The sequence below is a fragment of the Myotis yumanensis genome, unplaced genomic scaffold (assembly GCF_028538775.1).
Source record: "Myotis yumanensis isolate MYYU_CA2020_CCGP unplaced genomic scaffold, mMyoYum1.0.hap1 SCAF_5, whole genome shotgun sequence".
NCBI classification, from domain to species: domain Eukaryota; kingdom Metazoa; phylum Chordata; class Mammalia; order Chiroptera; family Vespertilionidae; genus Myotis; species Myotis yumanensis.
The window spans coordinates 93641529-93751745 of NW_027223756.1; the positions used below are offsets into that span (position 1 = coordinate 93641529).

The 110217-nt window shown below is 58.2% G+C and overlaps 9 protein-coding genes across 20 annotated transcripts in view; 4 read left to right on the top strand and 5 right to left on the bottom strand.

Moving 5' to 3' along the window:
- The window catches only part of NPM2 (nucleophosmin/nucleoplasmin 2), a 21498-nt gene extending 20289 nt beyond the window's left edge, over window positions 1-1209 (top strand). For 2 of the 3 annotated variants that reach the window (XM_070414077.1, XM_070414078.1), the window contains 2 exons: window positions 832-865; window positions 952-1209. In XM_070414077.1, coding sequence (XP_070270178.1) covers window positions 832-865; window positions 952-1199 — 282 coding nt within the window. In that variant the 3' untranslated portion in view covers window positions 1200-1209. The remainder of the gene's footprint in view (window positions 1-831; window positions 866-951) is intronic. The other variant, XM_070414079.1, reaches the window with a different exon arrangement.
- A 4878-nt stretch (window positions 1210-6087) lies between these two features.
- FGF17 (fibroblast growth factor 17) lies at window positions 6088-11389 on the top strand. Of its 2 annotated transcripts, none has more exons than XM_070414080.1 (5): window positions 6088-6122; window positions 6310-6346; window positions 9147-9324; window positions 9515-9621; window positions 11096-11389. In XM_070414080.1, the coding sequence occupies exons 1-5, from the start codon at window positions 6088-6090 to the stop codon at window positions 11387-11389; spliced, it is 651 nt and encodes a 216-aa protein (XP_070270181.1). The 2 variants fall into 2 exon arrangements, with proteins under 2 accessions (XP_070270181.1, XP_070270182.1); XM_070414081.1 differs by having other exon boundaries at window positions 9180-9324.
- A 761-nt stretch (window positions 11390-12150) lies between these two features.
- DMTN (dematin actin binding protein) lies at window positions 12151-42557 on the top strand. 4 transcript variants are annotated; one of them, XM_070416550.1, is made up of 16 exons: window positions 23180-23424; window positions 31313-31516; window positions 31743-31817; window positions 32203-32358; window positions 33257-33301; window positions 33565-33664; window positions 33987-34043; window positions 34248-34400; window positions 35103-35227; window positions 36274-36379; window positions 40231-40295; window positions 40449-40497; window positions 40629-40636; window positions 40813-40878; window positions 41141-41221; window positions 41361-42557. In XM_070416550.1, exons 2-16 carry the CDS (start codon window positions 31499-31501, stop codon window positions 41472-41474), a joined length of 1218 nt encoding a protein of 405 aa, XP_070272651.1. In that variant the 5' UTR covers window positions 23180-23424; window positions 31313-31498; the 3' UTR covers window positions 41475-42557. The 4 variants fall into 4 exon arrangements, with proteins under 4 accessions (XP_070272650.1, XP_070272648.1, XP_070272649.1 ...); XM_070416549.1 differs by lacking the exons at window positions 23180-23424; window positions 40813-40878; window positions 41141-41221; window positions 41361-42557 and adding an exon at window positions 12151-12303 and having other exon boundaries at window positions 40629-40763; XM_070416547.1 differs by lacking the exons at window positions 23180-23424; window positions 40813-40878; window positions 41141-41221; window positions 41361-42557 and adding an exon at window positions 21072-21346 and having other exon boundaries at window positions 40629-40763.
- A 5026-nt stretch (window positions 42558-47583) lies between these two features.
- FHIP2B (FHF complex subunit HOOK interacting protein 2B) lies at window positions 47584-61532 on the top strand. Its single transcript, XM_070416551.1, has 17 exons — window positions 47584-47697; window positions 51626-51704; window positions 54623-54792; window positions 55228-55332; window positions 55427-55546; window positions 55720-55947; window positions 56030-56226; window positions 56536-56644; window positions 56769-56845; window positions 57203-57392; window positions 57917-58062; window positions 58175-58303; window positions 58471-58561; window positions 58742-58885; window positions 59245-59385; window positions 59576-59676; window positions 59895-61532. The coding sequence occupies exons 1-17, from the start codon at window positions 47653-47655 to the stop codon at window positions 60031-60033; spliced, it is 2211 nt and encodes a 736-aa protein (XP_070272652.1). The 5' UTR covers window positions 47584-47652; the 3' UTR covers window positions 60034-61532.
- A 1132-nt stretch (window positions 61533-62664) lies between these two features.
- NUDT18 (nudix hydrolase 18) lies at window positions 62665-65811 on the bottom strand. Of its 2 annotated transcripts, none has more exons than XM_070414082.1 (3): window positions 65525-65811; window positions 64382-64595; window positions 62665-64160 (listed from the first exon to the last, which is right to left on the bottom strand). In XM_070414082.1, the coding sequence occupies exons 1-3, from the start codon at window positions 65684-65686 to the stop codon at window positions 63559-63561; spliced, it is 978 nt and encodes a 325-aa protein (XP_070270183.1). In that variant the 5' UTR covers window positions 65687-65811; the 3' UTR covers window positions 62665-63558. The 2 variants fall into 2 exon arrangements, with proteins under 2 accessions (XP_070270183.1, XP_070270184.1); XM_070414083.1 differs by lacking the exon at window positions 65525-65811 and adding an exon at window positions 65043-65515.
- Window positions 65812-69747: 3936 nt separating this feature from the next.
- Window positions 69748-85332, bottom strand: HR (HR lysine demethylase and nuclear receptor corepressor). 4 transcript variants are annotated; one of them, XM_070416553.1, is made up of 19 exons: window positions 85156-85332; window positions 83292-83942; window positions 81782-82553; window positions 80352-80502; window positions 80090-80274; window positions 78512-78676; window positions 77657-77746; window positions 77348-77463; window positions 76432-76513; window positions 75736-75899; window positions 75391-75627; window positions 74792-74957; window positions 74568-74673; window positions 74271-74401; window positions 74032-74151; window positions 73820-73935; window positions 71728-71892; window positions 71221-71349; window positions 69748-71035 (listed from the first exon to the last, which is right to left on the bottom strand). In XM_070416553.1, exons 2-19 carry the CDS (start codon window positions 83901-83903, stop codon window positions 70973-70975), a joined length of 3570 nt encoding a protein of 1189 aa, XP_070272654.1. In that variant the 5' UTR covers window positions 83904-83942; window positions 85156-85332; the 3' UTR covers window positions 69748-70972. The 4 variants fall into 4 exon arrangements, with proteins under 4 accessions (XP_070272654.1, XP_070272653.1, XP_070272657.1 ...); XM_070416552.1 differs by having other exon boundaries at window positions 78512-78679; XM_070416556.1 differs by having other exon boundaries at window positions 74568-74637; window positions 85156-85331.
- Window positions 85333-85342: 10 nt separating this feature from the next.
- On the bottom strand, window positions 85343-88077 carry HRURF (HR upstream open reading frame). Of its 2 annotated transcripts, none has more exons than XM_070416558.1 (2): window positions 88001-88077; window positions 85343-85786 (listed from the first exon to the last, which is right to left on the bottom strand). In XM_070416558.1, the coding sequence occupies exon 2, from the start codon at window positions 85445-85447 to the stop codon at window positions 85343-85345; it is 105 nt and encodes a 34-aa protein (XP_070272659.1). In that variant the 5' UTR covers window positions 85448-85786; window positions 88001-88077. The 2 variants fall into 2 exon arrangements, with proteins under 2 accessions (XP_070272659.1, XP_070272660.1); XM_070416559.1 differs by lacking the exon at window positions 88001-88077 and adding an exon at window positions 86438-86508.
- Window positions 88078-92783: 4706 nt separating this feature from the next.
- Window positions 92784-96313, bottom strand: REEP4 (receptor accessory protein 4). Its single transcript, XM_070416557.1, has 8 exons — window positions 95928-96313; window positions 95080-95152; window positions 94617-94693; window positions 94404-94524; window positions 93892-94005; window positions 93363-93498; window positions 93087-93241; window positions 92784-93003 (listed from the first exon to the last, which is right to left on the bottom strand). Exons 1-8 carry the CDS (start codon window positions 95957-95959, stop codon window positions 92938-92940), a joined length of 774 nt encoding a protein of 257 aa, XP_070272658.1. The 5' UTR covers window positions 95960-96313; the 3' UTR covers window positions 92784-92937.
- A 4289-nt stretch (window positions 96314-100602) lies between these two features.
- Window positions 100603-109519, bottom strand: LGI3 (leucine rich repeat LGI family member 3). The gene is made up of 8 exons (XM_070416560.1): window positions 108975-109519; window positions 108138-108209; window positions 107297-107368; window positions 106889-106960; window positions 106674-106745; window positions 106317-106486; window positions 106003-106167; window positions 100603-103962 (listed from the first exon to the last, which is right to left on the bottom strand). Exons 1-8 carry the CDS (start codon window positions 109178-109180, stop codon window positions 103145-103147), a joined length of 1647 nt encoding a protein of 548 aa, XP_070272661.1. The 5' UTR covers window positions 109181-109519; the 3' UTR covers window positions 100603-103144.
- Between the last annotated feature and the right edge of the window lie 698 nt (window positions 109520-110217).

The window sequence follows — 110217 nt, forward strand, 5'->3', positions numbered from 1 at the left end:
AAGTATACAGTGCTAGAAAGGGCATTGGTGCCGGGTGTGCGCACGCGCGTGCGTGTGTATAAGTCCGAGGGCACACGGCGTCTTGCCGCAGGAGGTTGGCACAACCTTTTTGAGAAGCATGAAACCGTGCTTATAATCTGACCTAGTTCCCCTTGTGGCAGTGCCTTTCCAAGGACTCCGTCCAGAATAAGGGGGGCACTATGTGCGCTGAGAAACCCCTGGCTGGTGACTGAACCACGAGTGGGAACGGGGCGTTCTGAATGCTGCCGCAGCACAGGTTCCACTGCGGAGCGTTTTCCCAGTGGCTGCTGCATGTGCCTGTGAAGAAGATAGCGACCTGGGACATGTTGATAGAATTAACAAGGGCAGGATATTAAGTCGCTTTCATTTTATTTCACATACTAGTATGTTTAGGAGGAAGAAAAAAAAAAAAACCTCGAGGGGAAATACACCAAAATGTTAATGTTGGTGGGAGGTAAACAACATAGTTTATTCTGTTCTTTATTTGCTATTTTGTGCAATATGGTTACCATTACTTTTATAATGAAAGGGACATGTCTGTGGTAAGTAAAAGAAAGAGAGCAGATGGAAGCCTAAGAAAAAGCATCTTTGTTTAAAAAAAAAAAAAAAGTGTGTGTGTGTGTGGGGGGGGGATCAGAGTGGCCCCTGGCGGGTGACAGGTGGAGCGGAGAACTGCAGGGCACAGCCCTGCTTCCTGCTCTGCAGTGTGGGCACTGGGAGGGCCGGGCTGCGGCTCCAGGCTGAGCTCTCCCTCCTCCTCCCCTTCCCCCTCCCCCTCCTCCTGCTCCTTACCCACCACCCCCATTTCAGACCCAGTCTCAAAGGCAAGAGCCCTGTGAACAAGGTGAGTGCATAGCGGGGCTGGTCCTCCCGGGAGGTGGTGGCCTCTGGGAAGGGGCCAGGACCTGGAGCCCTGCCTTCCCTCCGTAGGCCAGATACACCCCCAAAGTAAGGAAGCCGGTACCCAAGAAATGAGAAGCCAGGAGTGCATGGCCTCCGTGATGGGGGAGGGCCTGCCTGGCCACCACGCACCGTGGGCCCAGGGAATATCCCCCCCGGCCCTCAACCTGAGTCTGAAGGTGATGGAGCTGTTGGGGGCAACACAAGAGCCCCTCACCCCAACTCACTGGATTCAGCAGGACCTGGAGGGAAGAACCCCAACCTCAGGGACACAATAAAGTTTGCTTTGCCAAGACCTGTGTCTGCATCTCTTCCAAGGAGCCCTACTTGTTGCCGGCTGCAGTGAGCCCTTGTGCCCAGCAGAGGGCGGCGTGTGCCACCACATCCGCCCTGGGCGCCAGGCCTTGCCAGCTCTGCTCCGTCCGTCATCGCCCTCTCTTGTCCTGGCACCTCTCACCGCCCATCTTTGGGGGAAGAACCAAGTGTCTCAGCCCCTTACCCAGCTCTGACCTCTGCCCCTGGCCTGAGGGAGGGAGCCAGCGCTGCTGTGGGTCCTCCTGCGCCCACACTCCCTTCGGGCAGGCCCTGTTTTCTAGGGACAGAGCTGCCCGCGGCTCCTGGCATGAGGCGGCTCAGGAAGGGCCAGCCTGTGGGACCGGCCCGAGGGGGTGCATCTGTTGGAGCCTCGGGGCACAAGCTAGTGCTGTTCTCCCAGGCGTGTGTCCTGCTCACTTGTGGGAAGGTCTGTGCTGGGCAGGAGCCCAGAGGCCTGCACCTTCGAGGAAACCCTCCCAGGTAGAGCCACTGGGCTCCAGGGCGCTGTTAGTGTCTCCCACGGGAGGTGGACGGGTGAGCACTTTCAGCTCCGATGCTAGGCTCCCCGGGCAGCTCTCGGCCCTGAGACCGACGGAGGATTGGAAAGGGGTGAATGACCCTGCGTGGCTCTGGCCTCCTGCCCTCTCCCAGGCCTGCAGCGCCACCTTGGAGCCAGTTCATCCATGGTGACAGGCAGATGGCCCCCGACTCAGGTTATACTTGTAGGGCCCCTGCTGGGCTGCCCCCTGCCCCTCCCAGCACCTCCACTGGCCAGGCCTGCAGTGGGCTGATGGGGAGCTGGCCCTGCCATCTCCCAGGGCCCCCAGATCTGGGTCCCAGAGGAGGGCTGTGGACACCCACACAGAAGGTCAGCGACCGGCCTGGGCCCCCTACTCAGCTCTGCCGTTCTCTTGAGGCGGCAGAGAGCGGGCTGGCCTTCCTGCTGCTTGCATTCTACACCCCACGGGATGAAGGGAGCACCGGCCCACACACGAGAACGGGGCTGCTGCCCTCACATTAATCAGAATGAAAAGGCACAACAGTTCAGGTCCGGCTCCAGGGGGGCAGCCGACATTCACCATGGCTCCCTGCCCCAGTGATGCAGGGCAGACAAGACAAAGTCCTCACCTTCAAGTACCCGACAGCCCAGTGGAAAGGAAAGCCAACAACAGAGCATAACCAATGGACACAGACAGCAGGGGCGTCAGGGCATGTGCTGGGGGTGGGGGGAAAGGAGGCTTATGTAATACTTTAAAGAATTTAAATTAAAGAATTTAAATTTTTTTAAAAAGCCAACAACATAATTTCAATTACTTTCAAGTGCGTTGGAGGAGGTAAAACGGGCTACTTTCCAGGGTGGAAGAGCACTTAGTGAGGAGATCTGAGGTTTCTCAGAGGGAGCGGTTGACAGTGAGGACACAGCCGGCCAAGTGAGGAGCTGGCAGGACAGTCCTAGGAGGAGGAACAGAGAGTGCAAAGGGCCTGCGGCAGAACGAGCTTGGAGGTTCGGGCAGAAAGAAGACTGATCCGATTGCAGTGATGACCCTGTGAGCCGGGCACCGCTCTGTCCTACAGGACTTGCTCCTTTAACCCTCATGGCCATGCCTGGAGGTGGGTGTAATTAGCCCTATTTCTCAGGTGTAGAGAGTCACACAGCTGGTGGAGGAGCCAGAATCCACTCCCAGGTGGTCTGGCCCCAGAGCCCTTGTTTTTAGCCACCCTATGGGTGCAGGGCAGGGGCAGGCGGTACCCGGCGCTCGAAAGTTTCGTAAACTGGGCGCTGGAGCCAGAACTGAGCCCAGAATGCCTGCGACACTGCAGCCCTAGGAGGGGCAGCACACAGTCTCGCAGGACTTCCCAGTCCTAGGCTCAGCCGTGGGTCTGCGCACAAGGGCAGACAGCTACCCTGCTGCCAGCTTGACTTCCCTGTGGGGCAGGCAGAGGGGTCACAGAGCAAAGATGGGGTCTGCATGCACTGCCAAGGGCCCTCCCCCCGGCCCCACCCTCAGCCCCAGCGCCTCTGGGTCTCAACAGGAAAAGTGTGGGTGGGGGCAAAGCAGGAGGGCAGGCGGCAGGTCTGCAGGTGGGCCCTGCGCACGCGCTGTGTCTGCACCAGCTGGGCTGTCAGGACAAACAGGTGTGAGACATCCCAGCTGGGGGCATCGAACTTGTCACTCGGAAGTGAGGATTAACCACTGTGCAGCCCAGGCTACTTCTCACTTCCCCATCACCTCCTGCTGCCCCCCCCATAAATGTTAATGAACCCCGTCCTCCCCTCCTCCCAGCTCCCTCTGGTCAAGGGAGAAAGTCAGGCAACGTTTAGGTAAACTGAGTCTGGACCACATAAGAGGGTCTCCTTCCCCTCCCCCATTCTTGTGAGGATGTTTGATGCTTCCCAGGGGGTGTCCTTCATCCCAGCTGACAGTTTGACAGCATCCATAGCAGTTGTTTCCTTTTTATAAACTGGGAAGCTGAGGCCAGAGGAGTGAAGGACGGGCCACTGGTCACACAGCCACAGCCTAGAGCGGCCAGGGCTGGAGATGGGGACAGAGGCCAGGCCTGGACCACTCTCCATGCTGCCTCCCCGCTGGGGCCACCACTGGCCTCTCCGTGGCGGTGAAGGAACAAGCTGCGTAAAAGCCAAGGCTGCAGGTGGGGAATGGGAAGGGACAAGGAGCCAAAGATGTCACCGTGAAGCAAGCCATGCCCCAGAGCCCCCTGGCACCAGTGCCCTGGCTGGACCCGAAGGCCAAGCTGGACTGCTGGCCCCTGTTACCATGGGGACCCGGGCTGGGCTAGGGGCTGGCCAGTGACAGCAGGCTCTTCCCCCACTGATAGGAATCGGGGCTCAGGCTCAGAGGCCTTGTGCCCAGATAGCGTTGGGTGCAATGCCCCACACCCACCTTCCTTACAGCACTTCTGTGCCCCTGCTGACACCCCACCAAACCCCAGCCGTCTCCTCCCTGTGTCTCTCCTCAGGAGAAGGGAGCATTTCATACCCTACCTGGGAGCTGGGGCTGGTGGGGAGTGGGCATCAGGGCACTGGCACCCCGAGGGCAGAGCCAGCACCGAGTCCAAGTGGAGCGGTCGATGGGGGAAGTATCTATGGACGAGGCAGAGTTTAAATGGGGCCCCAAATGGTGGGAGGAATGTGGAAAATGGAAATGCTCAGGGGGCTGGGCCTGGGCGAACGCAGAGAGCGGGCAGACTGGGTGTGTTCTGAGTCTGGACACCCATTACCCGCCCCCCCCCTCGCCCCCCACCCCTTACTGGCTGTGAGGCCGCATCAGTGAATGGGGAAGCTCTAAGAGCCTTTCTAGTTTTGACATCTTCCCATTTGATTCCAAGCCTGGACTCCCCAGCTGTGCAGGAGTGGGGCTCCCACCACCCTCCCCAGGCCAGCTCAGGCCTGTGGGCTCCCTGGGCCGGGCGGGGCGGGAGCCAGGTGCTGAGGGGGACAGGGCAGCGGAGGGTCCCTGTTGTCCGTGGGGGCAGGGATGGCAGACGGCTTTGTGGATTGATGTGGCTCAGGAAGGTGAGAAGGCCTGGAGGTGAGACCTTTGCCCTCCCACTCATCTCTCAGGTAAATAAATCCACACCCAGCCTTTCCCCCTCTTCCCATCCCGGGGGCACGGGGAGACTCCCAGGAGCCAAGCTGAGTGTGAGTGAAGGAGGGGTTTCCCCAAGAGGTCCCCCAGGACCAGCCCCCTTCGAAGCCACCATCACCACCTTTGGTGGGGAAGGAGCGGGGAGACCTGGCTATTGGGACGCGCTGGGCTGGGCGGGCCCTGAGCAGAGACGCAGACACAGCCCGTGTCCCGTGCGGAACACACGGCGCAAGGACTGTGGAAACCTGGTTCCGCCATTCACTGGCCCGGTCGCTCTGAGCTGGTGACCAACCAGCGTGCCTGTTTCCTCATCTGCAGGATGGGGCAATAGCGGCTCACAGAGCGGTGTGGGGCCCCGGTCAGGAGACATGGCTGCCGGGCACTCTCCCAGGTCCCAGGGGCTCCAGGACTGGCTGCTGCCCTGGGGGATGGCGAGTGATGGGCCCCCTGACGCCCACTAGTTATCTGCTTGGGTCCTCCAACACCCGGGCATCACTGTCCCCATCTCTCAGAGGAGCTGCCACAGCCCAGCAGCCAGCTCTTCTGTCCCCACCCCAGGCCAGCCCTCCGCACTCCGTGGGGGTCTTCCCCGGCCCCAGCCGCCCCTTCCTCCCACCCCGGGCCTCAAGCTGTCGCACCCACTGTTGGCTGTCAGTCAGGACAGTCACCCCCTCATTCCCAGTGGCCAGAGAGCAGGTAGGGGGAGCCAGGCAGTGGCGGCCGCAGTCCTGGCCAAGCCCACCCCTCCCTGCAGGGAGGCTCCTCCTTCTGAGGCTGCTTCTGGGAATTCCCATCCCACCACCTCAGGCAGATACCTGCTGCTCACCCGTGGGGAGTGGGCACCGAACCCGGGCGGGAGAAGCTGGCCCCCAGAGGGGAGGAGGGGCACTCCCGCTGGGGTCGGAGCCCACAGGCCAGCCTCCTATTGAGAAGGCTCCAGCAGCCCCAGCCCCTGCGCTGGGAGCCCCAGAGGTTGGCAGCCCCGCCGGTGGCCGCTTTGCAGTCTCACTGGCCGGGAAGGTGGACACATCACACCTCAGTCTCCCAATTACGCCCTCCTCCCCCTCCTCCACCTCCTCCTCCCTCTCTCTCTCCTCCTCTTCCCCTGTCTCTCCTCCTCTCCCCCCTGAAAACCTGTGCCTTGAAGAGACCTTGGCTTCTCTGGGGCTCTACCCTGGGGACTGCCCACATCTTCTCCCGACTTTGGGGGCAGGGGGGCCACTGCCCCAAGAAACCTCCGGCGATGGAAGCCGCCCGCCTGCTGCCCAACTTCACTCTGTAAGTGCGGGCCTTTCCGACCGACAAACGACCGACAAACGGGAGTTTTGTTGCCACCTCCAGCCTGCGGCAGCCCCAGTCTCACCGGGACTCCCACACGGACTGGCGGGTGGGGCGGGGGCGGCGCCGATGCGCCCTGGGCTGGCTGCTGGCACCCACACCTGGGTCTGCCTCTGTCCCCACACAGGTGCCTGCAGCTACTGATTCTCTGCTGTCAAACTCAGGTAGGCAACCTGCCCCGGGAGCTTCTCCCATGTCTCCCACCCACCGAAGGGGGAGGGGCAGCCTCCTTTCTTTGGACAGGGCCGGTTCTGGCCTCTCTCTGGGGTGTGAGGGGGTCCAGCTTTGAAGGGGAGCAGGAAAGGGGCTACCACAGATTTGGGGACCGACTGAGGTTTTTATCGGTGTTCTTCCCCTGGGGTCTCTGCCTCGCTCGGCATCCCTCCACACTGGGTCACCCCAAGGCGAGGTGCAGAGGCCACACAGACTTGAGGGATGGAGCCGGGAGTGGCTGGAAGAGGGTGGAGGTGATGGCTCAAGTGAGGCTTGTACCTGAGAGGACAGGTTGCCATGCAAAACCACCTGTGTATTCCACTCCTGACCGCACTCCCACCCACACAGGTGTCCCGGGGGTGCTGTCCTGGGGGGTCCTGTCCTGGGGGGTTATGGGAGCAGAGTGCCCAGCCAGGGCAGGTGACTCCAGACAATATGAGGTCAAACCCAAAAGGGGTTGTCTGAGACAAGATCCAGGGTCTGCTTCCCCAGGCTCCCCCACCCAAGCCTGCCCCCCATGCCCACCTCCCCCTGCCCAGCTGCAGCTCGAGGCTGGTCCCTTTTTGTGATTCTCCATAAAAGTGCAGCTATTAAAATGCACTGGTCCAGAACGCGCTGGGGATACGGCTTGGCTTTCCCAGGCCAGGGGCCGCTTCTCTTCGTATCCAGTGGGGACTTTTTTTGAAGGTAAGGCCTTTTCTCTGCGAGGGAAAGAGGCTGCCTTTGAAGCAGTGGGGGGGTGGGAGAGAGAGACACCCCCCTTTTCCTTCCCACTTTTGCTCAAGCCCCCGTTCCAGGCCTTTTGCTTCACACATCCAGAGAGAGCCAGAAGAAAGCCCCCAGCCGGGCCAGGCGGGGGTGGGGGTGGGGGTGGGCCCAACCTGTTCTGGAAGGGGAATTAGCACAATGGTGCGGCTGGCCTGGCGTTTATGGCCTGGCTGAGGCCCCATTCAGGATTCGGGGAAGGTGGCAAAGCTGTCCTTTCCCCCTTGAAGTGCCCCCGCACCCCCCTGGAGGGGGCCCCGCAGGCCGGACCACAGCCATGCTTGAGGGGCCGGCTGACAAGCAGCTGTCTGCGGCACTGGAAGGGGAGGTTCCCCACAGCGGGAACATGAAAGGGACAGGCAAGGTCCCGCGGGGAGAGCGACTTGTGGGCTGTGGGCTGTGGGGGGGCGTGGGGCTGCCTTTGTGCAGGGCTTGAAGGGATGAGGAGAGGAGGGGGCTCTGGGGGGGCCTCTCTGCTCCTGACCTGGAACAGACGGCCAGGAGGAGGCTGCCCGCCAAGAAGGGCGGAGGGCCTGAACCTGGGCCAGGCGGCTGGGGCTGGGGGCAGGCGGACCCCACCAAGGGTCCTGGGCCAGCCAGACCCCTCCTCCTGGCAGGGAGGCAGGTCTCCCGCCCCAGATTCAGGCCTTGGGTTTTTCGAGGGAGGCGCGTGGGGCGGGCTGGGGTCCTGGCCTGCGGACAGCTCAGGTTGGAAATGAGCAGTGACGCGCAAAGGGTTAACCCCCAGCAGGTCACACTGTCAGCCTCAGGCTGCTCCCTCGCCTCCCCTTCCTCAAAGCCAACACTCCCACCGCTCCCTCCAGGAGAGAGGGGCCCTAACAGATGCCGGTCCAGGTCTAGCTCTGTCCAGAGGGTTGGCCTTAGGGACTGGGACCCGGAAAGGCTGTCCCAGCAAGGCCACGGGTCCAGGTGGAGAGAAGGAGAGAAGCATTTCGGTGCCGGCGCTGAGGTGGTGGCAGCAGCTGGGATGCAGTCAGGCTGCACCTGGCTGCAGAGGTGGGAAGGGGTCCCTCCGGCTCAGTGAAGGAGAGGCCAGGTACCCTCCTGTCTTTGTTTGCAGGCGGTGTGGGCGGAAGAGCCCCTCCCCCTGCCTGGAGGAGCGGGTGGGTGGCCGCATGGCTGACCACAATGCCCGCCAGCCTCTGTTACACTGTGCCCCAGGCAGGTGGCCTCAGGGGAGCAGCCCTTGGACCACTGCTGACAGCACCTTCTCAACTCCTTGGCCTCCCTCCACTAAGGAGGTGCCGCACCCGTGCAGGAGGGAGGAACACTGGAAGGGGGTCTGACTTCTCTGAGGGCCCCAAGCACCCAGGGGAGAGGCAGGGAAGTGGGCACAGCTCAGGACCCCAGATGCTACTAAGACATGCTTCCAGGGGCCCGCAGAGCTAGAGACAAGGGTCTTACAGCTCCACAATGCTTGCCAGTGACCCTAACAGACCAGCCGCTGTGTGTGCATGTGCGTGTGTGCACGTGATGAGGTGGGTCCTTCAAGGCTAGCGGGGCGGATGGAAGAAAGCCTGGCTATCCTGGCTAACAGAGCCAACGCCCGGAGTTCTGGAGGGGTGACAAGCTCCACACAAGAGGCAGGACAGGGTTCTGTCTCTGATTAGCCATGTGGCCTGTGTACCTCCTCCATAGAATACGGGGATCAGATACAGAACTGCAGGCTCCCTCCAGCTCCCAGAGTCACGACTCCAAGTCTGCACTCTGTCACCAGGAGTCCTCAGGCCTGCGCAGCCAGCACTTCTCTGCTGCAGGCTGGACAGGGAGCCGAGAGGTCATGATTGGCTCACCCACTGGCCGGAGAAAGTCATGGCTGTATGCCCCCTTCACCCTGCACCGCGACCTCCCAGGACAAATGGCCTGCCCCGCCACACTCACCTCTGTACCCCTCTCCCCTGGATGGACCAGCCGTGGTGTCACCCAAAGCAAATTGACACTATTTTTCCCTTGGTAACCGCAAAGGGGGAGAATCACCCGTCTCCTAATTTTAACCAGTACGTGAGGGACCAGGGCGCCATGACCGACCAGCTGAGCCGGCGGCAGATCCGTGAGTACCAGCTCTACAGCCGGACCAGCGGCAAGCACGTGCAGGTGACCGGGCGTCGCATCTCCGCCACCGCCGAAGACGGCAACAAGTTCGGTGAGGCTCAGCCTTCACCTGAGGCCACCCATACCCCTGGCCGGCTTCCCCTGGTTCATCCCGGATCTTGTGTCAGGGCCTCCCCATGTTCCCTACCTGAGGTCAGAGGTCAGGTGGGTTGTGGGGGATGGGGGGCTTCCACCCCCTGGGCTTGCAACCCTCATAGACAGAAGTCTCTCCCTCATGACAGCCAAGCTCATAGTGGAGACGGACACCTTTGGGAGCCGGGTGCGCATCAAGGGGGCTGAGAGCGAGAAATACATCTGCATGAACAAGAAGGGCAAGCTCATCGGGAAGGTGAGGCCGCAGGACAGAGCAGACCCTTGACTGGATCCTCCTGGGGTGGGGTGCCCCGGGCCAACAGCATCCCCATTGCAGGGCGACCGGGGACATGACCCTCCTGCTCTCACCTACCATTGTCACTCTGTTCTCCGTGTCAGTGAGTCCCTCTGGATTGACAAGCACTCTGAGGACACTGACTGGTCCACAGGGCTCTTGCTCAGATTCCTGGGGCATTTCCCAGCTCAATGAGTAAGAATTTCAGCACCTACATAATGTTGCAGCCCCTGTGTTGCGGGTTAAGGGCTAACTGGGGTTGAAAGTGGGCATTCAGACCAGATCAGAAGCTCCCCCAAGGTCAGTGGGCTCCACGGACCCCGCCAGCAAGATGCACACTGACCACCTGCTAGTGTAACTGTGCACCTAGTGGGACCGCGTGCTAGTATAACCTACACCACGGTGGCGGGTCCAGCAGCGTTGAGCAGAACTCCATTTCTTTAGCATTGGTCAATCCTGGCTTCCGGTTCTGGCTGTTCTCACCAAATATTTACTTATTTTTGTCAAGCCTCGGGCTACTCATCTATAAAAATGGGCATAGCATCAGGGTTATCTGTAAAGTCTAAGGCAGTGGTTCTCAACCTTGGCTGCACATTAGAATCACCTGGGAATCCTTTTAAAATCCTGATTTCTGGGCCTCAGCCTCTGGAAATTCTGTTTCTTTGTTACTAATGTTGTGGCCCCACCCCATAACAAAGAAACAATTTCTGGAGGATGAGGCCCAGAAATCAGGATTTTAAAAAGATTCCCAGGTGATTCTAATGTGCAGCCAAGGTTGAGAACCACTGGTCTAAGGGCTGCCTGTATGGCTCTAACACAGTTGGTGTCCATAAATGTTTGCCCCTTCTTTTCATCAGAGCACGGTGCCTCCTTCCCCTCCACCCAGCAACGCCATCCCCCCACCGAGGGCTGCTCTTGTGTACAAGTGCCCACTGGTTAAGCTGGAAACCACACAATCCCCTAGATCAGCGGTTCTCAACCTGTGGGTCGCGACCCCTTTGGGGGTTTCACAGGGGTCGCCTAAGACCATCAGAAAACACATATATAATTACATATTGTTTTTGTGATTAATCACTATGCTTTAATTATGTTCAATTTGTAACAATGAAATTGGGGGTCACTACAACATGAGGAACTGTATTAAAGGGTCGTGGCATGAGGAAGGTTGAGAACCACTGCCCTAGATCTTTACTCCTCATCCCGGTAAACTGCAGCTCGGCTGGCTGAATGCCTGGCTCGAGGTGTACAACTTCCAAACGACAAGCCTGCCTTCAAGTGCAGGTCTGACTCCAAGCACAGCCTGTCCCTCTCTCCCCGCGCGGCCTCCCCAGCCAGGGCACCACCTCACCAGGCAGAAACCCTGGGGCGCCCGGAGGCAGAGCCGCCGGGAAGGGTGGGTGGACAAACCTCCCTCCTCTCCTTCTTTCCCTGGCAGCCCAGCGGGAAAAGCAAAGACTGCGTGTTCACGGAGATTGTGCTGGAGAACAACTACACGGCCTTCCAGAACGCCCGGCACGAGGGCTGGTTCATGGCCTTCACGCGCCAGGGCCGACCGCGCCAGGCCTCCCGCAGCCGCCAGAACCAGCGGGAGGCCCACTTCATCAAGCGCCTGTACGAGGGCCAGCTGCCCTTCCCCAACCAGGTCGAGAGGCAGAAGCAGTTCGAGTTCGTGGGCTCGGCCCCCACCCGCCGGACCAAGCGCACGCGGAGGCCTCAGCCCCGGACGTAGTCAGGGACACCGGGGTGGCAGCTGTCCCTCCTCAGCCTTCCCGTCCCCTCCCCTTCCTGATCCAAAGATGGGGCTGGGGCGGAGGGAGGGAAGCCCCCAGGAGGTCCCGAGGACCAACAAGCATCAGCGCCCAGGCTGCCCAAGCTGGACGGGCCTCAGGGCCGCCTCCTGGACCCCTCCAGGGCCGCTGGCACGGGCCCAGGGGTGCGGCGGGCCCAGGAGAGACGCTGTAGTGTCCCCCCACCCCCACCCCGACGACACAGACTCACTGGGCCGAGGGGGAGGGCAGCAGGTTCAAGGCCTTGCAGACTGTGGGGAGGTGGCTCTTCTCAACTCTGCGCCCGGGTGTCAGTCTGCCCCCGCCTCCAAGCTCCTCCTGGCCAGCCCCTAGGAAGGGACTTTCGTTTTTGTTTCAGGAAAAAAAGAAAAAGGGAGAAAAAAGAGGGCTGACCGTTCTTCACATTCCACTACCCAGGCCTGCACCCCTAGCCCCAGCTCCCAGCCCCAGAATAAAACCATTTTCCTGCAAACGGCTGATGTGAGGGGGCGAGGGGTGGACGGATCCAACTCCAAAACCGCACGGGTGACCGGCCGGCCGCCCGCGGAGGCGCGGGGACGCGCAGCGCCCGGGCCGGGCAGGTGCAGGGCGGCGCGGGGCGGGGCGGGGCGGGGCGTCCTGGGGCGCACGCAGGCCTGGGTGGCCCGGAGGCCCGCACCTCCGCCGCGGGGGCCCAGAGCACCCCTCCCTACACGGGCTCTGGTTTCCTGGCTCTTCTGACGCGTCCCGTGCTACCTGTTGGGGCGCAGGGAACCCACACCCTGGGGCCGGGCCTGGGGCCGGGCGGGCGGCCAGCCGGGCAGCAGGCCCGCCCCCGGCGCAGCAGCCGCCCGCCGAGCAGGATTGCTTTTTTCCGGTGAGGAGGGTCGGGTGGGGGAGGAGGGCGCGGGCGGGCGGGCGGAAGGGGGAGTGAGGACCAGAAAGTGTCCCCTCGCCGCCCAGGTCCGCTGCGGAGGGCGGGAGCACACCCAGGGGGACCTCAGGGGCCGCCGGCCAGGAGGAGGGGGAGGGCGGCCCTCTCCACCCCGCGCCCCGGGTGGGCTTTCCCCGACGCCCCCAGGTGCGCCCTTCGGGGATGGAGCTCAGAGGCCATAAAAGCCGCCTCTGGCCCCTCCGCACTGGCTTTTAATCTTGTCCGGGGGAGGCCCTCCCCTGCAGGTCTCTCCAAGCCCCAGTCTGCGCTGAGGGGAACACCCTCCCCAGTCCTTCTGCTGCGCAGGGACCCCGTCCTCAGTTTCCCTCCTTTCCGAGAAGACATCGGGGAAGGGGAGTATGGAAAGAGAAGGAAAAGATGAAAGACACCGCTTCTCCGGCAAAGGGCCTAAACATCAGGACGGTGGGGGAGTGGAGGGGCCTGGTTTAGCCCAACTGGGAGCAGAGGGGAGTGTGAGCGGATGCGGTGGGAGGGGTCACCCCCCTCTCCGTGCGGACTGGAGCCCCACGCCCCCAACTCTGGGCAGTTGAGACCAGAGGGAGGTTCCCAGGCCCCAGGACATTCTCCCTCCAGTTTGTCATAATTGCTTTTTACCAGGTCGCTTTTTTCTCTCCCCCACCTCCCCAGGCACAAAGAGCCTTAATCCCGGTGAAGACTGGGGGGGCGGGGGGGCATTTTCAGGCGGGGGTGAGCGGGTGTGGGGAGGGGGTGAGGGGAGGGTGGTCTGGAGCCACAGCTGATAACTGGCAAGATCAATGGGATTTTAAACTCGGGGGCAACGCCCAGCAATTACCTGAGGACAAAGGGTTGGCGCCCCCAGGTGTGGAGGACTGGACTTGGGGGGCCTGGGAAGGAAGTGTGTTGGGGAGGGGCAGTTCTTACAATCCCTCTGATTTCCGAAGGAATTTGAGACATTCTTTAAAACTCTAGACTGCCTCCCCCTGCCAGGCTCCCAGACCCACCCCCACCTTCCCTGGCTTGGGTTAGAGACGGCTTCAAAGGTGGACGGGCCCTTTGTCTGGCCTCTGCTTTCTTCTCTGCCTTTCTCGGCCCCTCCCTCCCTCTTTGACCTCCCCAGCACAGACAGGCCTCTGGGGGCCAGCTCCAGAAAGCCCTCACTGTTTCCTTGCTTGCTTTTTGAGGTGAGACCTGGCCGAGAGGGACAAACTGGGGGACGGTGAGGGAGCAAGGCAGCTTGGAGGCTTATGCCAGCTCAGGGTGCCCGTGCCCTCCCCAAGCCCAAGCCTGGCAGGTCTCAGGCCTGCGTGTGGCCTTGGGTCCCTGGCTCACCTCGCCATTTAGTGCCTCTGCAGAGACCGGCTCTTTCCCGGGTGCCTCTGCATATGGGGCTGGGGGGCGGGGGGTGTCTGTTCAGCTCATTCCCTCTGAGCTGGCCATTTCAAAGATGCTCACAGGAAGAGGTGGGAAGAGTGGGTCTCTAATCAAGGGCCCTCGGAGGGGTGAGGGGTGTAAAGTATGAACGTGTGGTAGGAGGGAGCTTCCCCTGGGCCTCAGCCAGCCCGCAGCTGGCTCCAGCACCCTGCTTGCTTCTGTGTGCCCGCAGACTCTCAGCAAGTGTGCGGATGGGGGGAGGGGGAGGACTTAGGGCAAGAAGAACCTGTCCGTGTCAGGGAGGAGGTGACAGGGCAGAGGGAGGTAGCAGTGGCGTGCCTCAGTTCCTGTGCCTGTTTGGGATTACCAAGACTCGAGCTAAGAATAGCTTCTATATTGATCTCTCCTCCCTGTCCTGTCCTCCAAAAGGCCAGATGAGGCAGAGGGGGGCTGAAGCAGGAAGTCAGAGGGGGAGTCCACGCTTGTTAGTGGTTGCAAACTGGCTTCTACTCATGTCATTCCGTTCGGCCCTATCCCTGGGACCCCCACGGCGGCAGCTTCCCAGTCACCAAGCCAAAAAGCCTGCCTCGGACCCCGGTGTCCTCAGCCTCACGGCCGCCGCCGCGAGGACCACCCTTTGTGACACTCTTTCCTCGCTCAACCTGCCAGCGCTGTCCTGCCTTCACCCTCTCCGCCTCCCCTGCTCCGACCTTCTCGTTCCTGCCTCCTCTTCATAGGGGCATCCTCTCCTGCTCTTCCTGCTGTCCCTCTGAGCCGTCTGGTCTCAACTCTCACCCCCTCGCCACGACTGCTTCCTCGTCCAGCTCGGGAACACCATTGCCAGCCCTCACCAGGTGCCTCAATCGCTGCACAGCTTTTAAATGGTCTCTGTGCCTCCTGACGCACCACCCACCCCTGCTCCACAATGTCCGTTTCTTCAGTCTGCCTCACCCTACCACACACCCAGATCCTGTCACAGGTCGCTAGCAAGCACATGGCTTTCCAGGCTCCTGCTCAGTCCTGAGAAGGCCCTTCCCAGCCCCAGCCCTATAGCTCTCTTCAAGACACTGGCGAACTGCGGCCCTGGCCATTCAGCAAGCACGCATGTCCATATCTGTTCATGAGGTTCCCACGGCCTTGCCTGCCCCGTGACTTCCCCGCTCTCCGGGGGAAGCAGCAGTGTCCACTGTGCTGGTCTCCTCGGCTGCACCGCCCTTGCCCTCTGGCACATATCACAGCTGGTCCAGACTGTACTTATTGATGCTTGTGCCATGGATCTGCTGGATAGCAAGTGCCGTAGATGTGGAAATAGTCTGTCTTTGCCCCCCTCCCCCGTACTCAGCACAGTACATTATGCAGAATAAGGATTTATTGAGGCAATAAACCATCAGAAGGCCGAAAGACGTCTGTCATAGTGTAGTCCCTCACAGTGGGGGCAGGATGAGAAGCCAGAATCCAGCCTTTACCCTCCATCCTTAGGTGTAGTTGGGTGGGGACGGGCCCTAAGCAGTTCATCCAAGGATTTATCCATTCCCTATACTGTACAAGCACTGTGCTAGCCCCTCAGTTAATTAAAAAGATGGACAAGATTGCATCGTCCCCTGTCAAGCAATTGGGGTGCGGGGTGGGGGGGGCGAACCCATGAAGAGGCAGTTCTCCCTGGGGCTTCTGGAACTCTCTCTCTTACAGCTAAGATAGCAAAGCAGCACCTGGCACCTCCCCAAAGAGTGAAGGAGGAGATGGAGCTGTGGGAAGTGAGGACACTGGTGTGCAGTGCTCTGGCGATGGCCAGGCAGCGTGCAAGGCTGGCTCCCATGGAGCCCCTTCTTTAGGGGATAAGATTATTCCCGTGTCATGAGTGGGTGAGTTCAAAACGGAGACATGTGAAATCAGCCACGGTCACAGCCAGTGCGCCCTACAATCTAGATCCTCCTGCCCTCAGTGCCTCCACTCCCCACCCACACACGATGGGTTCTTCGGGGGAGAGGGCATGGGGTGAGGCAGGTGGGAAGTGCTGGGGTTTGCCATGATCTTTCAGAACAAGCAGGATTTCAGCCAGCAAAGAAGGCACACAAGGGGAAAACTGAGTGAAAACAGCATGAGAAGAAGGCCTTGAGGTGGGAAAAAGTGAGGAGTGCTGGGGAGGTGAGAGTGGATCTGAGTGTGCTCAGGGGGAGGTGAGATTGGATCTGAGTGTGCACAGGGGAAGGTGATATTGTATCTGAGTGTGCTCAGGGGGGAGGTGAGAGTGGGTCTGAGTGTGCTCAGGGGAAGGTGAGAGTGGATCTGAGTGTGCACAGGGGAAGGTGATATTGTATCTGAGTGTGCTCAGGGGGGAGGTGAGAGTGGGTCTGAGTGTGCTCAGGGGAAAGTGAGAGTGGATCTGAGTGTGCACAGGGGAAGGTGATATTGTATCTGAGTGTGCTCAGGGGGGAGGTGAGAGTGGGTCTGAGTGTGCTCAGGGGAAAGTGAGAGTGGATCTGAGTGTGCACAGGGGAAGGTGATATTGTATCTGAGTGTGCTCAGGGGGGAGGTGAGAGTGGGTCTGAGTGTGCTCAGGGGAAGGTGAGAGTGGATCTGAGTGTGCACAGGGGAAGGTGATATTGAATCTGAGTGTGCTCAGGGGGAGGTGATATTGAATCTGAGTGTGCTCAGGGGGAGGTGATATTGTATCTGAGTGTGCTCAGGGGGAGGTGAGAGTGGATCTGAGTGTGCTCAGGGGGAGGTGAGAGTGGATCTGAGTGTGCTCAGGGGGAGGTGAGAGTGGGTCTGAGTGAGCTCAGGGGAAGGTGATAGTGGATCTGAGTGTGCTCAGGGGGAGGTGAGAGTGGATCTGAGTGAGCTCAGGGGAAGGTGATAGTGGATCTGAGTGTGCTCAGGGGGAGGTGAGAGTGGGTCTGAGTGTGCTCTGGGGAAGGTGAGCAGTGATCTGAGTGTGCTCTGGGGGAAGGTGAGCAGGGGATCTGAGTGTGCTCAGGGGAAGGTGAGCAGGGGATCTGAGGGTGTTCAGGGGGAGGTGAGCAGGGGATCTGAGTGTGTTCAGGGGGAGGTGAGATTGGATCTGAGTGTGCTCAGGGGAAGGTGAGCAGGGGATATGAGTGTGCTGAGGGGGAGGTGAGCAGTGATCTGAGTGTGCTCAGGGGAATGTGAGTGTGGGTCTGAGTGTGCTCAGGGGGAGGTGAGCAGTGATTTGAGTGTGTTCAGGGGGAGGTGAGAGTGGATCTGAGTGTGCTCTGGGGAAGGTGAGCAGGGGACTGAGTGTGCTCAGGGGGAGGTGAGCAGTGATCTGAGTGTGCTCAGGGGAATGTGAGTGTGGGTCTGAGTGTGCTCAGGGGGAGGTGAGCAGTGATCTGAGTGTGCTCAGGGGAATGTGAGTGTGAGTCTGAGTGTGCTCAGGGGGAGGTGAGCAGTGATTTGAGTGTGTTCAGGGGGAGGTGAGAGTGGATCTGAGTGTGCTAGGGGAAGGTTAGATTGGATCTGAGTGTGCTCAGGTGGGTGAGAGTGGATCTGTGTGAGCTCAGGGGAAGGTGAGCAGTGATCTGAGTGTGCTCAGGGGGAATGTGAGTGTGGGTCTGGGTGTGCTCAGGGGGAGGTGAGTGTGGGACTGGGTGTGCTCAGAGGGAGGTGAGTGTGGGTCTGGGTGTGCTCAGGGGGAGGTGAGTGTGGGTCTGGGTGTGCTCAGGGGGAGGTGAGTGTGGGTCTGGGTGTGCTCAGGGGGAGGTGAGTGTGGGTCTGGGTGTGCTCAGGGGGAGGTGAGTGTGGGTCTGGGTGTGCTCAGGGGGAGGTGAGTGTGGGTCTGAGTGTGCTCAGGGGGAGGTGAGTGTGGGTCTGGGTGTGCTCAGGGGAAGGTGAGTGTGGGACTGGGTGTGCTCAGGGGGAGGTGAGTGTGGGTCTGGGTGTGCTCAGGGGGAGGTGAGTGTGGGTCTGGGTGTGCTCAGGGGGAGGTGAGCAGTGATCTGAGTGTGCTCAGGGGGAGGTGAGTGTGGGTCTGGGTGTGCTCAGGAGGAGGTGAGTGTGGGTCTGGGTGTGCTCAGGGGGAGGTGAGTGTGGGTCTGGGTGTGCTCAGGGGGAGGTGAGTGTGGGACTGGGTGTGCTCAGGGGGAGGTGAGTGTGGGTCTGGGTGTGCTCAGGGGGAGGTGAGTGTGGGTCTGGGTGTGCTCAGGGGGAGGTGAGCAGTGATCTGAGTGTGCTCAGGAGGAGGTGAGTGTGGGTCTGGGTGTGCTCAGGGGAGGTGAGTGTGGGACTGGGTGTGCTCAGGTGGGTGAGAGTGGATCTGTGTGTGCTCAGGGGGAGGTGAGCAGTGATCTGAGTGTGCTCAGGAGGAGGTGAGTGTGGGTCTGGGTGTGCTCAGGGGGAGGTGAGTGTGTGACTGGGTGTGCTCAGGGGGAGGTGAGTGTGGGTCTGGGTGTGCTCAGGGGGAGGTGAGTGTGGGACTGAGTGTGCTCAGAGGGAGGTGAGTGTGGGTCTGGGTGTGCTCAGGGGGAGGTGAGTGTGGGACTGGGTGTGCTCAGGGGGAGGTGAGTGTGGGTCTGGGTGTGCTCAGGGGGAGGTGAGTGTGGGACTGGGTGTGCTCAGGGGGAGGTGAGTGTGGGTCTGGGTGTGCTCAGGGGGAGGTGAGTGTGGGTCTGGGTGTGCTCAGGGGGAGGTGAGCAGTGATCTGAGTGTGCTCAGGAGGAGGTGAGTGTGGGTCTGGGTGTGCTCAGGGGGAGGTGAGTGTGGGACTGGGTGTGCTCAGGGGGAGGTGAGTGTGGGTCTGGGTGTGCTCAGGGGGAGGTGAGCAGTGATCTGAGTGTGCTCAGGAGGAGGTGAGTGTGGGTCTGGGTGTGCTCAGGGGGAGGTGAGTGTGGGTCTGGGTGTGCTCAGGGGGAGGTGAGTGTGGGACTGGGTGTGCTCAGGTGGGTGAGAGTGGATCTGTGTGTGCTCAGGGGGAGGTGAGCAGTGATCTGAGTGTGCTCAGGAGGAGGTGAGTGTGGGTCTGGGTGTGCTCAGGGGGAGGTGAGTGTGTGACTGGGTGTGCTCAGGGGGAGGTGAGTGTGGGTCTGGGTGTGCTCAGGGGGAGGTGAGTGTGGGACTGAGTGTGCTCAGAGGGAGGTGAGTGTGGGTCTGGGTGTGCTCAGGGGGAGGTGAGTGTGGGACTGGGTGTGCTCAGGGGGAGGTGAGTGTGGGTCTGGGTGTGCTCAGGGGGAGGTGAGTGTGGGACTGGGTGTGCTCAGGGGGAGGTGAGTGTGGGTCTGGGTGTGCTCAGGGGGAGGTGAGTGTGGGTCTGGGTGTGCTCAGGGGGAGGTGAGCAGTGATCTGAGTGTGCTCAGGAGGAGGTGAGTGTGGGTCTGGGTGTGCTCAGGGGGAGGTGAGTGTGGGACTGGGTGTGCTCAGGGGGAGGTGAGTGTGGGTCTGGGTGTGCTCAGGGGGAGGTGAGCAGTGATCTGAGTGTGCTCAGGAGGAGGTGAGTGTGGGTCTGGGTGTGCTCAGGGGGAGGTGAGTGTGGGTCTGGGTGTGCTCAGGGGGAGGTGAGCAGTGATCTGAGTGTGCTCAGGAGGAGGTGAGTGTGGGTCTGGGTGTGCTCAGGGGGAGGTGAGTGTGGGACTGGGTGTGCTCAGGTGGGTGAGAGTGGATCTGTGTGTGCTCAGGGGGAGGTGAGCAGTGATCTGAGTGTGCTCAGGAGGAGGTGAGTGTGGGTCTGGGTGTGCTCAGGGGGAGGTGAGTGTGTGACTGGGTGTGCTCAGGGGGAGGTGAGTGTGGGTCTGGGTGTGCTCAGGGGGAGGTGAGTGTGGGACTGAGTGTGCTCAGGGGGAGGTGAGTGTGGGTCTGGGTGTGCTCAGAGGGAGGTGAGTGTGGGTCTGGGTGTGCTCAGGGGGAGGTGAGCAGTTGATCAGTGTGGCCTGAAGTGAGTTGCAGAGAGCATCAGCAGGCAGTGATGGGGTCACATTTTGGAGTTTGGTCTTTGAGCTTTGGCAGGAAGGGGAGTGAGCAGGTGCAATTGTGCGGTCGGGTTTGGGATCTGAGGCAGCATGCTGGGGGCTGGAACTCTGGGGTCCAGGAGACAGAGGGTCTGGTGACTGGATATAGGGGGGCAGGTTTCCAGGCTCATGGTGATAAAGAGTGTCTTCCAGGCCCTCATCCTCCCTCTATTCCTGGGCGCAGTTCTCTTCTCCTTGGGTCCAGGGGCCCTAGTCAGCCTGTAGGAGTTAATGTTTAGGCGGCAGAGGCACAGGGGGGCATCCCTGGTGCTCCCCCTCCCTGGCAGGTTCGTGCTTGGGGCGGGGCCAGGGGCACTGGAGTGAGACGGAAAGGACAGCGAGCCTATTGCACGGGCCCCGGGAGGCCTGTTCAGTCAGGACATGTGGCACCAGTGACCTTGCTGGGGAAAGAAGTCAGAACTAGGTGTGCTGGCCGGGCACCTCCTGTCCGGGCACCCCTGTGGTGAACCCCACGCCCATCCTCAAGGCCTCAGGCTCTTCTGGGCTCAAAGGTACACTAGTGCTGCTACCAGCCTTCTGGGGATGGCCACGCGGTGCCGGGAAGCCCGCCCTGGCTAACAGGCCCCTGGTCTTCAGTGTTGCCTGCTTCTGGGGGAGGTTTTTTCCTCATCTCTCCTCCCTGCCTGATGAGGAGGCAGGCAAGCAATGCGGGGGGGGCGGGGGGATCCGGCAGCTGGCCTTGCGGCGTCTGGGGCTTCCCGGGAGGAGGAGGGCCAGGAGGCAGAGCAGGCTCTCTGTGGGATGCGGCCAGAGGTGAGGTGAAGGTGGAGCAGGGCTAGAGAAGGCTCTCTGTCCCTCTGTGGCCTCTGGACCCCCAGCCAACACGACACATGCCAGGATCACTCTCAGCAGGAATGACCTTGACAGCTACACGCTTCGGGTCGACAGAGGGAGCCCTAACTCTGCAGTCCCCGTGGTTTAGGGCTGGCTGGCTGAACAGGCTCCCGCCCCAGGTGGCTCTGCCCGGGGAGGGACACTGCCCTGGAGCTGGGCAGCGGGGATGGGCCTTGTGGCCCTGGAAGAGCAGTGTCCCAGGCTCGGACTCCTGTAGGTCCAGGGGAAGAAGAGGGGTGGGGATTAGGAGGCGGCCGTCAGGGAAAGCAGAGGTCAGATGGGGTCAGGCTTCTGGGCCCACAGCCACACGCCTGCCCCAGCCTTGCCCAGACCCTCTTGTTCTGGCTGGAAGCCACCCTCCAACCCTTCAGTATAGCCTATCCCTCCCTCGTACCTATCTCGCTCTCCCAACTCCACGCTGAGCTTTCTGAATGGGGGCTGCTGCCCAGCACTGACTGCCTCCTTCTCCAAGGCAGGCCTGCTCTCTGGGCCTGAATTAGGGTCCTCCTGAGGCCACCCCAGGAGCCAATCCCAGAGCCTGTGGAAGGGGGAGGGGAGAGTGGCCAGGCTGGGTGGGAGCCCTGGCTCCTGAAGCTTCCACCCCCAGCAGAGAGACCCACCTCAGGCCTCCTCCCTCCATCACTGAAGAACAAGCAGTAGGAGCCACAGCCACCTCCTCCCCCCTCCCTGCCGCCTCCTCCTCAGCTCAGCCGGCAGGTTGTCTTGGCAACGGGAGGCGGAGAGGAGATGCGCCCAGGGATGGAGGTGTATGTCACCGAGGAAGCTGCCGTGCTCCTGCCTCACGCCCCAGGCCCTTGAAGGTACCGATTACCCTCCCTACTCCCCCCATCCTTCCCCTTGACCCCCCCTTCAACATGCCTGTTTTCCTGAGGGGAATGCTCCCTTCCTCCCAGCCGGAGACAGTTACCCATTCCTCACGAGCCACCTCGCTCCAGGCCCCTGCCCACAGCTTCCGAGCCGGCAGCAGCTCGTTCCAGCCTTACCTCTGGGACCCGTGCACGGGAAGACAAGCCTCCTGGGTGGGTCTGGTGAGGGGTAGTGAGAGCAGGGGAGGACCCGAGGGGAAGGGAAGATCAGCGGTGCTGAAGGCTGAGGGGGAAAAGCACCCGGCACTTGCTCTTCGGGAGGGTGGAGGGAGGCTGTGCAGGCCTGGGGTGGGGCCAGGGCAGTAAGGGGGGGCGGGTGGAGGGAGAGAGAGCAGAGAGGCCCGGTGGCCAGGCTGGTTACCCAGAGAAGCCTGGTCCCTATCTTCAAGGATGTGGCCCCTCCTGTGACATCTAAGGTACTCCCCCTCCCACCATCTCCCTGTGTTCTTCACTGTCAGATGGGCCCTGTGTTCCCTCCCCCACGCCTGGCTTTCTCATCCTTTCCAAGGCCCTCTCCCCACCCCACACACAGCAGCTGGACTGTATCTACTCCTCCTCGCTGCTCAGCAACCTGCCTTCATTTCTCCTTGCTTTCTACAGCCCAGCCTTCAGATTTCATTCTCCTGCCTTCCAGTAACCCAGACACATACCTCCTCCCTTCCTGTCCCTACCTGTCCCCTCCTGTCCTCTTCTTTTAGGGAAAAAGGTCCCAGGGAACATTCTCACTCGCCCCCTTCAAGACCCTCCCCTGTGATTTTTCCATTCAGGTATCCCAGAGCCCCCTCCCCAGTCTCTCAATTTCCCCCAATGACAGCTGATACATCAGCTGACCGGCTGTGGGCAGTGGTTACCAGGGCAACGGCAAGAGCTGCCTAGGTAGGCAGGTCTTCCAGGCGGAGGTGGAGAGAGGAGGCCAGGGCCAGGGTCAGTTGGCGGGGCTCCCTCCCCTGCCTGCCTCCGGGGGTCACAGTGAGCCGGGCTCTGCTCTGAGCCCACAGCAAACCGAAGGCGGTGACAGGGCCCTGGAGGTCCTCCCAGAGGCGGGGAAACATCCTGAAACGCTGGGACCTGGGCCCCACCTGGCAGGAAGTTCCCTTTTGACGAAGTCGTCCTGGCAGGAAATGGGGCTCCTCTCCCTCACAGCACCACCGCTGTGCTCTGCATTTCCGAGGGGACTCAGGTTCCTGAAGGGCTAACCAGTCTCCTGTGCTGTAGACCTGCTTTTCCCAGTCCTCCCAGGAGAGGGGTGATCCTGGGGTGATCAGTTCTGGCAGCTGTGCCCACACCCCTAGCTCTCGGCTCCATGCCCTTTATCACCCAGGGAGGCAAGGGCCCCAGAGGCCCCTGTGGCTGCTGTTAGCTGCTGGGCAGGAGATACAGGTGCTTGGAGGAACCAGATGTTGTCACCCCTGGGTTATCAGCAGGGCCCCGTCCCGCTGTGAAGGTCTGGCTGTTTGTGAGGACGCTCTAGGAGCTGAGTGAATGTGCGAGTGTTGCAGGGTAGGGGTGTGGGAAAGGGGAAAAGGCCGGCGGCTGGCCCAGTCTGCTTCCGATTCTGCTTCGTCATGATGTCGGCTTAATGCTCCTCTTGTTTGAAATGGATTGAGCTACAGCGAGTGAATGAGCGAGCGAGCGAGCGAGCGAGGTGGAAGAGCAGACACATACAAACACACCCTGGGCCGGCCACACGCTATCAGTGGAGGTGGGGAGGGCGCGGGTGCGGGGGAGCCAGTGGCCCACGCCTGCCACACGCAGACGCCCCAGCTCAGCTGGGATCCGAGCTCCAGGCTTGTGCAGGAGCAGGGTGGGAGCCGGGGAGGTGGGGGCAGGAGGGTAGGTCTCTTCCTCCAGCTCCCACCACACCCCAGCCAGCTCTTTTCCTGTTATCTGTGCCGCGGGAAGAGATGCCGGCTACCTAGGCTCGGAGGAAAAGCAGCAGCCGAGGACCTGGCCTGCGCCGGTCCCTGCCTGGCCTTGGGGCTCAGTGTCGGGGCCACACTGTCTGGGAGCAGGTAGGTGGCAGGGTCTCCCATGCTCTTCCCCTCTGTGGGTACTTTGGGCCACCACACCAGCCTGGGAGTGAGGCTGGGGGGGTGGCAGGGAGCCCCTAGGAGGGCCAGCTGTGGCCTGTTGTTGTTCAGTAGGAGACAGGCCCTGTGGCCAGACCTGAGACTAGCTGGGTTTGATCTGATCCGACAGCCTTCGGATCTGAGGAAGAGGGCCTGGGGGGTTCCATGCTGGCACCCTGGCGCCCCCCTCACCTCGTTGTGATGTGATGGGGCCAGGGAGAGCAGGGGGGCTGTTCCCTCTCCTGAATGACAGGGAAGGGAGAGAAAGGGGTGGCAGCCTCCCTCCCACCACACCACAGGTATTCTGGGGGGAGCAGTTCACACAGAGGCCGCATGTTGTTGGTGTGGGGCGTGCTCCTGGGGCAAGGGCTCTGGGGAGGCCCCTGCTAGCCCTTGGCTGGCCAGGCTGGGTGAGGGCCAAGTGCAGGATGAGGTTGGGCGGCAGGGTGTGGCGGCAGCCTGACCCCAGCTCTCTCCGGTGCTGGCTGTTGATGTGCTTGAAGGGGCTGGGGCTGAGCAGACACGCAGGCCCCCCAGGACCAGAGGCGCCCCTGCTAACTCTGCCCTTTCCTGGGGAGGTGCACCCGGTGTTTCCCTCCCAGGGAACCGTGTCGCCAGGGTGCCAGAGTCCGCGGAGCGAGGGCGGGTCTAGGAGATGGGGGTAGTGGTGCTGTGGGAAGGGGTGGTGCGGAAGCCCCCAGGCAAGGGTAGAGGTGGGGGCTCTGGGTGTGTGGCTGCACACGTGCTCAGCTTGGAGAGGGGGCGTCGGCACGTGGCGTGAGTGGCTGTGAAGGGGCGGGTCGGTGGGTGGGTGCCAGTGGGTGTCGGTGGCACCGTGTGTCAGTGTGTGGGGCCCTCTCTGGGAAAGTGGGTGTGTGATCTTGCAGGCAGGTGGGTGCGTTCTGTAATGATGTTTCAGCGTGGGCTCTCCTGCCTGTGCGCACGCGTGAGTCTCGCCTCAGCCATGCCAGCCTCTCCATGGCCAGGTGTGGTCACTTGGGGCAGGCTGTCCACCTGGGGGTGCAGGTCTGTAGCAATTCCTCCCTCGGAGCTCATGTGTGTGAAGACAAGCATAGGGATGGCCCATCATTCAGAAAGCTGAATTTGGGATGCAAGACCCTTGCATCGCCCCCAGCCCTGTCGATCCAGCTTGTACAGGTGACATCACAATCCACCCACAGGACCCACTATAAATAGAGGCCAGAGCAGGAACACGCTGGGGACCAAGCAAGCCTGAGGGGCTGAGGGACAGAGGAAGAGGGGCTCCTCAGAGCGGGGATAGAGAGAGAGGACACAGAGACCCGAGTGAGAGATCTCAGAGAACCCAGATGAACAAATGCTTATTTGTGGGGTAGGAGGGAGGAAGGGGGGCCCAGTCCTGATGTCATCAGGAGCAAAGTGGGGGAGGATAGGGGCCCACCTGCTCCTGCCGGATGCTTCTCAGAGTGTGAGAGGGTGCTGTAGAGTGTTGGCACTAGAGGAACCCCAATCCTAGTCCCAGCAAATGGAACAGGGCGTTAACATGGGGATGCCATGAAGGAGAATATGAGAGGAGAGGAGAGAGTGAGGGCTTCACCAGTCTTAGAAAAGGCACCGGCCTCAGGCGTGGTGGAGGTGAGGGATACTCGGATGAGCCGCTGGCCCAGAGCAGGGAGCCTCGCCTGCTCACGCAGTGTCCTTTTTGAGGGAGCGTGGGTGCCCCTCCCCACAGAGCCCACCCCCAGAGCAGGCCTGGGCCCGAAGGCCCTTCCTCTCCCCCACTGGGATGCTGTTTTGGGAATTGGTGACCTAGCTGGATCCCGCCTTTATTTCTGGCATTGAGTTGTTGCCACAGTAACTGCGGGGGTGGGGCTGGGAGTGGGAGAGGGTGAAAGGGAAACAAACGGAGAAGGATGAAGAAAGTAAAGAAAAAGGGAAAGGAAAGCAGAGAGAGGGAGGCGGGAGCAAGGACGTCAGTCACACGGAATGAGACGGGAGAGAAAAGGGAGGCCAGTCCCTGGCCCCGCTGACCCCGGCCCACTTGGACAGCTCGCCTCACTCATAACTCCTTTACTGTCAGCACCTCGGCTGGGCCTGCCCGGCGGCCAGAGCCCAACCCCAGCCTCCCGCTACTGTCCCCCGGCTGGGCCAGTGAGGGAAGCACACAGGACCCCAGTTCCAAGTTCAGAATAAGTGGGATCGTTGGGGACCCGCTGAAAAGAGTATTCCTTGACTTTGACCTGAGGAAGGATTCTAGTAGGCCTGGGTAGGGGCTCTAGCCTGGCTTCTATCCAGGCGGCCTTTGGCAAGTTAACTCTTGGCCACCGGTTCCTCATCTCTAGGTCAGCTGCCTCCTGAACGCCCCCTACTGGGGGTCGAGCCAGCAACCCGGGCATGTGCCCTTGATGAGAATCCAACCCAGGACCCTTCAGTCCGCAGGCCGACGCTCTATCCACTGAGCAAACCAGCTAGGGCCGGGGTGAGCCTTTATTTCTACGGCCACAGTCAGGTCAGCCCCTACCTGGAGCGAGAGCCAGCCTGTTGGGTGGGGGGGTCTTATCACCCCGTCCCGGAGCCCCAGGCTCTCGTTGTCCTGGAGATGCGGGTGGGCAGTGTGAGGTGGGGCTGGCTGGCAGCTCAGATAAGGCAGGCAGCACAGCTGGGGAGGGCGGGGTGCACGGGGAAGGAGGAGGAGTCGCCAGTGTCTGATCAGAGCTGGGGCAGCTGAGGTGTCCCTTCCGCCACCTGGGCCTGCCTTCCTCCCATCCTGCCCTACCTTCCTGCTGCAGCCTGCCCTGTGGCCCCGTCCAGGGAGTCAGTGCAGAGCAGGAGGTGTGCAGCGCAGGTGCTGGAGGGTGGGGGCTGGAGACGGCTGAGTGAGAGGGGGTGTGGACTTGGAGGAAAGTAGCTTTGGCGGGGGGGGGGGGGGGGGGGGGGGGGGGCGGGGGGGGCGGGGGGGTATGTGTGGGTGGAGTAAGCAGTTGCTTTGCAGTATGATTTGACAGAAGCCAAGAAAACTCCACCCCCACCCCCACCCTCACTCCTCCACTCCAAAACACTCTCCCTCCTGGCTTAAAATGTCACCAGTAATACCTCACCCTGTAAGACTAGCCCACATTGACAAGTAATGCCCGGGAAAGGGCAGAACATTAACAGGTTACCAGCTACCAGCATGCTCTCTGACATCCCGGTGGGCACCGGTGGGAGGAGGCCCAGAGGGGCGACCTGCCCCGGGGATGGCATGGTGTGCACAGAGCAGAGACATCCTTCCGTGGAACCCCATTTCTGAAGGGCCGTGCCCGTAGGACATGTGCGTGTGTGAGTGTGGGTCTCGGCAAGGCCATACACACCTGTGACACAGCCCACCCTGACCCTGCCCCTCTCCCCTCCCCCTGGGCAGCTACTGCTGATAGAAGCCATTGCCCTACTGTGTCCCCTCAGACAGCTGTTCAAAGGGAGGTGCCAGGGCCACCCAGGTGCAGCCTCCGCCTCCAGGAGACAAGCTCTCTGTCCTCCCCAACCTGCCCAGCCACCCACACTCCCCGCTGTGACCCTTGCAAACCTCCTCTGCTCTCTGTAACCTCTGCCTAGCGGCCTGTGACAGTCGCATAGGACCTTATCTCTCTTTTAACAAAAGCCTCCGAATTGGGTGGTCACCTTACTTCTTACCCCGTCCTCTCCTTTCAGGGAAACAAGTGTTTCCAAAGCTGGCCCTCCACCCGGGCGTGGACCGGTCCCTCCACCTGCTGGAACTGGCTCCCTCTGCCTGCAGGCATGGCCCAGTCTCCCCTGTCCTGAGAAGCCTCCAGCCAGTCTTCCTCCAAAGTTACTTCTCCTAGCCCCACCCTGCCCTTCTGGGGCACGTCCTGGAAGCACCCCCTACAGGGGTCCAGGCCAGGCCTCCCGCCCTGTGATCCCCAACAAGGAGGCCTCACTATTCCGCTGAAGATGCCCTCGGAGGCCACCAGGCCTTGGCACCCACCGGGCGGGCTGTCACTCCCTTCAGCGCTCTGGTCTTCTCTGGGTGATGGACTCTCGACTTCCTGACATTCTTTCTCAGCCCCTCCTCCCTCCCCGCTCCCATCCTTTCTCTCAGTGTGTACCTCACACTTACTACCTGTCAGGCCCTTTGCAGAAAAAAAAGTATCACTAGACACACACCCCCTCCCCCCCGCCCTTCTAGGAGCTGGCCATGGAATTTTCCTCCTCCCTTTCATGCTGTCTCTGGACTGTTTTTGACTTTCCTTCTCCCTTGGCAACCTCCTGTGCAGACCACCACCGCTAGCTCACATGGCTCCCAAATCGCTGTTTCTAGCCTGCTCCGCCCTCAACCTCGTATTCTCCTTAGGCATTCACACCTGTTCACCCACTACACCCGCCTCGCCCTCAACCTGGCAAAAGTGACCTCATGGCTCCCCGTCTCCTGTCTCCCGGCCTTGCAAGCTGCCTCTCCCCTGGGGCTCTCTGAGCAAGTCCTGTTTCGCACATTCTGCCTCTAGGATATCTCCCATTTTCCCCTTTCCATCTTTGGCCCCATGCCCAAGTCTAGACCCTCACAGTCCTGCCCCCAACTGCTGCCATGGCTTCCTGGCTTGTCTCTCTGTTTTTGTCCAATCCATCTCCCAGGCGGCAGCCAGATTCCTTTTCCCAAAGCACTGCTTGGGTCTGTCACTTTTTTCTTTCACACAAGTTTCTAAGCATTCCATGGCCCCAGTTGCCCACAGAATACAATCTAACACCCACTGGTCTGGTTCAAAGGCCTCCACAATCTTGCCCCCAACCCCTGGCCCAAGCATGCCCCCACCTCATGAGCCTGGCGACTCGGTCATGCATGCTGCTCCACAGACAGACCAGTGCTTCCCGGCCCCACTTCCACTCATGCTGCTTCCTCTTTCAAGAATCCCTTTTCCAATGTTTGCATAATTTCAAAGTGGGCATCCTTCAAGGCCCACCTCCCTTATCTCCTCCAGTAAGAAACCTTTATTTCCCCCTCTTGATGCCCCAGCACAGTGGTCGGCAAACTGCGGCTCCCGAGCCACATGCGGCTCTGTGGCCCCTTGAGTGTGGCTCTTCCTAAGCCTTAGGAGTACCCTAATTAAGTTAATAACAATGTACCTACCTATATAGTTTAAGTTTTAAAAATTTGGCTCTCAAAAGAAATTTAAATCGTTGTACTGTTGATATTTGGCTCTGTTGACTAATGAGTTTGCCGAACACTGCCCCAGCAGGAGTGATCCTCTCCTGGGACCTCTCACGGCCCCTTAGACTATCTTATCTGACACGTGTAATTTTCTGCTTTGCATGGGAGCATCTATATGGATGCCTCACTTCTGGAGGGACAGCCAGCTCCTTTGACTCATCTTTGTGTTCTCCAGAGGACATCACAGAGTGCTGCTGTGTGGTCATTTGCAGAATAGGTGCTGAGAGAGTACTTGGTGAATGGATGGAGAAAACAATACATGACTGGGCGGGGGGGCTGATGGATGGGTGGATGGGTGAATGGGTGGATGAATGGATGGACGGATGGACGGATTGATGGATGGACGGATTGATGGATGGATGGGTGGATAGGTGGATGGATGGATGGATGGATGGATGGATGGATGGATAGGTGGATGGATGGGTGGATGGATGGATGGATGGATGGATTGATGGATGAATGGGTGGGTAGATGGATGGACTGATGGATGAATAAGTGTATGCCTCTAGGACTAAGCAAAGTGTATCACTAGGTTGACAATGGCTGTTAATAAAGTAAAGATTAGAGAGGAGTGAGAGGGAGTGAACAGTTCCTTTAATATGTACCAGAGTTTATTCTGGTCCTCAGACCCCTAGTTGAAAGCATTACAAAGTGAGTGCTAAGAAGTCAGGAAAAGGATGAAACTGCGGAATGGGGTCTTTCCATGGGCTGAGGCCTTGGCTCTAGAATTCCGAAAAGACTTGAGAAATGTGGCCAATACTGGTCTATGTTCACGATGCATCTGACACAGTTCTAGGTAGTTACTCTGACTCAGGCCATTGCCTGAGACATGGCCACTCTCAGCTCCACGGCTCTGGACACGTTCTTAGCCTCTCCGAGCCTCCGTTTCCTCGAATGTCAGATGGGTCTACCTCATAGGGTTGTTGAGGGGACAAAACAAATAACCTTTGTAAAGTGCTTATCAAAGTGCCTAGCATGCGCATGCAAAACATGATAGCTCTTATTACTGCTGTGTGCCCTCCAGAAGGTAGCAGCCATTCTAGTTGGCAAAAAACAAAACATGTTCCCATATCAGGCAACATGTAATCAAGGGCGAAGCCATACAGCTCTTTTTTCAAGTCTCACTGGAATTCAGAGACGGGTGGGGACTAGAATAGTAGGAAAGGCCTCCCAGGAGGAGGGTTGAGGACTGACCTCAAAGGACCGGTGGGATCTGAAAGACAAAGCGGTGGGTGGTGAATAGCGAAAGGGGTGTGCAAAAGCGGGGAAGTGGAGTGAGGGCTGCTTTGCAGCAAGCAGGTGGTTTTAGTGGTGGAGAGACAGCGAGCAGAATGACCTGATACAAAGTAGTAGGTGATAAGATTGGGAGCACCAATGACTTCAGTCTTTCATGACCCTCTGTCGTAAAGAATGGCTACAGAAAAACCATCGAAGTCCATTAGCCCTTGTGAATAGAGAAATAATAATAGCTCACACTACATAGAATTTATAGTGCTTTGAGCATTTCACATATAATTTATCTGATACAGATGAGCAATGTGAGGCCCAGAGAGGGTGAGTAACTTGCCCAAGGCCACACAGCTTCTAAGTAGCAGAGTCTCATACTCATCCCCGGGCTCTCTCAGGTCCAGAGTCCATGCTCTTAACACTACATTATGCTGCCTCTTCCCTGAACCTCTGTAGCCATCAGTTCTCTTCACTCTGGCTTATTGCCTGCAGATAGGAAGACACTCCCACCCTCACACTGGAAACTCAGCCAGGCATTCACTGAACGGTTATTGTAAGTCCAGTACCGGTGTGTGCGGGTGGGGGATGGGAGCATGGCTATGGGAGTCACTGAAAAAGGAGAAGACTGGCTGCAGGGAACTCATAAGCTACCTCAGAAAACAGCGCCTAACTCCCTAGGAACAAAGGGAGAGCAGTGCCCCCCAGCGCCTCCCTGCAGGGAAGCAGCACTTCAGAGGCAGCCTCCGCACAGGCATGAGGAGGCTGTGGGCACTGGATGGGGCCTTGCCCCAAGGGCGTTTCACTCTGCAGGTGAATTTGACCGCTGTACAGAGGCAGATGCAGGGGGAAGTGGGCTGCCTCCACCCGCCTCTCCCTTCTTCACAGGGGTTGAAACCAGGTCAGAACCCGGGTCAGCGTGGCACCCCCAGCCCCTGACCTGACCACTTCACCCCAAGTCCTCTCCTCCCTGCGTGTTCACCCCATAGACATTACTAAGACCTGCTGTGTGCGGCCCTCCTGGGGTGATAGCTGGCTGGCACAGTGGACAGGGGATGGAGGTGGAGTGGGACGAGGGGCCAGCGCAGAGCCGGGAAAGAGGCACCATAGAGACGGAGGCGTGAGAACCTGGGTCCGAAACTGGCTGCAGCCCCAGGCAGGGCAGGTGTGACGAAGCAAGGATGTAGGGCCGCCCAGGGATGGCTGACCCCTGCCGTCATTTCCTTTCTAGCCGGAGAACAATGGCTCAAAAACAAGTGCAGCCCTCCACTTTCCCGCTCCCGCTCCACGGCCCTGCTTCCCCAGGCGGAGCGAATGGAAAGCCGGAGCCCGGCGCCTTCCGCCCTGCGCTCGGAGCCCAGCCCCAGCCCAGGCCCCCTGAGATCCCGGCCCCGCGGCCTGGCTGGCACGGTCTCCCTCCCCTTCCAGGCCCTGCATCGGCCAGCAGCCTGGAGAGTCACCGAGGGATGAGGACGCTACAGCCCAGTGGGACGCCCTTTCTGCCCGCGCGGCCCCAAGCGCACAGCGCCCAGGAGCCGGGCCGAGCTTGACGCCCCGTCGCCTCCCCTCGCGCCCAGGGATCTGCGAGTGACCCGACCACCACCTCCCGGCTGCATGGAGCGGCTGCAGAAGGTCCGCGGGGCGGTGAGGGCCTGGGGCTCCGGGTGGGTGTGGCCAGGCTTCCAGCAGAGGGTCAGGTCGGGGGTCGATGGTGCCACCTGGTGGTTGCCCACAGCGCCGCACCCTGGGGTCCCGGCGGCCTAGGACACCCTCTCTGCCCTGGCCCACCCTTTGGAACGCCCTGGCCCTGGCCCTCGCCCACACGCACATTCCCACGCCGCCTTCTCACTCTCCCCAGCAAACACTTACCTCCCCCGGGAGCGTCAGCTCCTCCCGAGACTCCAGTGTTCCCGGCTCTCCCTCCAGCATCGTGGTGAGTACCTCTTGGCCACCAGCGCCCTCCGGCTGGGAGGGAGCAGGGCCGGGACCCACTCCCCGCTGGGCCGCTTCCCTCAGCCTCCCCGATGGTGGTTCTGCCAGGGCTGGTGGACAGAGAGAACCCCAAAAGCCCGCGAAGGTGCCCCCGCTGTCCTCCTCCTGGTCTGGTCCTGTCTTGTACCCAGAGTGCTAGGGGAAGGACTACATTTTTTAAGGCGACTCCCTAAACCCTTAAAATTGAATAACGGAACTTAGCACGGAGCTGACATCTAAAAGGGCTGTCCATTTTCTTCCTAACGAGATGCAAATTGGGCTTGTAAGGCCAGGATCCCAGGTGAGCTTTTGAGCATGTCTGTTCCATCGGCACCATTTCCCTTCAGGCCAAGATGGACAACCAGGTGCTGGGCTACAAAGACTTGGCTGCCCTCCCCAAGGACAAGGCCATCCTGGACATCGAGCGGCCTGACCTCATGATCTACGAGCCCCACTTCACCTATTCTCTCCTGGATCACGTGGAGCTGCCCAGAAGCCGGGAGGTGAGTGGGGGGACGCTTCCTCTTGGGCAGGACTTGGGGGGAAGGTCTCCCCCAGGCCACACGGGGGGGGGGGGGGGCGGGTGGCAGAATCCCTGTCCTGCCTTCTTTCCTGGAGGCCAGACTCCAAAACAAGAGAGGGAACTGTGCACAGAACTCACCCAGTGATAATCGCGTGCTGTGGAGAGCAGGGGAGATGGGCTGGAGGGCTCCATGGGAGAGCAGGGGAGGCTATGTCTGAATGGCAGCGACCCCTAGAGGTCAGGGAGGAGGAGGGGGGTGGGGGAGGGAGAGTCGGCAGAAAGATAGATTTCCAGAAAGCACCCAGAAACACTGACCTCAGAGGCTGAAAGTCCTAGCTGAGTGCCTGTGTGACAGTGTGGTCCAGTTTCCCCTCCTGTGAAATGGAGGTGGCACCTCTGCCCATCCATCTCACCAGGGAGTCAAGTGCACGAGATAAAAGCACACATGCCAGGGGCTTTGTAAATGGTATTTGAGAACGGGGGTAGTGTCATGGCTGAGCAGTGAGATGGGGCCAGTCTGGAGGGAGACGTAAATACCCACCAAGAGCCCAGACTCCATCCGCGATGCTGTGGGTCTGGCCCTGAGGACGGTGCCACTGCAATCCTCAGCTGGCCCTCCGAGCACAAGCACACTGCTCCAGGGCCAGTGGCTTCCTGGTGCACCCTGGGGACAGACCTAGGAGTCTGCCCAGGAGAGTACTGGGAGGGAGGCAGGAGGGCCAGCGCTGGGAACTGGGAGGGTTGATAGAAAAGAGATAGCCCAGACGTGGCCAGGTAAGGATGCAGACTTGGGTGAGGGATGAAGTGGCCCCTCTGGGGCTCTAGGAACGAGGGTTTCATCCTACCCTGTGGCTCTGACCAGCTCCTCTCCTTCGCAGCGCTCGCTGTCACCCAAATCCACATCCCCCCCACCGTCCCCAGAGGTGAGTGTCACCCAGCCCTGCTCCCACAGGCCCAACTCCCTGCCCCCAGCGGCATCCAGACAGGGCTCTGTAGAGCCCCGGGATGCCGGAATCCCTGGCCCTCCTTTGTCACCGGCCAGCTCTGTCCATCTACCTGTCTAGCTTGGGGGCTGCGAGGGTGGGAGACAGAGATGGTGGAGTAAGGTGAAGCTGTGTCTACATGGGTTGGAGGGGCTGGGCAGGGGGACCCAGGAGCCGCAGTGAACCTCACTTGTGCTCTGCAGGTGTGGGCGGAGAGCCGGTCCCCTGCAACCATCTCTCAGGCTTCAGCCCCAAGAACCACTGGGACCCCCCGAACCAGCCTGCCTCATTTCCACCATCCTGGTAGGTTTCCCTGCCAGCCTGGTTGCACCCTTTTCCTAGGACCTCTTTTCTCCTTCAAGAACCCAAGCCCTTTGCTGGGGTATATGCTCCCCATGGAACTGGCCAGACCCCCTAAAGCCAGAACCCCGGGCAGAGCTCCCAAAGATGGTAGACCCTGTCCCAGCCCCCTCAGGGACAGTTCCCGGAACTCTGGTTCTGTCTTGGCTCTTGACAGGAGCCCATGAATTTCCCACCTTCTCCCACTCCCCTTGTCTCCTTTCTCATCCCTGACCTGGCCTCCCCGCCATCAACACATCCTTCTCCTCCACTTTGCTCTCTACAGAGACCACCCGCCCAGATTCCAACATCTACAAGAAGCCACCCATCTACAAGCAGAGAGGTGAGGCTCCGACTCACCTGATCCCCATGCTGGGAGGCTGTGCCCAAGGCTGGGAGGGGGCAGGAGAGTAACTGTCCATATCAGCACACTACCGTGCCCTGTGCTTCCTTGTGCGCTGTTTTGACACCCACGGCCTCACAGGTGTGAAGGCGGGCAGGTGCGGGGCTGGGGTGTGCACAGGCTGACCCTGACCTCCACCCACAGAGTCCATGGGAGGCAGCCCTCAGAGCAAGCACCAGATTGAGGACCTCATCATTGAGTCATCGAAGTTCCCTGCGGCCCAGCCCCCTGACCCCAACCAGCCAGCCAAGATCGAGACTGACTACTGGCCATGCCCCCCGTCACTGGCTGTTGTGGGTAAGAGAAACTGTTGAGGGGGGAAGGGAGGCAGGACACTGCCCATCGCCCCTGTGGATGCCCCATGGGCCCACCCTCACCCCACCCCACCCCGTGTCCTCTGGTGAACCCTGTAGGCTCTTCACTCACCCACTCCTAGCGCTTTGGTATCAGCAGCCTATTGGTTAGTCATTTGTCACTTCCCATTCATTTATTGGACCACTCTGCAGACATTTGCCACACTTCTACGCATTCCACGCTCTGTAGTAGGAACTCTGGGAAAGAGAAAGAGAAATGAGACAAGTCTTGGTCCCAGTGAATTTGAGTTATGTGAGTGTGTATTGTCCACCCAGCCTCACTGTAAGGCAATTGTTATTTTTCTTTTCTTTAAAAAAAAAATTTAGCCCTAACCGGTTTGGCTCAGTGGATAGAGTGTCGGCCTGTGGACTCAAGGGTCCCAGGTTCGATTCCAGTCAAGGGCATGTACCTTGGTTGTGGGCACATCCCCAGTAGGAGGTTGCAGGAGGCAGCTGTTCGATGTTTCTCTCTCATCGATGTTTCTAACTCTCTATCCCTCTCCCTTCCTCTCTGTAAAAAAAAAAATAAAATAAAAAATTGTAGTGCTCACTTTAATGTGCAGCACAGTGTGATGCACACAGCCGCACCTGATAAATGCTTGTTGAGCCAATGGTTGACACGTGGGCTTTTGCCTGTGTTTCCCAGAAACAGAATGGAGGAAGCGGAAAGCATCCCGGAGAGGCGCAGAGGAGGAGGAGGAGGAGGACGACGATGACTCTGGGGAGGAGATGAAGGCTCTCAGGGAGCGCCAGAGAGAGGAACTCAGTAAGGTAGCATCTCGCTGCCCCCTCTCCCCCTCCTGGGTCTCCTTGGGGACAGACGCTCTGGTTCCAGAGCTGTTCATTCTAAAGGGTTCACGCCTGAAGAGTACCCTGGTCAGAGCATGTGAGGACTTCCTCTTCTTTCCCAGGATTTCAGTTGCTGCTTTGGCAGGGACCCCAGGACTTCGTGCTGCTTTGGGGAAACACTGGTTATATTCGGGTCAAAGGCACAGATAGGTGGTCCCATCAGTGCCAGTCTGAGCAGCTCTTGGGAAGAGGAGAAGGGGGAGAGCAGGCTGCTGGTCTCTAGAGGAGGAGAGAGGGTGTTGGGAGTCGTGCAAAGGCCACTGATGGTGACATGGCTTGTGCTCTGGGCCTGGTGACCTGGGCTAGGAGGCCACTGGGGTAGAGTCACACTGAGCGGCTCTGACTCCTTGCTCTTGGGGGTGGCCACACCCAGTGTGGCAGTGTTGAGGGCCGTTGGCAAAACACTCGGGCATCTTTAAATATGTCGGCTGAAACTCAGAGCGAAGGCAGAGTCACGCCCTGGGGGCAGACCGATCAACAAACCTGGATGCCACTCAGTTTGACATTCCCGCCCAGTGTTAAGGGGGTGGATCTCATGATGTCACCAGAAACCCAAGGCCCACCCAGATGTGATGTAATTTCCTGTTATTCGAGTATTTAATAAATCTGCTTGCAGTACTGACGCTCTCTGCGTCTGTCCCTCCATCAGAGGGCAGACGCCACACCCAGGCCCAGCTTTCCCTCTATTTTTGCCTCAGTCTTGTATTTTTTCATTTTTCCTTAACTCTCATTGCGTTCTAATCAAGATTCATCAACCCCCATGTTCTCTCTCTCTGCGCTGGTCGCGGGAAGAGAGAACGCACCCCCATATGGCAGTGCCTCAGACCAGGATGCCAGGCTTCCGGGGCTCCCGGCCCAGCCACTGGGGAGATCCGTCCCAGTTCCTGCCTGCAACATGCCCAACTCTGAACCTTTTGGAGATGAGAAACAAGTATCAAAGTCTTGGATCCATCCCCTTTTGTCCCCAGGTCACTTCCAACTTGGGAAAGATGATCTTGAAAGAAGAGATGGAAAAGTCACTGCCGATCCGGAGGAAAACCCGCTCCCTGCCCGACCGGACACCCTTTCATGCCTGTGAGTGCCACCAAGGGGGCTCGAAGGCCTGGCCAGACCCTGAGGCCAGAACTGAACAGCTGTTGAGTCTGTCTGTCATGTGCCCGGCACCATGTTAATGCAGGTGTACGAGATGGAACATTCGGTCACTGGCTCAAGGCGCTCACGTTGTCCGTAGGGCAAGAATTCCAGTCGTGGAAAAAGACTAGATGATAAACAATAGTATCAGCTAAAGCAGAATTAGCTAATTTTGCTTAACTGAATAAACATTTATTGAGTGTCTACCATGTGGGAGGAACTGGGGCTTATAAAGAGTGAGAAAATACAGTCCCGACCTTCAGTAGCTTCCAATCACCGGGGAAATTACCGTGGAAACAGATTTCGGTGCAGTGTAGCAGGTACTGTGATGAGCTGTGCACAGTGACAGGGCCTGTAGTCAGAGGGCCAGGGGGTGCTCACTGGGTCTTGAAGAATGAGACAAATCGAGCGGGGAAGAAGGGCATCGCAGACACAGGGGATGGTGGGAGCAAAGGCAGGAACAGGAGCCCCCTGGCCAGTGGAGAGGGCCTCCAGGAGCCTGGAATCAGTGCCCAGAGTGTGCCATGTGGTGGCAGGATTGACACCAGAGAGCTGGGGTAGCCAGCGCTTTGGACACCAGGCCTCCCATCACCCGAGTTTGGCCGGGACTTCCTTAGAGCATGGCAGCTGGAGAGGAGAGGGGAGACCTGAGTACCCAGAACTGGGAGTTACAGGCCTCTAAAAGCCCGGAAGCCACACAGCTTCGCGTCCACTGCATCCTATTGGTCAGAGCATCCCAGACTCCGGAAAGGGGGAGATTCCATTTCCTGACACAGGAACGGCACTTCGGCGCCGGGAGATGGTGTTTCGGGCCACGTTAGGAGACAACCTCCCACACTTGCCAGCGGTCTGGGTGAGGGCTGACATAGACACAGTGCGGAGAAGAGGGCATGCATGGGTTTGAGGAATACATAGGAGACTGAAGCAACTGACTCAGTGGGAGGAGAAGGGCAGGCGAGTTGGGGGTTTGCCTTGGGTGCTGGTGATGAGAAGCCTAGAACTGAGATCGTGAAAGAGGCAGGGTTGGGAGAAAGATGAAGAGACGGTTTGGAACATGTTGGGTTTGAAGTGCAAGTTTGACTGAGTTGGGAGCTTGGGGCGCAAGGCAGGCCTCAGGGAGCATCTTCAGGGTTTAGGTAGTAGTAAGGCCGTAAGAAAGATGGGATTGTGCAGAGAGGAGAGAGGGCAGGGACGGGGGCAGGCTGTACCCTGGAGAGCACACGTTCAGATCCAGCTGAGGGTTGGTCAGGATGTGGGGCTGGCCTCAGGGGCCTCTCTCTCTGAAGGTGGGGACTTGATCTGGGAGCAGCCAATTAGAAGTGGAGATTTGGGAAGGTTTGGAACAGCTACCTCAAGGAAGGGAGCTGCCCAGGCCGTCCATCTGCAGTGATGACCATCTACATGGTGTGGTCATCACCTCCACAGCCTGCAGGCGAGCCGGGGCCCAAGGCTAATCCAGGCAGAGGTGTTTGTTTGTTTTTTAAATATATATATTTTATTGATTTCTTACAAAGAGGAAGGGAGAGGGATAGAGAGTTAGAAACATCGATGAGAGAGAAACATCAATCAGCTGCCTCCTGCACACCCCCCACTGGGGATGCGCCCACAACCAAGGTACATGCCCTTGACCAGAATCGAACCTGGGACCCCTCAGTCCACAGGCTGACGCTCTATCCACTGAGCCAAACTGGTCAGGGCAGGCAGAGTTTTTTGAGGCAAGTCTGAGGGATGCGGGGCCAGGTGAGGTGCTCAGTACTGGTGAAAGCAGTTTTGTACCCAACCGCAGGTTGAAGGACAGGGAGTGTGGGTCAGGTCACCAGAGGTCCCCATGAGATTGACGAACAGGTGTGCTGGGAACCAGGCTGAAGGAAGCTGCAAACAAAGAAGGGCGCTATGGTCACAAAGTGGGGCCCCGGACTTCAAGTGCCAGGTGAAGCAGTGTGGATAGCGAGGTCCGGGGGTGACCATTGCAGGGGCTGCCTGCTGTGCAGTGGAGATGAAGGCCCTGGGGTGGGGTTGGGGGGTTCAGGAACCCTAAGGTTCCTGGCTAGGACATCCACAGGGTCACCAAAAGACCAGGATGATATTTCAGAAGGGGTGGGAAAAGTTTTCAGAGAATGTGGACTAAATAGTTAAGGCTTGAAGAATGAGACAGAGAGATGCTCTGAAGGTTGAATTCAGTCTCCGTGTTCCACTAGAACTTGCTTTCAGTCCAAATTAGCTCTTTAACTTCCATTTGGCCTTGCAAAGCTGAATAGCAAAATGTCTCCATCATCATCATTTTGGCACCCCTGAACTTGCATGTGATCAAAGATCATAGGATTGCATGGGTTACAGCAGTGATTGGCAAACTGCAGCTCGCGAGCCACATGCTGCTCTTTGGCCCCTTGAGTGTGGCCACGAAGTTTCAATCGCACTGTACGTGCGCGCCTGCACGTGGTATTTTGTGGAAGAGCCACACTCAAGGGGCTGCAGTTTGCCGACCACTGGGTTACAGTCACAGCTAATCAACCTTAACAATTCCAAAATTATAGATAGCCCTAGCTGGTGTGCTCTGTGGTTAGAGCATTGGCCTGTGCACCAAAGGGTCAAGGGTTTGATTCCCAGTCAAGGGCATGGGTTGCAGGTTAGATGCCCAGCCCTAGTCGGGACTTGTGCGGGAGGCAACCAATCGATGTGTCTCTCTCACATCAATATTTCTCCCCCTCTTTTTTTCACTATCTCTAAAAATCAATGGAAAAAATATCCTCAAGTGAGGACTAACCAAAAAACATTTAAAATTATGTGTAGGCATGTCATTCTGACGTAATGGTAACATCGAATAGTCACTTTCAAACATAAATAATGAATGATATTGCAACCGCAGATGATTTTGTACACAAAAATAAGTGTTTAAGTAGTTTTAAAACTAAGTATTAAGGAAAAAAACAAACAAGGTTCCCCCAACACATTTTGTTCTCACCAATTAAACTTCCAAGTAACAGATTTTATAAGAATGTTTTAAGAAGACAGTTCCTTATAGTTTTGAGTCTGTCAAGGCTAAACATTTAAACAAAAAGTCTGGTCAAGATGATTGCTATAGAATGCTAACAATTTCTAGTAATTGGAGATGAAGGAATTTTGAGATCTGCCCAAATTAATGATCTTAGGTACAAAGATTTCCTAGGAAAACCTATTGCTGAAAACCAGTTTTCTTGAATTATAATCTCAGTGCTTGAAAGCTTAGTGATATTATTAAATGTGTAAGTTGAAGGTGACACCTAATCGTGCAATCCATGTTTTGGCTGCGGGTGTAACCCAGCAGCTGACAGAGCTGAGGACAGTATTGTTTCTGTATTATAGGGTCAAATGTTTAAAACGTGGTTACTAAACTCGCTAATAATATAATTGTAACAATTTGATTCTTTTTATGAGATGTCAGATTCCTTTTTTTACCCCAGAAGTTCATTTTACACTGGTGAGCTTCATCATCTGACAATCGCTCGCTAACTCTGAATTTTAAGTCGGGCATTTGGCCCAAATGAGTGTTTGATGCCCTTCTGTTAGAGGGAAGGCATTAGCGAGAGTTCAGAGGCACCAGCACGATGCCACTCGCTGGAGGTCATGGGCAGGAGCTGGAAGCCAACAGAGACCACAGGTTCCCCCAGGTCTACCCTTCACTGCCCTGCCCCTGGTTGGGGGCGGGGGGCAGAGAGGGATCCCGCTCAAAATGACTGTCAAGCCAGAGGGACTGAACAGCCTCTCTCTCTCTCTCTCTCTCTCTCTCTCTCTCTCTCTCTCTCTCTCTCTCCTAGCCTTGCACGGTGGAACATCAAAGTCATCTTCCCTCCCGGCCTACGGCAGGACCACCCTGAGCCGGGTAAGGTCTCTGACCACAGGTCCCAGACCACAGGGAGGAGTGTGCACGTGGGGTCCTCTGAGGGGCTGAGCTACTTGGGGAAGGGAAGACCTTCAAGGGAAGGGACTGACAAGGAACACTCAGCTTCCTTCTGATCCTTTCTGTCCTTTCTAGCTGCAGTCCACAGACTTCAGTCCGACTGGGAGTGAGGCTGGAAGCCCAGGTGAGAGGCTGGGTCAGGCAAGCGGAGAAAGGGGCTTAAGCAGGCCCCGGGGCAGATGCCGGCAGGGCTGTGTGGCTGCAGGGCAGGGAGGCTAAGCTGGCAGGTCTGAACAATGACTCTTCTCTCCCCAGGCCTGCAGGTGAGTGCCGTCAGGAGGAGGACATGGAGCACAGAAGCCTGGGACAGGCAACTGGCAGTGTTGGGGGAGGGGGTGTTGGGCCACCCAGTTGCCTGGTGAGCACATGAGAATCCCCGGGTAAGGCTGGGGAGGTCTCCCTGCCCCACTCTGGCTCACTGCGGCTTTGGTCTCCCCAGAACGGAGAGGGCCAGAGGGGGAGGATGGACCGGGGAAACTCCCTGCCCTGTGTGCTGGAGCAGAAGGTGAGGGGCAGCGGCAGAGCCAGGGGGGGTGGGCAGGGGACAGAAGCCTCTACAATGGGGTGGCCAGCTTGGGGAGAAGCCAGGCAAGTGAATGCGCTATGGGATCCTCCTGGAGTTGCTGACGGGGAAGCTGGGGGCGCTGGATGGCAACATGGCATGAACCCGATGGCCCTGCAGGCTGATAAGGGGGCCTGGGGAGTTGAGGGGTGACAGCAACAGGGAACACTATGAGCCTAAGACTGCCCCCTGCCCTGCCCCCCAGATCTATCCCTACGAAATGCTGGTGGTGACCAATAAGGGGCGAACCAAGTTGCCTCCAGGTGTGGATCGGATGAGGCTGGAGGTATGCAGGGGAGAGGCGCTGGTGGGTGCAGGGGCTCCATCGGGCAGCCTCCCCTCCTGGTGGGGAAGACCTGCCCCCTCGGTCCCTCAGCCCAACCCCGCCCTCCTCTCCCTAAGCGGCCTTGGTCTGTCCCCTGCAGAGGCATCTGTCGGCCGAGGACTTCTCCAGGGTGTTCGCCATGTCTCCCGAAGAGTTTAGCAAGCTGGCTCTGTGGAAGCGGAATGAGCTCAAGAAGAAGGCTTCCCTCTTCTGACCGCCCCACACTCCGTGACTGACCCTCACCCCTGCGGCTCTCTGGAGCTGGGTCACTGGACCCTAAAGCATCATCTCTTGGGGGGCACGGAGGTGGGCAGAGGTGGGGTTGGCTGCATTCGCTAGGCCAAGGGGAGCCCGGCCTTCTCTCAGTGCTGGGCTGTGGGACATGGACCTTCTTCCCATAATGAGCCAGGGGCCTCCCCTCCTCCCTAGTCCTCGCTGCACAGGGCAAACCCAGGCTGGACTCCAGCACTCAGAGTTAATGTCTGCACCCTCTCCCTGCCCCCACCCCATGAAGAGAGGTCCCAGAGAGGGAGTGAGGAGACCTGGACATGGCACGTGGTGCAGGCCTGTTGATGTCTGGATCAGTGGGCGGTAGAGCCCTCAGCCTGCGGAGGAGGTGAGGCAGGAAGCAGCAGGCAGGCAGGCACAGCTCCAGGACCCCATCTGCCCAGCACTCCTCCTCGCCTCATCGGGGAGGCTCCCCCTGCACCTGGGCCTCCCGCCTCTGACTCCAGCAGGAGCAGGGCTGAGCTCAGCCTCCAGCAGGGAGGCCGCCCTGCCCTCCAGTTTACCCTCTGATCTCCTTGCACATTCTATGCTTTGAAGCCTCATGCTCAGCCCTGTGGCTTCCCCAGAAGCCTTGGCTTAGAGTGGAGATGTCGCCTATACCGAAACCCAGGCCCCCATCAGCCTCCAGGCAAAGTGAGCTAGACTCCTACCTTCTGACACCAGGATCCTAGGCAGGACCAGGCCTTCAGGCTCCCTCAGATGGGAACAAGAGGCCAGGCCACCAGGTCCCACCCATACCCATGCATCCCCCACCATGCTCTCTAAAGAATGTAATTTATTGGGGCACCCCAGCTGCTTTCCTAACTCTCTGCCCTACCTAATCACATTCCCAGCTTTTCTTCTCTACAAATACATATGTGTATATAATTATATATATATATTTTTTGCCCAGGTCTGGGTTTTGTTCCTGCCCAGACCCTGGCATCCCTTTCCACTGTGTGTATGTGTGAGATGATACTGGGGGAGGGGAACTCTGCTTGGAATTAAAAGGTTGCATTGGGTCCCCAAATTCACTTGTTCTTTATGAGCCAACAGGTCCGGGTGAGAGGGACGGGTGATGCCAAGCTGAGCGAAGTCATGGGAGTGAAGGTTCAAATGGGGGGCATATGGGGTTGGAGGAGGTAGAGCGATGACACACACACTGTCCTTCCCCACCTGGGCCACAAGAGCAGGGGCTGGTCCAGCAGGCTCCCAGCTGCCACCTCCCCTTCGGGGCTGTGTGATGGTGATGGTGGATGGAAAGGCAGAAACATACTCCAGAGCCTGAGAGGAGAGCCAGCAAGGAGGAAAGGCTGCTCCGTCCTCCACCGAATCCCTAAGTGCTCCCCTGCACAGGCGAGCTCATCGATATCTGACGTGACTGCCCCCTCCAGCGCCTGAGATATGACAGTTCAGCGAAAGACCAAACACACAGCAAAGGTCAACAGGAAATGAGTAGGCAGCGAGCTGACTATCAAGGACCAGGCTGAGGACACTAAGGAATGGAGACACGATGGCTGAACTCTAGCAGGAGCAAGGGTAGTGGAGGCCGAGGAGAAGGGTACAGTCATTTGGTCTTGGTTGACTTGACAAAGCATTCCAGGGGGAGCAGACCGGGAACTGGGCATCGAAGTGGGTGAAGGGGTGAAGGTTTGATTGGAAGATCAGAGGGAGGACTTTGGTATGGGGACTCGGAGGGGAGGGGCTGCCTCACCTGGCTGGAACAGAGCCCATGCGTGGGCGTGTAAAGCGGCGTTCATTCGATCAGAAGGATCAGGTGAGGTGGAGGGGGACCCAGTGTGAACCTAAGACTGCAGCGGGAACCTGAATCCAGTCTCCCAGCCCAGGACGAGTTTCTAGCCCTTGGGGCTGAAACAAAAGCAAAGTGGGTAAGAATCATTCAAATGTGAATGAAGATTTTAAGTTGCTGAAGTTCTGTTATGTCCACAACATTGTTTTATCCTCTCAACAAAGCCGTGAGGGCAACAAATCATTTTAATCCACTTAGTTTAGGAGAAAATTGTGAAATAGAGACATTTCATCTCTGGCCTGAAGCTACATGCAACTGAGTAGAGAATGGAGACGAACGTCTGAGTTTCTTGGCGGCTAACCCAGGACTTTCCCAATATGGACACTTGTCCCTCAAGGGGCAGCGGAGAGGCCCGACTAGGAACAGAGAGGGATGGTCTCCACCTACGCACTCCCGTGAGGCATCAGTGAACGGTGGAGGGCTTACCTGTTCCAGCAGAGGGACAGTGGTGGAGAGGCCAGCACCGCCATGTACACCCAGCTCCCAGACTGTTGAGCAACAAAGCAAGCTGAGGCAGTATTTAATCACGGCTCACTGGGAAATGCTGTGGTGGGGCTGACTGGATAGTATATCCTAAAGGATTTTAGTTCCTGAGATTCAGAGCAACTTGGCAGCTCTGTCCCTAAAACAAAAGCTTAGGGAGAATCTCTCAGTGCCTCCTCCCCAGAATACACATGTACACACGCATGTACAAACAGATGCAAAACCTTGGTAGTTATTTAGTCCAGTGGTTTCCAAACCTTTTTAGTAGCAACCCTTAAAAAAAAATTAGATCTTACTACTACTATTCAAAGTACATTTATAAGTTGAATTTTATAGTCAACTAGAAGCCCGGTGCACGGATTCGTGCACCGGTAGGGTCCCTCAGCTTGTCCTGAGCCCTCTCACAATCCGGGACCCTTGGGGGATGTCGGATAGCTGGTTTCGGCCCAATCCCTACAGGCCCGATCCAGACAGGAGGGAGCCCTAACCTGTACATTGAGCGGCTGTCCCCTGGTGGTCAGTGTGCGTCACAGTGACCGGCTGACCAGTCATTCGGTTGGCCAGTCAGCAGGTCACTTAGGCTTTTATATATACAGATTATTATGAAAATCAATGAGAACAAAGAAGCTATGATCAATAAAAAGTAAGCTTTGCCCTAGCCCCGTGGTCGGCAAACCCGTGGCTCAAGAGCCACATGCGGCTCTTTGGCCCCTTGAGTGTGGCTCTTCCACAAAATACCACATGCGGGCATGCACGTACGATGCGATGGAAACTTCATGGCCCATGCGCAGAAGTCGGTATTTTGTGGAAGAGCCGGTATTTTGTGGAAGAGTCACACTCAAGGGGCCAAAGAGCCGCATGCGGCTCTCGAGCCACGGTTTTCCGAGCTGCAGTTTGCCGACCACTGCCCTAGCCAGTTTGGCTCAGTGGATATAGCGTCAGCCTGGGGACTGAAGGGTCCTAGGTTTGATTCTGGTCAAGGGCACATACCAGTCAGCCCCACCACAAGCATTTCCCAGTGAGCTGTGATTAAATACTGCCTCAGCTTGCTTTGTTGCTCAATTCCCAGCGTGAGGCATGCAGGAGGCGGCCAATCGATGATTCCCTTCATCATTGATGTTTCCATCTCTCTCTCCCTCTCTCTTCCTCTTTGAAATCAATAAAAATAAATAATCAATTAAATAAATAAAATAAAACAAAAACAAAGTTTCTCAAAAACAAAAAGTAAACTTTGATTGCCCTGATGTGGCTCAGTGGTTGAGCATCAACCTATGAACCCAGAGGTCATGGTTCGATTTCCAGTCAGGGCACATGCCCAGGTTGTGGGCTCAATCCTCAGTAGGGGGTGTGCAGGAGGCAGCTGATCCAGGATTCTCTCTCATCATTGATATTTCTCTCTCTCCCTCTCCCTTCCTCTCTGAAATCAATAAAAAAATATATTTTTTAAAGTAAGTTTTGATGAACATAAGAAATTTAGGTCAGGGGTTATATATGACAGTTTCCCTTTTGTCAAGTGGAGGATCTAATTTATTATTGCATTTGGTTGCACAGTATCAGGAAAAATCCTGATTCACATAGGTAAGAAGTTACAAAATTGTGGTAGTTTAAAAATGCATGCCAGTCCATCCACATCCTTCCTGCTGAGCAGCAATGCCCCTGACTCTGGGGCTTGTGCTTGCCCGTTAAAGCTCTTTATCCTGCAGTAGCCTTCTACCTTCATTTAAGGCCCAGGGATAGGGAACATCTGGCCCATGAGCCACGAAAGGTCCCAGAGATCATTTGGTCTGGCCCTGCCAAGGCCCTAGGGGTGAGTTAATTCAATGTTCGACCAATATCACAGGCTAATTGTTAAGCTGATGACTTTGAATGGCCCGTGTGCTGTTATAAATATCCACGTGGCCCTTGGCAGGAAACGGGTTCCCCACCCTGAAAGCTGACAGGAGGAGAGGCTTTATTCAAGGTCTTCTCCCAAATGAGTTAACCTCACAGCAGAATTTAAATTCACCAGTGATTCTTAACTTTTGGTATATAACACACACAAGGGTGTCCACTGACTTTTATCAGAACTTTTAAAATAAGATCTAAAAAGTTACCCTGACCTATGAACCAGGAGGTCAGGGTTTGATTCCCGGTCAGGGCATATGCCGCGTTGCAGGCTACGGACTCCATCCCCTGTGGGGCGTGCAGGAGGCAGCCGATCTATGATTCTCTCTCATCATTGATGTTTCTATCTCTCCCTCTCCCTTCCTCTCTCTAAAATCAATAAAAATATGTTTTAAAAATAATGATATAAAAATAAATGAAAAGTTAAGCCAAATAAAAGGGTATGGATTCCTGATACACTTCCACTATACCCTAGAGTTTCTTGAAACATGTTGAGGGGGGAACAGATTCAATCCATCCAGCTGCTTCCCTTACCCAAGAGTCAATGGGCCCAGAGGAGAACAGTGCTGGCTGGACTGAGGGCTCCAACTCCCAGGTTGCTTCTGGATACACAAAACCGGCTGGTTTCTTCCCTTTATACACATTTTGGCCTAAAAGCCTCCTTGTTTCCCATAGGGCTCCTCACCAGGGATGCATCTGCAGATGAACTGTTAGAAAATATTATTCACACCCCCCCCCCCCCCCCCCACACACACACACAGCTGTAGGAGAACTGAGCTCCAAATACTAGTACTAGGTCAGCCTAGACTTGGCCAACCCCGGCCCTCCCCATGCCTCAGGCTGCCCTCCACAGCACACAACCCGCTCTGGGCAGGTCACTGTCTCCTGGGTCTCAGCCCCCATGGGGAAGGCGACCCCACAGCTCAAGGTCCTAGGGTTCTGTGACAGGGCCTAGGCGGACCTCCACCTCCCCATCCCTGTTCCTAGTGGGACTCTCGGCACCTGCCCCTTAGTCACAGGCTGGCAGTGGGCAGCAGAAATATATTTTGAACAGACATCCTCAGAAAGAACGGCTTCCCATTCCTGGAGCAGTGGAGGTGGAGGGTGGGGGCGCTTCACACTGGCAGAGTTGGCAGCTAGAAGGCGCATCCTCAAGACCCCAGCTTCGGACATTCCGGGAACCCCTGCTCTTGCTGAGGGCTCCGCCTGCGTAATTCTGGGGCATAACTGTCCTGTGCCCACGGGAAACCCACTCTGTTTCGTCCCGTGGTGCAGCTCAAAGGGCCAAAGGGGCCACTTGTTACTTCCCGTGGGACCTCTGGCCCAGCGCTGTGCCCACTTAAAGTAACAAGCAACAAGTGAAACGAATTTTAATAGTACCCCAATATAGCTAACATATCACCCCACAGCATGCATTCCACAGAAAACCTCCTCCGTGCGCTATTTTATTCTTTACTAAGTGGTCAGACCCCGGGGCGCATGCCCTTCACGCAGCCCGCCTCAATGAGGGCAAGCCACACTCGCCCGCGGCCGCCGTGGGGGACCCGGGGGCGCGGGGCCGTCTGGAGACGCACGGGACCCACAAAGCTTCTCACTCCCCAGAAGCGACCTCTGCGGGCCACGCGCCCTCCTCCGAGGGGAAGGGTCGTTGTCTCGCGGCCACCCGGCTCCTAAGGCGCCTGCGGGCTGGACCCTGCGCCCCGCGCGGCGCCCTCCCCCCCCCCCCCCCCCCCCCGCTCTGGGGGGATCGGCTCACTTTCCCACCGCGACAGGCCCCGCGGGGACCCGGGGGACCGGCGGGAGCGCCCCCTGCCCAGCCGGGGCGGAGCGGGCCGGGCCCCGCCTCCCTCGCCGCCGCGGGGCCGCCCCTGCGCGGGGAGTGCGGCCGCCGAGGAGCCGGAGCCGGAGCCGGAGCCGGAGCCGAGCCCGAGCCGAGCCGGGCGCCACCATGCTGAGCCGGCTCGGGGCGCTGCTGCAGGAGGCCGTGGGCGCGGTAGGCCGGGCGGGGTCGCGGGGCCGGGGCGGAGCCGGTAGCGGGCCTGGGCCGCCCGGGAGGGACCCCATCGGGCCGCGCGGCACCCTCCCCGCCTCCTCGCGCGGCCCGCTTCCCGGCGCTCCTCTCCAGCCCGCGCCGCCCTCCCAGCTGCGCCGCTCCCCGCCTCTGCGCCCAGAGTGCTTCCTGTTTATTTCCCTGCGCCCGGGCTCCCAGCTCCCAGCTCTCCGGGGCCCGAGGGCTCCCGTCACCCAGCAGCTTCTTCCTCCCGGACCCCAGGTCCCCTCCTCCAGCCTCTGCTTCCCCCCACCCCTTCCGACACACACTCCTCACTTCCTGCGCCCTGGGCTTCACAAGAGCTGCCCTTCCCCGCCGCGGAGCCCTCCCTCCACCCGGGAGTGCAGAGAGCGGCCCTGCCGGGCCAGGCCCCGGGGAGAGTGCAGACAGTCCAGTGGGTGGGCCCTGACCCGGGCCCTGGCCCTGGAGCAGCTTTGGGGGTGCCCTGGCCCTGGCCCTGGCCCTCGCCCTGGCCCTGGAGCAGCTTTGGGGAGGCCCTCGCCCTGGCCTTGGAGCAGCTTTGGGGGGCCCTGACCCTGGAGCAGCCTTCTGCAGGTTTCCACCGTGTATCTCACATTGTCCTGGCCTTGAGTCCTTGAGTCCGGGGAAGCCAGCCACCGTGGGGTCTGGGCAGCGGCCTGTGGGGAAGACTGTATTGATGTCTTACATTCCACCAGAGTTTGTGTTTTTGCTATTTTCTGTTGGGGGTGGAGGCTGGTGAGAGGCAGACCACTTCATCAGTAAGATAAAGTTCAGTTTAGATAGGGAAGGCGGAGGCCCTGTCTTACAGTCACCCTGGCCAAGAAGCTGTCTGTAAAGTTAACAATTGTTTTGTCTCAGCACAAACCCTCTCCTAAGTGACCAGTTCAGTGTATCGGATTTTCTCAGGAGAAACAACCTTGGATTCCACTCCCTTCCTCCCCAACACGCCCCTCCTCCTCAACTCAGAGCTTGTTATGAATGAGAATGGCCTCAGCCTTAAGCAAACTTGGGAAGAAAGTGAAAGGTTCTGGCTCCTGCCCCACCAGCCCCAGCCTGGCCCTCCCAGAAGTCCAAGGGCTTCAGGACATCCCACCAGGGAGGGGTTCCATATACTCTCTCCTTCCCCTCCTCCCTGACCCCAATCAAGACAGCTGTCATCTCAGAAAGTGATCTGACAAACTACTTCATACCTCTCAAGGACAGCTCCAGGCAGACAAGACCTTCGCCCTAGGAAGTGAATTTCTAATGCCTCCAAGCTCCGGAATTTCAGTGCCAGAGGCTGGAGGAAATATTGGTGGTCAAGGGAGATACTTTTAGGCAGCTGGTCTTAGGCCCCTCAGTGTACAGGCCATACCCTAGAAGTTTAACTGACCCTGTGTGGTCATCGGGAGAGATGGGAACCCCCCTTTTCCCTGCACCCCCACATCTTGCACATAGGTCTTCCCCTGGCCTGGGTCATCAGGTTAAGACCCCAGCAAGTTGCTTAACTCCTTGGTAAGGAGGGGGCATGCTGCTCTTTCCTGCCCTCTTCTGACAAAAAGTAGAGTAGCAACCCTTATCTTGAAAAAGAAATTTAGAAGAGTTTCTTTGGTCTGGAGTTAGAATAGCTAACAGTAGTCTCAGGTAAAGAGTACCCCCCTGTTTTCTTCCCTCTACTGGTCTGTTTTGGCTAACCTGCATTCTCCTATTCCTACTTTTCTTACTGGATTAGTTAGTTAAGCCAGTGCAAGGTTTTCAGAAACTATGAATGACTTTTGAGGTTCTATGAGCCCCCATTACAAACTTGTGAAATAATTGTAGTGTTGTTCCAGGGTCAAAAGGCATTCCAAGAGACAAGGAACTATGTGTGGAACAGGGTCTTAAGGAGCTTGCTGAGCTTTTTAGTAAATATTGATGAGTAGCCACTATGTGTGTGCTCCTGACCCCCAGGATGCTAATAGTCTAGTAGAGAGATGACTGCTAACCCAATGATAATAGAACGTGATAAGATGTGGTCATACACCGTGCGTTTGGAACGACTGTGGGAGATGTCGCTCTAGTAAGGGCTGTGAACCCCACAACTAATTTTTTAAATATATTTTTATTGATTTTTTTACAGAGAGAAAGGGAGAGGGATAGAGAGTTAGAAACATCGATGAGAGAGAAACATTGATCAGCTGCCTCCTGCACACACCCTACTGGGGATATGCCTGCAACCAAGGTACATGCCCTTGACCGGAATCGAACCTGGGACCTTTCAGTCCGCAGGCCGACGCTCTATCCACTGAGCCAAACTGGCTAGGGCCCCATAACTAATTTTAAAAGAAGACAAGACGGGGCAGCCAAGGCCTCAGCTTCAGTGTCACTGCTTCCTCTCCCTGTTGTAGTGGTCTTTAAAGTGTTCGTCTTGCCTTTGTTTCCTACACATAACTGGCAGGTGACTCTTCCTAAAACACTGCTCTGAAGCTGTCACGGCCCTGCTCCCCATTGCCTGCAAATGTATATTTCTCCAGACTTCTTGGCTTGGCCTTCAAGGCTCTGAAACCTCATCAATCCATCCTTGTCCCAGACGCACTTTGCAGAGTACCTTCTGCAGGAAATGTCTTTCCTTCATCTCTGATTGTCGAAATCTCACGCAGTTCTTCAAGTTTTAGTTCCCGCGTCACCTCAGCCTTCTCTGTTTCAGCCTGTTGGAAGCGACTCCTCTTTTCCCGGAGGTCACTTTCCCACCGTTCCTGTGTGCTCATCTCACACTGCATCCTGCAGTTGAGCTACTCAATGTGGTTTTATATCCTCTTCTCCTTTGTGGCACTGGATCTGAGACATCCTTGTCTTGCCGGTGACAGGTAGCATGGTGTTGTGTATGTAGCAGGAACTGGAGATACTTCCTGAATCGATTAGGGAGGAGATAGGGAGCTCTGTGGTGCAGTAAAGCATGAGGTTAGAGGGTGATGCATCCGGGAACCCAGCGAGGGCTTTGTGGAGCTGGTCCTTGGAGAACCTGACTGGGGGCTGTTAGGATCTGGCTGAGGAGTGGCCTGAGCAAAGATTCCGAGTAGAAATGAGCACCTTTGCAGAGGGACCACCTGATTATGTATTTTCACTCTGCAAGCATTTACTCTGCAAGGAAAGAGGAGAAATGCCCTTTGGGGGCAGTTTTCAGGGCAAGTGGTTATTACAGTACCAGCCAGGCCTTAGAGATGGCGAGAGCACTGGGAAGGGGGAGGTGTAGGGCTTGCTCACAGCGGAGTCAGAGTCCCCCATGGCCAATAGGAGGAGCTGGAGGAGGCGTGGATGGGAGCAGAGCTAGCTAAGGAAGAGTCAGGGCCGCACAAGCCGAGCTTGGACAGAAGCGGCAGGTACTGTAGAAGTAAGGCACTTTCTTCACGTTATGCTATTGTCGCCCATCTGGCTGAACCGAGCCTGTGTGGCCTTGAACACAGCTTTCCGCAGACCCTCCGAGTCAGAGGGATCTGAAACGTTGTCTTTCACGTGTGTTCCAGCCGTGTCGTTTTGCTTTTGTTGATTTGGGGGTGTGCTCCCGTTTTCCTCTGCGCACCCCTATTGTAGGATAACCATGTTGTGCTGAAATGATCTGTTTCTCTGATGTTTCCATCAGCGTTCTTCACTCCTCTGAGCCGAGGACTATGGAATCATGACCTGTGGCAGGGGCACAGTGATTCCAGCAGGGAGCGGGGTCTGGGAGTGACGCCACGACATGGTTGGCCACAGTTCGGATGTGTCCTTGAGGAAACGTGTTACTATTCCCTTTGGGAACCCACTATCACAGGGCCTCCCCCAGTCCTAGCACTGGCCCGGCACTTAGTAGAGAGTGGAATGTCCGTTCCTGGGAGTGTGGGTGGCGGCGGAGCCGGTGATCACACAGGTTATGTCCCTGCTCTCTCCGCAGTGGGAGCCCACCATCGACCTTCTGGAGGCGTTTGTGGAGCACTGGAAGGGCATCACGCACTATTACATCGAGAGCACAGGTGAGAGGAACTGGGAGGAAAGGATGGGCAGAGGCACCATGCAGCTCAGAGATGCAGGTGCCCCGGGGAAGGGACAGCTGCTGCCCAGGAGCGCAGAGTTCTGACTCTCTGCGAGGGAGCTATGGGAGGTGGGAGTGGGAACGAGGAGGATGAGGCTCTCGCGGGCCTCTCTGCAAGGCAGAGGCTGAGCTCCACTTGCCCCATTTTCCAGCCGGGGCATCCGGGCCTTCAGGCTTCAAATGCCTGTGTTCAGGGCTTACTGATTGAAAATGTAATCGAACAGCCCTAGCTATTTTGGCTCGGTGGGTAGAGCAGACTGAAGGGTTGCAGGTTCGATTCCAGTCAAGGGCATGTACCTCAATCCTGGGCCCTGGTTGGGTCCCATGTGGGAGGCAACCAAGCAATGTGTCTCTCTCACATTGATATTTCTCTCTGTCTCACCCCCTCCCTTCCACTCTCTCTAAAAATTAATGGAAAAATATCCTCAAGTGAGGACTAACAAAAAAAAAAGAAAGAAAGAAAGAAAGAAAGAAAGAAAGAAAGAAAGAAAGAAAAAGAAATTGAACAAATTTCTCTTTTCCCTGAGCCAACTTGAGGGGTCAGAGGAGAACAAAAACCAAAGCATATAAATACCAGGTCCTTCTCCCCACGCTGACACACCAGGGAACCAAAGCCTAGGGCAGTGACAACGAACCTTTTGAGCTCGGCGTGTCAGCATTTTGAAAAACCCTAACTTAACTCTGGTGCCGTGTCACATATAGAAATTTTTTGATATTTGCAACCATAGTAAAACAAAGACTTATATTTTTGATATTTATTTTATATATTTAAATGCCATTTAACAAAGAAAAATCAACCAAAAAAATGAGTTCGCGTGTCATAGGTTCGCCATCACTGGCCTAGGGCATCTGGGCCCATCAGGCTCGCTCACTGGGAGGTGGAGTCTGATTGGTTGCTTTGTGGTCAGTGTGCTGGTGTTGGTGGATGGTCACTGATTGCCGTGTAAACCTGTCCTGCACCCCTAGCCTTCCCCTCCTGGAGTTCACATTGGGATTTGACTCCAGCTTACTCCGTCCTAAAAGCTTTATTTCCGGCCTGAGCTAGCCCAGGAAATGAGAAAGTAGCCTGGGACTGCCCGAGGGACCCCTGAAGCCTCTGTTAGAGCAGGCTCCTCGGGCTGCACTGTGGACATTTAGACCGGGTCACTCTTTGCTGTGAGGGCTGTGGGAGTGACTAGTATATTTAGCCCCAACTCTAGCCATCAGAGGCCAGTACCCTCCCTTTGTCTGTGACACCAAAACTGTCTCTCCGGACAATAACGAATGTCCCCTGGGGGACAGCACATGCCCCCAGGTGAGAACAACAACTGTAGACGGACCCTCTCTCTTTTTTCATTGAAATATAATCGACATATAACATTATATTAGTTTCAGTTGTATAACATATTGATTCCAAATATGGGTAGATTGTGAAATGGTTACAGTAAGTCTCACTAATATCCATCACCATGTGTAGTTATTTTTTTCTTGTGATGAGAACTTTTACAATCATAGCAACTTTCAATTATACAATACAGTGCTGTTAACTATAGCCACCACTCTATGTTACACACCTAGGACTGATTTTATAACTGCGAGTTTGTACCTTTTAGTCTAAAGACCTCTTGACACAGAGCCACAGCTCACCAGGAGAGCAGTAAGGGATCCAGAGCCGACCCAGATCCATCTGGGGCTTTGCCTGGGCCCAACATTAATTTCCAGAACAGTCCCTATAACCAGAGGTACAGGAGTGGATGAGGCAGCTGCCTTGCTCAAGAGCCTGTGCTTTCAAGAAAAGCTAGGGGGTGCTCCAGTGCCAAAGTACCAAAACTTTCTCTTAAAAACCACTCCAGCCTCTGCAGCTCTAAGACAGCCAGCCACACTAACCAGATTCTCCATCGGTGCCTCTCTGTGGTGCCGCAGGTTTGAGTCTGAACCCAAGGTCGTGCACAGATTTCTTTTTCCTGCTTTTTTAAAAATAAGTTTTTATGATATTTAGAGAGAGGGGAAGGGAGAAGGATAGAGAGATGGAAACATTGATGAGAGAGAAACATTGGTCGGCTGCCTCCTGCGCACCCCTCCTGGGGATCAAGCCTGCAACCCAGGCACATGCCTTGACCAGGGATTGAACCAGTGACCTCTTGGTTCATGGGTCGATGCTTAACCACTGAGCAATACTGGCCGGGTATCTTATTTCTGCTTTTTAAACAGTAGAGTATTGCCTTCTGTGAGTATGAGAGACAAACAGGCCCCAGATAACCTGGTGGGAAGCTGCTAGGAGACAGATTCTGAATTATATGACAAAGACCCCTGGGCCCACGGCTTCTCACTCAGGCCCAAAGCTGCCTGCAGCCCTGGCAACGATCCTCGGTCAGCCCCAGGGTTTGGGCAAAATTGATGCTCTTCCCTTTGATAAAGAGCGGGGCATGCACACCTTCTCAGAGTTGAATCCTGGGCCTCATTCTAGAAGGTCTTTTGTGTGTTTGTGTGTGTGTGTGTGTGTGTGTGTGTGTGTTTTAATATGCCTTTTTATTGATTTCAGAGAGAGGAAGGGAGAAGGAGAGAGAGATAGAAACATCAATTATGAGAGAGAATCATTGACAGCTCGGGCATGTGCTCTAACGGGGAATGGAACCGTGACCTCCTGGTTCATGGGTCACGCTCAGCCACTGAGCCACGCTGGCCGGGTTCTTTTGTGTTTTTAAATATGGAGGCATGAACTGTGAACTTCCATTTCCTGTGGCCTTTATTGGGAGCAGACTGTTAACTTGGCCTCTGCTGCCCTCAGCCAACCCCATCCCCAGGCCCCTTGGACTTGACCCCTTAGAGCCAGAGTGCTCATCTTCTCCCCACTCACCCTTTTCCCTGAACCTCGAGCAGATGAAAACACCCCGGTCAAGAAGACGGACATCCCCTGGCGGCTGAAGCAGATGCTGGACATCCTGGTGCACGAGGAGAGGCAGCAGGCGGCGGGCGAGGCCGGGCCCTGCCTCGAGTACCTGCTGCAGCACAAGATCCTGGAGACCCTGTGCACGCTGGGCAAGGCCGAGGTGCGGACCCGGAGCCTTCCGTCCCACCTGGCCCTGGTGCCAGGCTCTTCCCCCTGTGCTCCTCCAGCCCGGACACCGGGCACGGCTGGCTCAGGGCACAGCCACCACCGTCCCCGCTCACAGCTGGGTGACGTGGAGGTTGAGGAGAGGAGGCTCCCTCTTACTCAGTCAGCCTTCACTCAGCAAAGATGTGCTGAGGACCAGCCATGTGTCAGGGGACGCGGCAGTGATTAGGACAAAGGAGCCCCCCTGTGTGCTCAGTGATGACAAGGTTATAGAGAAAAATGAAGTGGGAAGGGGACGGGCAGCACAGAGGGGGCCAGTTCCGACAGGGAAGGAGGCTTGCAGAGAAGGTGCCCTCCAGGCAGTGGAGGGGGGCAGTGCTCGGAGGGGCACGGCTCCCTCTCCTGACCGGCCCTCTGCTCTGCCCCTCAGTACCCCCCCGGCATGCGGCAGCAGGTGTTCCAGTTCTTCAGCAAGGTTCTGGCCCAGGTCCAGCACCCTCTCCTGCATTACCTCAACGTCCACAGGCCTGTGCAGGTGAGGGGCCAGGAAGCCAAGGGGTGTCTGGGGTGCGGCCCCCACTCTTTCCTGCCACCCATTCCCCTCTGTTTCTATCCTACTCCCCTTCCAGAAACTTCTCCGGCTTGGGGGAGCTCCTGGATCCCTCACAGAAAAGGAGGAGGTGCAGTTCACCACCGTCCTCTGCTCCAAGATCCAGCAGGATCCAGCCCTGCTCACCTACATCCTGGAAGTGAGTGTCTCTAGCGAACAGAAGCGGAGGGGCCCAGACCCCATCCCACAGAGGCACTCGGGGCGCCTCCCCTTCCGCTCCATGCCGAGCCCCTGACAGCACATCTGTGTTCCCAAGCGGCAGCATGGGGAGTGGTCCCCACCAGGCCTGGCCTCACCTAGCCTCCTTTGCAGGGTAAAAAAACTGTCGCTCAGAAGAAAGCATCCCAGGAGTCCACAGCCCTGCCTGGAGAGACGGCCAGTATCGAGGACCAGGACCACCCCCACAGCAAGGCTCCTGACGGGGGTCCCTGTGGGGCCCGGGCCTTGACCGCCCAGCTGCCTGTTGAGCCCCAGGAGCCCGATGAGGGGATCGGGGAGAGCAACCTAATCACCTCCCTGGTTGGCTTGTGCAAGAGCAAGGTGCTGGACCCGGTGCATGCTGGGAGGAGGCTGGGGGACTCAGCTCAGGTGCATGTCCTGAAGTTGTGTCCCTGTCCCCTAGAAAGGTCGTGTGGCTCTGAAGGCCCAGGAGAACCTGCTGCTCCTCGTTAGCGTGGCTCCCCAGGCAGCCGCCACCTACCTGGTGCAGAGCAGCCCTTGTTGCCCTGCGATTGTGAAACACCTTTGCCAGCTGTACCAGTCCTTGCCCACCTTTCTGGACCCTGCAGACATTGCCGCTTTAGAGGGCATCACCTGGAGGTAGGCACGTGGCCAGGGAAGGGAGGCTGCATCTGCAGTAGCCAGTTCCTCTTGTTTTCCAGGAGGGATGGGGACCCCGGCTGGCACCTCCTTCCCAAGGTTACAGCCCACCCTAAGGGCCTTCTCACCCACCAGAGAAGCATCATTTTTGCTTTTACCCACAGAGCTCCCTGTGGAACTGACCACCCTACCCTGTGCCCCGGACCACCTCCCCACCTGCAACAGAGGTTCCAGGGCAGAGGGAGAAAGGGCCCAGCCTCCTCTGGAACGGCTGAGGCAGGACTCACAGCCTCCCTCGCTCTCCCCCAGGTTACCCAGTGCCCCATCTGATGAGGGTAACTTCCCAGGCAAAGAGGCCCTGGCTGCCTTTCTGGGCTGGTTCGATTACTGTGACCACCTCACCATGGAGGCGCACGCGGTGAGTCACGCTGCTGTCATCTCTGTCTCCTGGAGAACTGAGGGCTCTGCTGTTGTGTTGGATGCTGTGCAAGGACAGTTATTTTCGGTGGAAACGTGTTTAAGACGTGCTCTTTGGTGCCCAGGTGGTTGCGGATGCCTTGGCAAAGGCTGTGGCTGAGAAGTTATTCATGGAGATCCTGCAGCCGCAGCTCCTACACGTGTAAGTCTATGTCCAGGCCCCTCAGATGTGGACATAGTGTGGATCAAACCGCCCACCCCGTCTGCCCCTTCCTGTCCCTACAGCCAGGGACCTCCTTAGCCAGCGTCCCATGAGTCTGTGGGCTCCTTCGGTTCATTTCGGACAGGCCTCCCCCAACACACACGTGGCTGAGAGCCACTGTGGGCTAGCAAAGGCCTACGCCCTGGGACTTGATGACCTCAGGAGGGTGGGAGTGAGCAGAGAGACACCAGCTGGCGAAGTAAGGAAACCAGGAAGGGTTCCACCACCCTCCCACTCATCCCCTCCCTGTCCCTCTGGCCTCCCCTCCCTGCCTGGCTCAGTGTTCTGTCCACATAGGTCTGAGCAGAGCGTCCTGACCTCCACGGCCCTGCTGACGGCCCTGCTGCGTCAGCTCCGCTCCCCTGCGCTGCTCGGAGAGGCCGTGGCCTTCCTCCTGGGCTCGGAGCAGCGGCCGGCAGCCCCCGAGGACAGCCCCTGCACCCCGTGCGCTCACCTCATCAGGCACTGCGACCACCTCTCTGATGAGGTGAGGTGGAAGCCCTGGTCTCTACGCTCCCGCCCCACCCCGGCCAAAGGGATTTCCTGGGGTCTCCCACTTTCATTAGTGGTCCAGGTGGCTCTGCCTTTGAGACGTTGAACCCCTCCCCACCAAAAAGAAACAGTGATGGTAGCCAGCCGGCTCTTGTCACACAGTAGCTGTCTGTGACCGCATACTTTCTATTCTGCACACCGCTTTTCCATTCATGGGACATTCTTCAGGCTACTGGCCACTCTGAGGTGGATGAGGCCAGTACTCCATTTTTCGGACACAGAAACCGAGGCACAGAAAAGCCCATTTTCTTGCCTATTATTGCACATCAAATTAATAATAGAACCAAGACCAGCCAGACTTCTGATTCCCAGGCCACCACCCATCCACTCCCCGCAAAACCTGCCAGGGAGGGGGGATCCCCTTCTAGGGGTACTTTTCTTATATGGGTGAGCCGACTCCCAGGCACCCCCGGAAGCTGGGGCAGGAAGGGGCATCCTGCTGACCCCTTCTTGCCCCAGATTAGCATCGCCACACTGCGGCTGTTTGAGGAGCTGCTCCAGAAGCCCCACGAACAGATCATCCGCAGCCTGGTCCTGTGCCACCTCGAGGGCCGCCTGTACGCAGCCCGGGGCTCCCAGGAGCCCGAGAGCTACGAAGACAATCTGTAAGTGAGACCCTGCGCCCCCGGGAGGCCCCGGCCCCACCCCAGCCCTCAGCACCCCACACTCGTTCTTTTGTTGGTTCGTCGGTGCCATGCATGTGTACCCTGGCCACAGAGACCTAGAGGAGGACCCCTACTTCACAGACGGCCTCCTCGACGCCGGCTTCCAGCCCTCGGCCAAGCCCCATCCAGCCCCCGCCACCAACTCGGATGGCAAAACGGCGGTAACTGAGATCGTCAACAGGTAGGGGGCAGGTCAGGAAGTCTGAGCCACGTGGGTTTGCTCCGTCTTTGGCCATACCCCTGAGGGGCGCAGCCCGGGAGGGGATGTCCCTCCCCTCCAGGAGGAGACGGAGCGGGGTGAGCGTGGCACCAGGGGGGCTCCGCCACACCGAGGGTCCTGTCTCTCAGCTTCCTCTGCCTGGTTCCCGAGGAAGCCAAGACCTCCGCCTTCCTGGAGGAGACCGGATATGACACTTACGTCCACGATGCCTACGGACTGGTGAGTGTTGAGGCCTCTGCCAGTGCCCACTCCTTGCCCCTCAAAGACTTCTCCCTCTCTAAGCTCCTCCAGGGCACTCGCAGCTCCAGCCACGAACCCCGAGTCCACCTTCCTGTGTGGCCACTGTGTGCCGGGGCCTCCTGACCACGGGCCTCCTCTCAACTCTCCCTCCTGCTCCAGTTCCAGGAGTGCAGCTCCCGAGTCAGTCCCTGGGGCTGGCCCCTGGCTCTCACCCCTCTGGACCCCCACGAGCCGGAGCGGCCTTTCTTTGAGGGGCACTTCCTCCGAATGCTGTTTGACCGCATGTCCCGGATTTTGGAACAGGTAGCCAACAGGACTGGGCCCCAGCCAGAGGGTGGGGCCCACAGTGGCACCCCAGGTGGGTGCCTCTGGAATCCTTCGGAAGAGCAGGGCCTGGCCACGGGGGTCGAGTCGTCTTCAGTTCTTCAGCTCCATGCCCCCCACCCCCCCCACCTTTCCCCAGGCGGGAAGCCCCGTCTCGCCTCTGCTCCACACGCCCTAACATGTTCTGGCCCTCAGCCCCAGGGATCCATGACACACACACATCATGTGAGCCTCCCACCCCCGCACACGTTCACACTGGCCAGGCGCCTTTCTGGGGGAGTGCAGAAATGCTCACCACCCCCTGACAACCGTTGGTTTGTCCACCGTGTTCCCTGCAGCCATACAGCCTGAACCTGCAAGTGACCTCAGTCCTGTCCCGGCTCGCCCTGTTCCCTCACCCCCTTATCCATGAGTACCTCCTGGACCCCTACATCAGCCTGGCCCCCGGCTGCAGGAGCCTGTTCTCTGTGCTTGTCCGGGTAAGGACGCCTGGCAGTGTGTCAGTGCTGGGCAGGAATGGAGGGGACAGAACAGGGGCTTGGGAGCTGAAGATGTGGGAGTCAGTGCCAGGGGAAAGCACAGGTACCACCCTGCCATGGTGCAGCAGAGCCACGGGACTTCGCTTGAGTGTCACCGGTCCCCACCTCAGTCCTCTTGTTCCTGCTCTAGGTAATTGGGGACTTGATGCAGAGAATTCAGAGAGTACCCCAGTTCCCAGGCAAGCTGCTCCTGGTGCGCAAGCAGCTGATGGGTCATACTCCCGGGGAGCAGTAAGTAACTGAGAGAAGTGGGTGCCTGGGGTAGAGCCCTGGGTGGGAGGGCAGGTCCTTCAGGGTGGGGAGGTGCCAGGCCTTGGCGCAGAGGGCCCGTTGCTGAGCTCTGTTCTCACTCAGGGGTCTGCCACTGGGTTATGCCTTAGGGACCCTGGGAGGTCACACTGGGGGCACAGCCACTGCCTTCCAGCCATGACTCTGTGCTCTCCCCTCAGGCTGGACCACCAGACCCTTCTCCAGGGAGTGGTGGTACTGGAGGAATTCTGCAAGGAACTGGCTGCCATTGCTTTTGTCAAGTTCCCCCCACAGGGTCCTCACCTGCACCTCCCCCCACCCCTGGAAGGGCACGTCTGAGCCTCCCGGGAGGGGAGGCTCCTGTTCTCACCTCTGCCCGGAGCGGCCTCCCCTCCCGCCTGGCACAGCCGCCGCCACCCTTCTCCCGGGGCAGGGGCTTGGCTCTGTCTCCTCTGTATCCGGGGCCTCTGCCTCTGTGGAGGCCTGGGCTTCGGCTCCCAGTTCACCTCAAGGAGACCTTGCCTTGTTGGCTACACTAGGCTGGGCTTCAGGAAGTGGGTCTCCAAGGTACCAGAGCCAAGGAGCAAAAGAGGTGGCCTCCCGGGCAGCATGGTGTCTTCCCAGGGGAGCTGGGTGACGGCCAGGTGAGCGTTGGAATCCAGACCCTCCTGTGTTCTGGGACTGTCACCTGTCTCCACAGGCCATTTGTGGCCGAGGCCAAGACCTGTGATTCAATCCCGGTGGGCACAAGAGGTGTGAGCTGACGGCTGCGAGGGCTGGTCAGGACTGTAGGTCAGACAGATGGGGGCATGGGAGCCCAGACTCTGTCACGCTAGGTACCATAGATTCTGCTAAGACTTGACATTTTTTTTCTCCGGGCTTCTTGACTTAACCCTTGTGGAAGGGGCAGTGGATGGCAGGGTAGCCCATTCTTGCCTGGCCCTCCCGGAGACTGTTGCAAAATCCCCAACCGCCTCATGGCAAATGGCCAAAGCATGCTCCGCGCCCAGGCGGGGGCAGCTGCTAATGAGAACCTTGATGCAACTCCACCAGGGCGGGAGAGGGCCTGGGGAGCCGGGGGCTGGTGCCAGGCTCCAGCTCCAGCTGGTTTCTCTGGCGCCTTCTGAACCCGTCTCAGCAGGTCCACAACACCTGGGCAGAGGGGCTCGAGACCGGGGGAGGCCAGGCCGAGCCCACAGTGTGCTCGATGGAATGCCCTTCCAGGGGAGTGAGGGAGCTCAGGGTACAGATGAGGCCAGGAGGCCCACCTGACTGCAGGCCCCAAGGCCTGGCAGGGAGGGGCTGGGGCACAGGCTGCAGGCCTGGTGTTCTCCCTGCATGCCCTCTGAGGCTGGGGCTGCCACCCCACCCGGCCCGAATCTGTCTCGACCTGCAGGAACACACAGGCGGCGCCAGGCATTACCTCACAGCAGGACTGCAGTTGCTGGCTTTGCTCCTGGGCAAGGAGGAGCAGGCCAGAGCCCCTTTTGCTTCCTTTTCCTGCCCATGCCGCTTCTGGAAGCCAGCTGCGGGTTGCCAAGAGGTGACATGAAAGAGGAGGAAACTCAGTGACCTCTACCTCTCCCACATTCCTCCAAGCTGGGGAGGACTGACCCGCCGTGCTGAAGGACAGCGGGCGTGTGCATGCATGCGTTGTGCACACGTGGGTGTGGGAGTGGGATGGGAGCAAGCTCAGTGGGCAGGCTGGGCCTGGACTCTCTGATTCTGAAAATGTTCAAGCGTCTAGGAGTCACAAACACTCCCCTCCTCGATGCACTTTGGCATTCTCGTGGTGTACCCCCCGGACACCACGGCAATAAATGGTGTGGTTGCGTGGACACAGCTTGCCCTGTTCTTCTCCACCCTTCGCGTCTTTTCTGCCGAGGGCTCCACTGCTAATTTGGGCCCATCTTCCTCCCCAAGTAAGACAAATTAAGTTCCTTTTTCAGCACTGGAGTGGAGGGGTTGGCGGTAAACAGTTGACAGGCTCTGGCAGGGCAACTCTGACGTTCCTCAGCGCCTGCCAGGAACAGCGGCTCTTGGCCAGGCAACACTATTTCTGCTCAGTTTGCCCACAACTGAGGGCTGGCCGGCCTCAGAGACACCCTGGGGGGAGTGGGCCATCTGCAGCATCTGTGTACAAGTCTCACGCTAGGTGCTTAGGTTGTGAGCTGCATGACTGCTTTTGTGGTGAACCGTGGGCCTGCTGGTTTAAAAACCTTGTCCCTAAATGTACGTGCGTGAAGCCTCTGAGGGAGTCACCAAGAATGGCAAGCTGAAGACAGACAGGGTTCTCACTTCAGCGCGTTAGAATCACTTGGGTGGCTTTTTAAAACACCAATGCCCCGGCCCGACCCTCCGTGAGATAAATCAGTGCCTCTGGGCTGACCCAGAGTTATTTTTAAAGCTCTCCAGGTGATTCGAATGGGCACCCACAGTTGGAAACTACCATAGGCTAAATAATGGGCACAGCCCTAGCCAGTTTTGCCCAGTGGGTAGAACCAGGGTCCCAGGTTCGATTCTGGCCAAGGGCACATGCCTGGGTTGTGGGCTCGATCGCCAGTAGGGGGCGTGCAGGAGGCAGCCAATCAATGATTCTTTCATTGTTTCTATCTCTCTCTCCCTCTTTCTCTCTGAAATCAATAAAGAAATATATATTTTTTTAAAATATCACTGCCCTTTGACGTGAATATGGACTGGTGGGTCCCTCAGACACTGAGAGAAGTGGGAGGGAGTGAAAGGGTTCTGCTGCATCTTAGGAGGTATTTATCCTCGGATGGACAGGAGGACTCCTACCACAGACAGCCCCACAGGCCAGAAAGAAAGACAAGATGGTGGCCAAGAGAGGCAGGCAGCAGCTGGGGGGCCTCGGGTCCCCTGGTCCTTCATTCAGGGCCAGAGTGTAGCTACTTTAGCAGGGAAGCCCCACCAAGTGTTTCCCAGCTCGGAATCAGAGATCTAGACTTCAGATGCAGTGAGGAGCACACAAGATATTTTCTTTATTCATTCCTTTTAGTTTTCCTTTAAATTTTAGTAAAGTTCATTCCTACTATGATTCAGCTGGGCTAAGGGGAAATGAGAAGATTTGGGTTTGGTTTGGGCTAGAGTTATAAAAAGGCAGAGGCAAGAGCCAGGGGCCCAGCAGCAGAATGGGGAGGGATCAGCTCAAGGAGAAGGAAATCCAGGCCTGGGCAGCTCTTGACTCCTCACCTACCCGAAGCTTCCCTGGCATTCTCACTGCTCAAAACTTGGAGGGGATATGGTCACATCCTACCTGGCAGACAAGACGAAGAGGTTCTCAGTGTGCCCAAGACAGGCCGAGGTGGACAGCAGGAAGCCTGCCTGCTCCTGGCTCCCAGCACCCAGGCTGGCCCCTGCTGTGTCAGCCTGCGGTCTGGCAAGGCCTTGGAGGGACAAGGGGAGGAGCTTCTCTTCTGAGAGCAGTCCCCCCTTCCTGCTCACTTCCTCCCCACAGAGACATTTAGGCAGGAAGGCAAAGTAAGCAACACCTATTTACTCAGCAAGGGACACAGTCCTTGGAGTGACCTCCCCCAGAACCCCCTTCATATTCCAAGTGCCTGAGAACCTGGTGTAGAAGAGAAGATGCTGTCTCGGATTCAGAATGTCCCCATATCCCCTTGAGCTCTGGACTCCTTGTTTGGTTACAGGCACTGTCCCTTCTGGTGCAATGTAGGGACCTGCTCATGGAGAGGAGAGATGGAAGTCCCCCTGAGAAGCAGGAGAACTATCCTGCTCCCAATACAACAGGATCCCTGATTGCCAACCTCCTGCCTCCCTAAGAGGGAGGGGAAGCCACGTGGAGGGAGCACAGACAGCAGCTCTGTGTCTACTTATGGCACCTTTCTATCTGTTGACTGGGACAACAGATGATTCCTGAAGCCTCTGCAAGAGCTGGCTTTGTAGGTCTTCCTCCATCACCTTCCACCAAACAAAGTTCTCTCCCCGAACCTCTGGGGGCTCATTTTGGATACCTGGGTTCCGAAAAGCCACTGTCACCAGCACATTCAGGCAGATGCCATCCGTATGGCCTTTGCCCAGGTGCTGTAGCCCCAGCAACCCCTTGGTCTCCACTGCCAAGTGGTGCAGAGTCAGACACTCCTGTAGCAGCCGCAAGATGGCCATGTTGATGCCACCCCTCTGCTCCATTGGGGTGAAGCCACAGGCAGTGATGGGCAAGTGAGGCGCCCCCACTGTGCCTACCAACACCCACACTGTCTGGGTGGCCACACTGGTAAAGGTGGCCACGAGCCGCTGACAAACCAGGCTGCAGGGAAGCTCTTGGGGCAGAATGCGAGGGTGCCTGGCCTGATGGCGGTACTGGGCAGCCAGTTCAACCAGGTGCAGAATGTCATGGGCTCGCAGAGGAGTGGCCAGGGAGGTTCGTGGGTACCAGCCAGCCTGCAGGGACTCTGCATCTGCCTCCTTGGAAGTCTTGAGAACTCCACCTGCGGGGAGAGGATGGGGAAAGGGTCTGTGTTGAGAGAAGTGCTAGGCCTGGCAAAGGGAACGGCCACCGAGGCACTCTAACCCTGACTCGGAGGCTGGAATCTGGAGATGCCAGGCTTGTACCAGCCAGAATAGGGGCCGATCTCACCTGAGGACAAGCAGGGGGAAAGCTATCAACTGCCCCCTGCCCGCACTGCCACCAGGTGTGCTGTACTAGTACCTGTGGGCTGAGCAAGGAACGCGAAGCGGATCCAGGAGGGGCCCCGCTCCTCCACAGACAGCAATGTCAGAGGCTCGCAGTGCAGCCCGGCCTCCTCCTTCACCTCCCGCTGCAGGGCCTCCACGATGGTCTCCCCAGGCTCCATTCTCCCCGCAGGCAGGTACCATGACCCATAGCATTCTTTCTTGGCCTCCTGGATCATTAGCACCTCATCCTGAGGGGAGAGAGAAAATCCTCACCCTCACACAGTCAGGCTGGGATCTCCAAAGGAGGGGCACAGCCAGCAGCCTTCCCCCGCCCTGGGGCCAGATCATATCTCAAACACAGTCACCCAGTACCCCCTTACTAGTGGACACCCTCAAACCGCTGAGCTTTCCTAGGGAATGGCCCCTGAGTGGCTGCCAGCTACCGATGTCCCTCTCTGCAATGTACCCCTTTGCATTCGGACTTCCATTGCAGAAAGGGGCTGAGATTCCTGGGAGCTGCTTCAGGGGCTGGGGATCAGACCCCACAGTGGGGGTTGCCATGTGTCCTGCACTGTCCGAATTTGTTACTGTATCTCTCCCCTCCCCTCTTGTTTTGCAAACTGCTGTGGCCTGTCCTCACACTGAAATCTAGGCTTTGAAACATGCCCCCACCGACACCCCCCTATAACTCCTACCTATGGCCTTGGCCCCTTCTAGCTGTTGTCACAGCAACTTGTACTGAGATCAGCACCAAAAAGAGCATCACACAGGAGGAGGTCTGAATGTAAGCACAGGTTGTGCCCTTACTGCCCGTGGGACCCAGGGGAGGTCCCTGCAGCGCTGAACAATCTTGGAGAGCGCCCACTCCGCCAGCCTGTGCTAGCTACATTGCAGGAAGGGAGGAGGAATACGAGCGCTCCCGGTTAGGAGCGGAGGCCTAGTTCGATGAGACAGACATGCTCCTGGACTCGGTTTCCTCCTCTGTGCGTCCGACAATCGCAGGGTTCAGGGTTCGGCGCGCAAGGCTCAGTGGTCAGTATGACGGTGCTTTGCAAAACTGGGAAGCGCCACCCACAAAGCAGCGCTGGTTCATGCCGGTAGGTCCTCGGTCCCCACGGGGCTGGCTGTGCGCTTCGGGCGCAGGCGGCGGGGCGGCGGGCCGGCGGCGGACGCTCACCTGCTCGTTGAGGAACACGGCCAGCACCACGTAGCAGACGTTCCTCCGCAGCCGCACGGGTGCCGGCAGCTCCCCGGCCGGCTCCGAGTCCCAGCTCTGCACACGCAGCCCCTGACCCCCCAGCACCGCTTCCAGCTCCCCCGCCGGGCCTTCCGAGGCCATCCGGTCCCCTGGGAGGCGGCGGCCTGGGCCCGCAGACCCGCTAGGCCAGGCCGAGAGCGCCGCGGGGGAGCGCCGTGGGGGAGCGCCGTGGGAAGCCCGCGGTGCGTTGCGTGGGCCTCCGTCCCCTCCCCCGCGGACTCGCGCCGGGCGCTCGCGAACGAACACGGAAGCGCCGGCCGTGCCCCGGCCGCTGATAGGCTGCGCTTCCCCGCGGCCGGCCCGGATTGGCTGACCCGCGTTTGTCATCGCGGAGGCGGGGCCAGTCGGGGCAATGCGAACACCACCCAGTTTGGGCTTCTCTACCCGTTTCTCCTCGCCCTCTCCCGGTACCTCTAGCCGCCAGCCTCGCTAACATCTCCAGCGCGCACAGGTCCGCACCGGTTCTGACAGTTGCGTCATCCTGCCTGTGGGCTGCGGAGCGCCACAGTAGCCAGCGACGGTGACGTCACAAGCCGAATGACGTCACGGAGGTCTGGGGCCGCGATGCATTGTCTAGCTTTTTTGTCATAAACATACCACTGCATTGCCCAAAATGATCACTTCCTAAATAACCTTTTTTTTTTTCCACCAAAAATGTACTGTGACAGAGGACATAAGCTCTTGCCTTGGAGGAGATTCTGATCTAGTTGGGAAGGTAGATGTAGACATATAATAAAAAGTCAACTCAGGGTTATAAGCCGAGAGCTAAATGACTGGTTTGAGCTGGAGTTGTGACAGCGCTCAGAGGAGGGAGGGAGCAGGGCTGGGATAGTCAAGGTGTGGCTGGCAGTGGGAGAAGGGGGATGGGGCAGAGAGGTCCTGGGATCAGCGTCCCAGCCCCCTGCCTGGCATCTCCTGTTCTGTTTCAGCGCCCTCTACCCTGCAGCCTGGGAGCCCTGGGTGAGCAGGGGCCAGTTTCTGCTCCTTCATCTCTGTTGCCCCCACCGCCAGCTGGCTCAGCCTGCTGCTCTGAGAGCAGGGTGTGGATTTTGGCGAGCTCCCGCTTCTCTCCCAGCCTGACCTTTCCTCCTCAGAGCTTCCTTTAACCACCTCTCAGGACAGGAAGACAGGGCCAGCTGGAGTGAAACTGTGAAGCCAGCCAAATCTGGGATCCTCAGTTAGGTCTCCCCTCTTCCTCCTGCTGCCTTTGTGCACCTCCCTTTGTGTGTGTGTGTGTGTGTGTGTGTGTGTGTGTTTTGGGGGGGTGGAGGGTGGGGGTGAGGAGGTTAGTCGCTTGGTGGAGCAGACAACGCAATGGACTTGGAGCCAGATGCCCGACCTCTGCCCACTGGCTGGCTGTGTCCCTGGGTAAGTTGTGAGCATCAGTCTCCCCATCTGTGGGTTGGCTCACAGCTTTCCCTTCACAGGGTTCTTGGGCGGTGAGATGTCATGGAGGAGCTCCATGGGCTGTTTACCAGGCAGCCCACCAACTGCCCCCACCCCCGGCTGGGCCCTCCTGGCCACAGCACTTGTTGCTACAACACAAAGGCCCACTTTCATGAAGTGTGCCTCCAGGGCCACCATGGAACTAGACTCTAGGGAATTTCAGCCACACCAGGCCTGCCTCCTTAGGCCCTTCTCACACATGAACTGAGATCCCTGGAGGCGGGCGCTGTATGAGGCTGTGGGCCCACACTCTTTGGAGGCACTTGGTGACGCTGCTGCTCCCAGCCCCAGACCTATTGCCTCCCAACAGCTGAACTCACCAGGCTTAGAGGCTCCTAGCACTGCAGAGCCACCTGTTAACATAGTGTGTGTGTGTGTGTGTGTGTGTGTGTGTGTATCCCCCAGTTTTCCCATCTGTGAAGTGGGGACAGCGTTGGTCCCAGACTCCTTTCTGCCTCCCGGGGATGATTTGAGAGAGAATGAGGTCATGTCTGGGCAGGGCTGTGAGAGCCTCAGAGGCAGCCTAAGATAAACACCAGACAGCCTGACTGCCTAGAAGAGCAAAGACTTCAACAAACCGCGGCTCCACTCCCCCCATTATCGCTGGGAAAAGTGCTCCGCTCCTCTGAAGTGGACCTAATCACCTCTGTGGTGAGGAGCACAGGAGGCAACTATGAGAGCCGCTTGTAAACTGTGAAGGGCAGCCCTGGCGAGGCCCTCGGACTGTGCCAGCCCTTCCTGGGAGCGAGGGAGACAACAGAAGGCAGGCTTTCGCAGGCTTTGGGGGGAAGGGCGCACACCCCAGACTGAGGCGGGAGAGGCCCTGAGACAGATGGGAAAAGCTGAGGATGGGGGGCTGAGATAGAAATCTTCAGAACCAGAAACAAAGAAAGGTCTCCCTCATGTCTGCTCCGTGCCCTCCATTTCCAGAGAGGGAAGATCGCTGGCAGGTGGGGGTGGCCGTGCAGCGGGGTGGCCCAGAGTGTCTACACAGTACAGTGCCCACAGGCGCGAAGCCCAAGCCAGCCATTCCAGGGCACATGGACCCACGTATGCATGTGAGTAGGAGTGCAGAAAGGCAGTGTAGGCAACCTCAGAAACCAAAGGGATGGCATGGGCAGGCAGGGCGGGGCAAGGGTGTCTGCAACACCAGAGTTGGTCACAGAGCAACAAACCCTGTCCCTTGTCAAAGTGGGAAGGGTAAGGAGGGCAGTAGCCCAGGGTTAGGGAGGAGGTCTGGCCTCAACCTGGGCGATGCCACTAGCTTGCTGTGATCTTGGGAAAGCCACATCTACCTTCTGGGTCATTGGTAAGACACAAGCAGAAGTGAATCCTGAAACAGAATGGACATCAAGGGAAAACTAGTGAATCTCAATAAAGTCTGTTGCTTAGTTAATAGTGTTGTATGGAAACCAATGTCTTAGTTCTGATCACTGTGCCATGGTTATGTACCATGTTAACATGAGAGGAAGCTGGCTGAAGGATAACTGGGAATGGTCTGTGCTATTTTGGTGACTCGATTGTAAATCATTTCAAAATTAAGAATCTAGAAAATGTACTTTATCAGAAAAAAGAAAGAGGTAGCATGAAGTATACACACCTGAGGTCATTTCTAGCATTGAGGGTGTGCCTCGCCAACCGGGCCAGTGAGAGAGGCTGGAGGTGAAGGTGGGCAGTGGGGTTGCTGGGAAAAGCAGAGGCCTAAAAGGCTGGTCTGGGTGGGGGACAAGCTAAGCCTCTATAAGGAAGAGGGCCACCAAGTGCCTCGAGTCTCAAGGCCAGTCCCCACCTGAACTGGCTTCATCCCCAGTCCAGTCCTGGGACAGTTGGTCCACCTGCTGTTTGCATGGAGTCCGACCCAATATTCCCTGGAGGGTACTGTGACCCCAGGCAGAGGTCTGTGGGGAAGAAAGAGGCCCCGTGGCAGAGCCACCCCCATCTTCTCAGAGGAAGGACCCTGTATTTGGTGTTCTGGGGTGACATCAGGACAAGGCTATATAAGGAGAAGTGTAGGTAGGGATGGGTCACCCAGTGCCACTTGGAACATGATCAGCTATAAAGTGCATGTATTGGAAGGAGGACAGAGCAGACAGCAGAGCCATCTGCAAAGGCCATTAAGCCCCAAGTAAATGAGGCGGCTGGAGTCAGAACAACTGGTTCAAATCCCAATGCTGCCACTGAAATTGCAGTGTGGCCTTGGGTGACTCACTTACCCCCCAGCCTGCCTGTTTCCTCTTCTGTGTAATAGAAATAAATAACATCTACCTCAGAATCATGACACCGGATTAAATGAAATCACTTAAAGGAAAACAGTGGCACAGTAAAGTGTAGGAGTCCCTTAATTTTTTGTTTTTCCATCACATGAAAAAATGAAAATAATCTAGCTTTGCAGACAATGAAGGAACGTTTTTTGGTGTGTTTTTTTAAATGAAGGATGGCTATGTAAATCATGGCAAAGCCACGTTCGGGAATATAAGCGGCCATTAATAATGAAGGTTAGGTAGCAACCCAGGAAATGATCACAAGAGTGTTTGTTAAAAGAGAGAAACCAAGTAAAAAGCAAACCAATTCAACTGCATGTAACACAGATCCTTTACATGAGGAAATACTAGGAGGAAATATCCCAAAATACGATCAGTGGTTGGGTTGAGAGTGAGTGGAGGTGGAATTACAGGTGACATTTCTTATTTTCTAAATGTTCTGAAAGTGTATTAAATTTATAATAAAAAATTTTATTTTATTAAAAAAATCACACACACATTTCCCGAACCACCGCAGAACAATCAGGTATGACGAGTGGGAGCATGCTGGCTGAGGTGTGCTAGGGCAGGGGAACAGGCAGAGCCACACCAGAGAGCCCTGGGGATGGGGAGGGGCTGCCAACCGGCTCAGGCAGCAGGCCAAGCCCTGGCCGGGGCTGTCCTGGGCCACACTCCCGGAGCTCCAAGTCAGATCAGATGGAAGAGATGGGGTAGCCTGGAGTTTTTGGGGAGGGTTGGGGTCAAAGCCACCTTGCTGCTGTGCCCAGGGCTCTGCCTTGCTATTGTCGTTTGTCAGGAGCATCCTCAGGGTAGCCCCCTGGAAGGCTCCATCTGCTCAGTGAGAGGGAGGGACCCAGGTCCAGGGAAGAAGAGCAGGCTGGGGTGTTTGAGGCCCCTGTCAGGGACAGCCCAGCTCCTGCCCACCTGGTTCCATTTCCATGTCTCCCCTCCCTCCCCAATCTATGTGGCCAGCAGGAGCAGGGCCAACCACACTGGCCTGGTGGCTTTTAGAAAACAAGACTTTAATGGAAAATAGGAAGGAGGGAGGTGAGAGGAGGGAACAGGGACAGGGCCTCACCCCTATCATTCCCTTTAGCCAAGCCTGGGTAGTGTCCTGAGGCCCCCCCCCACCCCGCCCCACACGTCACAGCTCTCCCTCGAACAAGAGGGCAGGATTTCAGCGGCCCCTTGTCCAGATGCCTGCAGTGCATGGGCGCCCAGAGTCCCGTGAGGAGGTGGGTGTGTAACAGAGCTTGGCGCAGGTGGGACAGCAGGAGATGAGGAGCAGAAGGTGTTGCTTAAGCCAGAGTGATTCCCAAAGTCCCCCAAGGAAAGGCTGTTTGTCTCCTGGGTTGGGGGGCCGGGGGCTGAAGGGAGTCAGTCACCCCCAGTGTGGGCCTGGTACCATGGAGAGGGGCACAGGGGCGGAGCAGGTGCCAGCCTGCGAAGGGCAGGTGTGAACTTCAGTGGCACTGTGGTTGTTGGCTTTAGGGCCCAGGTTAGAAGCGGGAAACAGGGTGTCCTGCTGGTACCCAGAGTGGTGCGTGTGGAATTGACCAAAAGTCCCCAAGTCCCCAGTGTCTTCTCTGCTTATGCTGTGCCTGAGCTGAGCACCTGGTCTACCTACCCACCACCTCTACCCCAGACACCTGGGATCCCTCTATTTAGCTTCCCGTAATGTTCCCACAGCCAACTTCACTGCTTGGAACACAGCCCAGTCCACCTAGGAGAAAAACGAGAGGACACGGAGTTCACAATCGTATTCGTGGGCTCTCCCCACCAAGAAGAACGCCCTTCCTGGCCTCGGCTAGCTGCTTGCTTGGCACAGAGCTGTATCTGTTGTGCCACCCCAGCTGTGCCACAGGACTTGGGAAGCACACCCAGCTCCCTGGCCAGCGTCATACTCACCTGGGCACAAAGCAGGCGGCAGTCAGGGGACAGGCTGGACCCCTGGTGGCAGAGCTGAGCAGAGAGGGCAGAGGTCTCGGGGGACATGAAGTGCTGAGTGACACTCACTGTGCTTACCAGGCCCTGCACCTGTGCCAGGAAGGAGGGGAACAGGAGGGTCAGTGGAGACTCACACTTCCCAGCTTGGCCCTGATCTCTATTTCCCATCATGACCCTGCCCAGCTCTCAGAGAACAGAGGCTCTGGATCCAGCACCAGCATCCCCAAGGGCATAGCCAAAACCAGGCCAAGGGGATGCCAGAGATGGCACAGGCAGAGTCAGCACCCACGGACCCAAAGCCCAGTTCAAGAATGCCACAGTGGGAGTGTGTTTCCTGCCAGCCTAGGTCCCCGGGTCTGGAGAGGGACGAGGCCATACCAGGTGGGGGATGCAGCATCGCTGTGCTGCTGTTCTCGCCGTTTCTGGCACTCTGAGCTCTCAGCAGAGCCCGGGCCCCTGGGGACGCACCTGGTGGGGAGCCCCTGCGGGGACCAGCACAGCCTCTCCGGGGGCTTGCAGCAGGGTCCAGCAGCTCACACCCCACTCCTCCCGCAGGCGACGCCGAAGCCCTGCATCCAGGTAGCAGCTTCCTGGGGTGCCAGGCTCCAGGTTGCCTGCCCCAGCCGGACACACCTCAAAGAAGAGAAAGGGAAATGAGCAAGGGAGGGAGGCGAGGGCAGGGCTGTGGGCACTGGAAAGAGCTGAGTGTTCAAGTCTTGAAGGGCAAGCAGAGAGGACATACTAGTAGGAGGGAGAGAAAGGGGCTGGGTGGTGAGGGGCTGCGGCCACTAAGGTTGGCAGATTGGATATTTGGCTGAAAGGAGCTTAGAGGAAAGGATTAAGGGCCCTGAGGTGAGGGGGGTCTAAATCCCCGCTTTTCCTGAAGCCAGATGCCTTGAGGAGCCTGGCCCTGGGCCCTCTCCTCCGTCACGCAAACATACCCCTTTCTCCAAAACCCAGGAAGACACCCTGAATAGTCTCAACTCATGAACTTGCTATACCAGCAGCTCTTAACCTGGATTCCAGTGAACATCGGAATTGTGTGCTAAATTGTAGGTGATTAGGTGTTCCTGGAGAGAAAATCCAAATTCTTCTATGATCCCAGATTCAGAAGCAGCAAGGACACACAGAAGCTCTGATTCCCAGTGGTTGGGCAGGCTGGCCCGTCCGGGCCAAGGCCCCTGAAGCAAGCACAGCCATGGGGGCGGCTTTGCCAGCCAAACCCGAGCAGGGAGCTCCTTGGGCAGACAGGGACCGGCAGAGGCCAGAGCAGATGCCTAGGGAATACCTACAGAGGCTGACACCAGCATCGCACCCCAACTGGCCACCAGCAAAACCCACCCCTTCAGCTAGAACCTCAGCAATGGTCTCTGGGCTTCGGGCTCCAAGACTGAGCCACGGGGAGGGGGAGACTGGTAAAGCCAGGTTGGACCCTCAGGTAGCTCCAGGCAGGAGCCAAGGCTCCTTTGACCCCGCCCCCCAGTTCAAGTCCATCCTGGGGCTAGGTCAGTGCTCCCCAGGCCACCCAGTGAGACTGCACCCCTCAGATTCCCCATGCGTCATTGGATTTGGCCATATGGGACTGCCATATGGGTACGAAGGGATGCTTCTGTCTGCTCCCCTCTGCAGATGTGTTCCAGCATCTGTGTGTGCATCTACAGGTCTACCTGTGCCTGTCAACATATCTGCCGATGTGCACGCCTGTGGGCAGGAGGGTGGTGGTGGGCAGCCATGTTGACATCGGCATGTCTGCATGTGAGCAGATGCCTTAGCAGGGGTGACACTTGGTGGACATCTTTTCCCCAGGACAATCCGAGCTCAGCCAGACTTTGAAACTGGACCTGCCCTAACCTCAACGCTGGCCCCAGCCGCTGGCCCTTCCTGCCTCCTGCTCACCTTCTCTTCCCCTGCCCCTCAGTGTGGTCCAGTCTCTCCCTCCACCTGCCTCCTGCTCACCTTCTCTTCCCCTGCCCCTCAGTGTGGTCCAGTCTCTCCCTCCACCTGCCCCGTGGCCTCCTTCAGCCCTTACTTGCTAGCACCTCAAGGAGCACCTCCTCATGAGATGTAGATGACTTAAGGGAGCGTAGCAGGTGGGCATCTCAGACGGGCTTCCCTTTGCCTATGTAGGAGAGGCCCCAGGAGGAGCACAGGGTAGTGACCTGGGATGGGAACAGCTATAAGCTCAGGTCCCAGCTCTACCACTCAGCCTCAGTTTTCCTCATCTGCAAAATGGGAAAGCAGCCTGTGCGTATGAAGGAGTGGTGTGACCATGGACTGAGATAATGGACCAAGGCCTCAATACAGTGCCTAGCCTGCAGCAACTCCAAGTCCATGTCATCACTGGCTCCCACCTCAACCATTGCTCTTTCTGTGCACCCACCGCATGACTCCCACAAGGTCCCAGTCTGCCTTCTCTGCACATGTGTGTGAGTCGAGGCTCACCTGAGGGAGTGGGGAGCACAGAGAACACAGACAGGGAGGGCTTCTGGGTGGGAAGTCCTGCTCCCAGGGAGCCGAGGGGCTGCATCGGGGAAGGGCAGGGTCCCGTCTCCCTCCTCACCATCTGGAGAAAACGGCGGATGCGTTGGGCGTCCTGTGCCCGGAACACGTGCCACACGGTGCTGACCTGGCTGCCGGGAGACCAGAGCCCCTCCCCGTCCAGGCCTGAGAGGAAGTCTGAGAGAGAAAGACGGTCAGGAGAGCCCAGGGCAGGCAGACACAGCACCTCACATCTGCAGCTTGTCCCCACCCTGCTTCCGCCCGAGGACCCACCTTTCTGTGCCCGATGCCAGGCAGGCAGTGGGGCTTCAGCACGGACCAGGATGCTGACCAGGTCAGTCACCTCCACACAGAGGTTCTTGGTCCCCAGGTGCCCACGGTGTGGGCTTACACCTGCAAGGAGGTAGAGAAAGGATAGTTGGGAAAAGGTGCCAGAACCCTGGCACAGACGTATAGGCACAGAGATGATAGGAATGGGGCAGGGACTGGGCAGGAGTGCAGTGCACACGTACCATAGGCTGCCCACAGCTGGGGCTCCAGTGGACACAGGGCAGGGCCCGGTGGGAGGTAGGAAGCCAGGTTGAGTTTCCCATGTTGGGCACAGTACTCTGGGAGGGGCAGGCTGGCAGCCAGGTTCTCCAGCCTGTGGGGGAGGAGTCATGCCCAGCAAGGCTCAACCCAGGCACCAGAGACCCCATCAGAGCCCTCCACTACTGGGGTCACTCCCAGAGGCAAGCAGAGTGTACCAAGGGTCACAGGTGGGGGTAAGGAAGAGAGGAGGGAGGGCCAGTCCTTGGTCCCATACACACCTGCTTGTGTCCTCATCCCGCAGAGCTCTGTGCAGCAGGAGGACTGAGCCCTCAGATGACTTTGGGCGAACTAGGGGAGGAACAGAGTGGCCACTGCCCAGAGGCCCTGTCCCCGGGGCAGCAACACAGTCCTGTTTCTGCCCTAGGCCCTGCTTCCAGTTGCCCCCAGGGCCCCTCTGGGCCTCCGCTGCCACCTCCCTCTACCCCACACCAAAGACACTTACTCTCAGGCCGGGCGAATCCATCCCAGAAGGCTGCAGTGCCCAGGTTTGTAGGCTGCGGAGGCCCGAGGGGGGTCAGCGCCTGCACCTGGCCTCCAAGCGCCTCAAGAGCCTCGGTCCCCCACAGGCTGCCTTGCAATGTCCTCTGAATCCCTGACACCAACACAGGCTGTAGTGGGGGGGATGGGGACACGGGGAGAAAAATGGGGTGCCCAACATGCTTAGGCTGGGGTGTGTGGTAGAGATCACCAGAACAGCTCAGGGACCAGCCCCTGCTGCTCCCTCTAAGTCAGTGGTTCTCAGCTTTCCTAATGCCGCGACCCTTTAATACAGTTCCTCATGTTGTGGTGACCCTCAACCATAAAATTATTTTCGTTGCTACTTCATAACTGTAATTTTGCTACTGTTATGAATCATAATGTAAATATCTGATATGCAGGATATATTTAGGCGACCCCTGTGAAAGGGTCGTTCGACCTCCAAAGGGGTCGCGACCCACAGGTTGAGAACCGCTGCTCTTAGTGATGGGCCAGGCCTAGGGATCAGGGCCCTGAGGGGAGGCGAGGCTGTGAGAGCTGGCAGTGGGGTGGTGAGAGCCTCACCTGGCCCTGCCTCCAGTGCTCCTGGAAGAGGTGGAAGCCTCGCCGAGGCCTGGGCTCCTGCAGCCACAGCAAAGCCCCCGGGGGAGGCAGCCTAGGCCGCACTGGTGAGAGGGGCAGGCCCAGACCCTTGCGCAGGGCTGATCCAGGCCGCAGCCCAGGGCCCAGGGCTTTCTCCTGGATCTTCCGTTCCACTACCTGCGCGATGATGCTGTCCAGGATATTGGTGATTCGGTCATCCTACGGAGGCAGGGGTGATGGAAGGCAGAGGGACTCAGGACCTGCCAAACTCGCAGGGAGGGCCAGCCCCACCTCTGCCCCCAGCGTGCCCCCCATGCCCTTGCTCACGCTGGGCAGGGCTGGAGTGACAGGGGCAAAGGCCATATGTATCCGCTCGTGCCCCAAGCAGAGTTTGACAGCAGTGGAGGCCAGCAGTTCACAGAGAGAGGGACAGGGCAGGGGCTCTCGGCTGGCACGGTCCTTGGCAGGGGTCTCTGTGGAGTCCAGGGTCTCTGTTGAAGAGAAAAACAGTGAAGGCTTCCCCTTCCTCTTGAGGCTCCCTTGCCCACATGCTCTTCCTCATCTCCCGGCAGAGCCCACTCTCTCCTCACTGGCTGGCCCATCGCTCCACTCTCTCCTCACTGGCTGGCCCATCGCTCCACTCTCTCCTTATTGGCTGGCCCATCGCTCCACTCTCTCCTCATTGGCTGGCCCATCGCTCCACTCTCTCCTCATTGGCTGGCCCATCGCTCCACTCTCTCCTCATTGGCTGGCCCATCGCTCTGGATGCACTCGCCTCCCACCCCGGCTTTCCTACTGGCAGCTCCAGAGACTCTCCCAAGGAGGGCTCAGGAAGGGGTTCTGGCTGGAAAGAGATTAGGAGGCTCATCCTAGGTTTTGTTTAAATTTACTTTCTCTGGAGCGACTTGAGAAGAGTACTAGCAATTGGGGGAAGGGGCAGCTAAAGCCATTCCAGTCTCTCCTGAGGCGTCCCACCTGGCCCAGCACGCCCACCCCATTCTGAACCAGGGGCAGGGGCCTCACCCGCTTTGATGTCCTTGGTCCTGTTGGTGTCCTCCGTGCAGGAAGGTTGTGGAGTTGGGGTGTTTTGTTCTCTAGGCTCCTTCTGTTAAACCCATCCACCACCCCCAGTCCAACCAGAGATTTTAAAATGGAAAGGCAACTCAATCCAACTCAACCCACAAGCATTAACAACAGACTCTTGTATGTCCTAAAATCATGTTTACAAGAAGCAAAAGGTTATATAACGTTAGGTGGGGAAAAGTTGCTCATGGGATCCTATGTACAGTCCAATCTGAAGTACACTAGAACAGACTCGAATAAACAGATAGGCAAACCACTGATACCAAAATGATCGTGTGGCATTACAGGCCACTGTCATGTTCTTCCTTATCCCCCTGTCCGTATTTTCCAAATTTTCCACCACGGGTATGTAGCACGGAGCTTGTCATGCAAAATGCATTCAATAAACTATTTCCTGAATGAATACCTTTTATAACAAAAACTAAGCTTCATAAAAGCTTTGCAAAATGCCTATCTAGCACCTGCTATGTGAGAGGTGCAGGGAATACTGAGATGAGCCAACATTCCGCCGGCAGGAGTCTGTGCCTGGGATGTGGACAGACAGGACAGGAAAGCAAGCCGCTCGAGCAAGATGTGGCAAGTGCTGAGCTCGAACATGCGCAGAGTGGATAGGCGCTCTGGCTGTGCACAGTGAGGGCTTCTGCTGGGCAGGGGACGGGGGCAGGGCGGGGCGGATAGATACTAACACTGGCTCCATGGACCCAAATCCCCAAGGGAGGGTGGGCAGTAGCCTGATGTTCCTCTTCGTTCCCGTCAAAAGAAAGGGGCCAAACCCTGCCAAGGTCAGTACTGTGCATCACGCTGCGCAATCCTGGGGCCCACGGCTAGTACTCTGTCACCGGGCCGTGCTTCTTACCTGCTGGCCCCCATCCCCAGGGGCCCACACCTGGGCATCAGCTTGGCAGGGACAGTGCTCCCGGATATCAAACTTGATCCAGACCTGGTGCATTGCGGTGCTCAGTTCTGCCAAAGCTGGAGGTGGGGGGCGGAGGGTGGGGGTGGGGGGCGGGGGGGGAGGAGAGATGGAGTTTGGTGGTGACTGCAGACAAGAGGCAGCCCTGTGCTGCTTGACCTCACCAACCAGGAGGGCATGGCATCCAAACAGGAAGCTGCTCTCCCCCAGGACCCGCCCCCTGCATGCCTCCACCCCTCCACAGTGACTCACCCTGGCTGGAAACAAACTGGGTGAGCATCAGGGAGGAGGCGCTGTGCCCAGCCTCCTGGGCACACTCCTCTGTGGGCTGCTCCGGAGAGCCTGTGGGGTAGAAAGGGAGAAGCTGCACGTCAGAAAATCAAGGCAAGCACAAGGGAGGAAGGGTAGGAGCACCGATATCTAAACCAGGGGACTCGACAATCCATAAAGCATGGGCTTTCTGGGACACTTGGGTTCGGCGGTGACATACGATCCTTTGCTTTTGGAACGCAGACACTTTAATATGCTGATATGAGTTGCAAAACTCCATAATGACCACGTAGAATAGAGTGTTCTGAACGTTTCTACCCTGGAACTCTTTTTGGCCCTGTCTACTAGAACGCTGGGCAATTTCAAGCCCATCCAGTGGCCGAGTCGAGCCAAGGAGAGAAAGCTGAGAACAGTGAAAAGAACTGGACTTGGAATCAGAAGCTGAGGCTAAATCCTGGGCCCAACACTCAGTAGCGATGTGACCACCTTGGATGAGTCACTTAACGTGCCTGAGTTTTTCTAATCTGGAAAATAGAGGCAAAAATAGCCACCTCACAGTGTTGTAAGGTTTAAAAAGGTGCAAGCTGAGAAATTGGGAGGCACCGAGTAGGCACTCGACTCCTTTTGAGGGTGGGAAGGACACAGGCATGGCCCTCAGATGGGGGGAGAGGGGAAGGTCTGCTCTACGGGGCACTGGGCAGTAGTGGCTGATGCTGGGGCCGGGGAGGGAGGCTTTCTGGGAGAGAGGCAGCCAAGAAATGGCCACAAACTTTAGAGCAGGCCGTCCGAGGCCCCAGTCCCTGCCCTCCCACCCTCGGCCCCTGGCTCCTTTCCTACCTGCTTTCTCCCTGGCCCTCCCAGCACCCGCCATGCGACCACAGGCCACACACAGCCGGTGGCTGCAGCGGGGGCAACTCCAGTGGGTGTTGAAGAGTCCATGGTGGCAGCGGCTGCAGCAACCTGGAACGCCTGGGCTGTCCTCTGTCCTAGCCGGCCCCTGGCCTGCTGACCATGGGAGAGAATAGGGTCAGAGAGGGCTCACGCACAGGCCCCTTTGGGGGTCCTCATGTGGCAGACCTGCCTGGAGGAGAAGCGGGAGCAGTTTCCAGCAAGGGGCTGCCCCAGAAGGGAAACAGGCCCCTCACAGATGCCCCGCTTACTCGACAGCCCCTGTACAGAACCTCCCCGCAGCCGCACTGTCTCCAGCAAACCCTCCCAGGGATGGTGCAGGCCCCACCTCCCCAGTTCCTGCTCCACGGATTTTCCCATTGGCCCTGAATTACCAACCCACACCACTTCCAACACACTTCTTCACCCGCCCCTCTCCCTCCCTCCCAAGTTGGCTTTCTGCAGGGGACTCAGCACCGAAGAGGACATTTTAAGAGGCCATGCCTTCCCTCACCCAGAGTTTCAGACTAGGCCCCCACTGATAGGTACAAGGACACCAGTGAGCAAATGTTCACTTATTCATTCAACAAACACCTTGTCCCGTCCCGGGCTAGAGACTGGGATCCAGAGCTAGTCAGGACTTGGCTCTCGCCCTCCCAGTGCTCACATTCCAAGGGGAGATGGACCCATAAACATGGCAACGATGAAGGCCCCGCAGAGTGGGTGCTGGGGTGTGAGAACGCGACGGAGGCCGAGGGTGGGGATGGTGGGGGCAGGCTCACAGATGGGCCTGAGTGGTGAGTAAGTTTTCATTCACCAGGTGGGAGGGGAGGAGAAGGGCCTTCCAGAAAGAAGCAGCAGAAAGTGCCAAGGCCAGAAGGGGTGGACAAGCCGGGAAGGACGCGCAGGCCTGCGGGTGATTCGGGGTGCCGGGAATTCGGGTTCAGGGAGTGGCAGGGGCTGATGAAAGGGGGTAGGGGCTGGACTTTCTGGGGCAAGAGGAAGCTGCCAATGGGCCTCCACCAGAAGTGATGGACCACAGGGGTGTTTTCCCAAACACACTGCTCTCGAGGCGCCATGAAATGATGCAGGAGGGAGAGCCTGGAGGCAGAGGGACTCCACAGCCTCAAACATCAGCCCCAATCCTACCAGCCTCCTCGGGCCCGGGAGCCTCGCCACCCAGGGAGCCTTCCTCATGCGCCACCCGCAGGGAGCTCCCCGCCTTCAAGTGCTCTTACAGACACTTGGCACTCAATCTTGTTTCCCCAACAAGCCCGGAGCTCTTAGACAGTGGGCTGGGCCAGGTTTTATACCTTCCCGACATCCGCCTCCCAGGTCAGAAACTTCAGAAAACACAGTGACTAAGAGCCTTAGCCGGGAATAAGGGCAAGGCGGGCAGGCGTCCTCCTGAACGGGAGGACAGGGCAGTGCTGGTGGGAAGGAGGGGTTCACGCTCGGAGTCCCCATGCTCCTGGTGAAAGCACCAGGCTCTCCTGGGTTCCTCAGTGCCCTGTGGGTGCTGCTCACCTTCCCGCTGTGCCCAGGCCAGGGCCTCCCGCTCCCTCCGCAGCAGGCGGCACAGTCGGTCCCCCAAACCACTCAGAAGGTGTTTGGCGAGGCCCACGCTGGGCCCGGCCTTCGGGCCAGAGCCTCCTCCCTCCTCGGAGCTGGCTTCCGAGTCTTCCTCCTGCTGCTCCCCTCCCAGAGACGATCTGGAGACAGGGCAGAGGAAGGTGAGGAGGGAGCCCCGAGTGGGAGGACATGGGGACATCCAGGGGCAAGGGCTCACCTGGGCACTTGCTGGGAGTGGCAGGCCAGCCCTCCCACCTCGCCCGCTGCCTGGGCACAGCTTTGGCACCGAGCAATGCCTGCCGGGGGAGCTGAGCAAGGTGCATCCTGACGCCCTGGGTCCTGGAGGACGGCCCTGCCATCTCGGGGTCCTGAGAGGACAATGCAGCTGGTCAGGGGTCTGGGCCTCCCTGGGCTTGTGCGAACCCCAGACCCTGCCTTAGCCCCCAGCTGTCCACACGCAGAACCAGCCCAGTCTTTAGGCCCAGGCCCCCGAGGCCCGACTTGGAACCAGTGAGAGTGGACCAGGCAGCTAGAAGCTTCACAAAAAAGGTCATGAGAGGAGCTTGACGATGCCCTGACATGACTGATGGGACTGAGAGGAGGGTCAGGTGCGTTGAACCCAAGGCCGGGGCAGCTCAGGTGATGGTCCTGACCCAAGGGCAGGATCCAGCCAGTGTAGACTTTGGATAGCTCCACCGTGAGCTTAGCAGTGCCGCTGGCTGGGTGACAGTGTGAGGAGACAATCCCGATGTGGACGGACGGAGAGCGCCGGAAGGTGAGAAGGCCAGAGAGTTTCAACACAGACCACAGGTGCAGTAACCCAAGAAGGCCAAGAGGTCACTGGCTTCCCAGCCCAGGCGCAGGCCTACGAGAGTGTGGACAGACCCGCACCAGGTGCAGGGTGCTCGGGCACGGCCATTGAGAGAGTCCGCATCCAGGCCCAGCAGTTCAGGAGGCCAAGAACCCGAGGTGATCCCGGGGACCTGAGGCTGGGGCTGCCAGCGCCCGAGTGTTTCTCTGTGAAGGGCACAGCGTGACAGAGGGGTCCAGGATGTGCCCAGAGCATCAACGCGGGCAGAGTCCAAACGGAGTTTCTGTGATCCAGCTGGCTAGCAGAGTTGTTTGTTCCTGAGGCAGGACAAGGGTCCCTCGCGAGAGGCAGTCCTCCAGACAGGGATTGTGGCACAGACCATCATGAAGGTGAACATTTATTGGGTGCTAAGTGCCAGTTCTTCAAAGCCTTCTCTGTGAATTATATCATTTAATCTTTGCAGGAGTCTTTATGAGGTAGGTGTCATCTTTATCCCCATTTTATAAATGCAGAAACTGAGGCGCAGAGAGGTGAAGCAGCTAGCTCAAGGTCATGCAGCTACCAGTCAGCAAAGTCAGGACCCAGGCACTCTTACTCCAGAGCCCAAGCTCTGAACCATGTCATTACACGGCCACCAACACACCAGGGCTTGGGAGGAGGCAGACAGAAATAGAAGCCACTTGCTTGAAGGCCCGGGCCTGTAGATGCGGAGGCACTCGCCACAGATGCTGGTCCGACCCACTCATAAAGGACCTCTGACCCCACCTCCTTGCAAAGCTCCCGTCTTGCTGCCCGCTCCCAAGCAGGGCCCACACGGGCCCTCCCCTGCCCCTTACCTCTGCGGTCAGCATGCTGTTCTGCCTCCGCCTTGTTCCCCCGTGATGAGTCCAGGACGTCCTGCCCTGCACTGCCTGGGAAAGGGTCAGGGGGGCGCTTGGCGGCTGGGCTGCCGGCCACTCCCTGGGCCTCAGGGCTACTTGCCCTCTTGAGGGCCTGAAGCGGGGCAGCCGGGCTCTCCTCGTCCCCAGGGCAGCCTCCCGGGCACCCGAACTGCTCGGAGTGTCTGGTGAGCCACGTCTTCTTCAGCTTGGTGTGGTGGTTGGGCAGGCAGGCCCTGGGACCGGAGGCCTTGTTTGCTTCCTCGATGGACTCGCCGGACCCCCTGGCGCCTCCCTCTAGGCCCTCCTGGCACTTCCCACAAGGGCCAAGGCCTCCATCTCCAGCAGGTGGGTGGGATGAGTAACAGCCCACCTGGGTGGTGGGAGGCCCAGGAGAGGGGCACCTTGATGTGGTTGATGGCCTCAGCTGGTACCCAAGGCCCCCACCGCCCGGGACAGTCCAGACGTTGCCAAGAGTATGAACAAGGCCTGGGGGACAAGTGGGCCAGGGGGTCCGGGGAACAGTGTCTGGATGCCCCAGGAGAAGTGGGCAGAGATTCTGATGCCTGCCGAGGCCTGTCTCTCCATCCCTCGGGTGGAGCGAAGGGCATTCTGCCTCCCCGCTTCTCTGAAGCGGCCCGCCAGGGGCTAAGCCCAACAACCCAGGGTCCACCGTTGCCAACGGCTCCTTCGCCAGCCTGAGAATACTCGGATCCTTATGGTAAAAACCCTGAAGAGAGGAGAAAGGATTAAGCCGGTGAGAAAGGATTAAGCTGGTGCTGACTTGGGCTCCCAGTGCTTAAAAAGAAACGAACAAACTGAAGACCAGTAGGTATGTGCCTGTTTGGCCTTACGGGTTGTGAAAACACTAAGGAACTCATATCTCACATACTGGTGAATAGGCACTGCTCCTCCTACGTGCCACCCCACTGCCCTGGCCACCCCCAGGTCATCCCCTGGGATTTCTCAGGCCTCCCTGCAACCCAGCAACTGAAGGGCTAATGTCTGGCACAGCCAAAGGGCCACCAGGACCGCTCCAGATTATTTGCTGCCCTGTACCATACCGGTTTTAAATAGCCCAGATCTCATCCCTGGGCATGGGGGTCGCCTGTGGGGGAGGTGTCCTAGACACAGGCCTTGGGACTGCCTGCACATCTTCCCAGATAGAGGGCTTTGTCTGCCCTCCTTTCCCAGGACAAGACACACATTCTGAGGCCCCAACTCCCAGGGTTCTGAGTGGACAATGGATGAGTCAGTCCCTGAAACGGCCCGAAGGCAGGAAAGGCCTAGTGGGATGGAGGTGCTCAGAAGAGGAACTGCTTGGCCTTGACTTTGTCTGAGCTCACAGGCTCCTCTATTTGGGTGCTGCCTTATTTTTTCATCAGGATGGAAGGGCAGTGTGGTGTGGCCCTGACAGGGCTGCTTGAGGACCACTGAGCTACCTTGCATGGCCTGCTACAACACTCACCTTGCTGCCTAAGCTGAAAGCAGAGGGCACTTTGGGCTGGCCCCCGGAGTACACCCAGGGGTGCGGGGCCAGGGGCCAGTCACATGGACGCTCTGGAGGCAGGCTGGACACTAGGTAGGGTGGTAAGCAGGTGGGCACCCAGAAGGGAGCTCGCTCCAAGATCTTGGTCTCCAGCAGGAAGGGGCAGTGCAAGGGCCGGAAGGCCACAGGGTCACTTTTTGGATGGCCACTGCTATGCTCAGGAATCAGGGGGCCATAGCGAGGTGGGCATGCTGACCCATATAATGCCAGTGGATGGGTGAGCATCGCCTCTTTCCAGCGCAGCCCCTCCTTGCCGCTCAGCCAGCTGGCCTTCCTCTCCCCATTCCGGGGGCCTTCACCCTCCACCAGTGGGAGCGTGTCCTTGGGGCCCTGAGGGAAGCCAGGGGGAAGCCAGGAGTTTGGGGTGCTCAGGACACCCCTCCAGAAGGGAGCAGGCTCTCCCAGGCACAGTGCCCCATGGCGCAGGCCGTCTCGTGGCAGGGCATTCGGCTCTCGTCCCATGATGCCATTCTCAGGGGCAGTCTTCTCCCAGGCTGGGGTGTCCTTCAGGAAGCTGGGCGTACTCTCCATCACTCTCCTGCCCTCATGGGGCTCTCCCAGAGGGGGTCCCTAGGGCATAACCACCAAAATATGAGCTTCTTAGGCACTCTGCCCCAAGCACAGAGTGGGTACCGCCCTGGCAACACCAAGGCGGCTCAAACCAGTAAGGCAAGTGCCAACCCACAGCTGGGATCCACGCTGCCTGCCCACATGCGGCTTGAGGACCCACCTGGGTGGGATGCAGCCGTGTAAAGGGCCATCCCTACCCCCAAACACCTGGGATTTGACAGCCCTCCTGGGCCAGAGCCCCTCAGTAGAGACTGCTGTGTCTAAGATGACATGCCTCACAGAGCCTGGAACCTCGGCACAGGCCATGGGGAAGGATGGGGACAAGAACCCAGAGGATGAGCTGGGTGGAAATCGCTGTACTGGGGACAAGAGGACTGGCTCTGGGCCCTGCCTCTGCCACCGCTGTGTCACTTTGGGCAAGTCTCGCCACTCCTCTGGACCTCGGGTGCCATTGTATAAAACAGGGCTTGGAGAGTGGTGGTCCCAGAGGCCTCTTCCCAAATTGCAGCCTGTGTTTCTGGGGGTGCTGCTTGCCCACCCCCACCGCTCAGCTCCACCCAGGCTTATAGGGGTGGGACGTGCAGGCTGGGCAGGCTGGAGTCACTGGGGAGAGCCTCCAGGCAGGGCTGGCTGGTACTGCTTCCCACACCTGGGCAGCCGTCTCTGCCTCTTCCCAGTGCTCTACAGTTTCTTGGCTTCCGAATGAGTCCCAGGATGCCTGCTGGGTATGGGGATCTCCACCGTGCCCCCAAGGGAAGGAGTGGGCCGGCACAGGAGAGGAGGATTAGAGACCTCAGCTGGGATGGGTAAAGCTACCCCACTCCAGTTGGCAGTGCCAGAGCCACCAGCAGCCACAGTAACCGTAGCCTGGTGGGGGGAGGGAAGGAGGCGGGGAAAGCGGGCTGCACCCCAGACAGAGGCAAAGGAGGGAAAATTGAACGAGCGTGAGAAGGACCAGAATGACAGGTGGCACTAGAGCCACAGTGCTCCCTGTTTGTGGCCCCCTGGGTGAAGCCCCAGGCCGCAGCCAGGACAGAGAGCTCCCGGGTTTTCTGGGGCCACCGCTCCAACGCGGCCAAGCCCCCTCGGGCACCTTAAGGTTCGGATGTGTGGCCCAGACCAGAGGAGCACAGGGCGCTCATTCCTTGTTACGTCTCGGACCCAGCCAAGTGTCCCCGAAGGCGCGCCCCTGGCGCCGCCTCTCGGCGCTTACCTGGGCTTCACGGGCCAGGTGCGGCTCGGGCGGTGGTCCTCGGGGCCGGCGTCGGACGCTCGCTCCCCATGGGCTGGCTCCGGGGCCTCCCGGCCGGCGGGCGAGGCCTCGTTACCCCGCGCTCGGTGCTCAGCGCTCCGTGCTCAGCGCGCTGGCGCTCTCTCTCCCCCGGGGCAGCGGGAGCGCTCTAGGGCCGCAGGTTGGAGGGGTCGGACTCCGGGATCTGCAGGATGCGGCACACGGCGCGGATCGGCCGCACCAGCTTTTGGGCCGAGGCAGTGGGTTGCGCCATGGGACGCGGAGACTCCGTGCTGCGCCGCGGGGAGGGCCGGGCTGGGGCTGGGGAGCGGTGTCCCCGGAGGGAGAGAGGGAGCCGGGCCGGGGGAACGCGCGCCCCGGGTCGGAGACGGCCGAGTGGGGGAAAGGCCGAGGGGCCGGGGGAGGGGGTCGTTCCTGGAAGGGGGCGCCGATCCTGGAACCCAGACGAGAGCACCAGCGAGGGCGCAAAGCGGGGCAGCGCGGCTAATGGAGGGAGAGCGCAGCGGGGAGCGCAGCAGGACCTCTGATCGCCATCGCCAGACGCGCAACTGAGAGTGAGGAAGCTGCTCCGCCGGTTTCCTCCTCCAGCACCCTGCGGGAAACAGGAGCCCGTGATTCGGCGGCCCCGCCTGGGCCTGCCCCCTCCCGTGCCCCGGGGGCTTCCGCCAACGCCCCGGCGATGCCACCGGCTGCGCATGGGGAGAATGAGCCCTTTGTTCCCCCCTCCCCCCGCGGCACCCGGGCGCCTGCCGAGAGAGGCTCCCCGGGGGCAGCGTGCCAGCTTCCCAGCCGCCCCACCCTCCCGTGGGCCCGGCCCCGGAGCCTGGCAGGCGGGCAGCACCCCCACTATAGGTACCAAGCCCGGGAACTGGAGCAAAGGGCGGGAGGGGCCGGACCAGGCCACTGTGGGGCGGGGTGCCCCCTGGGGTGCTAGGGCAAGCGGCTGCGAGGGGGCAGTGCCAGAGCTGGCAGGGGCAGTCGGGTTCTCACGGGTCAGTGATGGGCACTCTGACCCACGCCAGCCGGCCCTGTGCCTGCTGGACCACGGCTCCCGGCCCTCTCCAGCTCTGGTGCATGGGTACACGCCGCTGGCGGTGTCTGCGCCGCCTCCTCACCTGGCCAAGCTGCTCTTCACCTTCCGACCCAAGCCCCCTCCCACAGCCCAATGGCACAGTTTCCCGTGTTAGGCGTCCTGGGAGGGCCTAGGCTCCAGTCTGCCCCTGCTCTCAGGGCCTCCTCTCACCAAGTGTCTGGGCGGAGGTGGGTCCCGCGCCACCGCCTGCTCCAGCCTCACACTCAGGGGGTCTGCCCCGTCCCTGCTCCTAATGCTTCCAGGCCGAGCACTGGAGAGGAGCCCATGGGAGTGGCTCCTGGGAAGGAACAGAGAGGAGGAGAGGAAATGGGAAAGCAGGGCACCCTCCACCCGAGGAAGCATCCCGGCTCCTCTGCGGGGGTGGTTCCAGAGCACAGACACAAACAGACAGATTCAAACACACACAGACAGATTCAGACACACACAGAAACCCACACGCCCAACGGGCGCTTCCCTTCCCCTCGGGCACCCACCTCCCACCCCGAGATTCCCCTGCTCCCTGTGGAAGCCATCCTCGGCCTGCCTTCACCCAGCCCAGGACAGAGGCAGCAGCACCCCACCCACCCCAGCCCATCAAAGGAACGGCTCTTCCGATGCCCAGCTGGGTCCCAGGTCACACCACCCCGGGAGAGGGGAGCTTTCCTTCCAGGAGACTGGAGGGGAGGTAGGGGGTCCTTTCACCAGCTGAGGGAGGAGGAGGGTCCGGAGGAGAGGAGGCCTGAAGGGGCTGGCCCCAGCAGGACTTGGATCAGGTTGGCTTGGATTCCCTCTGCCCCACGGGGCTCCCCCCCCCCCCCCCCCCGCCCCCAGGCCAGTTCTGTGGCTGGGCAAGCTGGTAGGGGTTGTTTACTTGACTGAGTTATTAACACTCCCTTCCTCCCCCAGTTCCCCTGAGGGGTGGCCAGACCTGAGCATGCCAGGGGCAATGATTGTGGAGGGTCTACTACCAACTGCAATCCTGAGCCCCAGCCTCCCACTCCCAAGCTGGCTCCAGGGTGCAGATGGGGCTGGGGTGTGCCTGTGGTCCCCCATCTGTGTCCTCCGGCAGCTGAAGCTTGAAGCTTGTGGGAGAGTGGGGGGGGGGGGTGGCGGGGGGGGTGGAGATTCCTGTGGCTTGGGGCCTAGAAGAGGCTGGGCAGGGCGGTGGGAGCCTGGGCTGTTTTGCGGGGGGGGGGGGGGGGGGGGGGGCGGCTAAGGGCCTGTCACTGTCATCCCCAAAGGGGATGGGGACTGTCCCAGGGGAGCAGGAGCAGATACCTCCCTCCACCCCACCCACCCAGTTGCCATGTCTGCTTTGTCAGGTCACAGTCTCTGGATTAGACCAGGACTCAGGACAGGCTTCTGAAATGCCCAGGGGGTCACGGGCGTGAGGTCGGGGAAGGAGCCCCTTTTCCCCTTCACCCAGCACCCCATCCTGCTCCACGGCCCATGCCACAGGCCCACAGAGCCCTGGTAGCCTGAGGACTGAGCAGAGCTGAGGAGACGCACAAAAGACACAAACACAGAAGGAAAGCCACACAACACGTGGACACAGTGCTGGGTCGGTGGACAAAGGCAAGCTGACCAGAACCCCCAGACACGCATGGGCCCACCCTGCCCCACAGCAACCCCTCACACACTGCCACACGCAACACACGGAGACACACATTCATGCTGACAAGCGCAGCAGCACTCACGAGCCAGTGCCCTCACGCTGTCCCCAGAGCCCCTTACCTGGGCAAGCACAGTGCCCCTCGGGTGGAGCAGCCCCCTGCCCAGGGGAGGGCAGCAGGCGGGGGCGGGGGAAGGAGCCCCGGAGAGTCAGGCCAAGCTGCCACTAATCCGGGCGGGGAGAGGGGGGGCACCCACGTCAGAGCGGGGACTGCCGGGTGGAGGGCATCTGAGGACATCCCCTCCCACACACGCGGCCGTCTGGGCACCTAGCCCTATTTCCCCAGCCCCTCCATCCTTCAGACAGCTGAGGCAGGCCTCCCCCCACCCCACCCCCCACCCTCGTGGCAACGCCTGGGGCGGGGGCATGGGGGAGGGGGAGTACAGGGCAAATCCTCCCAGGACCTGGGAGGAGGGGAGAGGAAGGGAAGTGTGGAGATGCTTTTGGAGCCTGAAGGAAGCTCTGTAGCAGATGCCCCCGCGTCCCCTCTCGCCCACCCACCCATTTCCTGGACCTAATTTCTCTTCTCAGTCCTTGCCTCCCCTCCGTCCCTCCCTCTCCCCTTACCACCTCCCCTCAGGGCACTCTAACCACCTGGCAGAGAAAGCTACCCTTCTGCCCTGCTCAGGGCCTCTGACCTAGGGACTTCAACTCTGGGCAGAGGGCATCCTCCTGGCGCCCGGCTTCTGCCCCCCTATCCAACTACTGGGCATACCAGTCCCTGGTGCTGAATGGGGAACTAGGGGCGAAGGCCTGAGTGCTCATCTCTTCACCCCCCTCAAGGGTGGGGCCGTACCAGCCAGGACTCCCCAACTCAACTCCTGGGCCAGGGTTGTGTTGAAATGAGGGGCTAACTATGCTGCCACCACTGAGAGTGGCAGCTAAAAATACGCAGAGAGGCCAGAGTCGGGAAAGGGGGACCAGGACATGGAGGGGCTGCAGGGGAAGGGGGACCAGACATGGAGGGGCTGCAGGGGAAGGGGGACCAGGACATGGAGGGGCTGCAGGCAGAGAGAGGGCGGCTGAGAGGCTGGGAGACTGAGGAGCCAAATGCAAGGACCAGGGAAGGTGGAGCAGGGGGAGGCGGGGAAGGGAAGGACACCTGCCCTGGGCACTTGAAGGCAATGGAGAGGCCCTCAGGGGCAAGGTGGGCGGGGAGGCCCCCCTGAGGAGACCAGGGCTGGCACCTGGGCCACGCAGAGGTGTGTGCCTTCCAGGGGGCTGAACTAGGTTGCTTCCCCCGTGCCCAGCAGCGAGTCTGGCACATCTGTGCTTCAGGCCAGCCCTAATCCTGCCTGGGAGGCAGTGGGCACACTGATGGATAATGGAAGGCTGGGGGTCGTGGGCAGGCCAGAGCACAGCCTCGCCTTCCCCTAGGGGCCAGGCCAGAGGGTAAAGGCACCGTGCAGAGGGAGGCAGTGTGGCAGATGCCTCTCGATCCTCAGAGGGCACAAGCAGGCTCAGAGGGGAGTCCAGCCCACACCCAATGCCCCAGTCTCAGGAGCACTCGTGTGCTTGGCCAGCAATGCCCCACAACCTGGAATTCTCTTCAGCCCTCCCCTCTGGCCCCAAGATGTCTTGGAACCCATACAATTGCCTCAGCCATTTGCCAAACATGTGTCCTAGAGACCTGCCATTTTCAAGGGTCTATGATGGGCGCCAAGGAGTCGCGGGCACCAAGACGAAAGCAGGGCCATCCCGCCCTCCAGGGGCTGATGCGCAGTCAGTACATTTGCTCCTTCGCCAGCAGGCCCTGTGCTGAGAACCGGGGTGACCCCGAGTCAGGTGTGTGAATGATGACGAGGCACTCGGAGTCCCACCCTGGGGGAGTCAGGGGAGCTTCTCAAAGGAGACACCCAAGCTCAGACGCCAGAGAATAAGTGGGCCTTCATGTGCATGACGATACTTCACTTTGGCTAAACCACCATTTGTTCCTGGCTGGGATACAAAAGTGGATAAGATGCCAGGCTGTTCTTTATGAAGTTACAATGCAGTAGGGGAGAAAATACAATGTGCTCAAGGCAAAAATAGAAGTCAGTACAAGAACAGAGATGGTGTGGTCTGGATGAGCACTCAACTCCAAGGGGGTGCCTCGAGGGCTTCCTGGGGGAGGGGAGGTCTGCGTGTGCTTCAAAGGGCAAAGAGCAATAGAATGGTGAGTGGGGTGGGGGAGGAAGAGCATGTCAGGAGACCAGCGTGGAGCCACGTGACAGTCCAGGTGGACAGAGGTGGAGAAAACAAAGCAATTTGAGTGTAAGGGAGGCCCGCTGGGAAGGGAGAGCGATGAGCACACCAGCACAGCCCACAGCCTTCTGTGCCCAGGACGGGGTGAGCAGGCCAGAGACCAGGAGGCTTAGGAGCTCGAGAAGGGGTCCAAAGTCAGGGGAGGCTTCTCAGAAAAGGCAGGTCTTGAAGAAGGTCATGACAGGCCGGGAAAGAAAGACTGTTTGCAGGGCCAGAGATTCTCTCAGCAGGAGCAAAGGTCTGGAGGCTGATGCTGGCATGAGTGTGACGTGCTCAGGACACAGAAATAGGAGCGGCATGGCTGAAGGCAGGCGTGGTGGGGCCAGGGGGCCGGCAAAGAGGCTGCAAGGTAAGGTGGGGATCACGGACCTGAGACAGCATCACCGTCACCCCAGGGGCCCACGCGACTCTGCTGCTCACTCTCAGGCCCCCTCCCAGGAATGAAGGCAGGTGAAGCCCCGCTCCCATGAGAGCTCCCTCACCCCCCACAACCCCAGGCCTCCCCCAGCTCACCTTCCCTTGGAGTTTTTGCTTCCTTTTGCTCTAGTCATCACATGATCCTCTGTTCTCTCAGTTCAGAGGTGCGGGCCCTGCCATTCCACTCCACCAAAGCCACTCTGGGCAGGTCTGCATCAGGAGATGCGACCCCCACCCACGGGTAGCACAATCGCGGACAAGTTGCTTCACCTCTCTGAGTCTTAGTTTTTCCATCTGTAAAATGAGTATAACTTACTACCTCAGACTTGTCGGGAAGAGTCAAGGAAATCATCGCTGTCAAGTGCCCGGCACAAGGTCAGGTGCACACGAATGTTTGATACATCCTAGCCTCCTTGCCTCCTAAGCAAGAAACATCTCATTTACTTTAGTCATGCACAGCGTGTAAATACACTGACTTTGGAGCCAGACTGCCTGGTTCAAAGCCCAATTCTGCCGCTTACTGTGTGACCTCAGACAAGTTACCTGCCCTCTCATGCCTGGTTTCCCATTTGTAAAATGGAGATTATAATAATAGTATGTACCTCATGAGGTTGCTGTGAGGATTACATTAATATGTCAGGGGCTGAGAGCAGCACCTGCTGGGGTGGTCAAGTTCCCGGGGCTAGCCATTATTAGACTTTGTATCCCCAGTATCTGGCAACATGCCTGGTACCTGGTAGATACTTAATAAAGATGTTTTGAATGAATAAATGAAGAGATAAGTCAACACTATGATGCAAGGGAATGCCAAGATAGGATGTCACTGAACACCAAGATGTGAGGAGCTAACCTCCACCCCCATCCCACTCCCGCAGATTAAGCACCTCCCCCACATAAAACCCGGATAATCCCACACCAAGAGTTAATCCACACTCCTCAGATCACTCCCGGTTACCACCCCTGCACCCCTCTTTCCACCCAACACTCTCACCAACCTCTTTGCTTAATCAAAAGAGGTAAGGAAAAGCAGGCGTGGGTGGGAGAGGGGAGCAGTCTTGGGACACTGCAGTGAGACCAGCTTCGGGGGCAGGAGAGGGCAAAGCCTGACTGGCTGCCCCGGGGTTAGGGGAGGGGATGGAGAGGAGCCAGCCCAGGCACAGAGCCTGAGTCGGGGACAACACTGGAGACTCCATGTGGATGGGGCAGGCTGAGGACCAATGACCTGAGCAGCAGGGAGCAGTAGGGAGGGCCACCAAAGGCCAGGCCAGAGTTCTGCATGGCCCCTCCAGCCAACCAGCGGCCAGGCCCTTGCAGGGCACATCTCTGGCCAGCCTCTCTCTGAGCCCCACCCTCCTTGACCTGGAAACTGGGGGCAGCCCAGACCCTGGCAGCTGCTGCCCTCTTGTGGCCACTCTACAGAGGTGCAATGCTCCCAATGTTAACTGAGTGTTTACAGAAACTCAAAGCCGCCCAGGTGCCCCTGAAGGAAGTCAGCCTCCCCAGGCCCATGAAGGAAGTCAGACTCCCCAGGTGTATTCTGTGCGCAGCTCCAGCTAATCCCTACGGGAACATCGTGCTGCCCAAGCCCCCTCCAGACCTTTGCTCCCACTGGTTTCTCCACCTACCATCCAGTGCACCTTCGAGTCAAGGCTGAGCCCACCGCCTCCTGACTGCAGTCCTCTTAGGCTCTGACCTCTCAGGGCTAGTCCCCTGCTCTCCCATATGTGTTCTCAAGGGTCTCCAAGAGCTTTCTGTGACAGCACTTGTCACATCAGTTCTTTATCAATGGTTGTCTCCCGCAGAAGACTGGGCCCCTCTGGCAGTCTGACTGTCCTTTAGCCCTCGTCCTAAGCTGTTTAATAATGTACGCTGTGAAGACTGGGGATACAAACCAGGAGAAACAGGTCACTGTTACATATTTATTTATCAAATCTTGCACAAACCTGACCTCATTCACCAACACAAAACACACAACCAGGACACACACACGAGGCCTTGGAGAAGGCTGTCAAGTACTTTGAAGGACAGGAAGGAATGAACACAACTGGGTGGGCTTTGGTTTCATTTGCAGGGGTCTGGGGAGGGCTCTGGTCCCATCCCTGCGAAGGTAGAGGAATGAGAAAGACTATAAATAGAACCCTGGGCCCAGCTGGCTTTGGTACATTTCAGGTCATCCCTGTGCATGGCCCCAGCGGCAACTGCCGCCAACAGCAGGAGTCAGGAGGGCAGAGCCTGGGCAGCTGGTGCAGGCAGGCCCTATGTGCAGCCAGAGGGCCCCTTCAAACAGCCCCCAGCGCCCTGTAGAGCACGAGGTAAAACTGGGCTGGCTCTGCAGACCCTAGCTGCCCATGTCTGAGGGCACAGTCTTTTTCCTTGTCCGCACCTTCAGGGAGCGCGAGGTACCCTATGGGAGAGAGCAGGCGCACCATGAGGTCCAGGCTGAAGCACCAGGGCAGCCCACCTCCCTCCTGTCTTTTTGCCACTGACCTCTCGCACCAGTGGTTTCTTCTTGATCGTACGCAGGCTCTGGCTGCGGCTCAGAGGCTTGTCTCGGGGCCGGGGTGGCGGCTGGGGCACTGCTTCTGTATCTGACCAACACTCATCCTCACTGTCAGTGTCCTGCAGGCCCCCTGCTCTGTACCCTGTGTGGAGAAGAGGGAGGCCGAGGGGACAACATTGGGCATTTACAGTCTGAAAGCCTGGGCTGAGCCCTGGGGGAAGCCAGCCTTCTTGGGACATCTCTGAGTCCCTCTGCCCACTCACCGATGGGTGGCCTGTGGCGGAGCATCTGGTCCTCCAAGTAGAGGGGGTCCTGGTAGTTGGGGGCATGGGTGTCGGGGATGGAGCGCAGGTCCTGCATGGAGAAGCTACGCAGCCTTCCGGCCAGTGCATCCTGACTCTGCAAGGAAGGGGGAGGGGCAGGTCACCTGAGGGAGGGCCAGGGCTCCTAGCAGGAAGGGGCCTTTAGCCAGGGCAGCCGCCCAGGGAAACCAAGGCTGGTCAGAAGGTAATCCCTGGGGCAAAGGCGGCTCGACAACCTTCTAGTCTCAGGTCTTTGTGGCACCACCAGGAAACTAAAGCACAGAGAGCAGGAGCAGCTGCTCACGGTCAGTGTCAGAGCCAGGAAGTGTGAACTTCCAGATCCATGCTCTGCCAACACCTGTCACCTCTCACCCCTGTTCCCTGGTATGGACAGCTGTTACCTCTGGGCTCACTGACAGAGAGCTGAACTTGCCCAAAAGGCACTGGGGATGGGAGTGGGAGTCTGATGAAGGGCTGGGCCCCAGGGCACCTTGGCGGCTGCCTGCACAGCGGCTGTTGCAGCAATGTTGAGGCCTCGCTTCCCAAAGCTGAGCATCGTTTCGTAGCTGCGCTCCTTGGCCTGCACAATGTAGGTGTCGATCTCCTACGGACCAGGGCACAGAGAGCTCAGAGGACCGTCCCAGTCACTCTTCCTCTGCAGACCCACAGAAGTCACTGAGTACCACACCTCCCAGCCCACCCCCACCCATAGTGGGCCGGCAACCACACCAAGAGCACCCAACCCCACACTGCAAGGAACAGCCATGCTCCAGCCTCCTCCCCGCATTCCCAAACCCACTTCCAGCTTCCTTTTCACTCTCTCAAAGGCCACTCAGGTGTTCCCCCATTGGGTTATCCCAGAAGAGGAAGCAGGCTAGGCTCTGTCAAGGGCCCACAGACCAAGATTGGAACCTAGGTGTCCCCCACTGTCCTGAATTCTGAGTCCAGGGCCTTTTCCCTCACACCCATCCTTACGCTTCATCCCTGCTCCCCCTGGGGTACCTTCTCATGGCGGGACAAGGATGGGTGGACAAACTTTCGGTAAAGCAGGCTGGCTCCTTTGGTGTGGGGCGAGAGCAGCCATAGCACGAAGGCCATCTTGATCTCGTAGTAGAAAGGGAACCTGTCAGAGCACAGGGGGACAAGGTCAGCCATAGGGCCAGTTCGAGGGTGGGACATCCCCTCCCACGGCCCACAGGGCCCCTGCACCCATACCAGGAAATGAAGATGTCTGAGAAGGCCTCCACCGCCATGAAGAGTGCAAAGACGATCCAGTACATCATCCACCGGACCTGGGGGAAGTTGGGGGGGGAGTGGTCAGAGGTTAGTGCCTGAGCCTGCAGAGCCAACTCCTCTGTCCTGGGCTGCTCCAGCCCTCGGATGCCAGAGAGCCTGTCCTGCTGCATTCCCCTGGCACCTGGACGGCCCTAGAGAGATGCCTCTGAGAAACTGCCACTCATTCCTGTACCAGCCCCAGCGGGCTTCACCCACAAGTTTCTACACAGGCACCTCAATAGCCCCCACACTCACTCTGCTCAGGATCTGTCAGCCATGTATGCCCCTGGAGAAGGGGGAGGCCAGTTCAGACTCTCCCCACCCCCCCAAGTCCTACCATACCCCGCCCCCCCCACCGCCAAGGCTATCATCCCACCCCACCTGAGCCAACCGCCACACTCACATATTCACGAATGTTCTTGGTCTTCACAGCCTTATAGGAAGCATACGCTGGGTACAGCATCCCAAACACCAGCCTGGAAGAGCAGCCGAAAAAACAGGGGGAATGTGAGGGGTGCCATGCCATGCCCTGCCCCCCACAGGTGGCCACCTCCCCCAAGGGTTCAAGGTGACAGTGCCTACCCTGTTCTTCCCGCTTGGCTTGCACAACCTGCATCTGAGTCAGTGCCCTGGAGGCCACCTCCCCACCCCGCTGTTTACAAACACCCCAAACACCTGCCCAGGCCTGCACAGTGGCCCATGGGTGCATGGGTACATACAGCCACTGAACAAGGTGGGTGGGTTGGAGGCAGGCATCTGAGAGCACCTCCCCTCCCTTGGACATGCAATCAGGCCCAGGGCCACCCGACCTGACACTGCCAGGCTGCAGACAGGGATGTTCAAGCCAGGTACTGAAGTACTGAAAGGTGACGAGTAGGACAGAGTAGGGAAGGGGGGGGGGGGGGGGGGGGGTGAGTCATGTGACTGCTCAGATGGGAGGCAGGCACCTGGATTCTCCTCCCACAACACCTGTTGTTGCCAAGGGGCTTAGGGCCCGCCTGTGGTCTTCCACCTGAGCACCAGCCTGCAGTGTGTGGGTGCAGGAGGGGTCGCCATCACCCCAGGAGGCTTTGGGGGCCAGGGCGACAAGCCCGCGGGGCCCGAGGCCGCGTGCAGGCCCGCAGATCCGTTAACCATTGCGGTGAGTGCCGGGGGGTTGGCGTGACGACGCTCAGAAAGACCGCTTTCCCCCCAACATTCCCAGGTGCCCCCCAGGGCGGGCTGGCCCCCGGGGAGAGCGGCCATACTCACACCACCAGGCGGCAGATCATCCAGGACACCATCCTGCAGCCTCAGGCGCCAAGGGAGCCCCACAGGAAGGCGCCCGGCGGGACGCTCACGCGGGTCCGGGAGGTGCGGAACCGGCGGGCTCTCGGACTGCCCCTGGCGGAGGCGGACCGGCCGGCGGGGCGGGAGGCCGGGCCCCGAGGAGCCACTCGGAACCGGAGGGCGCGCTCCTGCGCAACGCCCGCGGCCCGGCAGTTACGGCGCCGACCCGCACGTCCAGCCGCGGAGAACCGGGAGCGGGGCCCCGGCGGGTCGCGGCCCTCGGCGGGTGTGGGCGGCCTCGCTCGCGCGAGCCTCCGGGTCCCTGGGCCGCAGGCGCCCGCAACAGCTCGGGGCGGAGTTTGCAACTCACTTGAAAGTTGCACGGAACCGGGATCTGCCCAACCCCGGGCCGCCGCGCACGGCGCAAGCGCGGAGCGGCCCGAGGGGGCGGGGCGAGGTCAGGGGGCGCGGCCTGCGCTTTAAAGGGCGGTGACCCTCCGGCTTGCGGGTGGGGCCCCTGGCTGAGCGGCGCCCTGATCGGGAAGATGAGGGAATGGGAAGCGAGGACAAAATGGTGGAGCAGGTTGGGGTGGGGGGGGTGGGGGGGGAGGAAGCGAAGGAGGTTTGGCCTCCAGAGTTTCGGGGCTCATCACTGGCTCCCCCCTTGGCCTCGTCTTCCCCTCCCTAAAACGCGAACGGGCTCGAGGTGGGTGCAGGCACCAGCTGGAAGGAGGCCTTACTTCACTGGGACAAGAGCTCAGGGACTAGAGGGAAAGTGGGGAGGAAACGGCAGAGGGGACCCCATGGACTCGTCACCCCCACCGCCTCCCCGGGAAGGGCGGGCTGGGGAGCCCAGCGCTGGGCAGGCTGGCGGCCAGGGATTCTGGGCGGAGTCCCCAGCCCCCATGCCTTCACCAGAAGTTCGAAATTCCACCTATTCCTCTGAGCCAAGAATACAAAGATCCCCGAGAGCTTAATAATATCACCGATTGCCATTTTTGTAGTGCATTTTTGTGTGTAGGGTCTTGATCTTTACAAAGATCCTTTTTTAAAACAACAACAGCCATCCTCTGACGGCAGGTGGATAAGTGCTTGGCTTGGTCAGTCTCATACAGAGGCGTTGGGAGGGGACAGGGAATGAAGACCAGACGCTGCTCTGGGGGGAGGTGTAGACCTGGAAGAAGGTGAAAGGCTCAAAAGAGAAGGCAAACTCCGCTGCTTCTACGACTTTCCACATGGGCTTAGTGCCTCCTTCCCCCTCCGCACAGCACCCTCCCACACTGCCGCGTCCCCTCTGCCTCCGGGCCGCGCTGAGGGACAGCGGAGCTGCGGGGGCGGCCAATGGGCAGCTATTACTTTTTATTAGAGCCACATTTAACGCCCACCACCCCCTCGGAAGAATGAAATAGGTAATGATGGGGGCCAGGGAAAGTAGGCTACTTGGGAATAAATCAATAAAAACATATTGTGATTATACTTAATTATTATCATCTTTTTTATTGGTGTTGCTGGGAGTGAGAGCTAACAGTGAAACCGGCCCACAGGAGAAGCTCCCCTGAGGCCCTGCTGCCTCCCGAGCCTAACCACCCCCTCACCCTGGGCCTAGCTCCCACCCTGCACTGGAGGAATAAGAAATGCCAAGGGCTAATATCTCCCCATCCATCTCTAGGCAGAGTCCTTGGAGAAGAAAGATGTGACTGACTCAATAGGGGGCCGGCTCAGGAGGAGTGGGGTAGGGGTGGGGTTGCAAAAGAGGGAAGGGGTGTCCATGCTTTGGGAGGTAAGGGTGCCTGGCTGACTGTGCCCATGTGAATCTCGGGTTCTCTGGTACCTGTGGAACAGTGGCCTTCTCCCACCAGCTGTCTTCCAGAGTCACGCATGTGACCTCAGCACCGCAGGCTTCTCTCTACTCCCATTTGCTGGGGAAGAGCTCCCCTGTGCCCACTCTAAGCCCTCACATCTCACGCCAGAAGACTGGAGAAAAACCAAGCCACACTTAGAGAAAGGGAGTTACATTTTATTATTAAACTAGAGGCCCGGTGCACAAAAATTTGTGCACTCGGGGGAGGGGGGCGTCCCTCAGCCCAGCCTGTGCCCTCTCGCAGTCTGGGACCCCTCGGGGGATGACCACTTGCTGGCTTAGGCCTGCTCCCCGGGGGATTGGGCCTAAGCTGGCAATCAGACCTCCCTCTGGCAACCCGACAGCCCTCGGGGGATGTCCACTTGCTAGCAGGGAGCAGACCTAAGCTGCAGTCGGACATCCTTAGCGCTGCTGAGGAGGCAGGAGAGGCTCCCACCACCACTGCTGTACTGGCAGCCATCAGCCTGGCTTGTGGCTGAGTAGAGCTCCCCCATGTGGGAGTGCACTGACCACCAGAGGGCAGCTCCTGCATTGAGCGTCTGCCCCCTGGTGGTCAGTGTGTGTCATAGTGACCAGTCATTCCCAGTCTTTCTGCTGTTAGGGTCAGTTTGCATATTACCCTTTTACTATGTAGGATAGAGGCCTGGTGCACAGGTGGGGACCAGCTGGTTTGCCCTGAAGGGTGTCCCGGATCAGGGTGGGGGTCCTGCTTGGGTGCCTGGCCAGCCTGGGTGAGGGGCTGATGGCTGTTTGCAGCTGGTCACACCCCCTTCAGGGTGGGGGTCCCCACTGGGGTGCCTGGCCAGCCTGGGTGAGGGGCTGAGGGCCGTTTTCAGGCTGACCGGCGACTGAAGCTCCCAGCCTCCTTTTTTTCTTTTTTTTTTATTCTGGGATTTATTTACCTTCTATAATTGAAACTTTGTTGCTGTCATTGGCGCTCCCAGCTCTGAGGCCGCAGCTGGCTGAAAGCAGGTATCTGGGGTTTGTTTAGCTTCTATAATTGAAACTTTGTTGCTTTTGGAGCTCAGAGCCAGGCCGTGGCAGGCGGGGAACCTTGGCTTCCTCCATCACTGGAGCAAGCAAGCCTCCTGCTCGCTTCAGCTGTGTGGCTGCCAGCCGCCATCTTGGCTGGCAGTTAATTTGCATATCGCCCTGATTAGCCGATGGGAAGCATAGCGGAGGTACAGTTAATTACCCTTTTTGCCTTTTATTAGATTAGATTCTATGCAGGCCCAGAGAAAAATGTGTCTTTCAAATTCTGGGCCCCCTAACATGGAGGAAACTCTCTTTATTTATACTTTTTCTAGTCCTTTGTCTCCCAAATTTAGACTGAGACTTCCGGGCCTTCTGAGAAAGAAGACCTGCGTGCTGGGAAGGGGCCATGAGACCATATTTCAAGGCCTGGCCTGGTGTCAGCACTGACAACTCTGTCTGGGGCATAGTTTACAGCCTCTCTGGAATGGGAGTAGTCTTATTTTCCTTATTTTTCAAGCAAGCAAGTATTTATAGAAGCCATACTATCAGGGTTAAAATTTCAAACAGCAGTTTTTATATAAGATAGATGCTTCAGGACGGTCTCTCACAGGGAGACTCCTGGTCCTGATGACTGTGCTTGGGGAGTCTAAGGGACAAGATGTGAGAAGTCTGCTGCTGAGAGCAGGGCTCTGTGTGGAGGGGTACGAGGTTGGCAGCTGGGGTGTCACCCTCCTCAGCTTTGGCAGAGTAAGTAGACTCTGCCTCTCACGGCCTTTGGTCCTGAGCTGTTGACACAATCACCCGGTTACACTGGGTTGCTAAGCAGCTCTCTGGACACACAGATGACCCCCAGGGTAGGTGTAGAAAGCAGGGCTCTCAGGGAGAACAGTGTCTCCATCTTTGGGAGGAGCCCTAGGGGCTCAGGGGAATGACCGCCAGAGTGATGTTTATCTTTCCACTGGGCAACAGAGCGCCAGTGGGTCTGGAAGATGCAGTGCACTCTGCCTGGCAACCTGTCCTTGCACAACACGAGGACCCGTTCCCCACGTGAAAATGAAGCACAAGCGTTCCCTGGACTGTGTGGCTGGGGGACCTGAGGGGTGCCTCCTAAACCAGAAGCACATGTGGTTTGAGGAGGTGGAAACCCACACATATCACCTATGAGATTCTCCGTTGTGAGGAGTGGCCAGGGGCAGGGCTGGCTGGGCCTCTGAGGCTACAGGTAAGATGTAGGGCACAGGGGCCTTGAGACCAAGGATATCAGTTCTCTCAAAAAGGCACGCTTCTCCTCCCACAAAGCAGCCTCTCTGAGCCACCTGGGTCTCATACAGTCCTACAGGCCAATAAAAGTATACTTCTGTGGCAGACACACTCTTCGAAGGGCCTTGCATATATCAATATGCTGGAAGCCGATCCACCCTTGCTGCTTGACGCAGTTGCTGCCGGGAAGAAACATCTGCACAGCTTATGTTTCAAGGGACCTGGCGTATATGACATATGTTTGCTCCCCCTCTTAGCGCTATGTGTTTTAACCAGGACCACCTCCCCGAGAAAGGTTGTTTCCCCAGGTTAGGGGTTAACAGGACTAAGGAAGAGAATAAATCAGTAAATCCCCCTAGTGTTACAGAAATACCATGTACTACTTATGAAGAACTTGGACTAAGACTGTTGGCAATAAATTTGGGACTTGTTGGGCCACATCCCCAGGGGTCTGCCCACCAGGGAAAACACCAAAGCCTATACCCCTGGAGACCCACTGACACAGGGCAGTCCCAGGGAAGGCAAGCAGCGAGGCTGGGAGGACATAATCTTTACTGGATAGGATAAACTCCTTCAGTCACTTCCTTGTAGCCTATCAGTAGAGCAGTGACCTTGGAATAGCCCTTGTAATGGAACACAGAGGTTAACCTAGACAAGATTAAAATCAACAGAACCAGATAGAGACAGGATTTTTGGCTAAAGTCAGATAAGAAAAAAGGAATTGTAGAACGTGACCCAAAACATACCATGATGTGATTATAGAGGCATGCTTATGGGATCAAATAGCATAAATATAGATGTAATAGAACAATAAAGAGAGAACCCAACCATGCTGATCAACTGAACACTGCCTCCATGTCATTCCTTCTTCGCCGACTCCATCCACACCTTTGGGAACTCCTGGACCTGCTGGGGCAGGACCCCAACATCAATAGACTATATATTGAAAGCATTTACATTTCACACCAACGCTGTCAGGTAGGTATTATGACTATCCCCATTTTACAGATAAGGAGACAAATACAAATAGGCTAAATGACGTGGTTGAGGTCACCCAGCTGGTAAGTGGCCGAATCAGGATTGGACAAAGTCAGGTTTATTTTCTGTGTTGCAGAAGAAACTCAGGCTCCAGGAAACCAGCCCACTTGCTTGAAATCTCACACCCAGGGCAGAGGGTGGCAGGGATGACAGACATTTGCCCAGAGCAGTGGTCAGCAAACTACGGCTCACGAACCACATGCGGCTCTTTGGCCCCTTGAGTGTGGCTCTTCCACAAAATACCGACTTCTGCGCATGGGCCACGAAGTTTCCAATCGCACTGTACTCGCGCACCCGCACGTGGTATTTTGTGGAAGAGCCACACTCAAGGGGCCAAAGAGCTGCATGTGGCTCGCGAGCCGCAGTTTGCCGACCACTGGCCCAGAGGAAGTGGGGAGGGGAGGGACCGCTAAGCTTGTTTTTGGTCATGTTGATTGGAATTCACCTGACAGAGGGATAAACTCTGGTGACCCCAAGACTGTGATCTCCAGGAAGGAACACTCGGGCCATGAGTCAGCCCCAGGTGGTGGAGACTAGTCACACTCACCCAGCCCCGGGTGTCATCACCATGAGCTCCTGACCACAGCACCAGCAGATCTTGCCCACTCACTCCTCAGAGGGAAGGGGGCAGGGAGGAACAGGGTCTGAAAGCTGACGCCGGCCCCTGCGAGCAGCAGGGACAGACAACATGCTATGTTCTTGATGAAACAGCTGACCGTTGCCACTGGACACCTGAAAGCTGGCAATGGGGTGGGAACTTTTTATTTGAAGCAAGTGAATTATAGCATTGCCCCAATACCCCCCAGCCCCAGCATCCTGCCACCAGAAGCCCCTCCCTGTGCCTGCTCCACCACCTCCTGCCTCCTACCCGCTATCCCTAGCACACTACCTCGCAGCTCTATCCCCAGCACACAGCAGGGGGCAGCAGAAGCTTGGCTCCCAGGTGCCACTCCACAGGGCAGGCCCTCAAACCTCTACCACCCAGTTTGCCCTGAAAGGCAGTGTCCTGGGGTGTGCCTCTGTGTCCTGGAGGGGTGCCAGAGCCCCCAAGATGCTCTCCAGCCCGGCTCTACTCCTGGAACCTGCCCAGATGACTCGAGTGCTTGCAGGGTCCCTGGCCTGGCCAGCTCTGGGCCCTGGACAAAGGATCCAGCACAGTTCAGTGTCCATCCACATCGCAAAGGAGGGGCTGAGCCTGGGGGCAGGGTGGGTGTCTGAGGTGGGGCAGCTACAGGAAGGAAAGCAGGAAGGCTTTTGTCTGGGTAGTCTGCCCGCCATGGTGACAGGGTCAGAGAAGAATGCTCCAGCGAGAAAAGAGCCAGCACTGGGAGGGAAGACGTCTGTGTTTGCTAGGGTTGTTGTTGTTATTGCTTTGGGCCAAGGGGCTTTGCCACCATTCCCATCCTTATCAGCCGCAGGGTGGGCACACCAGGGGTGAGCAGAGGAGGACGGTCGTGTGCCCTCTCCAAGAAGACAGGCAGGTAATGGAGGTGAGCCGGGTTCCTTTTGGCAGGGCCGGATCTGCATGTGTGCACAGGGAAACGGGTGTGGATAGATGTGTGTGCGTGTGGCTGAGGGCGTGGCCCAGATCCCACATGTGCATGCAGGAGGAGGGGAGGGTGGGTGAGTGTACCCGCAGTAGGAAGGATGTCGTGTGGCTGCAATGTGGGACATGAGCAGGTTGAACAGACCCCTGGAGCACCAACAGGAGAGACCAGAGGGTCAGAAGGATCAGCCCAAGACCCTCCCTCCCAGCACTCCTCCCCCTCCCCAGGCCAGAGCTTGTGGAAGGCAGCAGATCTAGGGGGGCCTGCAGATGGGGTGTGGGATCCACAGACGTCCACAGATGGGAGGGTCCCAGTAACTGGCTTGCCAGGTGCATACACAAGTCCTCATGCTAATTACAAGGATGATGATCGGCTCCCAGGCCAGTCCATGTGGTGCCCATGCTTCCCAGGAGTGTGTGTGCATGAGGTTAGCTACATGTGCCTTCACACAGACAGGCACCCACGCTGCTCACACAGAGGCTCCCCCTCAGGCTCCAGTCCAGAACCTCGGCACCCCGTTAGGCACTAAGATCCACCACTACGTGTCGGTACACAAGCGTCTGTCCCTTGAAGCTGGGGGCCAGGAGCAGCTGGGCGTCCCCAGCAAGCATGTAGCAGAAGGCCCGAGGGGCCTGCACAGCCAGCTCCTGGAACCGTACAAACTTCTGCCGCCCCTCATCCCACTGGTAAATCTGGGTGAAGGAGAAGTCGCTGCCCAGGGCCAGGTAGCGGCGGCCACCCACCAGGAAGGGCTGCAGGGCCATGGAGCCGCGGGAGGGCAGGGCCTGTACCTCCGAGAAGCGGGTGCCCTCCCAGCGCAGGACCTTGGAGTCCCCTATGTAGCGGCTGAGGCACAGGTAGCTGTCCCGCCCAGCGCGGAAGTGTTTCACAGCCTGGGCATCAGGCACCTGCGTCACCTCACCCTGGGCCACAAACTGCTTCTGGGTGCGACTCCACTGATAGATGACCGGCGCCTGGGAGCTACTGGACACGATCAGCCGAGGCTTGCCCTCGCCATCCACAAACTCCAGGTCGGTATCACGGTGCCAGGGGTGCAGGGCCTGGTGGGAGTAGAAGCCATTCTGGTGCCAGCGGTAGAGGCTGGTGGCACCCGCCTTGGAGCTGTCAGCCACGGCAAAGTACCAGTCACCGTCGATGCGAAAGGCCTCCAGGTCGTTGGGCTTGCGCACACGCTGCGGGTCGATGTCCTGCAGCTTGGTGAAGCGTGTGGTGTTGGGGTCCCAGTGGTAAATGTAAGAACCACCAAACAGCTGGGCCACCACCACATACAGCTGGCTGTCCACCACCATGGGCTTGCAGTGCACGGCCGAGGGAGCTGCCGGGACACAGGGAAGCAGCGTCAGGCAACACAGGTAGCTTCGTGCCCATGCCCAGCCTCAGAAAAGAGGGTCAGTCCTCACCGACCCTCAGCCAAGGCCACCTCCCTCCACCACAGCAGTCCCTCCCCATGAAGTTCCTCTAATCGCTTCACAGCTAACACAGTTAGTGTCAGCATCATCCTCCATCCACCCTTGAACCCCGGGTTCAAATATACTAACAAGGAGCACAAAATATGTGTTCCTAGATATTCATTGACTGTTTAACCATAGTGTTAATTATTGAATTTATATTGTGTACAGTCACTGTGCTAAGTGTGAACACATTGCCCCAATTAGTCACTCTGAAATGCACCCAATTATTTTGCCATTTCACACAGAAAGAAACTGAGGCTCACTGTCTGACTTGTCCAAAGCCACACGCTGGCAAGTGGCCAGGCTGGGAAAGGAGGGGGAGTTTGAACTCATCTATAGCTCAAGAACATTTTCCCAAGAGCTCCCACTTTTGAAAGGCTTTTATGTATGAGCACAAATGTACTTGTGCTCAACCAGACTGATTCGACCCCTTCCCAGGCACCCAAAGCGTATGGGCCACACTCCCCACCTGTCCTGGTGTCTCAAGTCATCGCTTTCACGAACTCTCCTTCCCCCCATCGCTCCACCGCTCCCCAAGGGAAGCCCATGCTCAGCCTCAGGCTCTGGCAGTTACTGAGTCCCTCTCGCAGCCTTCGTCTGCCCACCCAGCTCCTGGTGATTGCCCAGCTGCTGACCACCCACTCCTGAGCCACCGCAGCTCAGGCTCTCCAAACACCCTCAAGCACCTCAAACTCCAGCTGGCCAAAACTGAGCTCCACATCTACCCTTACACCTGCTCCTCCCCCTCCTTCTGTGTACTTAATGTCAATTTGTGGCTTCACCTAGTCACCCCAACCAGAAACCTGGGAGCCATCCCCAACACTTCCTTGTTCCTCATTCACCCATTGTTCCTGATCAATTCCCAAGTTCTGTCAACACTCCTTTCTGCTTTCTAGTACAATTTGTGTAAGATTAGTGTTATTTCTTCCTTAAGTGTTTGCTAGGATTCACCAGGGAAACCATTTTGATCTTGTGTTGGGTGGAGGTGTTGTTGTTTTTTTATGACTGCAAGTTGTGTCATAGATATAGGGAAATTTAAATTTTTTGTTGTTTTTTTATGACTGCAAGTTGTGTCATAGATATAGGGCAATTTAAATTTTCTGTTTCCTCTTGTGTCAGTTCAGTCCTCTTTTCTAAATATAACTGAGACACTGCTGCTGCCTCAGTCCAGGCTCCAGCTGATCCCTCTACTGGTCTGCCCACTGGTTTTGTCCCATGCCTAGCCACTCTCCACAAGGCTCACAGAGAGTTGTCTAAAATATAGACTGGATCGGCTCACACACTTTCTCAAAGCTTGTCAATGACCTTGTCCTCATCTCTCTCAGGACTGCCACTGTCCACCTTGAACCTTATGCTGCAGTCATATAAGCTGCTTCTATCAGCCTGCACTCACATAATAAGCTGTTGCACACCTTGACTTTGCTCATGCTGTTCCCTCTACCAGAACATCCTTCCCACATTTTTTCTCCTAGTTAAGTCTCTCTCAGCATTCTAGACTCAGTTTAAACTCAGTAGCTCCTCCTTTTTAGTTCATTGGCACTACCCACTTACTTAAGCCAGAAACCTGGGCATCACCTCTGACTCCTCTCTCTCCCTTATCCTTCAAAACTCAGTGTAGGCATCCCCTCCACCAGGAAGCTTTCCTTGATTGCCCAGGGTAAGCCTCTCCTTTGTGTTCCCAATGCATCGTGTTCATATCTTCCTCTTACACCAACATATTATATGGATATTATCTGTGTATGTATCAGCCTCCCTCCAAAGACTAGAACATTCTTATGAGCTGAGGCCATGTCTCATGTACCCCTCTCCCTATAGGAACTCAACGGAGAAGAACAATGGAGCCTCCCACCCCCACCTCCGCTCTCCCTAGCTGGGGCCAGCACAGCCAGGCTGGGCACAGGTACCTGGTATTCTATCATAATCTCGAAGCTGCCGTTCAACATAGTCCCACTTGAGGACAGTGCAAGCGCTGGCACCTGGCTGGGCCAGAGCCACGTAGAGGTCGCTGGAGTAAAAGAAGGGCTCAGCTGACACCGCTGGGAAGGACAGGGTCTGGTACAGCACGAAATCTGCAGGGATTGGGGTGGGGAAGAGTGAGAGTTTGTTGGGTGATAAGGATTGCATAGTGAGCAAGGCAGGGGGGTGGGGGTTCAGGTGATGCCTGTGGAGCTCCCTTGGGGAGGGGCAGCCTGAGGCCAGAGGCAGGGGCACCTCCTACCTGTGGTGATGCAGTCGAACTCCCGCAGTGGCAAATCCTGCACTTTGTGCTCTTGGAAGCGGGGCGGGCTGGCGCAATAGATGGGGGCCACCGTGGTGTTGGTGTGTGCCAGCCACTCCACCAGCCACTTCACCTTGCAATCGCAGTTGAGCGAGTTGCCCCGCAGGTCCCTGATCATGAGGGTGATGGAGGGGACAAAGAGAGGACAGGCTCTCAGCTGCTCAGCCCACCCCCCAAAACCAGGCCCTCCTAGCTTCTCAAGCCTTTATGATCTTCCCAATGCTGGCTCCCACACCACTCCCTCCCGGGACGTGCCCCTCTGTGGCACTGTCCAAAGAGCTAGGACTCAGGCCTTACAAGTCACTCAGGATGTCCAGGGGCCGGAAGATGTCTCTAGGCAGTGTCTGCAGGTTATTGTTGGCCAGTGAGCTGCAAGAGAGACCCATGGGTCACCTGAAGATGGTGACTGAGGCCAAAGGCCACGAGAGAGAGATGGGTATGTGTGTGGGGGGGGGGGGGCGGGGGGAGAGACTGTGGTCCGATGAGTGAATGTATGTGTGGGATGTACTCACAGGTGTGTTAAAGACTTGAGTCCTCGGAAAGTAAACTTGGATAATGCCCAGATGTCGTTGTTCTCAATGAAGCTGGAGGAAATGAGAACAGTGTCAGCCATCACTCAGGATCCCCGGCCCCCACCCATCACCACCACCTATTTCCCTACACCGTGCCTAGATCCCCGCCCATGGCCCTCAGACAGGCTTCTAATGTGGTGACCTGAAGCCTGTGGTGACAAGGCATCCAGGCAGGACCATTCAGGCAGGGGGATGGATGAAGTGACCTCTGCTCGGTTTGGTCCTGCAGTCAGAGGATTCAAGGGCTCTCAGTGCCCCCAGCCTTCCTCATTCAACCTCGTCTCTGAGCCCACCCAAGCCCTTCCCGTCCTCCCTTCAACTCTCCATTTCCCCTTCCTTCCCACACACAGGTACTGCAGGTGCGACAGTCCTGTGAAGGCGTTGTCTCCGATCAGCGTAAACTTGTTGGAATTGAGTAACCTGGAGAGACAAAGGCAGAGTTAGAGCTTCCAAGGGTGTGTCTGCTGCCTCGCCCCTGGGCTTCTTCAAGGCCTGGCTGCCCTGCCTCCCACCTGGGACCCCAGCGGAGAACCCCAGAGCACCTAGGCAGCAAGACCAGGCAGGAGCTGTTCTGGTCCCAGAAACTCCCAGGGTCCCTGAAGGCTCTCAGGGTAAAAACGGCCAGGACAGATCTTTCCTGGCAAGCTGGGTCTACCCCACGGCATCTCTGCTCTGTGTCCCACTCCCAACCAGGCTCTGTCCGGTCACTCTAGGGCCGATGGTGCGAAGGAGGTGGGGCAACTCTAGTGTATTCTCTCCTGTGACCAGGGCTTCAAATGTAAACAACCCTTTTAGAATTCCAGGCTCTATAGTCTTCCCTCAGTTCAGTTCCCAGCTCTTTCTTCAAACCCTAGGGGCACCTGTCTCTAAGATGACCCTTCTCCCCTGCAGTGTCCACCCTCTGGCACCCACCCAATTTATTGCACCCAGTTTCTTTGGGTCTCTAGAGGAGCAAGTCCATTTCTAACTGGGCCCTATATACCCACATCTTGGCTTTTGCATGCAATCCCTTCCCTCCTCTCCAACCACTGCTCCTCCCCTCTTCCTGACCCCAGGCAGCTCCACCTCTTGTGGCATATCCATCAGGGCAAACGTAGGGACGCCTGCATCTTAATTTCCAGAATCTGTCTGTTCCCTTCCACTGCCCCTCCCCAAGCCACCCCCACCTCCCACAAGGCCCTGTCCATACAGGAACTGCAGCAGCGGCAGGTGGGAAAATGCTCCGTCCTGGATCTCCGAGAAGGCAGCGTTCACCAGCGTCCTGCAGGGGACACCTGCGTCAGTCCTCCACCTGAGGCCGTCTTCCCCTTCTCACTGCCTGCCTTCTTCATTACCTCCCCTACTGCCCCCTGAGCACCACCAGCCCCAGGCTTAGCTCCCCTCAGCCAAAAGAAGCTTCCATTAGCCACACTTTCATGATCATCCAAACACCCACAGTGTGCTGGCCATGGGGCCCTCGAATGGGAATAGGGATTAGCATCCTGCTCCCAAGGACCACACAGCCGATCTGGTCCAAGAGGCCACTGCTGCAAGTGACAGTCTGACTGGCTGGGTGCAGAGTGGCTGGCGAGACCAGTGACAGGCACCTGCCCCGTGCTAGGGTGCAGTGTGGGTGTATCTCACTCCCACCCCTCCCCAGCTGCTCCCCTCCCTCCCCCCACTAGAAGCCTTTCTGCCCTTGATGTGACATCACAGGCAAGGGCCCACATGCTGGGGTAAGCAACCCCCCTCCCTCCAAGTCCAGAGGCCTGCGCACAGTAGGTCTCATTGATGCTGCTGGTGGTGATGATTCATTCTTGGCCACGAAGTCCTGTTTTCCCCAGCCATGGCTGCTGAGCCTGCGTGACTGCAGAAGTCCCTGCCTGGCTGATACCTTGAGTCTCCGGTCCAGAGGTTCCCCTGGAGTCCTCCTGGTCCCCACACTCCGCAGAGGGGGAATGGGGGTCTCCCCACCCACTCCCAGAGTGGTCCTTGCCGTCCTCCCCCTTTTGGCTCACCACCCGCTGGGCCAGGGCTGGGCACTCACAGAGAGATGACCTCGGCCGGCAGGTTCCTGGGCACTGCCTTAGAGTCCACGCAGAAGGCCGTGTCCCTGGTGCAAGAGCAGCTGGGTGGACAGGGGGGCGTTTTGGGGGGCCTCTTGGCACTGACTTGCAGCATCAGGCAGAATCCAAGCGCGGACAGAGCCAGCAGCCTGAGCCCGGAGCCCCGCCTGATGCGCAGCCCCGCCATGCTGCCTGCAAGCTCTGCCTCCGGCCACCGGCTGCTCTGACCCGGCCGCTCTGCCCCGCCGCTCTCTGCCACCCTGCGGGCTGGCACCACCTGGCCACCGGCAGCCCCTGCTGCAGCGAGGGGCCGGGCTGCCGCTGCGGTGAGCGGACTCCCCCAGCCCTGCTCGCTCCCGAGAGTCAACTCGGATTGATACGCGCAGAGCGGATCTGAAGGCGCTGGGGTGGCCGCGGACTGCGGCGGCGGCGGCGGCGGGGGCGCGCAGGGCGGAGGGGGAGTCCTGGCTGGGAGTAGCCAGAAAAGGGAGTGGTTGCGGCCCTGGCTGCTTTGTGCTGCATACCCTACTGGCTCTCTCTGGGCTATCTGCTTGTGTCTGGTACCCAGAGCGTCAGTGCGCCAGGGCATGCGTGCAGGGTGTCCGTGTACATCCTAGGACGGCATGACTGTGCGTGTGCGCACACCTGTCTCCGCAGGCACGTGCACAGACCCCCTGTGAGCATTTCCGCATAGGGAACCGTGTGCCTCTGTGTCGCCGGTGCACGCCTGGACCCTCCGTGGCACATCCTCTCAGCAGGTTCACGGGCATGTCATAGGTGGCAGGCGTGGGTTGTGTTCACGGGAGTTTCCTCGGCTCCTGCACAGAATGTGCCTTTGTGTCTGGGCGAGCTGAAGGGGAATGTCCTCACTGGGGCTGGCGTGGGAATGTGTGGAATTCTGGAACATTTCTCACTACACAGCCACAGCCTGTTGGAGCTGGGAGACTCTTGGAAGTTTTCCAGTCCAGAGCTTTGTTTAACAAATGAGGAAACTGAGGCCCAAACCAGGAGGAAAGCAGCCAAGCTTGCTATCACACCTATTGTGTGTTGTGTTCGATACTTACTGAATCCTCTCCACCTTTTGAGATGGATGCTGTGAATCCCCTTTTACAGATAAAGGAAGCAAGGCGCATAGTACCAGAAAAAGAAAGGGACAGGGCCGGGCTTTAATCCGTTCTGCCCAGCTCCGGAGTTCACAGCCACACTTCCATTCCAGGTGTGGTC

Coding starts and splice junctions, on each gene's coding strand:
- NUDT18 (XM_070414082.1), bottom strand. CDS start 65,686: ATGGCCTCGGAAGGCCCGGCGGGGGAGCTGGAAGCGGTGCTGGGGGGT. Junction 64,596..65,524: donor CCGTGTTCCTCAACGAGCAG/GTGAGCGTCCGC, acceptor CTCTCCCCTCAG/GATGAGGTGCTAATGATCCA. Junction 64,161..64,381: donor GTTCCTTGCTCAGCCCACAG/GTACTAGTACAG, acceptor CTCTCCCCGCAG/GTGGAGTTCTCAAGACTTCC.
- DMTN (XM_070416550.1), top strand. Junction 31,818..32,202: donor GCTCTCCCTCCAGCATCGTG/GTGAGTACCTCT, acceptor ATTTCCCTTCAG/GCCAAGATGGACAACCAGGT. Junction 34,044..34,247: donor ACCCATCTACAAGCAGAGAG/GTGAGGCTCCGA, acceptor CTCCACCCACAG/AGTCCATGGGAGGCAGCCCT.
- HR (XM_070416552.1), bottom strand. CDS start 83,903: ATGGAGAGTACGCCCAGCTTCCTGAAGGACACCCCAGCCTGGGAGAAG. Junction 82,554..83,291: donor CTTTCAGCTTAGGCAGCAAG/GTGAGTGTTGTA, acceptor TCCTCTCTTCAG/GGTTTTTACCATAAGGATCC. Junction 75,900..76,431: donor GACCAAGGACATCAAAGCGG/GTGAGGCCCCTG, acceptor TCTCTTCAACAG/AGACCCTGGACTCCACAGAG.
- FGF17 (XM_070414080.1), top strand. CDS start 6,088: ATGGAAGCCGCCCGCCTGCTGCCCAACTTCACTCT. Junction 6,347..9,146: donor TTCTCTGCTGTCAAACTCAG/GTAGGCAACCTG, acceptor GTAACCGCAAAG/GGGGAGAATCACCCGTCTCC. Junction 9,622..11,095: donor AGGGCAAGCTCATCGGGAAG/GTGAGGCCGCAG, acceptor TTTCCCTGGCAG/CCCAGCGGGAAAAGCAAAGA.
- FHIP2B (XM_070416551.1), top strand. CDS start 47,653: ATGCTGAGCCGGCTCGGGGCGCTGCTGCAGGAGGCCGTGGGCGCG. Junction 54,793..55,227: donor GCACGCTGGGCAAGGCCGAG/GTGCGGACCCGG, acceptor TCTGCCCCTCAG/TACCCCCCCGGCATGCGGCA. Junction 56,227..56,535: donor TTAGAGGGCATCACCTGGAG/GTAGGCACGTGG, acceptor GCTCTCCCCCAG/GTTACCCAGTGCCCCATCTG.
- HRURF (XM_070416558.1), bottom strand. CDS start 85,447: ATGGCGCAACCCACTGCCTCGGCCCAAAAGCTGGTGCGGCCGATCCGC.
- LGI3 (XM_070416560.1), bottom strand. CDS start 109,180: ATGGCGGGGCTGCGCATCAGGCGGGGCTCCGGGCTCAGGCTGCTGGCT. Junction 108,210..108,974: donor CCGGCCGAGGTCATCTCTCT/GTGAGTGCCCAG, acceptor TGTCCCCTGCAG/GACGCTGGTGAACGCTGCCT. Junction 106,487..106,673: donor CTGGACATCCTGAGTGACTT/GTAAGGCCTGAG, acceptor CCTCATGATCAG/GGACCTGCGGGGCAACTCGC.
- REEP4 (XM_070416557.1), bottom strand. CDS start 95,959: ATGGTGTCCTGGATGATCTGCCGCCTGGTGGT. Junction 94,006..94,403: donor CCTTGTCCCGCCATGAGAAG/GTACCCCAGGGG, acceptor CCTGGTCCGTAG/GAGATCGACACCTACATTGT. Junction 93,499..93,891: donor CTGTGCAGGCAGCCGCCAAG/GTGCCCTGGGGC, acceptor CCTTCCTTGCAG/AGTCAGGATGCACTGGCCGG.